At 43.5% G+C, this 125,005-nt stretch overlaps 2 protein-coding genes, 1 non-coding gene and 1 pseudogene across 6 annotated transcripts; 3 read left to right on the forward strand and 1 right to left on the reverse strand.

Annotated features, from left to right (window-relative positions):
- Positions 1-3,877: 3,877 nt before the first annotated feature.
- Positions 3,878-4,047, forward strand: LOC115835004. The gene has a single exon (XR_004029975.1). It is a non-coding gene; the product is annotated as a small nucleolar RNA SNORA81 (small nucleolar RNA).
- Positions 4,048-11,314: 7,267 nt separating this feature from the next.
- Positions 11,315-67,588, forward strand: ABHD3 (abhydrolase domain containing 3). 3 transcript variants are annotated; one of them, XM_030810656.1, is made up of 9 exons: positions 11,315-11,607; positions 12,358-12,521; positions 13,609-13,791; positions 31,756-31,801; positions 51,371-51,483; positions 57,679-57,852; positions 60,185-60,233; positions 60,311-60,476; positions 66,726-67,588. In XM_030810656.1, the coding sequence occupies exons 1-9, from the start codon at positions 11,446-11,448 to the stop codon at positions 66,896-66,898; spliced, it is 1,230 nt and encodes a 409-aa protein (XP_030666516.1). In that variant the 5' UTR covers positions 11,315-11,445; the 3' UTR covers positions 66,899-67,588. The 3 variants fall into 3 exon arrangements, with proteins under 3 accessions (XP_030666516.1, XP_030666517.1, XP_030666519.1); XM_030810657.1 differs by lacking the exons at positions 11,315-11,607; positions 12,358-12,521; positions 13,609-13,791; positions 31,756-31,801 and adding an exon at positions 33,882-33,901 and having other exon boundaries at positions 51,371-51,923; XM_030810659.1 differs by lacking the exons at positions 11,315-11,607; positions 12,358-12,521; positions 13,609-13,791; positions 31,756-31,801 and adding an exon at positions 33,905-33,956 and having other exon boundaries at positions 51,371-51,923.
- Positions 55,020-56,695, forward strand: LOC100607450 (annotated as a pseudogene). The gene has a single exon (XR_001115622.2). The product of XR_001115622.2 is annotated as an elongation factor 1-beta pseudogene (transcript).
- Positions 67,589-94,483: 26,895 nt separating the features above from the next.
- On the reverse strand, positions 94,484-114,271 carry SNRPD1 (small nuclear ribonucleoprotein D1 polypeptide). Its single transcript, XM_030810660.1, has 4 exons — positions 114,104-114,271; positions 102,346-102,422; positions 100,779-100,970; positions 94,484-95,667 (listed from the first exon to the last, which is right to left on the reverse strand). The coding sequence occupies exons 1-4, from the start codon at positions 114,115-114,117 to the stop codon at positions 95,591-95,593; spliced, it is 360 nt and encodes a 119-aa protein (XP_030666520.1). The 5' UTR covers positions 114,118-114,271; the 3' UTR covers positions 94,484-95,590.
- Positions 114,272-125,005: the final 10,734 nt, after the last annotated feature.

Genomic DNA, 125,005 nt, shown 5'->3' on the forward strand with positions numbered 1-125,005 from the left:
GGTAGGCAACGAATTGATACACTCCTCAAAGGTTTATAAGATTAAACCTAAAATTATTTTTGTGGTCTAGCTTTCCATCATGAAACAATGGTAACTAATAAAGTTCTTTTCACCTTTTTTTCTTGCTAGCTACTATGTTAATAGTAGCTTGATACAAAATTTTAAAAGTACAAAAACATGTTACAAAATGAAAAGGTACAAAAAGTATTTAGTGAAAAGTAAATTTCCCTACTTTTCATATCCAGGGACCCATTTTCACTCTCTCAAGGCAACCACTAGTTTCAGTTACTTTTGTATCTTTCCGGAGCTAATTATATTTTTTTATGGGTGGATTTTCTGTATTTTAATATACTTCCATTAAATATGGTATATTACACAAAATTTGTGGAGATGTATTCCTATTTAAAATTCCAGTGGGATTTTTTGATTCCAATGGAAAATTTTGATTCCAATGGAATTGAACCTAGGTGCCCATCAATGATGGATTAAATAAAGAAAATGTGGTGGCCAGGCAAGGCTGCTCACGCCTGTAATCCCAGCACTTTGGAAGGCCGAGCGGGTGGATCATCTGAGGTCAGGAGTTCGAGACCAGCCCGGCCAACATGGTGAAACCCTGTCTCTAATAAAGATACAAAGAATTAGCCAAGTGTGGTGGCATGCGCCTGTAATCCTAGCTACTTGGGAGGCAGAGGCAGGAGAATTGCTTAAACTCAGGAAGCAAAGGTTACAGTGAGCTGAGATCATGCCATTGCACTCCAGCCTGGGCGACAGGGCAAGACTTTGCCTCAAAAAAAAAAAAAAAGAAAGAAAGAAAGAAAAAGAAAAGAAAATGTGGTACATATCCATCTTATGGAATACTATCTAGCCATAAAAAAGAACAAAATTGGCCGGGCGCGGTGGCTCACGCTTGTAATCCCAGCACTTCGGGAGGTCGAGGCAGGCGGATCACGAGGTCAGGAGATGGAGACCATCCTGGCTAACACAGTGAAATCCCGTCTCTACTGAAAATACAAAAATTTAGCTGGGCGTGGTGGCAGGCCCTTGTAGTCCCAGCTACTCGGGAGGCTGAGGCAGGAGAATGGCATGAACCCAGGAGGCAGAGCATGCAGTGAGCCGAGATTGTGCCACTGCAGTCCAGCCTGGGCGACAAAGCAAAACTTCACCTCAAAAAAAAAAAAAAAAAAAAAGAACAAAATTATGTCCTTTGCAGCAACATAGATGCAGCTAGAGGCCATTATCCTAAGCAAATTAACACAGAAACAGAAACCAAATACTGCATATTCTTACTTATAAGTGGTAGCTAAGCACTGAGTACACACGGACATAAAGAAGGGAACAACAGGCACTGGGGAGTACGGGAGAGTGGAGGGAGGGAGGGAGGCGTGGGTTGAAAAACTACCTGTTGGGTACTATGCTCACTACCTAGGTGAGGGGATGCATATCCCAAACCTCAGTGACATGCAATTTGCTCATGTAACAAATCTACACATGTACCCCGTGAATCTAAAATGTTGAAATTACTAAAAACAACAAAACTTGTCTTCCATTACATCTTAGAATGTTTTGGCCTTACTGGCCGGGCACGGTGCCTCACACCTGTAATCCCAGCACTTTGGGAGGCCGAGGCAGGTGGATCATCTGGGGTCAGGAGTTCGAGACCAGCCTGGCCAAGATGGTGAAACTCCATCTCCACTAAAAATACAAAAATTAGCCAGGCATGGTGGCAGGTGCCTGTAATCCCAGCTACTCGGGAAGGTGAGGCAGAGAACTGCTTGAACCCGGGAGGTGGAGGTTGCAGTGAGCCAAGATCACACCACTGCACTCCAGCCTAGGTGACAGTGAGACTCCGTCTCATAGAAAAAAAAAGGTTTTGGCCTTTCTTACTTTTAGCTATATATCTTTTCGTGTGATTTATGCCTTTACAATTAGTTGTATTTTTTTAAAAAATCACTTTTTACTCTTAAAAAACTAATGTTCATTGTGGCAATTTAAAAAAAAAGAGGTATGAAGAAAAAAATCTCTTAATGGATTTCTTAATTTTGAATATTGATTGAAAGCGCTGAAATCTTTATTTATTTTTTTATTTTACTTATTTATTCTTTTTTTTTTTTGAGACAGAGTCTTGCTCTGTCACCCAGGCTGGAGTGCAACAGCATGGTCTCAGCTCACTGCAACCTCAGCCTCCCGGGTTCAAGCGATTCTCCTGCCTCAGTCTCCCAAGTAGCTGGGATTACAGGCACCCGCCACCACGCCTGGCTAACTTTTGTATTTTTAGTAGAGATGGGTTTTCACCATGTTGGCTGGGCTGGTCTCAAACTACTGACCTCGTGATCAGCCCTCTTCGGCCTCCCAAAGTGCTGGGATTACAGGCGTGAGCCACCGTGCCCAGCCAGAAATCTTTAATTTATTTATTAATTTTTTTTGAGACAGAGTCTCGCTCTGTCGCCCAGACTGGAGTGCGATCTTGGCTCACTGCAAGCTCCACCTCCCAGGTTGACGCCATTCTCCTGCCTCAGCCTCCCAAGTAGCTGGGACCACAGGCGCTTGTCACCACGCCCGGCTAATTTTTTGTATTTTTAGTAGAGACGGGGTTTCACCATGTTAGCCAGGATGGTCTCAATCTCCTGACCTCATGATCTTCCCACCTTGGCCTCCCAAAGTGCTGGGATTATAGGCGTGAGCCACCGCGCCCGGCCCAGAGATCTTTAATTTATTAAACATATTCCAGATGGGCTTGGTGGCTCAGGCTTGTAATCCCAGCACTTTGGGAGTCTGAGATGTGGGGATTGCTTGAGGCCAGGAGTACAAGACCAGTCAGGGCAACATAGCGAGACCCTGTCTCTATGAAAACAAAAACAAAAACAAAAAAAATAAGCTGGGTATGGTAATGCACACCTGTAGTCCCAGCTACTCAGGAGGCTGAGTGGGGAGGATTGCTTGACCCCAAGACTGATTCAAGGCTGCAATAAGAGGTGTTCACACCATTGCACCCCAGTCTGGGTGACAGAGCAAGACCCTATCTCAAAAAATAATAATAATAAATATAAAATATTCCTATAATAGATACATTGGCGGGCAAAAAAATGAGCAATTAATATTTACTAATCTTTAAATGATTTTGTAGGACCCTTTTATATTCTCTATTAGGTTTCTATTGCTGCATAACAAATTACCACAAACTTAGCAGCTTCAAACAACACATTTCTTATCTAGCAGTTCCCATGGGTCACAGGTCCAGGTACAACTTAACTGGGTCCTCTAATCAGGGGCTCACAAGGCTGAAGTTAAAATGTTGACCATGCTGTATTTTCATCTGGAGATTTGACTGGGAAAGAATCTCCTTCCACGCTCATTCAGGTTGTTGGCAGAATTCATTTCCTTGCAGTTGCAGGACTCAGGTCACCAGTGTTTTGCAGTTGTCTGATAGAGGCCACCCATAGATCCCAGAGGCTGCCTACAGTTCGCTGCTATGTGGCTTTCTCCAGGGCAGTTCACGTGGCTGCTTCTTCAAGGCTGAAAGGACAGTCTAGCTCCAGTCTGCTAAGGAGTCTTATATAACATAGTGTAATCACAGGAGTGTTAACATCCCATTACCTTTGCTATCTCTATTGTATTGGTTGGAAATGAATCACAGGTCCTATATACACTCCAGGAGAAGGGCACCAGGAGGCAGAGATCACTGGGGTCTCCTTAGGGTCTGCCTACCACACATTCTCTATGCAATTCTGATTTCTCCTTTGAAATACAAATAGAGTTAGAAAAAAAATGACAAAGAGATTCATGAACATTTTAAAAATACCAACCTATAAAGGTCAACTGTGCTGCTTTAAGTCTGTTGCTTCAGGTACAGACTTGATCAGGATTTTTAAAAATAAACAACTTCCTGTATAAGCACTGTGCTAAAATCGCAGAAACTAGGACCATATCTTGGTTTTTGTGATAATGCTAGCAGAGTACACAGAAGAATAAACATAACAGCATTGGATTGTAAAGACTAGGGTGAGGCCAGGTGCAGTGGCTCACATCTGTAATCCCAGCACTTTGGGAGGGCAAGGCAGGAGGACTGCTAGAGCCCAGGAGTTCGAGACCAGCCTGGACAACACAGAGAGACCCAGTCTCTACAAAAAAGAAAAAACTTAGCCGGACATGGTGGCATGGGCCTGTGGTCCCAGCTACTTGGGAGGCTGAGGCAGGAGGATCACTTGAGCCTGGGAGGTCGAGGCTACAGTAAGCCGTAATCACACCATGGCATGCGAGCCTGAGTGACAGAGCAAGACCTTGTCAAAAAAGAAAAAGAAAGAAAGATAGATTATGATACCAAAGTGACACACGTCGTGAGCTCTTGTGAGGAAAGTCATTGGCTTTATCCTCCTTAGAGTTAGATTGCTGGGGTGGATATAAAAGATAGGGTCTGGCTGGGCGCAGTGGCTCATGTAATCCCAACACTTTGGGAGGTCGAGGTGGGTGCATGATTTGAGATCAGGAGTTCACGACCAGCCTGGCCAACATGGTGAAACTCATCTCTACTAAAAATACAAAAAGATTAGCCAGGCACGGTGGCAGGCACCTAGGCACCTGTAATCCCAACTACTCAGGAGACTGAGACAGGAGAATTGCTTGAACCCAGGAGACAAAGGTTGCAGTGAGCCAAGATTGCACTACTGCACTCCATCCTTTGTGACAGAGTGAGACTCCATTTCAAAAAATAAAAATAAAAATAAATAAATAAATAAAAGGTGGGGTCTGGAAAATCTTTCTTTCTTAGAAATTTATTTCCTAGTTCTGTAGAAATCGTAGTATTAGGTATTCTCTATCATTTAATAATATACTTGTGGACTAAAAGATGTAAGTCCTGTAAAAAATCAGCCAATTAGGCCGAGTGCAGTGGCTCACGCCTGTAATCCCAGCACTTTGGGAGGCCGAGGCAGGTGCATCACCTGAGGTCAGGAGTTCAAGACCAGCCTGGCCAACATGGTGAAACCTTGTCTCTACTAAAAATACAAAAATTAGCTGGGTGTGGTGGCACATGCCTGTAATCCCAGCTACTTGGGAGGCTGAGGCAGGAGAATCACTTGAACCAGGTAGGCAGAGGTTGCAGTGAGCCAAGATCGCACCACTGCACTCCAGCCTGGCGACAGAGACTCCGTCTCAAAAAAAACAAAAAAACAAAAAAAAACAACAGCCAATTATGTTAAACTAGCATATCTATCTTTTTTGTGTTTGTCATTGGCCTGAATAGAAAGGCCTTATATATTTGAGACAGGGTCTCACTCTGTCACCCCAGCTGGAGTGCAGTGGTGTGAATACCCCTCACTGCAGTCTTGAACTCCTGGGCTCAAACGACCCTCCCACCTTAGCCTCCCAAGTAGCTGGGACTACAGGCATGCACTACCACACCTGGCTAATTTTTAAATTTTTTGTAGAAATAAGGTCTCACTATATTGCCCAGGCTGGTCTCAAACCCCTGGACTAAAGCAATCCTCCCAACTTGGCCTACCAAAGTGCTGACATCAGAGGTGTGAGCCACTGCACCTGGGCAAAAATTGATTTTTTGGGGAAAGTATTTGAATGAATTTTGTTTAGTATTGTATTTATCCAATAAAGTATTTCAAGGCCAGGTGCAGTGGCTCACGCCTGTAATCCCAGAACTCTGGAAGGCTCAGGCAGGTGGATCCCTTGAGGTCAGGATTTCTAGACCAGCCTGGCCAATATGGTGAAACCATCACTACTAAAAATACAAAAATTAGCTGGGCGTGATGGTGCATGCCTGTAATCCCAGTTAACTCGGGAGGCTAAGGCAGAGGTTGCAGTGTGCCAAGACCACACCACTGCACTGCAGCCTGGGCGACAGAGAGAGATTCCATCTCAAAAAAAAAAAAAGAAAGTATTTCATTAGTTTAAAAAAATTGAAAACATAAGCATATTCTAAGACAGCAAGTGTCTTAAAAAATTTTTGAAGCAATGATTTCATTTTGTTTCTTCATCACAAAGGTAATATTTTGTAATGTAGCATTGTAATTCCCAAAACAGGTTTGGAACCACCCAGTCTTTGGTTCAAACCCCATTCATTTGCTATGGAAACTTATTTCACTTGATATTTGCTTCTATCTTCAGACCCTAGCACATGCAGTTCAATCGTCCTATACAAACTCTTCACCTTCATCTCTTCTTATCTAGGTCTTTGCTCACATCTCTCTCAGGAAGTCTTTTCTGATCTTCCCGAGGCTGTTGGATGTGGCTAAGTTGCTCCATTACACGCTTGAGATAAAAATTTTTCTTTTTTCTTTTTTGAGACAGAGTCTCGCTCTGTCGCCCAGGCTGGAGTGCAGTGGCGCAATCTCGGCTCACTGCAAGCTCCGCCTCCCGGGTTCACGCCATTCTCCTGCCTCAGCCTCTCTGAGTAGCTGGGACTACAGGCGCCCGCCCCCACGCCCGGCTAATTTTTTTTTTTGTATTTTTTAGTAGAGATGGGGTTTCACCGTGGTCTCGATCTCCTGACCTCGTGATCTACCCACCTCGGCCTCCCAAAGTGCTGGGATTACAAGCGTGAGCCACCGCGCCCGGCCAGAGATAAACATTTGCATTCTTTTTGACTGCCCAGCATCTGAACCTTCATCTGTGTTTGGGGACTCTTCACCAAATGAAGCAGCATGCATGCCCCCCCCGCCCCCCACCCCACAGACACTGAGAATGCCAGATATTTGTTTTCCTACCTCCACAGCTGGGAGGAAGGTGAGATACAACCTAGACTGCACCAGTCAGTTCCATTCACAACAGACTTTGAATAAATAAGGATACAGTGAAATTAAGAAGCAGGGATAATCCATCGTAGTGAGGGGGCAGAGGTGGTAACATCCTGTTTCCAGAGGCAACAGTGTCAGGGATTTAGAACACAGCCTCGTGCCCAGTGTAGCTGGTCTGGATGCCAAAAACCATGGAGTGTAGCCCAGAGAGAGCAAGAGTATTGTCATCACAGGACCAGCACCATGACTTTTTTTTTTTTTTTTTTTTTGAGACAGAGTCTTGCTCTTTTGCCCAGGCCGGAGTGCAGTGGCGCTATCTGGGCTCATTGCAAGCTCCGCCTCCCGGGTTCAGGCCATTCTCCTGCCTCAGCCTCCCAAGTAGCTGAAACCACAGGTGCCCGCCACCGCGCCCGGCTAATTTTTTTTGTATTTTTAGCAGAGACGGGGTTCCACCGTGTTAGCCAGGATGGTCTCGATCTCCTGACCTCGTGATCCGCCCGCCTCAGCCTCCCAAAGTGCTGGGATTACAGGCGTGAGCCACCGCGCCCGGCCTCGCCATGACTTTTAAAGGCATTATTCCCAACTTCTAAGCCTTGTTCTCTGGCCCTTCTGGAGTTTCATCAGCTATCAAATACCATTGTAATAAATTTCCCTTCTGCATATGGTAAGTCCAAATTGATTTTTGCTGTTTGCTACTAAGAACCCTGTGTACCTGCTGCATCTGGAACCATCCCGAGACACCACACTTTTTGTAATGTAACTGCTTACTCCTCTGTTGCCACACTAGACTCTAAGTATTATTATGATTGAATCCTCAGTGCCCTGTAATCACTCAAGAATAAACTGATTGAATGAATGAATTAAACTTTCTGAGCTCTCATTTCCTCATGTATAAATTGGGAATAGTAGTTACTTGGTTTTTTGTTTTTTTTGAGACAGAGTTTCCCTCTGTCGCCCAGGCTGGAGTGCAGTGGCATGCTCTTGGCTCACTGGAACCTCCGCCTTCCCAGGTTCAAGCAATTCTCCTGTCTCAGCCTCCCGAGTAGCTGGGATTACAAGCACCCACCACCATGCTCAGCTAATTTTCTTGTATTTTTAGTAGAGATGCGGTTTCACCATGTTGGTCAGGCTGGTCTCGAACTCCTGACCTCAAGTGATTCAACTGCATCGGCCTCCCAAAGTGCTGGGATTACAGGCGTGAGCCACTGCGCCCAGCCAAAATAGTAGTTCTAAAGAAAGATGGCGAATGTTTTTCTAACAGGAAATAAACTTGGACAACTTCCATCTCAATCATGTCATTTTACAGACAAGGAACTGAGGCCCCCAAAGAGTAAATGATTTGCCTAAGTTTGGTGGATAAGTTCAGAGCTGTTTTTTATTCCTAGGTCAGTATATTTTCTACACACCATGATGGTTATAAAATATTATAGGCATCAATGTTTGTATCCCCCACCTCCACCTTCATATGTTGGAGCCCTAGTGCCTCAAGGTGATGGTATTAGGAGGCACGGCCTTTGGGAAGTAGTTAGGTTTAGGCGAGATCATGAGGACATGGTCCCTATGATGGAATTGGTGACTGTAAAAGAAGAGAAAGAGACATCAGAGCTTCCTTTCTCCACCATGGGAAGACACAGCAAAAGAGAAGCCATCCGCAAGGCAAAAGAGGGCCCTCACCAAAACCCAACCACATCGGCACCCTGATCTCAGACTTCCAGCCTCCAGAACAGTGAGAAATAAATTTATGTATAAGTCACCTAGGCTATGGTATTTTGGTATAGTGCCCAAGCTCAGACAAACATTTTATTTGATATTTTCACTTTAAACTTAAACTGGGCCAGGCATGGTGGCTCACGTCTGTAATCCCAGTGTGTCCGGAATTGGTGGGTTCTTGGTCTCACTGACTTCAAGAATGAAGCCGTGGACCCTCACGGTGAGTGTTACAATTCTTAAAAGCGGCATGTCTGGAGTTTCTTCCTTCTGGTGGGTTCATGGTCTCGCTGGCTCAGGAGTGAAGCTGCAGACCTTCACAGTGAGCATTACAGCTCAAAGAGGTGTGCGGACCCAAAGAGTGAGCAGCAGCAAAATTTATTGCAAAGAGTAAAAGAACATACCCTCCACAATGTGGAAAGAAACCCCAGCCGGTTGCCACTACTCGCCCGCGCAGCCTGCTTTTATTCCCTTATCTGGCCCCACCCACATCCTGCTGATTGGCCCATTTTACAGAGAGCTGATTGGTCCGTTTTGACAGGGTGGTGATTGGGTACATTTACAATCCCTTAGCTAGACATAAAGATTCTCCAAGTTCCCACCAGATTAGCTAGACACAGAGTGCTGATTGGTGTATTTACAATCCCTTAGCTAGACATAAAGGTTCTCCAAGTCCCCACTAGACTCAGGAGCCCAGCTGGCTTCACCTAGTGGATCCCATACCGGGGCCGCAGCGGCCAGCCAGTCCTGCCCCATCAGCCCCACACTCCTCAGCTGGGCGGTCGATGGAACCCAGCGCGGCAGAGCAGAGGCAGCGCTTGTGGGGGAGGCTGGGCCGGCAGGAGCCCACAGTGGGGCGGGGGGTGCGGCTCAGGCATGGCGGGCTGCAGATCCCGAGCCCTGCCCCGTGGGGAGGCAGCTGAAGTCCAGCAAGAATTCGAGTGCAGCGCTGGCAGGCTGGCACTGCTGGTGGACCCAGGGCACCCTCTGCAGCTGCTGGCCTGGGTGCTAAGCCCCTCACTGTCCAGGGCCGGCGGTGCTGGCTGGCGCTCCGAGTGCAGGGCCCGCCAGGCCCACACCCACCCGGAACTCGCTCTGGCCCGCGATCGCGGCGCACAGCAGCCCCGGTACCCGCCGGCGCCTCTCTCCACCCTTCCTGCAAGCAGAGGGAGCTGGCCCCGGCCTCAGCCAGCCCAGAGAGGGGGCCCCCACAGTGCAGCGGCGGGCTGAAGGGCTCCTCAAACGCGGCCAGAGTGGATGCCGTGGCCTGAGGAGGTGCCGAGAGCTAGCGAGGGCTGCTAGCACGTTGTCACCTCTCACCAGCACTTTGGGAGGCCGAGGCGGGTGGATCAGGAGTTGGAGACCAGCCTGGTCAACATGGTGAAACCCTGTCTCTACTAAAAATACAAGATTAGCTGGGTGTGGTGGTGCATGCCTGTAATCCCAGCTACTCGGGAGGCAGAGGCAGGAGAATCGCTTGAACCCGGGAGGCGGAGGTTGCAGTGAGCCGAGATCTCGCCATTGCACTCCATCCTGGGCAACAAGAGCAAAACTCTGTCTCAAAAAAAAAAAAAAAAAAAAAAAAAAAACAGAACAAACTTGAACTGAAATATGCATGCATTTATTGGTAGGTAGTGCAGAAGGCTGGTGCAGGGGTTATGAAGAATGCTATGAAGTTTCAAGTATGGCAACCAGCATATGCATTCACGTTTACTATGTGTGCTCAGGTGTGAGAGCCAGAGCGTGAAAATTACTTCCGCTCACGGGGAGTCCAGTACATACACTATTTTGTCCTCTCGGGAACTCTATAAAGTAGAAATTGTTACACTACAGGTTATTAAAACAAGAAAAAAACAGGCTCAGTAAAGGTAATGGAATTATTTTGGGTGTTGCAGCCAACCACCAAGTTGCAATGACCAAATCGAAGCCAAATAAATTGCTCACTTCTGGCCTGTCTCATGTCCCCATCTAAATTACATCATTAATTTATAATCCTGTGACATTTTTCACAATCTAGACAGGACTTTCCCTTGTTTCGTCTGTTTAAGTCTTGCCATTCTTCCTACCTTTCTGAGGGAGGAGTTTATAACAATAGGCATAGGCTATTAAATCTTCCAACCATTTCAGATACCCATAAGTATCCTGATTTATCATATTGCCGTAAATAAGCCTTGGAGACCCCACTTCATAAATGGTTTCTTGTCCGTACATTAGGTAATCGGTGTGAATTTCCATAAGTCTCTAAATTCAAAGCATTAATGAACCACAAATAGGCTTTTAACAATTGAATCCCGGTTGCTATTCTTGACCTTTTCATTTATTTTCAGAGACCACTTCTCATTTAAGTGACACTTAGCAACTAAAAAGATTCACAGAGTGATTCAGAGTCGAGTATGATGTCCTCACTGTTGAATGCTCATAGAATATTTTTTCTCTTTCCATAGTCTTGAGGACCAACGCAAACGTCTAGAGGATGTGGGATTCCTATCTGCTAACATATCTTTGGCATTAACTCCCCAAATCTTTGAATGCAAGGCACACTTACCTGATACCCTAAACCGCTAGTTTAGGGACACCCGCCGCAGAGCGGAATCGTTCAAGGTCACTGGGGCAGCAGGTGCGGGGCCTTAACCAGCGCGGCCGGCCCGTCAGCTCTCCGCCCACCCTTGGGGCTCCCCATCGCCCACTGCGACCTCGCCGGGAGAAACCGGTCCGCCCGCCCTCCGGGTGGCCGGTCTTGGAACCGCGCTTCTGGAAGGTTCCTGAGTGGCTGGCAGTGGGGGCGGCTCCAGGAAGCCGGGGCGGAGCGGGCGGCGGTCGGAGCTTCGGGCTACGCCTCCCTGGGCCGCTCCGCCCCGCCCGTTGTCGGAAGCCGCGCTCCGCCCGGCAGGAGACGCTGTAGTCGGGGGTAGGCAGCGGCGCTGCGTGCGCTCTCGCCCGCTCGCCGGCCGGCTCTCCTCCCGCCGCAGGACCCGCGCGCCGCGCTCAGGGGGCCATGCAGCGCCTGGCCATGGACCTGCGGATGTTGTCCCGGGAGCTCTCCCTCTACCTGGAACACCAAGTCCGCGTGGGGTTCTTCGGCTCGGGGGTGGGCTTATCCCTGATCCTGGGCTTCAGCGTCGCTTATGCCTGCTACTACCTGAGCAGCATTGCCAAGGTGAGCCGGGGGAGGCGCAGGGCCGCGGGCTGCTGGGCCGGGAGCGAGGGTAGCGGGCACGGCGCGAGGCTGCGCGGCCAGGGGCGGTTGGCAGCCCCGGGGACAAGCGGCGAGCTGCTCCCGAGCGGCCGCCCCCAGCGCGCGCGGGAAAGCCAACAGCCCCCGCCCGTTCGCCCGCCCCCTGGGGGTCCGGACCGGGTGGTCCTCGGAGCGCAGCCTGAACCCTGCTGACCTCCGCGCTGCGGCGCTGCCCGGTCACGGATCGCGAAGCCGGCGGCGCACTGGGGAACGCCGTGGCGCTTTTGAAAATGACTCCCGGCAGGGCACAGTGGCTCACGCCTGTAATCTCAGCACTTTGGGAGTCCGAGGCGGGTGGATCACCTGAGGTCGAGTTCGAGACCAGCCTGACCAAAATGGTGAAACCCCGTTAAAATTACAAAAAATTAGCCGGGCGTGGTGGCGGACGCCTGCAATCCCAGCTACTCGGGAGGCTGAGGCAGGAGAATCCCCTGAACCCGGGAGGCGGAGGTAAAAACAAACTCCCTTATCGCGATTCTCGCCTTCCCCTCGGGGCACTGGCGAAACCCCCGTTTCAGTCCTCTGTGACTGTGAATTTTTTGCGTCAGCCCTCCAGAAAGAGATGTAATCGGAGGGAGCGCGCGCGAGAGCGACAAGTCTTTGCCGGTTTCTGGTTTACGGTTGGCAGAAACTTTGCTCTGGGCCCTTCTCTAATAATGCTTTTCCCTTCAGAAACCCCAGTTAGTGACGGGGGGTGAGAGTTTCAGCCGCTTCCTTCAAGACCACTGTCCCGTGGTTACAGAAACGTACTACCCGACGGTCTGGTGCTGGGAGAGTCGAGGACAGACCCTGCTTAGACCTTTCATCACTTCGAAGCCCCTGGTGCAGTACAGGAAGTAAGTGAATTTCCGTTTTCAGTCATTTCTGCAAAATCACAGTTTTTTTGTTTGTTTGCTTATTCCCAGTTCTTGGTTAATAGAATATCTGCTTTAGGAAGTATATAGAACAGACAGAGGGAATGAAAATGGAAGGTGTGTCCCCGGCTCCACCCCCAGCTGCAGGAAAATACCCCAGCTGCAGGTATTTGCCTCCTGGCCCCCGCCTAACCGCCAACCTGATGTAAATAGTTTATTTTTAGGATGAGAGAAGTGTTTGGGGATTACTGTCTCGCAGTTTGTCATACATCTGTCAGAAAGACCCAGATCTTTTGATGATCTGCATTCATTCATTGATATGTAGCAGATACTGGGAGTGGGGGTGGGGTGAGAAGGATGCCACTTAATTTGGGTTTTGGGAGATTTATTGGTGTAAAATGACTTCCTATTGACAGGCAAATGGGATCTTGATGATAATAGCTCTTGATGTGTTAAAGATACGGTCCAGGATTTATCAGGAACCAGATTTAAATGGTGCCTGTTATTAATTTCCCTTAGTCATCTATCCTTCTGGAGTTTATTTTGTTGCCTGGAACTTGCACTGTTTGTTTGGGAAAACTCTGTAAGTTCATAAATACTATGTGAGAAATACTTTAAATTATTTCAGAAGAAAATCTTGAAGTATACTATACAAAGAGACTGCATTATTGAGTCCAAAGAGCTAGAGCAGTGGTCAGAGATTAGATCAGCATTTTACTTATTCAGATTTCCCTGTCACGTTAGTTGAGTGACCTCAATCAAACAAGGGTTAAATGCTGGGTGTTTTAGAGTAATGAGTAAGTATTCATGTATCTTAATAATTAGCAGTTCATTTTTATATACGACCTTGTACGGAGGTTGCTGGAAATACTTGATGGTACTAATCTTCATAAAATCCTTCTAATGAAAGAAAATGATATGTAGATCGAGATATGGGTGTGTGTTCGTGAATGCTGGAGAAATGTTATTTTTTGATGACCAAATAATGTCATGTGTTTAGAATTAAAACAAAATTAAGACATGACTTAAAACATGTAAATAGTAATGTCTTCTGAATTATTCCTTTCAGTGAACTTATTAAAACTGCAGATGGAGGACAGATTTCACTGGACTGGTTTGATAATGATAACAGTACGTGTTATATGGATGCCAGCACCAGACCTACTATCTTATTGTTGCCTGGCCTCACTGGAACAAGCAAGGAGTCATATATCCTTCATATGATCCATCTTAGTGAAGAATTAGGATACAGGTACCAGTAAAAGATTTTTTTTTTCACTTGATCCATTCCAAATGAAGTACAAATATATCTACATGTTTGTTTCAGAAATACTTAGTGCTTCTTGCATAGAAAAGCAGTCCCTTAAATTATTATTTTTCTCTGCATTCTTTTTTTCCTCTTTTTTTCAGGAAGATGCATAACTGAATCATCTTACAAGAAATGTCACTTAGCATGGTAGACACCCTGCAGATTTAGGCTGAATTAATGAATGAAATTAGAATCATCTGAGCATTGACTGAGCCCTTCCCCCCATCCCTACCCCAACGGAGAGAGTGTTATGGAGGGAGAACAGCAATTACAAACCCCTGAGAGAGTACACAGTGGCCCTCATGCCACATTCTGGGGCCCGGATTCACTACTCTTGTCACCCTGGCTAGCTCCCAAATGCAAAAAATATTCAGAATCAGCTTGTAGGTCGTCCTTATTTATCAAAGGTGATCTCTGCCTCTTCTGACCACTTGAGTTTGCAGGTGCACTTGGCTAGTCTCCAGTTGATGATGCCACAGCTTTTCTGAGTAACCATTATTAAGCTCAGTCACCAGGTACAATTTAATTTTTTGCAAGTGATTTAGCAACTTTAAGTTTCAAGTTCAGCTCTAGAATCTTAAAGTAGAGTCATAAAAGGTACTGATTTTTTGTGCCACAGCTTTTTTTTTTTTTAGCTGATAATTATTGTAATGGAACACTCTGTGAGTTGTATTTAGAGTTGTATCTTTTGTTAAACTTGAAACACTTGTGTGAAAAGCTGATGGTAAGTTTACCTTAAAAAAATAATTTTAGGCTGGTCACAGTGGCTCATGCCTGTAATCCCAGCACTTTGGAAGGCGTAAAGCCGGTGGATTGCTTGAGCCCAGGAGTTCGAGACCAGCCTGGGCAACATGGTGAGACCTAGTCTACAAAAATCAGCCGGGCATGGTGGCATGCACCTATAGTTCCAGCTACTGACAAGGCTGAGGTAGGACGATCAGTTGAGCCCAGGAGGTAGAGACTGTAGTGAACCATGATCGTGCCACTGGACTCCAGCCTGGATGACAGAGTGACACCTTGGGCAAAAAGAAAAAAAAAAGAAAGAAGAACATTTTGATGTTTGATGTAAAGGGGAAAATTCCATGATAGCTAACTCAATTTTAACAAGTTAATTCTTATCTTTTATAAATAATAGCCTATTTTGTCCATGAAGTAACATTCTCTCAAGAACTATGATATGATGTTCAAGAATTATATTCAAGAAATTTGCTTAGCAGTAGCAGGGATTCATTATTATTCCATGTTTAAGCACCATACAGTTAGATGTGAGGCTTGGTTCTTTTGTTTTTTGGGGTTTTGTTTTTGTTTTTGTTTTTTTTTGGAGACCGAATCTGGCTCTGTTGCTTAGCATGGAGCACAGTGGTATGATCATGGTTCACTGCAGTCTCTTACAGGCGTGAGTCAATGCTCCCGGCCTGGTTCCATTTTTTTTTTTTTTTTTTTTTTTTTTTTTGGCTAAAACTTAGTCATGCTCAGAAAGTACAGAAGATCATAAGCCTTTTGTACATATTTAAATTACTGCTTCTAGATTTGGCCTGAGCTGTCTCTCAAGACTTAGAACTGCTTTTAAAAACAATGTGGGCCAGGTGCAGTGGCTCACGCCTGTAATAACAGCACTTTGGGAGGCCGAGGCGGGTGGATCACTTGAGGTCAGGAGTTCAAGATCAACTTGGCCAACATGGTGAAACCCCGTCTCTACCAAAAATACAAAAATTAGCCAGGTGTGATGGCGGGCACCTGTAATCCCAGCTACTCAGGAGGCTGAGGCAGGAGAATTGCTTGAACCTGGGAGGCAGAGGTTGCAGTGAGCCAAGATTGCGCCACTGCACTCCAGCCTGGGCAACAGAGTGAGACTACGTCTCAAAAAAATAAAAAATTAAATAAAAACAATGTGGTTGAAACTCAAGGACTGAGTCTTACAAGCTCTGGAGTTGCCAGTGCACATACTTTTTGTCCATTGCTTATAAAGGTTGCCAGATTTTCGCCGGGCGCAGTGGCTCACGCCTGTAATCCCAGCACTCATCCACAGGCTGAGGCGTGCGGATCACAAGGTCAGGAGTTCGAGACTAGCCTGGCCAACATAGTGAAACCCCATCTGTACTAAAAATACAAAAATTAGCCAGGCATGGTGGCACGTGCCTGTAATCCCAACTACTCGGGAGGCTGAGGGAGAATCGCTTGAACCCGGGAGGCGGAGTTTGCAGTGAGCCAAGATTGCACAATTGCACTCCAGCCTGGGCAACAAGAGCGAAACTCTATCTCAAAAAAAAAAAAAAAAAAAAAAAATACAAAAGCAGAAGCTGCAGGGCCTCTAGAGGCCCAGGCTGAGAACTCCCACAGTGCTACTGGTCAAAGCAAGTCACATGATAGCCCAGAGTCAAAGTGTAGGGAAATAGACTCTGCCTCTTGACAGGAAGAGCTTCAAAATATTTTTGCAACCTACCACAGAAAGCCAGGTAGTTTTAAAGACCACTAAGAATAAAAATAGATCTGGCAGTTTGGCGCAAGGCCGAGTTGAGTCTTTAGGTACCAAAATGATCTAAGTCATTGGTACTGTAGCATGGGATCTAGCAGATAACAGGGTTTGTGAAAAGCTGTGTAATATGTGTAATTTTAACTTCCCTTATCACAGCATTCTCACCTACTTCACAGAGTTTAGTTAGAATGTGTAAAGTAGGCCGGGTGTGGTGGCCCATGCCTGTAATCCCAACACTTTGCGAGGCTGAGGTGGGTGAATCACTTGAAGTTAGGAGTTCGAAACCAGCCTGGTCAACATGGCGAAACCCCATTAACCAGGCATAGTGGCGTGCGCCTGTAATCTACAAGACACAAGAATCGCTTGAACTTGGGTAGTGGAGGTTGCAGTGAGCTGAGATGGTGCCACTGCACTCCAGCCTAGGAGACAAAGCAAGGCTCCATCTCAAAAAAAAATAAGTGTAAAGTACTTAGTTGGGTGCCCTGCACAAAATGGGTCTTTAGAAAATGTTTATGTCAGCCAGGCACAGTGGCTGACGCCTGTAATCCCAGCAGTCTGGGAGGCCAAGGCGGGTGGATCACCTGAGGTCAGGAGTTCAAGACCAGCCTGGCCCACATGGCGAAACCCCATCTCCACTAAAAATACAGAGAAAAATTAGCTGGGTGTGGTGGTGGAGACTTGTAATCCCAGCTACTTGGGAGGCTGAGGCAGAAGAACTGCTTAAAACTGGGAGGCAGAGATTGCAGTGGGCCGAGATGGTTGAACCCGGGAGACAGAGGTTGCAGTGAGCTACTGCACTCCAGCTTGGGTGACAGAGCAAGACTCTGTCTTAAAAAAGAAAAAAAAGAAAATGTTTATGTCTTCCTTCCCTCATCTTCTATTCCCTGGCCAGGGTAGAAAATGTTTTATAGGCCAGGCATGGTGGCTCAAGCCTGTAATCCCAGCACTTTGGGAGGCCGACGTGGGCAGATCCCCTCAGGTCAGAAGTTCAAGACCAGCCTGGCCAACATGGTGAAACCCCGTCTCTACTAAAACTACAAAAAATTAGCTGGACGTGGTGGCGGGTGCCTGTACTCCCAGCAACTTGGGAGGCTGAGGCAGGAGAATCGCTTGAACCCGGGAAGCGGAGGTTGCAGTGAGCTGAGATCGCACCATTGCACTCCAGGCTGGGCGACAGAGCAAAACTCCATCTCAAAAAAAAAAAAAAATGTTTTATAATTCAAAAGAACGAGTACAAGCAAATCTACCTCTTGGGATAGAGGAACATGTAGTTTGCTTGTGGGAGTACATAGATGTTACCATGTCTGCCATACATGAGAGTTTCAGTATCTTCAGTATGAACATCCCTGAAGCACAGGGTGCACTTGCCATCCTGTCCCAGTTACTATCTTGTGTAAAGGTTGAAGGTTTAGGGAGAGTCATGAATTATGTCAGGTCACCAGGGAACTGTCAATGATTTACTGGTGAGGTATGAGATATGATTTAGACATTAGAGAGAACCTAACTCCCAGCATATGGTCAAAGGAGACATAATGGTTTATTATTGATGTTAAACCACTGTTTTTTTCCGTCTACCTGAAAACTAACAAAAACAAAGTACTTTTAAGGTGCACTAATTCAAAATTCAGGATGGATGGGATGGAAACTAGGCTTAAGTTTGTTTAAGATAATTGTGAGCAAACGCTTTACTATGTAAGTCAAAGGTAAATAGAATGAGGCTAGGCATGGTGGCTCAGGCCTGTAATCCCAGCACCTTGGGAGGCCGAGGCGGGTGGATCACTTGAGGTCAGGAGTTTGAGATGAGCCTGGCCAACATGGTGAAATCTTGTTTCTACTAAAAATACAAAAAATTAGCTGGGCATCGTGGCATGTGCCTGTAATTCCAGCTACTTGGGAGGCTGAGGCAGAAGAATCGCTTGAACTCAGGAGGTGGAGGTTGCAGTGAGCCAAGATCATGCCACTGCACTCCAGCCTGGGCAACAGAGTGAGACTCTGTCTCAGTTTTTTAAAGAAAAGGATAAATAGGCTGGGCACAGTAGCTCATGCCTATAATCCCAGCACTTTGGGAGTCCGAGGTGGGCTGATCACAAGGTCAGGAGTTCGAGACCAGCCTGGCCAATATGGTGACACCTCGTCTCTACTAAAATACAAAAATTAGCCAGGTATGGTGGTGTGTGCCTGTAGTCCCAGCTACTCGGGAGGCTGAGGCAGAAGAATCACTTGAACCCAGATTGTGGAAGTTGCAGTAAGCCGAGATCGCACCATTGCACTCAAGCCAGGGTGACAGAGCAAGACACTGGCTCAAAAAAAAAAAAAAAAAAAAGGTAAATAGAATGAGATGGGGAATGTTTGGCCTGCCTGTATGAAGATAACCTGTCCATCTTCACTGGTGGATTGCAGTATGTACTCTTTTGGATAGTTCCTGCCCCCAAGAGGAGAAAGTTGCTAAGCCAGATAAATTCTTTCAAATTTTATTAATCAGTTATGTCTACCACCTCCTGGAAGGTAAGTAAAGTAAGAGAGGCCAGGAATGCCAGGTGCAGTGCCTTATTCCTATAATCCCAGCACTTTGGAAGGCTAAGGCAGGAGGATTGCTTGAGCCCAAGAGTTTGAGACCATCCTGAACCACAGAGTGAGACCACCCATTTCTACCAAAAAAAAAAACCAAAATAATAACAATGAATAATAATAAAAGACCAGAAGTATGTTTAGAGAGAAGCCCTCTTCATGGAAACCAGAAAGCTGGAGAAAAGGCAGTTCTCTCTAACAATTTACACCTATATGATTGATAAAGTAGTTAGAAACCTTACCATTCATTCCAAAAAATCTCCAGTAATATAGCCTAATAGGTATTATTTTATGTACATGAATAATATCTTGTTTTCTTAAATCCTTTTCCCATTTTCTGAATTGATTTCCAGTACTACAACAAAAACAAGGAGAAAGGCCAGGTGTGGTGGCTCACACCTGTAATCCCAGCACTTTGGGAGGGCAAGGCAGGCGGATCATGAGGTCAGGAGATCGAGACCATCCTAGCTAACACGGTGAAACCCTGTCTCTACTAAAAATATATTAAAAAAAAAAAATAGCTGGGCATGGTGGCGGGCGCCTGTAGTCTCAGCTACTTGGGAGGTTTAGGCAGGAGAATGTCGTGAACCCGGGAGGCAGAGCTTGCAGTGAGCCGAGATCACGCCACTGCACTCCAGCCTGGGCGACAGAGCAAGACTCCATCTCAAAAAAAAAAAAAAAAAACAGTAACTCCAACAAAATCTGAATCATCTTTTGACTTTTTAAAATTGAGAGCCATTATTACTTGGGGGAAAAAAAAGAAAAAATTTTAAAATTAAAAAAAATAAAACCGAGAGCCTTCATTTACCATTATATTCCACCCCCAACTAATATTAACAAGAATGACCCATCCAGAATTATACAGTTGTAAGTTCATTGAAATCTAGATCAGTCATAAGTATTTTGGTGCTGCAAAGTACAATATCAGAACCTATTCCCAAAGAGCATACAGTCTAGTCAAAGTGGCAAAGACTGTGCAGCAGCAGAGAAATGTACATCAGAAAGGAGCAGGATTGGCTGTAAGTGACAAAAAACTCAAAATAATAGTGACGATATAAACTTATTTCTCTCTCATGTAAAAATCTAAGAAGGTAGATCACAGCTTGTATGGCACATGTCAGTGTCAGGAACCTAAGCTGCTTTTATTCTTAGGTTGGTGCAAAAGTAATTGTGGTTTTTGCCATTAAAAGTAATAGCAAATTTAATGCCATTAAAAGTAATGGCAAAAATAAAAGTAATTTGCCATTATGTTTAATGGCAAAAACCCCAATTACTTTTGCACCAACCTAATATGTTGCTTCATAACATGGATGCTTCAGCAGTAGCCATCACATCTGCATTCTAACACCCAAGAAGGAGAAAAAAAGCAGGAATAGGAAAAGTACCATCTTCCTTTAAAGATGCATCCCAGCAATTGTGCACACCACTTTTGCTTGTATCACATTGGCCCGCTCTTGGCTGCAAGGGAAGCTTGAAAAATCTTGGCCGTGCATGATGGCTCACACCTATAATCCCAGCACTTTGGGAGGCCAAGGCAGGCAGATCACTTGAGGACAGGAGTTCGAAACCAGCCTGGCCAACATGGTGAAACCCCATCTCTACTAAAAATACAAAAACTTTAGCCGGGCATGGTGGCGGGTGCCTGTGATCCCAGCTACTTGGGAGGCTGAGGCAGGAGAATCGCTTGAACCCAGGAGGTGGAGGTTGCAGTGAGTTGAGATTGCGCCATTGCACTCCAGCCTGGGTGACAAGAGCGAGACTCCATCTCAAAAAAAAAAAGAAAATCATATCTTTATTTTGGACAGCCATGTACCAACTAAAATTGGGACTTCTGTTGCTGAGGAAGAAGGGAAGGATGGATATTGGGAGGTGACTAGCAGCTCATGCCGCTGAGTAGTCAAGAGTTGGCAGTACTGGGATTCAGAAATATCAGAAGAGCCAAAAGGGTCATTTTATGGAGGGAAGGAGTGGGTCAGCGGTGTCACATACAACTTGAGAAGGAGGATGAATAAAGCAAAACCTGAGAGGATCTCAGTAGAGCGATGAGGAAGGAAGCCAAGCTGCTGGGTAGATGACCTCAGTAGACAGAACAGGAATGGATCACACATTCGATGAGTTTGACAGAGAAAGGAGAGAAACAGGGCAAAAGGATCACTCGGATTTTTGCAAGATAGTAAACTTGTGTTTTAAGACATTTCTTACTGTCTTGTTACTTTATTTCCTACTTAGAGAAAAAAGTAATTTTTTGGTATGGTTTGACAGAATTAGGATCTCTTATTCTTCATTGCAGAGGCCACCTACTGGTAGCAAGGATGTCACTGTTCATCATTTATATTCTTGAGAGACTCAGTGTAGGAGATTATTTAAAAGTTGTTAAAACTTGCTCCTAAATGTGGCCCTGGCCGGGCACAGTGGGTCACGCCTGTAATCCCAGCCCTTTGGGAGGCCAAGGCAGGCGGATCACTTGAGGTCAGGAGTTCGAGACCAGCCTGACCAACATGGTGAAACCCCATCTCTACTAAAAAATACAAAAATTAGCCGGGTATGGTGGCCCCCACCTATAATCCCAGCTACTCAGGGGGCTGAGGCAGGAGAATCACTTGAACCCAGGAGGCAGAGGTTGCAGTGAGCCAAGATTGTGCCATGCACTCCAGCCTGGGTGACAGAGCGAGACTTCGTCTCAAAAAAAAAATAAAAATTAAAAAAAAAAGTGATCCTGAGAATATTTTATGTAGAGGAAGTAGCAAGTAAATGTCATTTGAAGTTATCGTAGCTCTAGATGCAATTTAGCTTTTCCTGCAGCATTAGAGGTGCCTTGGTGGGGGACAGGGGTGGGGAGTCTAGCTACAGACTTCCTGAGGGAGGAGGGATGAGAGAGGCTGAACTAAGGAAAACCAGACAGCAAAACAGAAGGGTTAGTTCTGACCACGCTTTCCCTCATCTAAAAGCAATGTTTTAGATAAGAAATCATTTTAAATTAACACCAGAATATTTTTTTCTCAGTAACTCATTTTGCTGTTGTTAAAATAATTTGGTTTTTAAACTTTTGGGAATAAGGCGATTAACTGATCATTTGTGAGACTAGCCAGATTAAGTAATGCATGTTAGAAAGCACTGAATGAAGAGGTTAGCTTCTTTCTTGTTATTCCAGAAAAAGTTATGGTGGAGACTGACAAGTGGTCCCATTCTCTAGGGCACTAATTGTTAGCTGTTCCACTATAACATGGCACCTCAATTAAACCTTCAGGGACAAAGCTCTTTTTATCAGAATTGGCATGCCCTCAAAGGGTACTCTGTGTTCAGCGCACCGGTCTTCTTTGGAAAAAGAGACCTGAGTGTTACAGCTTAGGTAGTGCTGGGCAGTGAAGTGAGGTGGTTAAGTGGATTCTTGAGTCGGATCTGCCTGGGTTCAGATCCTAGCTCTGTCGTACACTACCTGCCTACCCACAGACAAATTATGTCATTGCTCAGCAACTGTTTTCTCATCTGTAACAATACCTAGACCTCACAGGGTTGTGTGGATTGCATGTAATGTGTATAAAGAATGTTGACTAGTACCGGGCCTATGGCAAACATTTTGTAAGTGTCAGCAATGAAACCTTAAGAAGTGAATTAGGACCATTGATTATATGGCTTAGGGAAAAGCCCCACTGTTGTAATCTGGTCAGATTAAAATGAGATACTTACTGCCTACACCTTACCGTTATTAATACCAAGAAGATGCCATTCCACGAGAGCCCAGAGACAACAGTGTGCCTGGCAAGCCAAAGGGTAGTACAGAGAGAAGGAAGGAAATGTCTTGCTAAGGTAGAGTGGCCGCTGGAATCGACATTGTCCTGTAATCCATGCCTCTGAGTCTGTTTTAGGTAATATGGTTTCCAGCAGTGACTTGTGACACTGGAGTAACAACTGTTACTTACAAGCACTATAAATTTAGAGCACTTTGCTTATTAAATAGGGCCAGTTCAGCTGGGTGTTTATTGACAAAATCTACAAAAATACCAAAGAGACACAGCTAAAAATCAAATGAGTGAAATGAAATATGAGAACATCAGAAAGCAGCTGAGTAAATTTTAGGATCACAGCTAAAGCAGGGAAGGGAAACGATTGCAATAAAATAGTATAAGATCACTGAAAGAATTAGCGATGCTAGTTGTATCATTCGTTTTCAGCTTCTTCACATTAAAGATACCTTTGACTCTTTTTCCCTTGTGGCCACTGGTTTTGAAATATACCTAAAAAATAAACTGCATTAATTAAATATTAACTTGCTATTCTTTTTTTAAAAAAATTCATAGGGCCGCTTAGAACTTATGATCAGCAAGAAATAACCAGAATTGCCACTTTGGTTGGTTACAATTAAATTTAGCTTTGCTGAGTGCCTGCCACATGATAGGCCCCATGCCAGGCATTATATATAGGTTATCCTACTTAGTATATACCCAGTTCAAGACACATATTATAAACCCCATTTTACCAAACAAAAAGCAGAAATTACTAACAAAAGAGTAATTTGATCAAAATTAGCTGGTGTGTGACAGGGTTAAGATTGAAATGTAGGGCCAGGTGCGGTGGCTCACGCCTATAATCCCAGCACTTTGGGAGGCTGAGGCAGGTGGATCACCTGAGGTCAGGAGTTCGAGGCCAGCCTGGCCAACATGGTGAAACCCCGTCTCTACTAAAAATACAAAAATTAGCCGAGTGTGGTGGCAGACGCCTGTAATCCCAGCTAGTTGGGAGGCTAAGGCAGAAGAACTGTTTGAACCTAGGAGACAGAGGTTGCAGTGAGCTGAGATTGCACCATTGCATTCCAGCCTGGGCAGCAAGAGCAAAACTCCGTCTTAAAAAAGAAAAGATTGGAATGTACAGGCTTATTACAGATAAACATATGATTTCTGTGAGGCTTTTTGAAATGTTGATAGTTCCTGAAAACCCTTCTTTACTACTATTGTATATCCTTGGATGCCTTAGGCTCTTAGCTTGGGAAAACCTAGCTCTTGCAATCCCATGATTGTTGCTTAATATGATAATGTATACCTGTGATATCATTGGGACTCAGTTTTATCAGGGAGATTCAAGACATGACAGGCAAACAACTCATGTTTCCTACTCAGATAATAGATTTTATAGGGAAAGAGTTGAAACGGGAAATAATGAGGTTCCTGAATTATGAATTGACTTTCAGTGTTCTCCATTACCATGTGATAATCATGAGTTAGGCATGTAATAGTGAATAATATACTCACATTAATTACTGCATTTGATTTCTGAAGCATCTTAGAAAAAGGTACATGAATTATGTTCATTTGTTTTACCACCTTTATGACCTTAGTAAGCTTGGAAATGTTTAGATAGTATCATTTCTTGAAAAGAATGTGTATTCTCTTGTTGGAATATGGTGTTCTATACATTTAAATTTGGTTAATATTGATAATGTTATTCAGACTATTTACAGCTCACTTTTATTGATAGAAGCATTTTAAAATATAGTTGTAGATTTTCTATTTCTCCATTTAATTCTATTAATTTTGCTTCATATATACGGAAGCTCTGTTAGACACATACACATTTAAGATTATTAGTCTTCTTATGAATTAACTTTTTATCATCATGAAATGTTCTTCTTAACCTCTGGTCATGAAGTTTGCTTTACCTGATATTATCATAGCCACTTCGTTCTTTTTTTGCTGAGTGTTTGTGTGATATATCTTTATTTACACTTTAACTTTCAGAGTATCTATGTCATTGTATTTAAAGTGTATTGCTTGTAGATAGCATGTAGTTAGATCTTGCTCTTTTTTTGTTTGTTTGTTTTTTGTTTTTTGTTTTTTTTTTGAGGCAGAGTCTCACTGTTGTTGACCTGGGCTGGAGTGCAATGGCATGATCTTGGCTCACTGCAACCTCCGCCTCCCAGGTTCCAGCAGTTCTCCTGCCTCAGCCTCCCAAGTAGCTGAGATTATAGGCACCCACCACCACACCAGGCTAATTTTTGTACTTTTAGTAGAGATGGGGTTTCGCCATGTTGGCCAGGCTGGTCTCAAACTCCTGACCTCAGGTAATCCACCTGCCTCGGCCTCCCAAAGTGCTGGGATTACAGGCATGAGCCATTGTGCCCAGCCAGATCTTGCTTTTTTTAAATCCTGACAATCTCCATCTTTTAATTGAGGTTCTTATTCATTTACATTTAATGTAATTGTTAATGTGGTGGATTTTTTTTTTTTTTTTTTTGAGACAGTCTTGCTCTGTTGCCCAGGCTGGAGTGCAGTGGCATGATCTTGACTCACTACAACCTCTGCCTCCTGGGTTCAAGCGATTCTCCTGCCTCAACCTCCTGAGTACCTGGGATTACAGGCACCTGCCACCACGCCTGGCTAATTTTTGTATTTTTAGTAGAGATGGGGTTTCACCATGTTGGCCAGGCTGGTTTCAAACTCCTGACCTCAAGTGATTTGCCTGCCTCAGCCTCCCAAAGTGCTGTAATTACAGAGGTGAGTCACCATGCCCAGCCCACAATTACATGTATTTTTTTTTTTTTTATATTGTTTCACAAATCACTGAGGTTCTACTTTTTTTGGACCTGTTTCCTCTTGTCCTATGTTCGAGCTGCAATTTGCAAATCCAGTGAATTTTTTATTTCAGATTTTATATTTTTTTCTAGAATTTCCATTGTAATAAATTTTATTGTGCTGAGATTTTCTATTTTTTTTTTTTTTAATTCTTTACAAGCTCCCCCACCCCCCCACCCTCAATGTTCTTGAGTTATAGTAGCTGCTGTAAAACTTCATCTGCTAGTTCTAACATCTGGACCATCTCGGGGTCAGTTAGGTTGTCTCTTGAGTATGGGTCATGTTTTCCTGTTTCTTCACGGTCTAGCAATTTGGGGGTGTGTTCTGGACAGTTTGAATGATCCATTGTAGAGACTCTGGATTCTGTTATATTTTCCCAAAAGAGTGTTGCTTTTTGTTTATTAGATAGTTAACTTGGCTGCGCTCAAACTTCAAACTCTCTCTCCTCTGTTGTAAATCACAGTTGAAATCTTTGTCCAGTTTTTTTAGCCTTAATTGGGTTGCTTGTAGTGTGTTTCACATATGTATAGATGAAGGATCAGCTAGAGATTTGGGCCCAGCTTTTAGTCAGAATTTAGTGCTCTTTCTCTGTGTATCCATTCTAAGATTTTTTTTCTGCTTGTTTTTCAACTTCTATTGTTGCCCCAAACTGTTTTAATAGTTCTTCAAGCCTGTGAGACTGAGCATTTCCCCTATTTTTTTTTTTTTTTTTTTTTTTTTTGAGACCAAATTTCACCGTTGTTGCCCAGTCTGGAGTGCAATGGTGTGATCTTGGCTCACTGCAACCTCCGCCTCCTGGATTCAAGCGATTCTCCTGCTTCAGCCTCCCAAGTAGCTGGGATTACAGGTGCCTGCCACCACGCCCAGCTAATTTTTATATTTTTAGTAGAGATGGTGTTTCACTGTGTTGGCCAGGCTGGTCTTGAACTCCTGACCTCAGGTAATCCACCCAACTTGGCCTCCCAAAGGGCTGAGATTACAGGTGTGAGCACCGCGCCCATCCAAGAGACTGAGCATTTCTGTCCAACTTTTATTTATCATTGAGTGATAACCAACTACTGCCTTCCCTCAGGTAAAAAAAGGAGAAGCTGTAAAAATTGAAAACTCACCCAGTATGGTTTTCATTTTCCTAGTGTCAACTCCCATTCAGTTTCTGCAGCTTTTTGTTGTCGTCGTTGTTGTTCTCTACTGCCTTTATATTTTTTCAAGAAGTATAGTTATTCTATGGAAAGCTTGGCCCTAAAGGATCTACCTGGACATTACTAGAGGCAGAACTTCCTTATCTTTTCTTTACCTGGAATTCAGAGCCTTATGTTTATTTTTGTCCTAACCTGTTTTTCCGTTCTTATTTTCTATTGTTACTGTCCATGTAACCACTTTTCAACTGGTAATTGATTTTTCATCCCTTAGAACATTTAATACATTCTCACCTTATATCTTTGCTTGGATTACTCCCTTTACAATGTATCTCACACTTGCCTTTTGCTGGAATCTTTACTATTTTTCAAGTCCTAACATAAGATCTATCTACCTTTTATGAAGCTTTTCTTCATTTTGCCCATCCTGACCTCATAGGGTTTTATTGTCTATACCACTCCTTGGACATTGAATCCTATACTGTCTTGTTTTATTACTTTTGTTGTAGTCACTCAACTGAAAATATGGTGCATATCTTTTCAATCTAACTAGATTGTACCCTCCTTGAGGCCAGGAACCTTATGTTGATATTTTGTTTCTCTACTACAGGCTCTAACTCAATCTTTAGTTCAGTAAATATTATTGAATGAATAAATGAGTTATTCCAATATTAATATTCATGTAAAGTGCTTAGAACATGATCTGGCACATAGTAAACACTAGTAAACAGTATCTGTTGTTATTATTATTACCTGAAATCAATCATATGACTAGCTGATCCCTGAATGTTCCTCTCATTCTACCCTTTGCTGATTTTCATTTCTATTGTTAGACTTAAAGATTTGGGGAATCTTAGAACTGAAATATTTCAGATTGCCTGATAAAATCACAGATTTGGAAACTAGGCCTAGACAGGTACTCAAAACCTATGGAAGTTTCGCTGCTTTTCTTAGGTGCCCAAGCTCAGAGTCTGCTACTTTTTTTGTTTTTGTTTTTTGACACAAGCTCTCCATCACCCAGGCCGGAGTGCAATGGTGTGATCACAGCACTGCAACCTTGACTTCCAGGGTTCAAGCCTGAGCAGATTCGAGGCTCTCTGGTCCATCTCACTGTGACAGTGGTTCTCATCCTAGGGGCAGTTTTTCCCCCAGGGAACATTTGGCAATGTCTGGAGACATTTTTGGTTGTTATGCCTGTGGCATGTGCTACTGGCATCTAGTTGGTAGAGGCCAGAGATGCTGCTGAGTATCCTATAATGCACAGGACAGCACTGCTACAAAGAATTATTTGGGCTGAAATGTCCATAGTACTAAAGATTGAGAAACTCTGTGCTATAGGTAGTCTCTTCCTTTTATTTAACCTTCATTAAAGGACACCCACCTGCTTCCCTGGTTAATGGGTTATCTTGTCACAGAAAGTTCTTCTTACCAGATTTGTTCTTTATTTGATATTTCTTCTCTTTATATTTGCCTTGTTTTCAGGAAAAAAATTATATAGTTCAAATATGTACGAAAAATATGCTTTGCAGAACAATTTCCCTCATATACACGCCCTTTAGAATTGTTTGAGGTAACTGTAAAAATTAATTGGAGAGAGCTGTTACAGAAGCTTAACAGAGGCGGCTGGGCGTGGTGGCTCATGTCTGTAATCCCAGCACTTTAGGAGGCCAAGGCAGGTAGATCACGAGGTCAGGAGATCAAGACCGTCCTGGCTAACACGGTGAAACCCTGTCTCTACTAAAAAAAATACAAAAAATTAGCCAGGCGTGGTGGCAGGCACCTGTAGTCCCAGCTACTCGGGAGGCTGAAGCAGGAGAATGGCTTGAACCTGGGAGGTGGAGCTTGCAGTGAGCCGAGAGTGCACCACTGCACTCCAGCAGGGGCAACACAGCAAGACTCTGTCTCAAAAAAAAAAAAAAAAAAAAAAAAAGCAGGCTGGGCACAGTGGCTCATACCTGTAATCCCAAAACTTTAGGAGGCCAAGACGAAAGGATTGTTTTGAGCTCACAAGTTCAAGACCAGCCTGGGCAACATAGGGAGACCCCATCTCAACAAAAAATTTAAAAATTAGCCAGACGTGGTGGCATGCCCCTGTAGTCCCAGCTACTCGGGAGGCTGAGAATCACATGAGCCCAGGAGGTTGAGGCTGCAGTGAGCCGTGATTGTGTCACTGCACTCCAGCCTGGACAACAGTAAGACCTTATCTCTAAAGAAAAAAAGAAGAAGAGGTTAAGAGATTTTTCAGTGCCTTAGGAATAGTAGTTTCACAGCCAGCCCTTTTAGCTCAGTGTATCCTGATGACTGTCAGGGTAGCAAAGGGGTTAAATGAAAAGAGCTGGTTGCTCATCCCCAGCTGGAGTGGGAGAAAGGGCAGGATGGCAACCTTCTTTCTGCCGTCCTCTGTAGCTGCTTTGCTTCCTCATTCTTCCTTATCTCTCTGCCCCACGTCCAGGGCTTGAAGTATGCAATGATGACTGCTACTGATTGAACGTGGTTAGGATCAAAGTCTTATGGAGTGGTCAGTACAATTCGTCCTCTAGCAAGAGCTACCAGAACTATGATCCACTTTCCAAAGTTGCCTGAAGGAAAGTGCAAATATCCCACTCTGCAGTTTAGAAGAAAATCCCAGATGTACAGGCTGCTTTTTCATGAGTTTGCAGATGATCTTTTTCTTTCCCCTCACTAATGTTCTTGCCTTCTCTCACTGGCAGTCACATGATGACATCTTGCTCCAGAAGCCATTTTAATCCTTATTTAATGTTTGTACTCTAAAGTGGTTCTTTTCTGAGTGACTGGGAGCTTCAAGTTTCAAGGTCATAATTAACTTTAGCACTGGTTCCTGTGTGACTTAAGTGCTTATGCAAGTAAATACAAATGGCCAACTGAAATTTTATTTATATCAAGACATCTTGCCATTGTTTTTAACAAGAAAAGATAAAGGAGTCACTGAGCCTACTCTGACTTTTCTGAATGTATTTATAGTTTATTTAAGATTTCTCTGGCCAGGCACGGTGGCTCATGCCTGTAATCCCAGCATTTGGGAGGCCAAGGCAGGAGGATCACTTGAGCCCAAGAGTTAGAGACCAACCTGGGCAACATGGTGAGATCCTGTTTTTACAAATAACTTATAAAAATTAGCGAGGCTGGCCAGGCACGGTGGCTCACGCCTGTAATCCCAACACTTTGAGAGGCTGAGGCAGACAGACCACTTACGATTAGGAGTTTTAGAACAATCTGGCTAACATGGGGAAACCCCATCTCTACTAAAAGTACAAAAATTAGCTGGATGTGGTGGCACGTGCCTGTAATCCCAGCTACTCAGGAGGCTGAGGCAGGAGAATCACTTGAATCTGGGAGATGGAGGTTGCAATGAGCCGAGATCATGTCACTGCACTCCAGCCTGGGTGATAGAGCGAGACTCTGTCTCAAAAAAAAAAGAAAAAAAAATTAGCTGGGCCGTGTTGGTGTGCACCTGTGGTCCCAGCTACTCAGCAGGCTGAGGCAGGAGAATTGCCTGAGCACGAGAGGCTGAGGCTGCAGTGAGCTGTGACTGCGCCACCGCACTCCAGCCTGAGTGACAGTGAGACCACGGTCTCAAAAAACAAAAAGATTTATCTTAGGTGAGTTAATAAAATGTAATATTTCTAGTTTTTTCTCAAATAGGATTTCTCTTCTTTCAACTGGGCCTAATAAAATTTTCTATACGACTTTTCAGTTGCAAGAAAATTCCTTTGCAAGAACATAGCCTGCATACCACATTAAATGAAGGTGGTGTGCCTTGAGATCTAACCTCCCTGAGAAGAGAGTCAGAGTTGTGTATGTTCTATACAGCAGTAGGTTCTTTGTTGCTTAGAACCTGTACAGTGCTCAGCAGCACCCTGCAAGAAGAGATTTGGAATCTTAAATGGCCTTGGTTGGTTGAATAGGTAATCAGACAAAAACAAAATGAATTTTAATTGTTATGAATATAGACTCACTAAATCAGTGAGAACCTGTGTAGACACAAATCAAGATTTTGTCTAAGGATGGTAAAAATACATATCTGGGCCTGTGGCTGCCTGAAAGTTAAATGAGAGATACATATTTTAAGTACTGAATAACTTTTGAAACCAGCACGACACTACAACTACCATTATTACTAATAGCTAACTTTCACCGAGTACTTACTTGAGCCAACATTGATCTAAACCCTTTACATTGATCTGAGCCCATTTACCCAGCAGATGCAAACAGGATCAGAGAAAGCACAAGGTCATCTTTCCTCCCTAGGTCAACTGAACGCTAAGCAGTAGCATAATGGGGCCCATCCCACCAGCTCAGGCACCAGGCTCTTTGTGGCTCTACCTGTGATGTTTACACCTCATGTAAAATTCTGGTGTCCATGTTTGCTGAGCCTTAAGGGAACAAGAGCTATTTCTTAGAATATAAATAGATACGTATGAATGTTACAAATGCAATGGGTAGAGGGTATATATTTTTTCTTTGTTTAAAGCAAAAACAAGGCCAGATGCAGTGGCTCACGCCTGTAATCCCAACACTTTGGGAGGCCGAGGTGGGCGGATCACCTGAGGTCAGGAGTTCAAGACCAGCCTGGTCAACATGGTGAAACTCTGTGTCTACTAAAAATATACACACACAAAAAAATTAGCCAGGCATGGTTGTGGGTGCTTGTAATCCCAGCTACTAAGGAGGCTGAGGCAGGAGAATTGCTTGAACCCCGGGAGGTGGAGGTTGCAGTGAGCTGAGATCGCACCATTGCACTCCAGCCTGGGTGACAAGAGCGAGACTCCATCTCAAAAAAAAAAAAAAAAAAAAAAGCAAAAACATTTAAATTTGACTTGTATTTAGAATTGTTTTAAAAACACTTGTTGGAGGCCCACGTATGTGCGTAGGAAGAAGTTGGAAATATTCTACTCTTGGTAGGAAAAATTAACATCACTTCAGTATACAATTTTCTAATTTGAACCCACATGTGGAATTAAGAGAACTGGAATTTTATTTTAGTGCATTGCATTTAGATGAAATTGTCAAACACTACACCTATAAGATAGATTTTTAAAATCTTTTAGTGCTCTAAATCAGTGTCAGTAAGATGACTTTAATATTACCTCATGAGCAAGAATTGTGTAAAAATAACAAAAATTGCTTTCCTGGTTTTTAGATGTGTGGTTTTTAACAACAGAGGAGTGGCGGGGGAGAATCTCTTGGTAAGTAAATTTAAATGACAACAGTCTTAACTTTTTAAAGAATCATTTCTAGTTTTATAACAAAAAGCATATTCTTTTTATTTAAAATAACTCTGTTTATGTAAGCAATACAAATTTATTATACAAAAATACAGATATGGAAAAAAGGAAATTTACAAGACCGATAATTATATAACCAAAGAAATTCCCTTAGTCTGTGTTCATTCAGATTTCATATATAAATAAAATATATATATTTCTATTTTTATAAAAATTAAGATTCTATTTTGTAACTAAACTTTTGTACTTACTACATTTTAGCATCAATAGTAATTCACCTTCATCTTTTTTTTCTACCCTCTCAACCCAGCTTTTCCTGACTCTGGGAAGAACTGAGAAGAGAAGGCCTCATTTTTAATGCAAAACACATTTTCTTTAAAAATTAACCAATGCAAAACAAATTAACTAATACAGTGATTTTTTTTTTCCACTTATGAAATTTACATTTGTCATGAAACAATTTTGTATGTTATATGCCTGTTTGCCAGCTGAAGTTTACATGGCGGAAATGTTATTGAAACCTTTTAAAATTTATATCAGGTCTTTTTTTTCCCCCTCTAATTCTGAGTTTTTGCTAAGACAGATCTTTCACCTCTTAGAAAATCACTCTATCTGATGTTTAAATCTGTGAGTTGGAATGAGAAATATTCCACTCGCTAAAATTTTCTTCAGCTTTTTAACTTTTTACAATCTCAACAGGTCAAAGGCAATTCTACTAGAATTGAAAGAAACTTTTTTTGGGTCATTGATAGAGAATGACATTAAGACTATAAATAAGTCATGCTGGAAATAAAAATTTACAATCAGGTCACAAGTGTCAACACTTTATAAGAACTTGGGAAGAAAAAACCTCTTGTACTTTGCTTTACAGTGACTTAGGCACTGCAGGAAATGAAAATCATACGATTTCGAAAGCAAAAGTTACAGAGTGTTATGATCCTACTTAAGTGCCTTGTAATAAATAGCTTGACGTGAAGGTTCATATTTCCTCAGTCAGTCCAGCCCTTTAGGAATCTCGTAGACAGATAGTACTCTAAAGGGAAAGATTTGAATGTGTCACTGTGGCCCTGGCCCAGGTAAATCATTTTGAGCAGCTCCTGTCTGCTGTGCATTCTTCCAGGACACAAAGCACGGGGGGAAGACATGGTCTGAGGCTCTCAAGGAAATAATGTGCTGCAAAGCCAAGCTCGTTAGTTCTTTATGAAGTGAGGGACAAAGATCTGTTCATTCAGCAAAGCCGTGGTGTGTGCCTGTTAAATCGGGCACTGTGCAAGGCAATAGGGTGAAGATATACATATTAATGAGACACAGCCCTAATCTTTAGGAGCTCAAACTTTAGTTGTGGGAGAGAGAGTCAAGTCCATAAAAATATACACAGTGCTAAGTGTTTAACAGTAGCCTTTGTTAAGGCTACAGAGCACAAAGGGAAAGAGTAACAAAGCACCTGAGGGAGGTGGGAGAACTTAGAGAGGAGGTAGTGTTCTGAGTTGGATCTTGAGGGCTGTGGTATTGAACCTCCAAAGGGGAGAGAGAGGCTCTCTCAGCGCAAAGACCAAGGTATTATAAAGTGCGTGCAGTAGCAGCTACTTAACTATGGCTGGATGATGATGATAATTTTATCTAATATTTATGTAATCCGTAGAATGTATCAGTTATGTCTTTTCCTATTTAATCTTCAGAAATAGAAACAGCCCAACGATTTAGGTAAGTGTAGCCCCCATTATCCCCCATTTCCTTTTGGAGACAGGGTCTTGCCCTGTTGCCCAGGCTGGAGTGCAGTGGCACAATCACGGCTCACTGTAGCCTTGACCGCCTGGGCTCAAGTGATCCTTCCACCTCAGCTTTCCAAGTAGGTGGAACCAGAAGTGTGTGCCACCATGCCTGGCTGATTTTTTATTTATTTGTTTGTTTGTTTTGTAGAGATGGAGTCTCACTCTGTTGCCCAGGCTGCTCTTAAACTCCTGGGCTCAAGCGATGCTCCCAAAGTGCTGAGATTCCAGGCGTGAGCCACTGCACCTGGCCCCTGTCCTGCATTTTACAGATGAAGAAAACAAGACACTGGTAGGTTAGGAACTTACCCCTCCCAATAAATGACAGAGCCAGGATTCAGACCCAGGTGATCTATGTGCTTATGTTTTTGACCATTATGCTTTATGCTTTCTTACTCTTCTGGAAGTGACAGGAATTTTCTAGAAGGGTAGGGCCAGAATCACATGTAGAATCCTAAGAACCTGGTATTGAGTCATTGATATTTTGAAGCAAGGGCATAATTTGATCATGGTCATGTTTTAGAAAGAGAACCATGGCAGTGGTGTGTAGGAAAGAAAGAGATGAGGGGAAGGAGGCTGGAGGCTGGAGGCTAGGAGGCCAGTTAGAAAGCAGTTACTACAGACCTACATGTAGTTTGGAGTTTGAAAGCAGATGGAGGGGGAATAAAGAAGAGAGAACAAAAATGAGTAGTATTCATGGGGAAGAAAATAGTCGTATTGTGGGGAAGTAAAGACAAGGGAGTCAAGGGTAATATTTCTAGCTTGGCTGGCTGATGGAAGATGCTGGTATTTGCTGAAATAGGAAATTTAGAAGAATTTGTGAGATTATGATGTAACAAAGATAACAGATTCCATTTTAGATGTTTAGGGTGCTTTTAGATCATCCTGGTGGAAATTTTTAGTAAGTTTTTGGATGTACTGGACTGGCCTTCAGGAGAAATAGGCAAGCAAGAGAGAGACAGACTGAGATTATCAGTGTGCAGATAGAAGTTGAAGCTCAGGAGTAGTTGAGATTAGTTAGGGCACGTGTAGAGTAAAAGGGGAGACTGATGGTTAGAAGCTTAAGAAACAGCAGGCTGGGAGTGGTGGCTCACACTTTGGGAGGCCCAGGTAGGAGGATCACTTGAGCCCAGAAGTTGAAGACCAGCCTGGGCAACATATTGAAACCCTGTCTCAAATATATATGTGTGTGTGTGTATATGTATATACACACACACATTTAAAAAAGAAACTACAAATAGGAGGAGAGAAAAAGAGAAGAAGGATGCTTTAAAAACATTCTCTCCTTAGCATTTAAAGTTAATTAGAAATTTGCTTTGAAATAGTACAGCAACCCAGTGATTTTCAGCCCATAAGCTTTAATTGTATTTTTGAAAAACCTCCAAGAAAAATTCACCGAGTTCTAAGTAAGATAAGAGTAGCTGGGTCTCTGGAGTCTTACGCAGTGTGTCAGTTAAATTTTGATTAACTAGTACCCCCCAGCAAATATGTGTCTCAAAATAGCGAATAACACACTGAGCTGTTAGAGTTACAGTCTGGCAGGCAGCTTGGGTTTATGTAGCAGAAAGTACCTCAGACTCAGTATAAGCCCCAAGTTCAAGTTCTGTTGTCACCACTAACCAGCTATAAGTGATAAAATACAAGTCAGATAACCTTTCTGTTTCTCTTTTTCTTAACTGAAATATGATAATAATGTGTACTTGCCACCTCACAAGGATGTTTCAAGTTCACTTGAAATAATAAACATGAGACTGGGCACGGTGGCTCACACCTGTAATCCCAACACTTTGGGAGGCTGAAGCGGGCGGATCACTTGAGGCCAGGAGTTCGAGATCAGCCTGGCCAATATGGTGAAACCCTGTCTCTACTAAAAATACAAAAAAATTAGCCGGGTGTAGTGACACATACCTGTAGTCCCAGCTACTTAGGAGGCTGAGACAGGAGAATCATTTGAACCCAGGAGGTGGAGGTTGCAGTGAGCCAAGATGGCATCACTACACTCCAGCCTGGGTGACAGAGCAAGACTCCATCTCAAAAACAAACAAACAAAAAGAAATAATAAACTTGAAATACCTTGTAAGATAAAGCTTTTTAGGGCCAGGCACAGTGGCTCATGCCTGTAATCCCAGCACTTTGGGAGGCTGAGGCAGGCAGATCACTTGAGCCCAGGAGTTCAAGACCAGCCTGGCCAACATGGCAAAACCCCATTTCTATTAAATTAAAAAATAATAAAATATAAAAATAGGCCAGGCGCGGTGGCTCACGCCTGTAATTCCAGCACTTTGGGAGGCTGAGGTGCGCAGATCATGAGGTCAGGAGTTTGAGACCAGTCTGGCCAACATGCCGAAATTCCGTCTCTACCAAAAATACAAAGTAACCAGGCATGGTGGCACATGCCTGTAATCCCAGCTACTCGGGATGCTGAGGCAGGAAAATCATTTGAATCCAGGAGGCAAAGGTTGCAGTGAGCCCAGATCGTGCCAATGCACTCCAGCCTGGGCGACAGAGCAATACTCCGTCTCAAAAAAATTTAATTAATTAAAATTAAAATTAAAAAAAGTTTTTTATAACCCAAGGCATAACTGCTACTGTATTAACTCGTTAGATCATTAGGGTATAAGAAGTATACATTTAATTAATTAGTTTACTTCCTTGAATTTCTTTTTTAAAGTACTTGTTCTAAATGGATATAATTACCTTTGGTCATTCTACATCCTTATTACTCTTTTTTGAGTTGGATCAAAAAATGAGATGCTAATATTGATTATTAGAGCTAACGTTGATATTTAGATCCCTTGATAATCCTGCTTCTTTCTGTCTTCAAGCTAAGAACAATTACTGTTTCATACTAGAGGAACTCTGATATTTATTTATACCTCACCTTGTTCCAGAAAGAATTTAATGTAGCTCAGACCCAGAGTAAGCGAGACTTTAGGGCAGGCATAAAAAAGAACAAAAGATGAATCAGCAGAGATCAAACAGGAAGGAACTGTCTCTAACAGAAATTAGCTCACAAGAACTAGCAAAGGTGAAATGAAATTTAGGGTAAGCAGTTCTCCTAGGAGTGGAAATGTTAGAGATATACTTAGAATTTATAGAGATTACTATGGCTCCTACAAAGGAGAATAAGGAAGTAGAAATTTTCCACTGCCATTCTGTCCTCATTTCCAATTAGTTATTGTAGGATTGAGGGAAAGCCAAAGGCCTTTCTTATTAGGAAATGAGCATCCTATACACCTTTTCTCCTTGGGTCTGTTTCCTGCAGGAGACAGACAGTCCTAGTCTCAGTAGAGCAAACCTCAGATATTCCTGTAGGGTTCTAGGAGCCTTGGAATAGACAGGACTTTTTCTTCTGTCCTGCAGATTGGTTTTCAAGGATAGGAATCCAAGTTACCCACAAAGTCTCTAACATTGTTGATTACTTTGTAAACTTAGTTTAGGAATGGTAATTTACAAATAACTTAGCCAAAATTTGTTGAAAGCTATCTTTAGTTATAGGATCTATAACTAAAAGCTACAAATTTAGTTATAGATCCTATAACTAATATTCAAAATAGGCAAATCTGTAGACACAGACAGCTATTTTTAGTTATAGGATCTATAACTAAAATTATAGATCCTATATAAAGTTATAGGATCTTGGGTTCCCTATTTTTAGTTATAGGATCATGCAGACTTCTGTGTTCCTAACCCAGTAAGAAAAGCATCCTAGCTTCTTTGGAAAATAGTCTGGCAGTTCCTCCAAAAGTTAAAATAGAGTTACCATGTGACCCAGAAATTCCTGAAATGAAAATATATGTTCTCACAAAAACTTACACATGGGCCAGGCACAGTGGCTCATACCTGTAATCCCAGCACTTTGGGAGGCCGAGGCAGGAGGATCACTTGAGTCCAGGAGTTCAAGACCAGTCTAGGCAACATAGTAAGACCTTGTCTCTACAAAAACAAAAAATAGCCAAGTGTGGTGGCATGTGCCTGTTATACCAGCTACTTGGGAGGCTAGGTGCAGGAGGATTGCTTGAGCCCCAGGAGTTTGAGGCTGCAGTGAGCTGTGTTTGTGCCATTGCACTCCAGCTTAGGCAACAGAGACCCTGTCTCTAAAAAAATAAAAATAGGTTGGGCACGGTGGCTCACACCTGTAATCCCAGCACTTTGGGAGGCTGAGGCGGGTGAATCACAAGGTCAGGAGATCGAGACCATGCTGGCTAATATGGTGAAACCCTGTCTCTACTAAAATACAAAAAAATTAGCCGGGTGTGGTGGTGCGTGCCTGTAGTCCCAGCTACTCAGGAGGCTGAGGCAGGGGAATCACTTGAACCTGGGAGGTGGAGGTTGCAGTGAGCCGAGATCACGCCACTGCACTCCAGCCTGGCGACAGAGCAAGACTTCGTCTCAAAAAGTAAATAAATAAATATAAGAACTTAAAACAAAAAAGTAAAAAAACCTGTACATAAATATTTACAGCAGCATTATTCGTAATAGCCAAAAGGTAGAAACAACCCAGATATTCATCAACAGATGAATGGATAAACAAAATGTGATAGCTCCATATCCTGGAATACTATTCCACATTAAAAAGGAATGAAGTCGGCTGGGCGCGGTGGCTCACGCCTGTAATTCCAGCACTTTGGGAAGCCCAGGCGGGTGGGTCACGAGGTCAGGAGATCCAGACCATCCTGGCTAACATGGTGAAACTCCATCTCTACTAAAAATACAACAAAAAAATTTGCCAGGCGTGGTGGCGGGCGCCTGTAGTCCCAGCTACTCCGGAGGCTGAGGCAGGAGAATGACGTGAACCCAGGAGGCGGAGCTTGCAGTGAGCCAAGATCATGCCACTGCACTCCAGCCTGGGCAACAGAGCGAGACTCTGTCTCAAAAAAAAAAAAAAAGAATGAAGTCTTGAATGCATGGGCACTTTGAAAGCATTATGCTAAGTGAAGAAGCTCATCTCAACAGGCCACATATTGTATAAGTCCATTTATATGAAATATTCAAAATAGGCAAATCTATAGACACAGAAAGTAGATTAATGGTCACCTAAGGCTTGAGGTGGAGGATGATTGCTAATAGTAGGAGGTTTCTTTTTGGTGTGATAAAAATATTCTTAAATTATGATGGCACAACTCTGAATATATTAAGAACCATTGACTTGTACGTGAATTATGGCATGGAAATTACATCTCATAAAGCTTTTAAAAAGAAAATCCTCCTTTAGGTGCTTTCTAGTTCAAGTTAGGGCTGGCTCAGCAGGTAAGGGAGGGCCAAGAAGGTCAAGCAGAAGCTGGAAAATAATTTAAAGCAGCACTGCCCAAAATGTGGCCTGTGGACCAACTCTATTCCTCAGGGTACCTGACTCTAGTCCCAGACAAGATGAGGAGCTGAGATAGAATGTCAGCCAACTTAGGGCCGGATGCGGTGGCTTATGCCTGTAATCCCAGCACTTTGGTAGGCCAAGGTGGGTGGATCACTTGAGGCCAGGAGTTCGAGACCAGCCTGGCCAACATGGTGAAACCCCGTCTCTACTAAAAATATAAAAATTAGCTGGGTGTGGTGGCGCATGCCTATAATCCCAATTACTTGGGAAGCTGAAACAGGAGAATCACTTGAACCCAGGAGGCAGAGGTTGCAGTGAGCCAAGATCGCACCACTGCACTCCATCCTGGGCTACAGAACAAGACTCTGCCTTAAAAAAAAAGTTAATTAGTTTTAAAAATGGACAAAAATTTATGTATTTATGGTATACAACATGATGTTTTGAAATATGTATACATTGTGAAATGGCTAAATCAAGCTAATCATTACCTGAGAACATTTAAATGAGTAAATGATTTATCTAAGTTTGGTGGATGAGTTCAGAGCTGGTTTTGACTCCCAGGTCAGCACTTTCTACACATCATGATGGCTATAAAATATTGTTGTAGACCCAGTGTCCATGTTCCCCGCCCCAACATTCATATGTTGAAGCCTTAACCCGTCAAGGTGATGGTACTTGGAGGCACGGCCTTTGGAGGTAGTTAGATTTAGGCGAGATCATGAAGACAGGGTCCCTATGATGGAATTAGTGCCTGTAGAAGAAGAGGAAGAGACATCAGAGCTTTCTCCCTCCACCATGGGAAGACTTTCAAGTATATAATACATTGTCATGAATGATAGTCACCATGTTGTACAATAGATCCCTTGAACTTATGCCTCCTGTCTAACTGAAATTTGGCTGAAGTGATCTGCCCACCTTGGCCTCCCAAAGTTCTGGGATTACAGGCATGAGCTACCAGGTCCACAGCCCATAAATTATTTTTTTTAAATAATGGTTAATATACTTTAAAAGCACATAAACCAATTTCAGTTCTGTACATTGTTTAGATAAGCTGACTTTTTTTCCCTCATTGCAGTATTTCCTTAATGAGAGAAGCAGCTTGCTGATTTACATTCTGATGCCAGCACCTTATCTCATCCTGAACTGGCATTTTGAATGGCTCTACTTCAGAGGTCCACAAATCCTCAAAAACAAAACAAAACAAAACCACCTTAGGCCAGGTGCGGTGACTCACATCTGTAACCCCAGCACTTTGGGAGGCCAAGGTGGGTGGATCACAAGGTCAGGAGATCGAGACCATTCTGGCTAACACAGTGAAACCTTGTCTTTACTAAAAACACAAAAATTAGCTGGGCGTGTCAACAGGCGCCTGTAGTCCCAGCTACTTGGGAGGCTGAGGCAGGAGAATCCCTTGAACCCATGAGGCAGAGGTTGCAGTAAGCCGAGATCATGCCACTGCACTCTAGCCTGGGCAACAGAGCGAGACTCAGTCTCAAAAAAAAAAAAAAAAAAAAAAAAACCCACCTCATTCCACAGATGAGGACACCTCTAGAGAAGTGGGGTAACAATCAGAAGTCATAAAGCTGATTAGTGGTCTCATGGCAGGAACTCAGGCTGTGCAGCCTGGTGTCTTGACCTTTCAGTACTGGCTTCCAGTCAAGTCAGCCTGAAAATCTGGGGATAGATGGAAGGAGAGTTTTCAGAGAGAGGATTGTCCCTCCAACCTCAGATTCTTTGAGGTTAAGGACTCAGACTTAGAGAAATCTGTTCTTGTTTCCTACTAGCTTTTCCACCTTAGCTTTTCCATGCCGTCCCCCCAGCTCCTCCAGCCCACCCCACTGTGGGCCATTTTCTGAAGAAGGCATTTAGAAAGGATTAAGGGACCTCCCTGATAGCCAGAAGGAGGAGGGGTGTAGAGGTCAGGGCCAGCCAAGGCACAATTCAGTTTCAAACTTCTGCCTTCAGGCAGTGTCTTTCTCACATGCAGTACCTCCCTACTGGACATATTGTTCCACCCAAGTCGGCCCTTTCCTGAGTGCTTCAAAAATAACCTGTCCCTGCTCCCCTTACCTTCATCTATATAACAACCCAGGAAGGCTGGTTCAGCCAGGTATAGGTGTGAACATATTTAATCCTTGAGAATTTTCTCCCAACATTGACAGGTGAAGTCCAATAACAAAAATTTTAAACATAGAAGATTGTGACCAGGCATGGTGGCTCACACCTGTAATCCCAGCACTTTGGGAGGCCAAGCCAGGAAGATCACTTGAGCCCAGGAGTTGGAGACCGGCGTGGGCAACATAATGAGACCTTGTCTCTACAAAAAATTTAAAAAGTAGCTGGATATGGGCATGGTGGCACATGCCTGTACTGTAGTCCCAGCTACTCAGGAGGTTGAGGCAGGAGGATGGCTTGAGCCCAGGAGGTCAAGGCTGCAGCAAGCCATGATCATGCCACTGCACTGCAGCCTGGGCAACAGAGCAAGAACCTAGCTCAAAAAAAAAAAAAGTTTGGTGTGGTGGTGTGTGCCTTAGCCTTAACCTCTTGCCTTGGGCTCCGAGTAGCTGGGATTACAGGCGTGTGGTGGCGCATGCCTGTAATCCCAGCTACTTAGAGGCTAAGGCAGGAGAATCGCTTGAACCTGGGAGGCGGAGGTTGCGGTGAGCTGAGATCTGCCACTGCACTCCAGCCTGGGCAACAAGAGCGAAACTCCATCTCAAAAAATATTGATCCCTGAACCCCATCCTCCAGAGATTCTGATTCATTTGGTCTAGGGTGGAGTCCAGGTATCTGTAATTTATTTTAAATAAACACTCCTTGGTAAGTCTAATGTACAAACAGGGCTGAAAATCCCTGGGAGGTGATGAGTAGTCCTGCATGTGATAGCCTCCATGACCCAGGTGAGGCATGAGATTTGCCTCTTAGGAGCCTGGACTGAAAACTCCTGGCTGACCTGCTCTAAGCCACTAACAAAACTGCTCATTTATTGGTGTAGCTTGTATAACCTGACATCATGAGCACGTACGGCAGCCATCTGGAGCATTGGCAGGAATGTGACACAGAGGCCAGCCTCAAAGCTGGCCAGGATATTTCCTGGGGCCCTTTGTTTTATGGTTAGTTGTTTTTTAAAATTAGCAAACTCCCAGGCAAACTTAGACAGTTGGTCATTTAATATGTCTATCAATGACTGGGTGAAATGATTGTTCATTAAACTGCTGGTTTTATTTATGTGCAAATAATTTTTCTTCTCTGTGACTCCTTATTTAATTAACTCATTTTCCAAAAATAAAATCAATTTTCCTAGGGACAACTTAGGCAGTTTACTAGGTACTGGACAGGGGATGGGTGGAATGAAAACCACATCACACTGTAGAGATCAATTAAAGAGCATAATTAGTCCTATTTTGAAAGCATTGTTCCTTTTGGGGAGGCCCACATCCACACAGGAATCACAGAGTTCATTTAAATGCATCTTATCAAATATTTGAGTGCAAATCATTAAGTACTTGAGAGAGGAATACTCAGTGAAATATTCTAAGATCCTGATGATCATCAAACATTACAGTTAAGTAAATATGAAACATAAATGATTTTTTATGAGGCATTCATGTGTCTTTTTCAGTTTTCACTTTGCTGGACAGAAAACTAAAATTCTAGATAGCTTAGTTCAGCATTGGAAGTGCGGTAACCCCAGCCCTGAGAGAGAAGGATTCTGAGTTATGGCTTCCACTGCAGATTAGCAAATTAATCTCCTCCAAAAATAGCTAGGGAGAGTCTGGCTACCTGATTAACAGAGGGAATTTTAAAATTTGAGTCTAGGTCAAAAATTGTTTTTTTAATGAAGAGAATTTTAAATTCTAAAACAGATTTTCTAAATCTAGTACCAGAAAACTGTCAGGTTAGGAGAAATCAGTTTGTCAGCTTTTAAGAAGCCCTTAGTTGATTAAGAAGGATAAATTAGATGTAGTCCATAGGTAAATATAAAATATATGCTTTATTGTTTTTCTATTATATATGAATAATAGTAATTAATGATATTTCATTCTCTTCAATGGATTTTTTAAAACTAACCTCTTTCAGCCATTAAATTACTGTTGTTAGCCAGGCATGGTGGCTCACACCTGTAATCTCAATACTTTGGGAGGCTGAGGCAGGAGGATTGCTTGAGCCCAGGAGTTTGAGACCAGCCTGAGCAACATAGTGAGACCTCATTTCTATAAAAAATAATAATGATAATAAATAAGTACTGTCATTGCTCTCTGATCATAGTCACAGTTGGATAATTTAAACAACCTTGGTTTGTAATTATTATCAAATTATTCTAATTTATTGAATGTTTATGTCTAAATATCTGCTGGAAGTGATATATCTTTTGGATTTTTTTTACATTTTTCCCATCCTCATCCCACCCAGAAGGAGTTTCACCAGCCAGTGGAATCCTCCCAGGTCTTCCTTCATCTCTCTTCTGATTAGATGTGATTTCATCTACCAGAAGGATAGCTGCCAGTTGCATTACTAGCCTGAGTAACAGACTTTAACCAGAGTTTTTTGTCTGAAAGGCTTCTAGTAGTATCTTCAGGCCTGGAGACAGTTTCTGCAAAGACTACCAATTCAGTGTACTGACCCATAAATGTCTTTGCTGTGTATTCTGGGTGAATCTTTAATGGGTCCCAAGTTCTGTAGGCTGTGCTTATTTCTAACTTCAGCTCCTGTGAAGAAAGAAGGCAGATGATGTTTCCTGTTGGAACCCATCAAGTAGCAAGAGGCTGTGTGATAGAACTGCATAGTTGTGCATATCAGAACTTATTAATTAATCAGGTCTCCTCCCTTTTAGTCTTGTGTGTCAGTTCAGTTTGACAAGGGTTTATTAACAGAGCTAGAGGTGAAAAGACAGTGATAGAGACTCACATGGGATAGGGCATGGAGCAGGCTGGACAGGGCAATTAGCAGGATTGAGAACAGCTGTGAGGTCCTAAGGGACAGGGGCCAAGTCTCACCTGTTGTGACGTTTATTTATTTTTTTGAGACAGGGTCTCACTGTGTCACCCAGGCTGGAGTACAGTGGCACGATCTTGGCTCACTGCAACCTCCGCTTCCCGAGTTCAGGCAATCCTCCCACCTCAACCTCCCAAGTAGTTGGGATGACAGGTATGTGCCACCACACCTGGCTAACTTGTATTTTTTGGTAGATAGGGGGTTTCACCATGTTGGCCAGATTGGTCTCGAACTCCTGACCTCAAGTGATCCGCCCTCCTCAGCCTCCCAAAGTGCTGGGATTACAGGTATGAGCTACCATGCCCAGCCTTCTTGTGACATTTATTCCATGCACAATTTCAACAGGCAAGGTTGACAGAGAAGGACACCAGGCAGGTGAAGGTCACAGGTGGCAAGGATATTAAGGGGCCTAGCAGGCAAGAGAACAGTATCCCATTGGTCTGCATCTGTACATTTGGAGAAATAATAAAATACAGAGCTGGAAGGATTGCTCGGCGTCATATTGTGGAAAGTCTTGAATGCTTGGCAGAGGCTTAATTCAGTAGCCAGTGGAAAGCTAATGAGAAATTTTAAGCAGAAAGACTGTCATGATTACAGCTGGAAGTGTTCATTAGGAAGATTAATCTGATAGTGCATTAAATGTAGGATTATGAATGATTATCAAGAAAAACTGGGAGTTAACCAGTTAAGTTTTGTGGCAGTCCAGGTGAGAGGCAAAAAGGCCTTGTAGCAAAGACAGCTGGTGCTACATCCTTACCCCCTTGGCACTTGCCATTCCCATGTATGCCTTTTTGAGGGCTTCCTGCATCTCTGTGACTGGGGGCCTTCTCTAGCCATTGGAGCCTGCTGGAACTGCACTTAGGGCAGACCAGAAGTACTGGGGCGTTAACATCCTCCAGGATAGCCTTCAACCAGTGGCTGAAAGGGAATTGGTGGATAAATAGCTCATTTGCCACTCAGTGGGGATCACTGTATGCCTTGTTTAACAGTCTCCCAGACTATCCCAAGGAGCTTGAGTCCCAGTTGCCCACAGCCATAAACTGCCTGATACCATTTTCTTATTGACTTCCTGCCTTTCCTGACTGACTCTGCCACTCTCCCTCGGGTGCTTCCTGGTGTCGCCTTCCACATCAACTGCTGGCACTCACATCCTTGCTTCAGGGGCCCTTTTGAGAGAATCCAACTTACCAGCCCTGTACTCAAGAGGAGAGGAGTTTCCTTTCACTGAGGAGGAAGAAGCTACAGGATTGGGCAGTTTATCAGCTATGCAGTTAAGGGAGAGGGAGAACGCCATGTCGCCCACAATTTTAACTAGGAAAATATAAGTGCCATTTATAGGGAAATGGGAAGTTAGGAGAAGCGTTAGGAGTTTTCATGAAGAGGAAAATGGGTTAATCTTTGTGCATTTTGAGTCTGAAGTACTGGTAGAACATTACAGGGCAGCTGCCTGCTGGAACTTGGAAATTTGGATCTGGAGCTGAGGATGAAAGTGACAGTGGAGGTTTAGGTTCAGTCACTGGGGAGAGGTGGTTGATGAAGATACGGGAGTAGATAAGAGCTTCAGGAACTGGGTATTGACCAGAAAATAAGCAGATATAAGCCTAAGACAAAACTTTTGGGAATGATTACCTACCTGCATTGGGGGTTGGGGGAAAAGTGAGAGACTGGGTAGGAAATGGAAAGCTAGCAGAGCCGCCAGGGGAGGAGCTAGCAGGAGGCCGACTATGATGGAAAGGTTTTAGATTTGCTGAGTTTCAGAGTTCTGGAAACTGTCGATCTATATATTGGATCATTATGTATTGAGGCATAAGGAGCTTTATGTAGTTTATCCATTTTGAGATAGAGTCTCAGTCTGTCACCAAGGCTGGAGTGCAGTGTCATGATCACAGCTCACTGCAGCCTCTACCTCCCAGTCTCAGGTGATGCTCCACCACACCTGGCTAATTTTGGGTGTGGTTTTTTGTTGTTGTTGTTGTTGTTGTTTTTAGAGACGGGGGTCTTGCTGTGTTGCCCAGGGTGCTCTCAAACTGCTGGGCTCAAGCGATTGGCCCACCTCAGCCTCCCGAGTAGCTGGGACTACAGGCATATGCCACTACACCTGCCTAGCTTTACATATTTTAACATTTTAAGTGTCTATTGCAGTGTAGCACAGCTAGGGCTATACGGCTATACTATTATAAAAGAAAATATATCAGATTGTATAGTGCTTTATCTAGAATGAAGGCAGTGCCAGAAATCCACACTCCTTCATTGGCAATATTATCAGTGTTGATCTTAATGCAATCTATTTGGAGAAAAACATTTAGGGAAAAACCAGCCCCTTTATCTGAGGGTACCAGATAATGATTTATTCACTGTATACCTCATGGAACCCTGGTGCTTTACAAGAATTAGGTTCTTACTACAAACATATAATGCAGGCTCTGCTACTTTGTGACCTTTGGCAAATCACTCAACCTTGCCGGGCCTTAATTTCCTTATGTGTAAATAAGGAACCAAGTGACATCTATGGTCCTTTTGACACAAATATTCTGTGATCCTAGCAATTTTCCTTAGGGCATTTTTGTTATGCCCTAACTCCGTATGTGTCTATATGTATGCATTCTTACATATACACTTATAGTTAAAGCCTATATAATAAGAATATATGTTGGGGACTATTCATAAATAATTCAGAAATTTTACAGCTGTGCAGTGTGAATAGACTCACTTGCAATAAAAATGCTGAGTAAGGACGATTTCATCACCCAGGTTCTCATGACAAATTCTGAAGTCACTATGAATGAGCATAGTAGAAGATATTTTCTTTTTTTCTTTTTTTTTTCTTTTTTTTTTGAGATAGATTCTTGCTTTGTTGCCCAGGGTGGAGTGCAGTGGTGTGATCTCAGCTCACTGCAAGCTCTGCCTCCCGGGTTCACGCCATTCTCCTGCCTCAGCCTCCTGAGTAGCTGGGACTACAGGTGCCTGCCACCATGCCTGGCTAATTTTTGTATTTTTAGTAGAGATGGGGTTTCACCATGTTGGTCAGGCTGGTCTCGAACTCCTGACCTCAGGTGATCCACCCATCTCAGCCTCCCAAAATGCTGGAATTCCAGGCGTGAGCCACCACCCCTGGCCACTAGAAGATATTTTCTATTTAGATTTTACATTGAATTTGTGCCCCCCCCTTGTGATTGAAGTGCATTCAATCACAAAGTATTTTTTTTTTAAGTATCTGAGCATAGTCACTTATTAGCTGTTAAGATGTTACAGGAGTTATTTAACCTCTCTACATTCAGTTTCCTCATTTATAAAATAGATACACTGGGATCTTCCTCAGGGTTTTGTGGGCACAAATTTAATGATCCAATAAATGTTAGCCACGGAAAATATTGTCAGGTTAACGTTTTTCTTTCGGAGAGTCATATTTGCAGATTCCAAAAGATGCCAGTAGGGAATAGGCTGTGTTTTAGGGATGAGTTTAATTGAGGCAGTTGTTAAAAATTATAATTTTCGGCTGGGCACGGTGACTCACGCCTGTAATCCCAGCACTTTGGGAGGCTGAGGCGGGCGGATCACGAGGTCAGGAGATTGAGACCATCCTGGCTAACATGGTGAAACCCTGTCTCTACTAAAAATACAAAAAAAAAAAAAAAAAAAAAAATTAGGGCTGGGCGCGGTGGCTCACGCCTGAAATCCCAGCACTTTGGGGGGCTGGGCGTGGTGGCTCACGCCTGAAATCCCAGCACTTTGGGAGGCTGAGGCGGGCGGATCACGAGGTCAGGAGATTGAGACCATCCTGGCTAACATGGTGAAACCCTGTCTCTACTAAAAATACAAAAAAAAAAAAAAAAAAAAAAATTAGGGCTGGGCGCGGTGTCTCACGCCTGAAATCCCAGCACTTTGGGAGGCTGAGGTGGGCGGATCACCTGAGGTCAGGAGTTCGAGACCAGCCTCAACATGGAGAAACCCCATCTCTACTAAAAATACAAAATTAGCCGAGTGTAGTGGCGCATGCCTGTAATCTCAGCTACTCGGGAGGCTGAGGCAGGAGAATTGTTTGAACCTCGGAGGTGGAGGTTGCGGTGAGCTGAGATCTCGTCATTGCACTCCAGCCTGGGCAACAAGAGCGAAACTCTGTCTTAAAAAAAAAAAAAAAAAAAGGCTGGGCGTGGTGGTGGGCGCCTGTAGTCCCAGCTACTCGGGAGGCTGAGGCAGGAGAATGGCATGAACCCAAGAGGCAGAGCTTACAGTGAGCCGAGATCGCGCTACTGCACTCCAGCCTGGGTGACAGAGCGAGACTCCATCTCAAAAAAAAAAAAAAAAAATTGTAATTTTCTCAGGCTACTCATTAGTGATTGAACAGTGGGTGATACAAAACCTTCCTAGTATGATCATGGTTTATTGACATAATGAAATTGGGTGGTGTAGATAACTAGTTTCCATGTTTTCTTAGAGTAATGTTACCAGATTCCTCTCCTTGTTATTAAATTTCTGGTTATTTTTTCTCACATATACTTAATTCTGACACACACACTCACATATATTCTACAGAGAGGATTGCCCCCTCCTCCCAGATCTCAAGTGCAGCATCCATGATGCTTTTCTGCTATAAACAGAGCCCTTATTGATGACGTTCACATGAAAACCATTTGTTTAAATGCATTATATATTGAAGCATGGTCAACTTTACATATTTTAACTTTTTTTTTTTTTTTTTTTTTTTTTTGAGACAGAGTCTCGCTGTCTCCCAGGCTGGAGTGCAGTGGCGCGGTCTCGGCTCACTGCAGGCTCCGCCCCCCGGGGGTTCCCGCCATTCTCCTGCCTCAGCCTCCGGAGTAGCTGGGACTACAGGCGCTCGCCACGTCGCCCGGCTAATTTTTTTGTATTTTTAGTAGAGACGGGGTTTCACTGTGTTAGCCAGGATGGTCTCGATCTCCTGACCTCGTGATCCGCCCGCCTCGGCCTCCCAGAGTGCTGGGATTACAGGCGTGAGCCACCGCGCCCGGCCTTATTTTAACATTTTAAGTGTCTACTGCAGTGTAGTACAGCTGAGGCTATCTGTATATACATACTATTAGAAAAGAAAATATTTGACCGGGCACAGTGGCTCCCGCCTGTAATCCCAGCCCTCTGGGAAGCCAGGGCGGGTGGATCATTTGAGGTCGGGAGTCCCAGACCAGCCTGGCCAACATGGTGAAACCCTGTCTCTACTAAAAATACAAAAAAAATAGGCCGGGCGCGGTGGCTCATACCTGTAATCCCAGCACTTTGGGAGGCCGAGGCGGGCAGATCACGAGGTCAGGAGTTAGAGACCAGCATGGCCAACATGGTGAAACCCCATCTCTACTAAAAATACAAAAATTAGTCAGGCGTTGTGGTACGTACCTGTAGTCCCAGCTACTCGGGAGGCTGAGGGAGGAGAATCGCTTGAGCCCGCGAGGCAGAGGTTGCAATGAGCCAAGATCACGCCACTGCACTCCATCCTGGCAACAGAGCGAGACTGTGTCTCAAAAAAAAAAAAAAAAAGATTAGCTGGTGCACACCTGTAGTCCCAGCTACTCAGGAGGCTAAGGCAGGAGAATTGCTTGAACCTGGGAGGCAGAGGGGTACTAGTGAGCTGAGATTGTGCCACTGCACTCCAGCCTGGGTGACAGAGCAAGACTCCAGCTCAAAAAAATAAAATAAAAATAAACTTAAAAATAAAAGAAAATATTCAGTTAATAAATTAGACCATAGATTGCTTTATCTAGAGTGAAGACAGGACTAGGAAACCATACTCTTTCATTGGCAGACAGCACTCAAGGTGGAGAAAAGAGTTCCCCAGTTAGAAATGAGGTACAATTTAAAATTTTGGGAATTTGGGGTGCACTATTGAAAAGCCCTTTTTGCTTTTTTTTTTTTTGAGGTGGAGTCTCACTCTGTCACCCAGACTGTAGTGCAGTGGCGTGATCTCAGCTCACTGCAAGCTCCACCTCCTGGGTTCACGCCATTCTCCTGCCTCAGCCTCCCGAGTAGCTGGGACTATAGGCGCCCACCACCACACCTGGCTAATTTTTTGTATTTTTAGTAGAGACAGGGTTTCACTGTTTTAGCCAGGATGGTCTCCATCTCCTGAGCTCATGATCCACCTGCCTTGGCCTCCCAAAGTGCTGAGATTACAGGCGTGAGCCACTGCGCCTGGTTGCTTGTTTGTTTTTTAATAAATAATGATTTTATTTGGGAGGCCAAGGTAGGAGGATTACTTGAGCTCAGGAATTTGAGACCAGCCTGGGCAACATAGCAAGATCGTTTCTCTACAAAAAAATAAAAAATTTCCCACGCATGGTGGTGCATGCCTGTAGTCCCAGCTACTCAAGAGGCTAAAGCAGGAGGAGCACTTGAACAAGGAAGTCGAGGCTACAGTGAGCTGTGATCATACCATTGCACTCCAGCCTAGAAACAGAGCAGGACCATGTCTCAAAAAAATTTTTTTTGGCCAGACGTGGTGGCTCATACCTGTAATCCCAGCACTTTGTGAGGCTGAGGCAGGCGGATCACTTGAGGTCAGGGGTTCAAGATCAGCCTGGTCCACATGGTGAAACCCCATCTCTACTAAAAATGCAAAAATTAGCTGGGCATGGTGGTGGGTGTCTGTAATCCCAGCTACTCAGGAGTGAGGCAGGAAAATCACTTGAACCCAGGAGGCAGAGGTTGCAGTGAGCCGAGATCACATCACTGCACTCCAGCCTGGGCAACAGAGCAAAACTCCATCTCAAAAAAGTTACTTTGGGCCAGGCACAGGCTCACGCCTATAATCCCAACACTTTGGGGGGCCAAAGCAGGTGAATCACTGTAACCCAGGAGTTCAAGACCAATCTGGACAACATAGCAAGACCCCCCTGTCTCTACAAAACATTTTTTTAAAAATCTCTTGTTTGTGGTGGCCTGTACCTGTGGTTCCAGCTACTTGGGAGTTTAAGGTCAGAGGATTGCTTGAGCCTGGGAGGTCGAGGCCGCAATGAGCTGTGATCATGCCACTGCAATCTAGCCTGAGTGACAGTGCAAGACCCTGTCTTTCCAAAAAAAAAAAAAAAAGTTATTTTGGCTTTGAGGGTACAGGTTGTTTTTTGTTTAATAGAAAGCACAGTTCTCTGCTTTTTTTCCTAAACTGCTCTGGTTAAGTTGGAGACACATTTGAGTATGGTACTTTGTTTAATTTAAGGTATTTGTATTGGTCTTGCGCCATCTGCATCAAGCATTCCTTGCATGTTCATGGTCTTTTTGTTAATGCCAACTCTAACCGCGCTGACTTTAAATGGCATATAGGTGCACTGCAAGACAGGAAAATGATAAATTATTAATACTACAGTACATGCAAACAAAGGTTATTTTCTCATATGTATGACTTCTTGCTCCTGTTTACATTTCTGCATTTTACAAATCATTAACCTCACATTGTAATTTTTGTGCTTTACTTGTCACTACTTCCAGACGCCAAGGACTTACTGTTGTGCTAACACTGAAGACTTGGAGACAGTTATTCACCATGTACACAGCCTGTACCCTTCTGCTCCTTTCCTGGCAGCAGGGGTTTCAATGGGAGGGTAAGGTTTTCCCTTTCTAAAATAATCTCTGAGAGGGAAGCTATTTTATTGGCTGTCTCTTTGAGAGGACTATAAGCTAGCTATATGGACACTTTTTAAATAAATGTCTGATTATGTTTATCATATTTTATTAAATGCGGTTGATTGAATGAAGGAAGGAAGGAAAGAATTAATTCAGGTGAATTTTAATATTTTTCTTAACTACGGGTCTCTGTGACTGTGGATTTTGTGAGCCTGAAGGCTTGTCCGAAGCCCATGAAGTCGATTGCGTCACTCACCGGCTGCCATATTGACCTTCTGATTCCTGACGCACTCCCAACCATCCCTGGAGCTGCGTTCTGAAGCTGAACTTGTAGCATGACTTTCATCACTCCAGTTACAGAAATAATCACTTATGGCTCTCTCCAGCTGCAGTGGCCTTCAAAATTATTTTTCCCTAGGTGGTATTTTGTTTTGTTTTGTTTTGTTGCTGGGCAAATGGACCTACTGTGGAGTGCTCTCCTAGAAACTGAAATTTTGTTAACCCCCTACTCCAGCTGTTATTTTAAGCATATGGATATTGTCATTTGTGCTGCTTGCAATTACTTTGGGGCTTATTTGGAACTTTTCTATTTAGGCTTACTTCTACTAATTGTTTTTGGGGTTTTTTGTGGTTCTTCTAGTGATGGTGAGCTTAAGAAAATCCAAAATTTTTATTATCTGGAATTTTACTAAGCTTTTAGATTCCTGAAGCCATTGTCCAAAACTAGTTTTTTAAATCAGCAAATACTTAAGATAGAAAATGATATTTTTTCATAATTTTATAATTGTTTATCTGTCATTTCAGTTTTTAGAACATCTTGAACATGAATCACTTGAAAATGAACAGCATTTTTCTATAGCCAGTGGCTGTGAAAAAAAATTTTTTAATTTTTTTAAAAAGAAAATGAACAGCATTTACAAATGATAGACTCTAAAAACAGGCCTTTAACCACAGCTTTTTAGATTCTGATAAACATAAAACTAAGAAGAAAAGAATACATTTCTTCCATTAGCATGGAAGGTCTGACTTGACCTACTAAAGAAAGAAGTCTCAATCAATGGAGAAAACCCACGCAGACTCTCTGAATTGTGCTTAATGGACAGAGCTTAGCGTCACTTTCCTTTCCCCCATAATGTGAACCTTAAAGGACAGGGTGAGAGCTGAACTTTTCCCTTAATCATATAAACGCATGGCTTTTCTAAAGGCCAGGGCTTACATAAACAGGTTCAGATTCTCTATTCAGATGCTTCTGGGAAATGTCTATTCATGCCGCATTGAAGCCTCAGTGCCTGAAGGCAGAACTTGACCATTAGCCTTTACGGCTGGTTGAACATTAATGTCTTGTGAACTGTTAGACGGAAGCACCCCTTTTAGTTGCCTAGCACTGTGACGCGATCCCAAGTGGGCTTACCACTTGGGGATGTGTTTTATATCTTGACATATTTTTTCTTATGGAGATGCAACACACAAAAACAGTTCATGGATGATCCTTATGCCCAGTGCCCCATGGACTGGGGTAATCCCTGTGATAGAGCCTGTGATGCCCCTGGGGCCAAGTGCCAGCAACTCATGGATCATCTCATTTCATCAGTGTCACCCCCTCCCCTTTCCCTCCCAACTCTGATTATTGTGAACCAAATCTCAGACATCACTTATAAATAGTTGTTATCTCTAAAAGGTAGGCCAGGTGTGGTGACTTACACCTGTAATCCCAGCACTTTGAGAGGCTGAGGCAGGCAGACCACCCAAGGTCAGGAGTTCGAGACCAGCCTGGCTAACATGGTGAAACCCCCCCCATCTCTATTAAAAATGCAAAAATTAGCCAGGCATGATGGTGCATGCTTGTAACCCCAACACGCTGGGAGGCCAAGCCGGGCAGATCATCTGAAGTCAGGAGTTCAAGACCAGCCTAGCCAACATGGTGAAACCCCCATCTCTACTAAAAATACAAAAATTAGCTGGACATGGTGGCGCATGCCTGTAATCTCAGCTACTCAAGAGGCTGAGGCAGGAGAATCGCGTGAACCCAGGAGGTGGAGGTTGCCATGAGCTGAGATCGCACCACTGCACTCCAGCCTGGGCAACAGAGCGAGACGCCATCTTAAAAAAAAAAAAAAAGGCCGGGCGCGGTGGCTCACGCTTGTAATCCCAGCACTTTGGGAGGCCGAGGCGGGCGGATCACGAGGTCAGGAGATCGAGACCATGGTGAAACCCCGTCTCTACTAAAAATACAAAAAAATTAGCCGGGCGTGGTGGTGGGCGCCTGTAGTCCCAGCTACTCGGAGAGGCTGAGGCAGGAGAATGGCGTGAACCCGGGAGGCGGAGCTTGCAGTGAGCCGAGATCGCGCCACTGCACTCCAGCCTGGGTGACAGAGCAAGACTCCGTCTCAAAAAAAAAAAAAAAAAAAAGCCTGGGCACAGTGGCTCACACCTGTAATCCCAGCACTTTAAAAGGCTGAGGTGGGTGGATCATGAGGTCAGGAGTTCAAGACCAGCCTGACCAACATGGTGAAATCCTGTCTCTACTAAAAATGCAAAAATTAGCTGGGCATGGTGGCACAGGCCTGTAATCCCAGCTACTCAGGAGGCTGAGGCAGGAGAATGGCTTGAACCCAGGAGGCGGAGGTCGTGATGGGCTGAGATCACACCACTGCACTCCAGCCTGGGCAACAGAGCGAGACTCTGTCTCACATACACAAAGGCCAGGCACGGTGGCTCACACCTATAATCCCAGCACTTTGGGAGGCCAAGGCAGGTGGATCACCTGAGTTTGGGAGTTCGAGACCAGCCTGACCAATGTGGAGAAACCCCGTCTCTACTAAAAATGCAAAATTAGCTGGGCATGGTGGTGCATGCCTGTATTCCCAGCTACTTGGGAGGCTGAGGCAGGAGCACTTCTTGAACCCAGGAGGCAGAGGTTGCAGTGAGTCTACGTTGTTCTATTGCACTCCAGCCTGGGCAACAAGAGCAAAACTCCATCTCAAAAAAAAAAAAAAAAAAGTGGAGTTTATGTTTTGTGTTTTTTGTTTGTTTGTTTTCTTTTGAGATGAAGTCTCCCATTGTCACCTGGACTAGAGTACAGTGGGGCGATCTCAGCTCACTGCAACCTCTGCCCCCTGGGTTCAAGTGATTCTCCTGCTTCAGCCTCATGAGTAGCTAAGATTACAGGCGCCCACCACCATGTCCAGCTAATATTTGTATTTTTATTAGAGAGGGGGTTTCGCTATGTTGGCCTGGTCTCAAACTCCTGACCTCGTGATCCGCCTGCCTCAGCCTCCCAAAGTGCTGGAATTATAGGCGTGAGCCACTGCACCCGGCTGGAGTTTATCTTAAAAAACAAGCAACAAAAAAACAAAACCATATTACTGTTATTACACCTGAACAAAATTAACACTAATTTCAAACTATCATCCAGTATTCAGTAAGTGTTCACATTTCTCAAATAGTCTGTTTGCTTGTTTGGTTTTAGTTTAGTTAGGAGCCAGGAAAAGTCTATACATTGAGATTGGTATGCTTTTTAAGTCTCTTAATCCAGGGGTTATTTCTCTCTCTCTCTCTCTTTTTTTTTTTTTTTTTTAGCTTGTAGTTTTTTTCTTTTGGTGAGAAAATAGGGTCCTTTTCCTATAGAAGTAAAACAGTCTTTTTGGGGATAACATCTTAGCATCATTTTGTTCCTGAGTAATAACCAAGACGTATCCCACCTGCTTGGTCATATCTACTTCTGAATCTTCCTAGTCCTGAGTTTCCCTTCAAGCGCTTCCAATTTGTGCATTTTACCAGCCTCCCAACAATATCTGACCTCCCATCAAAGAGTAGGGCCACCAAAACTAGGACTCTAGAATGAACCCTTTGCAGAAGAGTAAGCATTGTCCTATATATGGTTTGGTGAATCACAATACTGTATACAGATAGTTCAGTTGTTAGGAAGCATCATTTTCAAAAGCTAAATGTCCACTTTCCATCTAAAACTTCATCATATTTACCCCTGCAAGTCATTTGGACTGGAAAAAAGAATGAGGGAGAATTTTCACCCATTTCACCTATTTCAAAACCTGGACAATTGAAGAAATCAAGTACAAAAAATACAATGAGAAACAATTAGGATATCATCCTGTTACTTGGCAGCGTTAAACTTTAGATTTTCAACATTGTGTATTTAGATTAGACAAGATTATGGTCTCTCTTACCAAAATAGAATTAGCATAGAGTCAAGCAAATTAGTAGAACAAAAAGAAAAGAAGAAAATATGTGTTAGGAAATAAGGACAAATAAGAGGAATAGAAAGAGAAAACAAGTTACTTTAGGGGTCAACTGTTCTATCACAACTCAGAAAGTCTAGACTAGAGAGCGATTTAGAAACTTGCGCTTTTTCCTCTCTTCAGCGCGGGGCGCCCACAACTTGCGCGCTCTCTTTTTGCTGCTTCCCAGCTCTCGGATACAGCCGACACCATGGGTTTCGGAGACCTGAAAAGCCCCGCCGGCCTCCAGGTGCTCAACGATTACCTCACGGACAAGAGCTACATCGAGGGGTATGTGCCATCACAAGCAGATGTGGCAGTATTTGAAGCCGTGTCCGGCCCACCGCCTGCCAACTTGTGTCATGCCCTACGTTGGTATAATCACATCAAGTCTTACGAAAAGGAAAAGGCTAGCCTGCCAGGAGTGAAGAAAGCTTTGGGCAAGTATGGTCCTGCCGATGTGGAAGACACTACAGGAAGTGGAGCTACAGATAGTAAAGATGATGATGACATTGATCTCTTTGGATCTGATGATGAGGAGGAAAGTGAAGAAGCAAAGAGGCTAAGGGAAGAACGTCTTGCACAATATGAATCAAAGAAAGCCAAAAAACCTGCACTTGTTGCCAAGTCTTCCATCTTACTAGATGTGAAACCTTGGGATGATGAGACAGATATGGTGAAATTAGAGGAGTGCGTCAGAAGCATTCAAGCAGATGGCTTAGTCTGGGGCTCATCTAAACTAGTTCCAGTGGGATACAGAATTAAGAAACTTCAAATACAGTGTGTAGTTGAAGATGATAAAGTTGGAACAGATATGCTGGAGGAGCAGATCACTGCTTTTGAGGACTATGTGCGGTCCATGGATGTGGCTGCTTTCAACAAGATCTAAAATCCATCCTGGATCATGGCATTTAAATAAAAGCTTGAAAGATTAAAAAAAAAAAAAAAAAAACTTGCTACAGGGTGCAAGGATCCTTGGCAGCTAGGGTAGTGATCCAGACCAGTTAACTCACAATCTCTGAGGATAAGACCCAGTAGTCATTTACAAACTCCTCAGGATCTAGAGACCAGCCTGAGCAACATAGTGAGAACTCATCTCTACCAAAAAAAAAAAAAAATCTTTTTTTTTTTTTTTTTAATTAGCTGGGCATGATGGCGGACACATGTAGTCCCAGATACTGGGGAGGGTAAGGTGGGAGGATCATTTCAGCCCAGGAGATCAAGGCTGCCCTAAGGTGTGATTGTGTCACTGCACTCCAGCCTGGGCTACAGAGCCTATCTCAGAAAAAAAAAAAAAAAAAAAAAAAAAAACAACGCCCGGTGCAACGGCTGTAATCTTAGCACTTTGGGAGGCCAGGGTGGGCGGGTCACTTGAGGTCAGGAGTTCAAAACCAGCCTGGTCAACACGATGAAACCCTGTCTCCACTAAAAATACAAAAAATTACCGGGGCGTAGTGATGCATGCCTGTAATCCCAGCTACTCGGGAGGCTGAGGCAGGATAATCGCTTGAACCCGGGAGGTGGAGGTTGCAGTGAGCCGAGATCGCACCACTGCACTCCAGGCTGGGTGACAGAGCAAGACTCTGTCTCAAAAAAACACATACATACACACACAAAAAAACTCTGGGTGATTCCAGCATGCAGTCATGTCTAAAAACCACTCTTAGGGTGGATTTCTCTTATGTTTGACTACATAGGATATATATATATAAGGAATAACTATGATTTGTCCCATTTACCACATAGTCGACTGCAAGACAAATATATGAATATAAGAAAGAATGAAGATGCTTGCATGTTTTTCCAGGATAGAGGACTTAAACACTAGTTTATATTCTTCTTCTCCATAGTTAACATGAAGTCTGTAGTTAGAAATGGATGTCTTCTGTGATACAACAAATTAATCACTGAGCTTCCTGTTTCTCCCCATTTTAGAATGCTGCTTCTAAATTACCTGGGCAAAATTGGGTCCAAAACTCCTTTGATGGCAGCTGCAACTTTTTCCGTTGGTTGGAACACCTTTGCTTGCTCAGAGTCATTGGAAAAACCACTGAACTGGCTGCTTTTTAATTACTATTTGACAACCTGCCTTCAGTCTTCAGTTAATAAGTGAGTCACCTTTAAAATCTGTTGTCTCCAGGGCGGGGCCCAGTGGCTCACGCCTGTAATCCCAGCACTTTGGGAGGCTGAGGCAGGGGGATCACGAGGTCAGGAGATCGAGACCATCCTGGCCAATATGGTGAAACCCCATCTCTACTAAAAATAAAAAAAATGTAGCTGGGCGTAGTGATGCACGCCTGTAGTCCCAGCTACTTAGGAGGCTGAGGCAGGAGAATTGCTTGAGCCCAGGAGGCGGAAGTTGCAGTGAGCCAAGATCATGCCACTGCACTCCAGCCTGGGTGACAGAGCAAGACTCCGTCTCAAAAAAAAAAAAAAAAAAAAATCCTGTTTTCTCCAAATGTTTTGATTACATGCCCCAACAGTAAAAAAACTTAAAGCATAATACTGCCAGTATATGTATATGTATTTATACACTGAATAAATTTACGACTGTACCAAAATATTATCTTTGTTGTAAGTGCATATAAATAAAAAATGTAAGTATAAGTTAAAATTTAAGCATGAGTTAAAAATATAGCTAAAAGTTGTAATGTTTTCCTTCTGAACCCCAGTGGATTGTCTTGTACAACCCCTAAAGTATGTACCCCATTTTTAGTGAAGGTACACTATTGAAGGTTACTATTCTAATCACCATTCTAAATTATTCTAAAAGACTAAAAATGTTAGTACGGAATGTGTTAAGTGGTGCGATGGGCTGTTTCCCTGGATTTTCTACTTGTTGCTAATCTTAATAATACCTAAGTCTTTCCTGGATAGTAAGTAATATAATAACTATTTTCATTGCTGAATAATACGGCTCCTTGAGGGTGTGCTTATGAGCATAGTATGTTTTAGAGACAGGAGAATGCAGTTCACTTAGATAATCTCAGCCCTCACAGCTCTTATACTACCAAAATACTATCTTTGCATTAGTTTTCTCTGGAATTGTTTGTGTATTTTCTTTTTTTCTTTTTCTTTTTTTTTTTTTTTTTTCTTTTTTTTAAGACAGGGTCTCTCTCTATCGCCCAGGCTGGAGTGCAGTGGTGTGATCATGGCTCACTGCAGCCTCAGCCTCCTAGGCTCAAGTGATCCTCCCATCTCAGCCTCTCAAGTAGCTGGGACTACAGGCACATATCACCACACCTGGCTAATTATTTTATGTTTTGCAGAGACGAGGTTTTGCCATGTTGCCCAGGCTGTTCTGTGACTCCTGAACTCAAGCAATCCATCCACCTCAGCCTCCCAAAGTGCTAGGACTACAGATGTGAGCCCCCCACCCAGCAGAGATGTTTCTGTTTCCTTATTTCTTTTTTTTTTTTTGAGACGGAGTCTTGCTCTGTCACCCAGGCTGGAGTGCAGTGGCCCGATCTCGGCTCACTGCAAGCTCCGCCTCCCGGGTTCACGCCATTCTCCTGCCTCAGCCTCTCCGAGTAGCTGGGACTACAGGCGCCCGCCACCACGCCCGGCTAATTTTTTTGTATTTTTAGTAGAGACGGGGTTTCACTATGGTCTCGATCTCCTGACCTCGTGATCCGCCCGCCTCGGCCTCCCAAAGTGCTGGGATTACAAGCGTGAGCCACCGCGCCTGGCGTCCTTATTTCTTTATTTAATTTTTTTATTTTTAATTTCTGTGGGTACATAGTAGGTATATATATTTATGGGGTACATGAGATATTTTGATACAGGCATGCAATGCACATAATCTTTATTTTTTTATGACAGTTACCACATACTTTTAAGTGAATTGATGAATATAAACTTTAAAAGTACTGTTGATTTGCACATAACTTACTGAAAACCATAGTTATCCTGGAAGTTGACATTAAACACTGGATTAGATTTTACCAGGCCAGGCAAGGTGGCTCATGCCTATAATCCCAGCACTTTGGGAGGCCAAGGAGGGTGGATCACTTGAGCCCAGGAGTTCGAGACCAGCCTGGGTGACATGGCAAAACCCCATCTCTACAAAAAAAAAAAAACCCACAAAATTGGTGGGGTTTGGTGGCGCACACCTGTAGTCCCAGCTACTCTGGGGCTGAAGTGGGAGAATCACTAAAGCCCAGCAGGTTGAAGGTGCAGTAAGCCGTGATCACGCCACTACACTCCAGCCTGGGCGACAAAGCAAGACTCTGTCTCAAAAAAAAAAAAAAAAGTACTTGAAGAAAATATCTTCAGCACAAATATTATTATACTAATCCTGCCGTACCTGATTAAGCAAATATTTATTGAGTGCCAACTTTGTGCCCTGTGGTATGCTGTTTACTAATTTGTTTTTAAGTCTTTTTAGTATGATGGAATAGGAATGACCTTGATTTTTACTTCCGAAATTCTTTTGTTCCAGGCACCGACATATGTTTGTAAAACAAGTTGATATGGATCATGTCATGAAGGTAGGAGAGAAACTTTATATAATACTTTTATTTCTTCTTTTGGGCAAGACTAGATATAATTTGTTTTTGTGTTTCAGGCTAAATCCATCAGAGAGTTTGATAAGCGATTCACTTCAGTCATGTTTGGATACCAAACAATTGATGATTATTATACTGATGCCAGTCCGAGTCCTAGACTGAAGTCAGTAGGAATTCCAGTATTGTGTCTAAATTCTGTGGATGATGTTTTCTCACCCAGTCATGGTAAAATTAACATATTTGTATATATTTTGACATGAATTAACTTTTAATATATTGTTCTTTTTAAGGAAATATAGTAATAAGAAAATGTGTCATTTCCATTATGATAAAAAAAACTAGATACTCATAACACAGTATCTAAATGTCTCAGATCACTTAAATATTTTCACAGACCCTTATCTAGTCCATTGTGAGAGGCTCAGAACAAATTATGACTCACTGTTTTCCTCATTCTCATTTTTATAACCTTTCCTTCTTACAAATACACTGTTCTTTGGACAGATTATGTTACAGTCCTTTTGCCCCAAGAGAATATTGTCATCACTTGCCTCTTCTTCCTGAGATTCCTATAAAGAAGGATTTGAAGTTTTTCTTCCCTTTTAAGCTGGAAGAGAACTTGAGACTTTATAAACACAGTGGCTTTGAATATCTCAATTAGTGAAGCATATTTGGACTAGAAGGTCATATTTGAAGAGAAACATTCTTTCCTTTTCCCTGGAATACTGTATAAAAGAAAATGAATTAGCTGGGCATGGTGGTGTGTGCCTGTAGTCCCAGCTACTTGGGAGGCTGAGGTGGGAGAATCACTTGAGCCCAGAAGTTTGAGGCTGCAATGAGCTATGATCATGCCACTGCACTCCAGCCTGAACAACAGAGTGAGACCCTGTCTCTTGAAAATTATTCAAAAATAAACTTTCCTGCTTTCTTTTCCGCTCTGTCGCCCAGGCTGGAGTGCAAAGGCACGATCTCGGCTCACTGCAACCTCTGCCTCCCGGGTTCAAGCGATTCTCCCTCCTCAGCCTCCCAAGTAGCTGGGATTACGGGTGCCCGCCATCATGCCCGGCTAATTTTTGTATTTTTGTAGAGACGGGGTTTCACCATGTTGGCCCGGCTGGTCTCAAACTCCTGACCTCAGGTAATTTGCCTGCCTGGTTCCCCCAAAGTGTTGGGATTACAGGCGTGAGCCACCGCACCCAGCCTAAACTTTACTACTTTCCTTTTTTTTTGTTTTTTTTTTTGTTTTTTGAGATGGAGTCTCACTCTGTCATCCAGGCTGGAGTGCAAAGGCACGATCTCGGCTCACTGCAGCCTCCGCCTCCGAGTTCAAGCAATTCTCCTGCCTCAGCTTCCCAAGTAGCTGGGATTACAGGTGCCCGCCACCATGCCTGGCTAATTTTGGTATTTTTAGTAGTGATAGGGTTTCACCATGTTGGCCAGGCTGCTCTCGAACTCCTGACCTCAGGCAATCCGCCTGCCTCAGCCTCCCAGACTGCTGGGATTATAGGCATGAGCCACCATACCCTGCCAACTTTCCTGCTTTCTTAAGTCAAGAAATATGAAATTTGATAACAAAGATAGGGAGCAGCCTGGCCCACACAGTGAAATTCCACCTCTACTAAAAATACAAAAATTAGCTGGGCATGGTGGCACATGCCTGTAATCCCAGCTACTTGGGAGGCTGAGGCAGGAGAATCGCTTGAACCAGGAGGCGGAGGTTGCAGTGAGCCGAGATCGTGCCACTGCACTCCAGCCTGGGTGACAGAGTGAGACTCCATCTTGAAAAAAAAAAAAAAAAAAACTTTTTCTCTCTTTCCCCTCAATACATTAAAACCATTTCCCCCAAATACTTCATTTAAAAAATGATTCTGACTATAAACATAACGCATATGTTGTGAAATTTTCAGAAAATCCCCAATGTGTGTGTATATTTATATATTTTTAATTACCTATCATTTCTCTAGGAGATCCTATTTTATTGTGTGATTTATGATTAATCACAGGTAATCTTAGAAACTGAAACTTACAGCCTTGACCACAATTTAGAAAATGAAACTCTGAACTTTAATATCAGTTGACTTACATGGTGATTGTTTTAGCATATTTTCATTGGATTAAGGAAGTCCAGTATTTCTCTACCCGTTTTTATATTTCACTGACCTTTTTACCAATAAAAAATTCCCAACATTTTAACCTTACCCACGTGGGTGAAGTTTGAACTCGTTATTTTCTATTCTTTCCCAAGCCTTTAAAATAGTCTTGCCACATTGAAATAGTAGACAATTGTCTGCAGTCTGAGAGAACAGGCAGCCAGCATCTTTCGCATGACTCAAATGTGGCCCAGCCTTTTGTTCTTCTGATATGACTGTAACTCTCAGTGTTAGAAATTTCTGAATGTATCCAGAGTGTGAAGTTTAGGCTCTTGATAATTCCTTTAGAGGCAAATGAAACACTCTAAATGTTTGGTGAAAAAGGAAAAGCAAAAATAGTATCAGCCATTCCCCCTTAAGTTCCCACACCTGATCCCAAGATAGATGTTCACTTTTAGGTGTTCTTCCTTGGGACGGACATGGCTAGCTAAGGACATGAACTCAGGACCACTTTTTGGTAAGAACTTAGCTTGTTGAGCCTTGCTTTAGGGCTATCGGTTTATTCTTTAGAGTGTTATGAAGGGTCAAATTTAGAGCACTGTCTAAACAGTCGATTTATGGAAGGGCCCCAGTTCTCTTACAGTGAATTTTAGCTTCCTTTTTCTTCTTACAAGGGGGTGGGGTAGAGAAAGTGTTACCTTTCATTAGCTCATTTGCCCCTAAAACTCAGCCCAAGTTGTGAAGTTGTAATTATTGCATCAATCACATTATATATATATTTGGAGACAGGATCTCGCTCTGTTGCCCAGACTGGAGTCCAGTGACACTACCATAGTCTACTGCAGCCAGGCTGAGCGAAGTGGCTCACACCTGTAATTCCAGCAGTTTGGGAGGCCAAGGTGGGTGGATCACCTGAGGTCAGGAGTTCAAGACCAGCCTGACCAACATGGTGAAACCCCATCTCTACTAAAAAAAAAAAAAATACAAAATTAGCCGGGCGTGGTGGCACACACCTGTAATCCCAGCTACTCAGGAGGCTGAGGCAGGAGAATTGCTTGAACCCTAGAGACAGAGGTTGCAGTAAGCCGGCCAAGATTGCACCATTGCACTCCAGCCTGGGCAACAACAGTGAAATTCCATCTCAAAAAAAAAAAAAAAAAAGTTTACTGCAGCCTTAAACTCCTGGGCTCAAGCTGTCCTCCCACCTCAGCCTCAGCTAGGACTACAGGTGCATGCCACCACACCAGGCTTTTTTTTTTTTTTTTTTTTTATCATTTTTTGTAAAGACATGGTCAGTCTTGCTATGCTGCCCAGGCTAGTCTCAAACTCCTAGCCTCAAGAGATCCCCCCAAAGTGCTGAGATTACAAGCATGAGCCACCACACTGGCCTCAACCATGTTATCTTATTTAGGGAGATAAAACTTGGCAGTTTATCTGAAATCAAAACACTTCTCATGCCAGGTTTTGATCCATTTAGAGACCTTATATCAAAACATTTTCACTGTCCTCTAAGCATGGGAGAAAAAAAAAAAACTTTAATTCATATCTTTTTTTTGTTTGTTTGTTTGTTTGTTTGTTTGTTTTTTTGAGACAGAGTCTCGTTCTGTCGCCCAGGCTGGAATGCAGTGGTGCAATCTTGGCTCACTGAAAGCTCCGCCTCCCAGGTTCACGCCATTCTCCTGCCTCAGCCTCTCCGAGTAGCTGGGACTACAGGCGCCCGCCACCACGCCCGGCTAATTTTTTTTGTATTTTTAGTAGAGACGGGGTTTCACTGCAGTCTAGATCTCCTGACCTCGTGATCCGCCCGCCTCGGCCTCCCAAAGTGCTGGGATTACAAGCGTGAGCCACCGTGCCCGGCCTAATTCATATCTTTTAAAGTTTATACTCAGGCCAGATGGGTGGCTCACCAACATGGTGAAACCCCGTCTCTACTAAAAATACAAAAAATAGCTGGGCATGCTAGTGGGCACCTGTAATCCCAGCTACTCGGGAGACTGAGGCAGGAGAATTCCTTGAACCCAGGTGGCAGAGGTTTCAGTGAGCTGACATTGCACCACTATACTCCAGTCTGGGCCACAGAGCAAGACTCTGTCTCAAAAACAAATTAAAAAAAAGATAAAAATAAAGTTTATATTCAAGGTAGATTTATAGAGCATATGAAAAGACTGTCGAGGCCAGGCACGATGGCTCACACCTGTAATCCCAGCACTTTGGGAGGCCGACGCAGGCGGATCACGAGGTCAGGAGTTCAAGACCAGCCTGTCCAATATGGTGAAACCCTGTCTGTACTAAAAAATACAAAAATTAGCTGGGCGTGGTGGCACATGCCTGTAGTCCCAGCTACTCGGGAGGCTGAGGCAGGAGAATCGCTTGAACCAGGGAGGTGGAGGTTGCAGTGAGCCGAGATTGCGCCACTGCACTCCAGCCTGGGTGACAGAGACTCCGTCTCAAAAAAAAAAAAAAAAAGAAAAGACCGTCATTACTGGTGAATTATATTAAATACAGCAACTATGTTTTTGTTTTTTGTTTTTTGGTTTTTTTTTTTGAAACAGTCTCTGTCTCCTAGGCTGGAGTGCAGTGGCACAATCTCAGCTCACTGCAACCTCCACCTCCCTGGTTCAAGCGATTCTCCTGTCTCGGCCTCCCAAGTAGCTGAAATTACAGGTGCCCGCCATCATGCCCAGCTAATTGTTTTATATTTTTAGTAGAGACAGGGTTTCACCATGTTAGCCAGGCTGGTCTCAAACTTCTGACCTCAAGTGATCCACCCCACCCATCTCAGCCTCCCAGAGTGCTTTGAGTATAGGCATGAGCCACTGCGCCCGGCCAGCAACTATGTTTTTTTTTTCTTTTGTTGTTGATTTGTTTTGTTTTGTTTAAGACGGAGTCCTGCTCTGTCGCCCAGGCTGGAGTGCAGTGGCGCAATCTCGGCTCACTGCAACTTCCACCTCCCTGGTTCAAGTGATTCTCCTGCCTCAGCCTCCAGAGTAGCTGGGACTACAGGCACCCGCCACCATGCCTGGCTACTTTTGTTTTTGTATTTTTAGTGGAGACGGGGTTTCACCGTGTTAGCCAGGATGGTCTCGATCTCCCAACCTCGTGATCCGCCTGCCTCCGCCTCCCAAAGTGCTGGGGTTACAGGTGTGAGCCACTGCACCCAGCCGCAACTATGTTTTTTAAATACTTTTCCTTTGTCTTTACCATAAATAGAAATTCAGAGAAGAAATTCACCCATGTTTCATTGCCCAAAGATAAACACTGTTACTATTTGAGAGAATTTCATTCCTTTTGGTTGTTATCTATATGTTTTTATTATATAAATTATATTTATACTTTTGAATCCTTAATACATCCACAGATGGCCTGAGGAATCTAACATCGTATAAGGTTCATTCGTTTGTTCTTTCTTTCTCTCTCTTTCTCTTTTTGTTTGTTTTGAGACAGAGTCTTGCTCTGTCACCAGGCTGGAGTGCAGTGGCGTGATAGCTCACTGCAGCCTTGGCCTCCCAAGTAGCTAGGATTACAGGCTTGCACCACCATGCCTGGCTATTTTTTGTATTTTTAGTAGAGACGGGGTTTCACCATGTTGGCCAGGATGGTCTCGATCTCTTGACCTCGTAATCTACCAGCCTCAGCTTCCCAAAGTGCTGGGATTACAGGCATGAGCCACCACACCTGGCCTCTCTCTCTCTCCTTTGTTTTCTTTTTCTTTCTCTCTCTTTTTCTTCTGTCTTTTTCTTTCTTTCCTTCTTTCTCTTTGTTTTCTTCCTGTCTTGCTTGCTTTCTTCTTCCTGTCCTTTCTTTTCTTTCTTTCAAGATGGGGTCTCACTATGTTGCCCAGGCTGGTCTCAAACTCCTGAGCTCAAGTGATCCTCTCACTTCGGCCTCCTAAAGTGCTAGGATTACAAGCATGAGCCACCATGCCCAGCCACATCATGTAAAGTTAATCAAAATAATACCTAATGAATTTCTAACTCTCACAAAGATGCTAAGCTTAGTTTTTTTCCCTGCTGTAACACCTCAGTGGGAATTTTATAGCATATTATGAGGATCCACCATTCCTTGAATTGTCTTACTTTAATTTCTCAAAATAAGACGATGTATACTTTTATGTTATGAAGATCAATCTTGGATTGATTCTTCCCAAAATGATTGTGCAGTACATGACCATATATATGAACTGTTGTAAGAATATAGATAGTTGATTTAAGTTAGTCAGACTCATTCCATTTAACTATGCTCATTACATATATTTATATAATGGTGTTTTGATTTCTGTTTATTAGACATGATAAAGGTATATGCTTTTCCTAACAAAAACGTAATGATTATATTTTTCTCTCTCCTTCTTCTCTCTTATTGCCACGTTTTTTTTGGTCTGAAGCTATTCCAATAGAAACTGCTAAGCAAAATCCTAATGTTGCTTTGGTCCTTACTTCTTATGGAGGCCATATTGGTTTTCTGGAGGGAATCTGGCCAAGACAGTCCACTTACATGGATCGTGTCTTCAAGCAATTTGTGCAAGCCATGGTTGAGCATGGACATGAACTCTCTTAACATGTAGTTCTTCGGGTGCATTTTGTCTGAACCACGATTGTGAAGGCAGCTCAGCTTAGTGCACAAATCTTAACTATTGTATATAAAGCAAATAAGCCAGCAGATGGGTGAAGAGGTCCAGAATGATATGCAAAAACTACTTTTTAGAGAAACAAAACAACTTTGTAGCAACAAATTAAATATAGTATTAGATTGTTACTTATGTAGATTTTATTTTTACTATGCCTTACCAAGTACATCCTTAAACAAAGTAGTATGTACATGAAATTGCACTTAACCAAAACTATTGTTTTAAAAAATTTTAATTCCTCAGGGTTTTAATTTAAACTAGTATTTTTTTAGATTATTTGTTTTAGGTGATTTAATGGTACTTTAATAACTACTAAGAAATATTGGCTATTTGAATGTAAGTTATGAGGTGGTACATTCCTAAGGGTATTTATAGTTGATGATAACATGAAAACTGAAATAAGATAAAATACAATGCGCTAAATCTTTTATGTATTCTAACTGTAAAAGACAAGTGCAACAATGTTAGACTGACTTCTATATGTGCTCTTTTACTCTGATAATATTAAATTAGGACTAACTTATGTTTTATAATGATTATAATTTACATGTTTTTTAAAATAGTATATGTGGACATATATATATCATTATATTAAAATAAATTCTACCATTTTAAATTGGTCCTTTGTGAGTTTTTATCTGCTAAAAGGGCCCAGAAAGTAATCCCTAGAAAGTAATTTATGATAATTTTATTGGCCGGGCGCAGTGGCTCACGCCTGTAATCCCAGCACTTTGGGAGGCCGAGGTGGGTGGATCACCTGAGGTTGGGAGTTCGAGACCAGCCTGACTAACATGGAGAAACCTCATCTCTACTAAAAATACAAAATTAGCCGGGCGTGGTGGTGTGTGCCTGTAATCCCAGCTTCTCGGGGGGATGAGGCAGGAGAATCACTTGAACCCGGGAGGCGGAGGTTGTGGTGAGCCGAGATCGGGCCACTGCACTCCAGCCTGGGCAACAAGAGCAAAACTCCGTCTCAAAAAAAAATAAAAATAAAATAAAAATAATTTTATTAATGCATTAGTAAGAAACATTAATACTGTTTTGCTTGTTTCCAGAATATTGAGCTCACACCACTTGTACCAATTAAGAATACTTTCAGCTGCAGGAAACCTAACACTGCCTTAAGGAAAAATTATATCTCATTAACTTGTATTATAATAATTCTCCTGGTGGGCAGGCCAGAGCTGGTGCAGAGGCTTACCAATGTCATCAAAGACTCAGGCTGTTTCTCTTCCATCCTTATCACAGTGGCTAGTTATCTCCTAAACACAGGGTGGCTGCTGCAGTTCCAGATGACACATTTGTGTTCAAAGAAGGAAAAGGGAAGAGTGGAGCCAGACACATCTCCCCTTTTAGGAAAGTGAAAGCTTTCCCAGAAGACTTGCACTTACATCCATTAGCCAGACCCCTGCCACATGGCCACCCAGGTGGAGTGAGAGACTGGGAAAGCAAGTAATTTATCAGTTACGTACTTAATCATAGTGAGGGCAGGCAAGGGAAAGGGGACTGGCAATGGTTATTGGGCCAGCCAGCCAATAATAATAATTTTCACATTATTCAACATCTTTTCCCTCCTTGTTACTTCAGCCTGTTTATAAAATACATATCTTTTTTCCTCAGGTAACACGTTGAGAGAACCATGTACAAAAAATATATATTAACAAAATTATTTAGTAAAAATGCCACCATTTGGAGAACTCCTGATGATGTACTTGTAGACTCCCTCAATACTGTATCTAAGATGATAGCAATAATAATGCCAGTGCTTTTTTGTCTGTACAAAATATATTCTGATTCAATCATAATAATTACATTCAGTCTGTATGGATGAGGGGGCTGATCCTGCCATTGATGCTGGCTTGCCTGAATCATATTTTTTTTTCTTTTTTTTTTGAGACGGAGTCTCGCTGTCGCCTAGGTTGGAGTGCAGTGGCGCGATCTCGGCTCACTGCAGGCTCCGCTTCCCGGGGTTCACGCCATTCTCCTGCCTCAGCCTCCCGAGTAGCTGGGACTACAGGCGCCCGCCTCCTCGCCCGGCTAATTTTTTGTATTTTTAGTAGAGATGGGGTTTCACCGTGTTAGCCAGGATGGTCTCGATCTCCTGACCTCGTGATCCACCCGCCTTGGCCTCCCAAAGTGCTGGGATTACAGGCGTGAGCCACCGTGCCCGGCCCTGAATCGTATTTTTTAACTTCTTTTCTGAGATGGAGTTTCACTCTTGTCACCCAGGCTGGAGTGCAATGGCGCGATCTCGGCTCGCTGCAACTTTCGCCTCCTGGGTTCCAGCAGTTCTCCCGCCTCAGCCTCTGGAGTAGCTGGGATTACAGGTGCCCACCACCACACCTGGCTAATTTTTGTATTTTTAGTAGAGACATGGTTTCACCATGTTGGCCAGGCTGGTCTTGAACTCCTGACTTCGTGATCCGCCCGCCTCGGGCTCCCAAAGTGCTGGGATTACAGGTGTGAGCCACTACACCCGACCTTAACTTCTTTATTGATATGTAATTCACATATAATAAAATTCACCCATTTAAAGTACACAATTTGGAGCTAGTGCAGTCAGCATGCACCTGTGGTCCCTGCTACTGGCTACTCAGGAGACTGAGAAAGGAAGATCACTTGAGTCCAGGAGTTCGAGGCTGCAGTGAGCTATGATCACACCTTTAAATATCTGCTGCACTCCAGCCTGAGCAACACAGCAAGACTCCATCTCTAAAAAAAATTAAAGGGCATAATTCAGTGGTGTTTGTTCACAGAGTTGTGCAGCCATCACCATAATCTAACTTTAGAACATTTCATCACCCTAAAAAAAAGACCCTCTACCCCTTTAGAAGTCACTAATCCCTCAGCCCTAGACAACTGCTAATCTCTGTGTCTATAGATGTGCCTGTTCTGGGCTGTTTTATGTATATGGAGTAAAACAATGTATGCTATTTTGTGACTGGCTTCTTTCACTTAGCATAATGTTTTAAAGGTTCATCCATATGTGGCATGTACCAGTTCTTGACGTTCCCTTTTTTTTTTTTTTTTTGAAACGGAGTCTCACTCTATCGCCAGGCTGGAGTGCAGTGGCACAATCTCGGCTCACTGCAACCTCCGCCTCCTTGGTTCAAGCCATTCTCCTGCCTCAGCCTCCCGAGTAGCTGGGATTACAGGCACACGCCCCCACGCCCGGCAAATTTTTGTATTTTTAGTAGAGACGGGGTTTCACCATGTTGGCCAGCGTGGTCTCGATCTCTTGACTTCATGATCTGCCCGCCTCAACCTCCCAAAGTGCTGGGATTACAGGTGTGAGCCACGGCGCCCAGCCTGACGTTCCTTTTATGGATGCATAGTATTCCATTGTGCAGATAGAGATCAAATTTTGTTCATCAGTTGATGGACATTTAGGTTATTTCTTTTTGCTGTTATGAATAATGCTGCAATGAACATTTGTGTAGTTTTTGTGTGGGCATATTTTTCATTTCTCTTGGGTATATACCTGGTCATATGGTAATTCTACACTTTTTGAGGAACTACCAGGCTTTCCCAAAGCAGCTGTACCATTTTACATTCCAAGCAGCAATGTACGTGGGTTCTAATTTCTCCACATCCTCACCAACACTTATTGTATGTTTTATTTATTATAAACATCCTAGTGAATCTGAATTATAAGTTTTAACTGTGATATTCTATCAAAACCAAAATATGAACTAGCACAGTAATGTTTAAAGATTTAAAGATAACCACTAGTGTAAAACAAAAATAAAATACAACTATACATGCATGTAATTATGTACTTGTTATTTATAATGAGATGAATATTTTCAAGTACGGATTCTTGTACATTGAGGATAGATTATTCTCCCCAGCTGTTTCTTCACACACTAGCAAGCTCTGAGAAAGAAAGGCTGTGTTTTAATTATTTCTTACATCCCAAGCAACTAGCATATTGCCTAAAACACAGTAGGTCCTTAGTCAAAATTAGCTGAGTAATAGTGGTATAAACATGAAAATACAACTTTGTGAGCTGGCGCTTATTTTGAAAAGTTCATTTTAAGCATATCATGGAATTTTTTTCTAGTTTCCCTCTCATGTTTCTGTTTATTGTCATTATCGAACATTTATCCAAAGTCTTCTCTATATAGAGCATTGTATTCAGCACTAGGGATGGAAATAGATAGTTTTCTCTTTTGTTTTTTTTTTCGCCAGGGGTGGGGTGGGGTGGAGGGTGGCTGGGGGAGAAGCCTCAAACATTTTTTACACCTTGAACCCAATAAATAAACACACTCCCCCGGCCCCCGACCAAGACAGGGTCTTGCTCTGTTGCCCAGGCTGGAGTGCAATGGCGAGATCTCGGCTCACTGCAACCTCCGTCTCCTGAGTTCAAGCGATTTTCCTGCCTCAGCCTCCTGAGTAGCTGGGATTACAGTCATGCGCCTCCACACCCAGCTAATTTTTTGTATTTTTAGTAGAGATGGGGGTTTCACCATGTTGGCCAGGCTGGTCTCGAACTCCTGACCTTATGATCCGCCGACCTTGGCCTCTCAAAGTGCTGGGATTACAGGCGTGAGCCACCACTCCCGGCCAATAAACACACATTTTATAGAACAAAACTCGTATTCTGTGCAATACATTCTTATATTTTCTAACCCATCCTATTCTAGTCTGGTCTATTTTTTTACTTGAACAACCCTGTTTTGTTTTGTTTTTCTTTTTAAGACACTTTCTCACTCTGTTGCACAGGCTGGAGTGCAGTGGTGCAACCTCAGCTCACTGCAACCTCCACCTCCCGGGTTCCAGCGATTCTCCTGCCTCAGCCTCCCGAGTAGCTGGGATTACAGGCACCTGCCAACAGGCCTGGCTAATTTTTGTATTTTTAGTAGAGACAGGGTTTCACCATGTTGCACAGCTGGTCCCAAACTCCTGACCTCAGGTGATCTGCCCACCTCAGCCTCCCAGAGTGCTGGAATTACAGGTGTGGGCCATCGCAACCGGCCCCGGTTTTTACTTTTAAAATGAAAGTGAGGCCGGGCACGATGGCTCACGCCTGTAATCCCAGCACTCTGGGAGGCCAAGGCCGGAGGATCACCTAAGGTCAGGAGTTCAAGACCAGACTAGCCAACATGGGGGAAACCTGTTTCTACTAAAAATACAAAAACTAGCAGGGCATGGTGGCACACACCTCTAATTCCAGCTACTTGGGAGGCTGAGGCACGAGAATCGCTTGAACCCTGGAGGGAGGTGGAGGTTGCAGTGAGCAGAGATCGCACCACTGCACTCCAGCCTGGGTGAGGGAGTGAGACTCTGTAAATAAATAAATACATAAAAATTACTGTAAAAATGTATTTTTGAGACATACCAATGGGTTGCAACCTGCAGATTGAAAAACACTGGGATTCTAGAAGTTACTAGAAGGTAAGGAAATCACTATTTTCTCTAGCAGTTATCACACTTATTGATAGCATCTTTATTTACCTGCTTTCTCCAGCAGACTATAAGCACAGTGAGGATAGGAAACATGTCTTTTTTGCTCTCCTTTTTTTCCCCTGGGGCCAGTATAGTGTCTGGCTCATTCAAAATTCTTAAAAATTATTTGTTAATAATAATAATACTTGAATGTTAGGCCCTGACACTGATGGAAAAGTAGGACTTGCAAATCAGGAGTGGGGAGAGGAGGGATTTTTGCAACCTCTTTCTGAAGCAGAGCATCTGTTAAAGCATTCTGTTTCCCCTGCAGACTTCAGTATCAACATGGTAATTTTTAAAATCTCACAGTTACTCTGAACCTAATATAGCACTGGTCGGTCACAAGGTAAGCACTCAACATTTTAGAACTTAATTTGGAGTTGATGAGGACAATTTGCAAGGTCAGGTGATAAGGAATACCTAAGAAATGTGCTATTTTAACTCGAAGTCTCACTTAAAAGAGTATTTTGACCGTCACCTTTTTTTTCTTTTTCTTTTTTCTTTTTTTTTTGAGACAGAGTCCCGCTGTGTTGCCCAGGCCAGAGTGCAGTGGCGCAGTCTTGGCTCACTGCACCCTCTGCCTCCCAGGTTCAAGCTATTCTCATGCCTCAGTCTCCCAAGTAGCTAGAACTACAGACACACACCTCCATACCTGGCCAATTTTTGTATTTTTAGTAGAGACGGGGTTTCACAATGCTGGCCAGGCTGGTCTCAAACCTGGCCTCCAGTGACCCTCCTACCTTGGCCTCCCAAAGTGTTGGGATTACTGGCGAGAGCCACCGCGCCTGACCCTGAACATCTTTTAAATAAAAATAATTACTTGGATCAAGTAAGAAAAGACTTCTTGTCACTGTTAAGACTGTGACTCAGTATTAATTTATAACTCGACAATTTGTCTATTTATGCCTTCTATAAATAGTTATCTTCCCCCTAGAGTTAGATACTGGTACCCAAATCTTGCAAACAGTAAAATAATCATATCTATTCTATCTATACTTCAGGTTTGTTGATCATATTACCAAGAACTAAATACCAGCTGGATATTGGTAGACAAGCTAGCAATACATTAACAGATCTGAATGATCCCAAAAGAGCATTATTCAGCAGGGCACGGTGACTCACGCCTGTAATCCCAGCACTTTGGAAGGCTGAGGCGGGTGGATCGCCTGAGGTCAGGAGTTCGAGACCAGCCTGGCCAACATAGTGAAACCCCGTCTCTACTAAAAATATAAAAATTAGCCGGGCATGGTGGCGCATGCCTGTAATTCTAGCTACTCAGGAGGCTAAGGCAGGAGAATCACTTGATCCTGGGGAGCAGAGGTTGCAGTGAGCTGAGATCATGCCACTGCACTCCAGCCTGGGCATAAGAGTGATACTCCATCTCGGGGGGCGGTGGGGGCGGGGGGAAGAGCATTATTCTCTGCTTGAAATTGTTAACCCACTAATTAGTATCTGTAAATTTTAAATATACTGTTTATCTATTTTACTTTACCTATGGGCAGATGCAAGGATTTCAGTCCTCTCTTTTTCCAAGCTCAAAATGAAGCATGCCTGGTACTTAACTCCTGGTCCCTGAATATAGTTTATTTTTTCTAATGCTATACAGAAGTGTTCCAATATGACATTTGAAACTTCTAGGTTTTCTTACAGAGTTCAAGTAATGCTTGGAGAAACATAATGTAGAATAAACTAGTATATATATTGTCATGATACATATTTAGAAATAGATTTTTACACACAAAAAATGCCTAATATTCTATATATATACCTAGAGCTCTTTATAATCATTAATCATTGATACTAGTATTTGTAAGTTCTTTTCTTGGGTAAGAAATTTGGACTTGAATTCAGAGCACTTGAATTTGGTTCTTGGCTCTGCTGCTGATCTGCCATTTGACCTGAGGCAAATCATTTACCCTTGCTAGACCTGTTTCTTCATCTATAAAATGCAGATAGTAATATCAATTTTAGAGTTTGTATGAGGATTAGAAAGATAACATAAAAATGCTTGAACTATTGAGTACTATTAAAATATAAGAAGTTGATGGCCAGGCGCAGTGCCTCACACCTGTAATCTCAGCACTTTGGGAGGACGAGGCAGGTGGATCACAAGGTCAGGAGTTCGAGACCAGCCTAGCCAACATGGTGAAACCCCATCTCTACTAAAACTACAAAAAGTAGCCAGACGTGGTGGCGTGTGCCTGTGATCCTAGCAACTCGAGAGGCTGAGGCAGGAGAATCGCTTGAACCCTGCAGGCAGAGGTTGCAGTGATCTTGGCTCACTGCATGAGCTCACGCAACTGCACTCCAGCCCGGGCGACAAGAGAGAAACTCAGTCTCAAAAAAAAAAAAAAAATTTATATATATATATATATATATATATATATATATATAAAGTTGCTATGAAAAGATGTTCCTTACTATAAACCAAATCAAAAACAAGTGACATTTTATTACTATTGTAGCTTTCTCTATCAGAAATATACTAGGTTTGGCCAGGCGCGGTGGCTCCCGCCTATAATCCCACCACTTTGGGAGGTCGAAGCAGGCAGATCACCCTGAGGTCAGGAGTTCGAGACCAGCCTGGCCAACATGGTGAAACCCTGTCTCTACTAAAAATACAAAAATGAGCCGGGCATGGTGGCGGGCACCTGTAGTCCAAGCTACTTGGGAGGCTGAGGCAGGAGAATCATTTGAACCTGGGAGGTGGAGGTTGCAGTGAGCAGGGATCGTGCCACTGCACTCCAGCCTGGGCAACAGAGTGAGAGTCTGTCTCAAAAAAAATAAATAAAAAATACACTGGGTTCAGGGTAGGGGAGAAAGTACACGCTGGTATGTATGGTGATGTTAACCTTGATCCCTTGACTAAGATGGTGCCTGCCAGGAATCCTCCACTGCAAATGTATTAATTTTCCCTTTGTAATTACTTAATATTTTGGAAGAAGGGGATGCTTTGAGATTATAAAAATATTTTGTTTCTGTTTAAACTTTCACCTACTCATTAGTAGATCTTGCCTACAGCAATTACAGTGGTGTTCTAATGGTAATTTTCTATTTCCCAGTTTCCTTCTGCTTAGAATTCTTCTGAAAAGATGAGTTGTCACTTCCCAATCCATGTTAATTTCTTTATTCACTTATGTATATCTATATGGATTCATGGATTTTTGTTTTTTCTTTGGGTTATAACGCAATACTGTCGCCCAGGTGCGGCGGCTCATGCCTGTAATCCCAGCACTTTGGGAGGCCAAGGAGGGAGGACCTCTCGAGCCCAGGAGTTTGAGACCAGCCTGGGCAATATAGTGAGACCTTGTCTCTATAAAAACCTTTAAAAAAAAATCAGCCAAGAACTTTGAACTTTACACACCTGGTGGTGTATGCCTGTAATCTCAGCTATTCAGGAGGCTGAGGTGGAAGGATGGCTTGAGCCTGGGAGGTAGAGGTTGCAGTGAGCCAAGATCACACCACTACACTCCAGCCTGGGTGACAAAGCAAACTCCATCTCTAAATAAATAAAAACAAGATCTAGATGCTCATTGCTACTAGGGTCCCACTGCCCTTCTCAGTGGAGTTAGGGGAAAAGTTGCATTTCTAATGTATACACATACATGTATATTTATTTATCTATCATTTGAAAATAAACACAGGAATTCATATTGATATCTCCAACTCCAATTCAGCAACTTAGAATTAATTCCAGCCTTCCTCCTTTCCTTATTTGTAACTTCTTTTTCCTGGCTCTGATTATTTATAATATATTTACTTCCTTGTTGAACAGTAAGTAAATACAAATAAAAGCAGTTTATAAATAATTTTCAAAATTCCCTCTGATAAAAAAAGAAGAAAAAAATGAAAACAATCCTGCTGTGTGACTCTTGATACAGAAAAGAGAGAAAGAAAAAACAAAATAAAATTCCTAATCTACATTCCTATGAAAAACAAATTTGCCAACTAAAACACATTTCTTTTTGTACTGTTCTTTTTGTCTTTAGCTTTACAGTATCCTTTCAAAACATTTTTTCAAAGTTACTTAAGATGGCTCCTTTCAGTGTGGTTATGTGACTTTTTTTTTTTGAGACGGAGTCTCGCTCTGTCGCCCAGGCTGGAGTGCAGTGGCGTTATCTCGGCTCACTGCAAGCTCCGCCTCCCGGGTTCACACCATTCTCCTGCCTCAGCCTCCAGAGTAACTGGGACTACAGGCGCCTGCCACCACGCCTGGCTATTTTTTTGTATTTTTTAGTAGAGACAGGGTTTCACACTGTGTTAGCCAGGATGGTCTCAATCTCCTGACCTCGTGATCCGTCCGCCTCGGCCTCCCAAAGTGCTGGGATTACAGGCGTGAGCCACCGCGCCTGGCCGTTTATATGACATTTTTAACAGATTTGTTTGCCACCATCGCGCCATTGCACTCCAACCTGGACAATAAGATCGAAAGTCTGTCTTGGAGGCGGGGGTTGGGGGTGAGGTGGGGGGGTAGTTACTCTTTGGGAGGTTGACGCAGGAAGATTGCTTGAACCCAGGAGACTGAGGTTGCAGTGAGCCGAGATTGCACCACTGCACTCCAGCCTTGGTGATGGAGCCAGACTCTGTCTCCAAAAAAAAAAAAAAAAAAAAAAAAAGTTACTCTTTGTGGTGAAGAGTTCTATGGATTTTAACAAATGCAGAGTTGTGTGTCCATTACTACAGTTCCATAGCAACTGCTCTGTCACCCCCCCACCCACTTCCCTATGTTATGTATTTACAGAAAATCCTTCCCTTCACACCCTCCCACCCCACCCCTACACCCTGGCAATCACTGATGTTTTCCTCCCTGTAGTTCATTCCTTTTTTTTTTTTGAGACACGGTCTCGGTTTGTCACCCAGGCTGGTGTGCAGTGGCACGATCTTGGCTCACTGCAACTTCTGCCTACTGGGTACAAGAGATCCTCCCACCTCAGCCTCCCGAGTAGCTGGGATTACAGATACCCGCCACCACACCAGCTAATTTTTTGTATTTTGGGGGTTTCACCATGTTGGCCAGGCTGCTCCTGACCTCAAGTGATCGTCCACCTCTTCCTCCCAAAGTGCTAGGATTACAGGTGTGAGCCACCACACCCAGACTTTTTTTATTTTATTTTTTTTTTTGAGACAGAGTCTTGCTCTGTTGCCCCAGGCTGGAGTGCAGTGGAGAGATCTTGGCTCACTGTAAGCTCCGCCTCCTGGGTTCACGCCATTCTCCTGCCTCAGCCTCCCGAGTAGCTGGGACTACAGGTGCCCGCCACCATGCCCAGCTAATTTTTTGTATTTTTAGCAGAGACGGGGTTTCACTGTGTTAGCCAGGATGGTCTCTATCTCCTGACCTTGTGATCCGCCCACCTTGGCCTCCTGAAGTGCTGGGATTACAGGCGTGAGTGACCATGCCTGGCCTATTCCTTTTTATTTATTTATTTATTATTATTATTATTATTATTATTATTATTGAGATGGAGTTTCTTTCTTCTTCTTCTTCTTCTTCTTCTTATTATTATTGAGATGGAGTTTCTTTCTTGTTGCCCAGGCTGGAGTGCAATGGCGTGATCCCGGCTCACCACAACCTCCGCCTCCTGGGTTCAAGAGATTCTCCTGCCTCAGCCTCCCAAGTAGCTGAGATTACAGGCATGCACCACTACGCCTGGCTAATTTTGTATTTTTAGTAGAGACGGGGTTTCTCCATGTTGGTCAGGCTGGTCTCGAACTCCCGACATCAGGTGATCCTTGGCCTCCCAAAGTTCTGGGATTACAGGCATGAGCCACCGTACCCGGCCTCCTTTTTATTTCTGAATGGTATTCCACTGTATGGATATACCACACTTTGTTTATCCATTCACTGGTTGAAGAGTATCTGGGTTGTTTTTAATTCTTGATATTTATAAGTAAAGCTGCCATAAACATTTGTGTATAGGTTTTTGTGTAAACATAAGTTTCTATTTCTTTTGAGTAGATATCTAGGAGTAGGATTGTTGCATTATATTACGGTAAGTATATGTTTAACTTATAAGAAACTGACAAACAGCTGGTTACTGTGGCTCATGCCTGTAATCCCAATACTTTGGGATGCTGAGGTGGGAGGATTGCTTAAGGCTGGGAGTTGGAGGCTGCAGTGAGCTAAGAAGGTGCCACTGAACTCCAGGCTGGTGACAGAGCAAGACCTCTTCTCTAAAAACAAAAAATGAAACAACCAAAAAAAAAAAAAAAAAAGAAAGAAAGAATAAGAAAAGAAACTGATAAAGTATTTCCAAAGTAGTGTACTATGTGTATTTCCATCAGGAATTTATGAGTGTTCTGGTTGCTTTGCATCCTCACAGTGTTTGGTACTGTCACTGTTTTTTTTTTGTTTGTTTTTTCTTTGGGGGGCAGATGGAGTCTCGCTCTGTCGCCCAGGCTAGAATGCAGTGGTGTGATCTCAGCTCACCACAACCTCCACCTCCCAGGTTCAAGCAATTCTCTGCCTCAGCCCCCCGAGTAGCTAGGATTACAGGTGTGCACCACCACATCTGGCTAATTTTTGTATTTTTAGTAGAGAAAAGGTTTCACCATGTTGGTCAAGCTGGTCTTGAACTCCCGGCCCCAAGTGATCCACCCATCTCGGCCTCTCAAAGTGCTGGGATTACAGGCGTGAGCCACAGCATCTGACTTTTTTTTTTTTTTTTTTTTTTGAGACAGGGTCTTGCTCTGTCACCCAGGCTGGAGTGTAGTGGCTCTATCTCAGCTCACTGCAACCTCCATCTCCTGGGTTCAAGTGATTCTCCTGCCTCAGCCTCCTGAATAGCTGGGATTACAGATGCCCGCCACCATACCCGGCTAATTTTTGTGTTTTTATTTTTATTTTTTATTTATTTTTTTTTTGAGATGGAGTCTTGCTCTGTCGCCCAGGCTGGAGTGCAGTGGCGCGATCTCGGCTCACTGCAAGCTCCGCCTCCCGGGTTCACGCCATTCTCCTGCCTCAGCCTCTCCGAGTAGCTGGGACTATAGGCGCCTGCCACCACGCCCGGCTAATTTTTTTTGTATTTTTAGTAGAGACGGGGTTTCACCGTGGTCTCAATCTCCTGACCTCGTGATCCGCCCGCCTCGGCCTCCCAAAGTGCTGGGATTACAAGCGTGAGCCACCGTGCCCGGCCATTTTTGTATTTTTAGTAGAGACAGGGTTTCACCATGTTGGCCAGGCTGGTCTCAAACTGCTGACCTCAAGTGATCCTCCTGCTTTGGTCTCTCAAGTGCTGGGATTATAGGCATGAGCCACTGTACCCGGCCTGTCACTATTTTTTAAAATTATGCATTCTAATAGGTGTTAAACAGTAGATATTAAAACCAAATAAGTCAACTCAAGATTTTCAAACTATATGCATTATAGTACATGTTTCCATTTCCTCAAAATATGTCAAAGAAAGAAGTGAAAACATTAAGAAATACCAGAAAATGGCTGGGCACGGTGGCTCACGCTTGTAATCCCAGCACTTTGGGAGGCCGAGGCGGGCGGATCACGGGGTCAGGAGATCGAGAGCACGGTGAAACCCCGTCTCTACTAAAAATACGAAAAATTAGCCGGGCGTGGTGGCGGGCGCCTGTAGTCCCAGCTACTCAGAGAGGCTGAGGCAGGAGAATGGCATGAACCCGGGAGGCGGAGCTTGCAGTGAGCCGAGATTGCGCCCCTGCACTCCAGCCTGGGCGACAGAGCGAGACTCCGCCTCAAAAAAAAAAAAAAAAAAAGTTATATTTATACTCTCATTTTCTTTTTTAGTTCTTTTGTTGTTGTTGTTGTTTAAGCTGCTGGAAAGATAAATGGTATCTGTTATGGTTTGAATGTGCCCTTCAAAGCACAGGTTAAAATTTAATCCTCCACGTGGCAATTTTGAGAGGTAGGGCCTTTAAGAGGTGATTGGCTCATGAGGGCTTAGCGCTTATGTATGGATTAATCTATTCATGGATTAATGGATTAGTGGGTTATCATGGGAGGGTACTGGGTAGCTTTATCAGAAAAGAAAGAGAGACCAGAGCTAGCATGCTCAGCCTCCTGGCCATCTGATACCCCACACTGCCTCGGCACTCTTCAGAGTTCCCACCATAAGACAGCTCTCACCAAATGTGGCTCTTGACTTTTGACTTCTCAGCCTCCATAACTGTAAGAAATAAATTTCTTTTCTCATAAATGACCCAATCTCAGATATTTGCTATAAGGAGCAGAAAACAGACTAAGGCAGTATTAATCTAATTAAGTAATAAACAGAAGTTACTCTGCATAAAAACATAAGAAAATTGAGTGAATGGTTCAAATAACTGATACATTCAACAAAAGCAGGAGTGCTAAATTTGACCCCATTTTCTCTTTTCCCTAACTTCTCACATCAGGATTTTTCTCCTACAGAAGGTAAGTAACAGGTGACACCTTCTCTATGCCCACACCTTGTCTCCAGCTTTAGCAAAAAAACAACAAAAACCTCATACTTTGAGAGGGAGAGGCCCACTGTCTTAGTCCCTTCAGGCTACTATAACAGAATACCATAAACAGAGTGGCTTTACACAGCAGACATAAAGGTCTCACAGTTCTAAGAACTCCCTCCATCCAGCCTCTTTTATAAGGACATTAATGTCACTCTGGTTCTGCCCTCATGATCTAATCACCTCCCAAAGGCTCTCTTTCTTTTCTTTGAATTGCATTTTCCAATTAAAAAAAATTGTTTTGTTTTTTTGTTTTTTTTTGAGACAGAGTCTTGCTCTGTCGCCCAGGCTGGAGTGCCATGGCGTGATCTCGGCTCACTGCAACCTCCGCCTCCTGGGTTCAAGCAATTCTGTCTCAGCCTCCTGAGTAGCTGGGATTACAGGCTCGCGAACCACACCCGGCTAAAAATTGTTTATTTTTTAGAGATGGGGTCTTGCTATGTTGCCTGTGCTGGAGTTCAGTAGCTATTCACAGATACAATCATCAAGCACTAAAGTTTTGAACTCCTGGACTCAAGTAATTTTCCTGCCTTGGCCTCCTAAGTAGCTAGGACGCCAATTTTTTTACTGATATACAATATGTGTATCATACAATTCACTCATTTAAAATGTAGAATCCAATGGTTTTTAGTTTCATCACAGAGTTACGCAATCATCTCCACAATTTTAGAACATTTTTATCATCCTCCGAAAAGCTCAATAACCATTAGTAGTCATTCCCCATTTTTCTCCCCTCGCCTCTTAATACCATCACTTTATTGTTGTTTTTTACTTTTATTACTTCTTTATTCCTTTTTTTCTTTTTTGTATTTTCTGTAGAGACAGGTGTCTCACTATGTTGCCCAAGCTGATCTCAAATTCCTGGGATCAAGCCATCCTCCCACCTCGGCCTCCCAAAGTGCTGGGATTACAGACATGAACCACCATGCCTAGCCAATACCATCACTTTGGGGGTTATAATTTCAACATATAAATTTGGGGGAAACACATTCTGATCATAGCACCCACCCATGAATTCAGTCTGTATGTTATTAAATGAAAGTAAAAATACTCAAAGTGTTAAAAACAAAAGTAGTATACTACTCTTCAAAAACAGGCAAATATGGGCCAAGTGCAGTGATTCATGCCTGTCATCCTAGCTATTTGTGAAGCTGGGGCAGGGGGATTCTTGAGCTCAGGAGTTCTATTTTTGTTTGTTTGTTTGTTTTTGAGACAGGGTGATTCTTGAGCTCAGGAGTTCTATTTTTGTTTGTTTGTTTGAGACAGGGTCTTGTCCTGTTACCCACGCTGGAGTGCAGTAGCGCCATCTCGGCTCACTGCTGCAGCCTCGACCTCCCAGGCTCAATTGATCCTCCCACCTCAGCCTCCTGAATACCTGGGACTACCAGCACAGGCCACCATGCCTGGCTAATTTTAGGGTTTTTTTTTTAAGAGATGGGGGTCTCACCATGTTGCCCAGGATGGTCTCAAACTCCTGAGCTCAAGCCATCTTCCCATCTTAGCCTCCCAAAGTTCTGGGATTAGACTGGTGAGCCACCATACCCAGCTCCTGCAGTGAGCTCTGATCATGCCACTGCACTCCAATTTGGGTGACAGGGAGACACTGTCTCTAAAAACAAAACCGCAACTGATAATAATAATTCATAATAATAACATCTACTGATCTTTCACTTTATGCCAAATACTATTCAAAGTACTTTACATGTATTTATTATTTTAATCCACCCAATGCACCTTTCACGTTTGATGGATGAGGAAAATGAGGAACAGAAAATTTAGATAGCCTGTCCAAGGTCACTTAAAGAATTGAAGGGCAGAGCCAGTACTCAAATTCAGAGACTGGCTCCAGGAATCCCCTCTTTCATCAATATGTTACACTGTGTAAGAAAATTTAGCTGGGTGCGGTGGCTCATGCCTGTAATCCCAGCACTTTGGGAGGCCGAGGCGGGTGGATCACTTGAGGTCGGGAGTTCGAGACCAGCCTGACCAACATGGAGAAACCCCGTCTCTACTAAAAATATAAAATCAGCCAGGCGTGGTGGCGCATGCCTGTAATCCCCGGCTACTCGGGAGGCTGAGGCAGGAGAATCTCTTGAACCCGGGAGGAGGAGGTTGTGGTGAGCCAAGACTGCGCGATTGCACTCCAGCCTGGGCAGCAAGAGTGAAACTCCGACTCAAAAAAAAAAGGAAAGAAAATGTAAATAACACAAGAATGAAAAACAGTATGGTAATGGAGGGCCTCAAATAGTCAACAAAAGACCAAAAAAAATTAAAAATGATAAACAGTATGAATGCCAGGTATGAAGTATTCTTGACAAAAAAATTTTTTTCTTTTTTTTCTCCCAGAGCCTTCAGATGAAGACAAAAAAACTAAACTTGAAGAGTATCAGTCCAACTAGATCAAACCCCCAGTTTAGGAGACATTCAGGGGACAGAGGAGCATGTTAAAAGATAAGCTGGGGGCCGGGTGCGGTGGCTCAGGCCTGTAATCCCAGCACTTTGGGAGACCCAGGAGGGTGGATCACAAGGTCAGGAGATCGAGACCATCCTGGCTGACATGGTGAAACCCCGACTCTACTAAAAATATAAAAAGTTAGCCAGGCGTGGTGGTGGGCACCTGTAGTCCCAGCTATTTGGGAGGCTGAGTCAGGAGAATGGCGTGAACCTGGGAGGCGGAGCTTGTAGTGAGCCGAGATGGCGCCACTGCACTCCAGCCTGGGCAACAGAGTGAGACTCTGTCTCAAAAAAAAAAAAGCAAATAAATAAAAAATAAAAATAAGCTGGGGATGCAATCTGCAAAATGCAGAATTTGGAAAACTTTATTAATTGTAAGGGAAGACCTAAAATGGAGTAAGAAAACAAACAGGGCCAGGCTTGGTGAGTCACACCTGTAATCCCAGCACTTTGGGAAGCTGAGGTGAGAGGACTGAGCCCAGGAGTTTGAGACCAGCTTGGGCAACATAGAGACATCATCTTTACAAGAAAAAAAAAAAAAAAATCAGGTGGGTGTGGTGGCATGCACCTGTGATTCTAGCTACTCAGGAGGCTGAGATGGAGGATTGCTTAAGCCCAGGAGTTTGAGGCTACGATGAGCTATGATCATGCCACTGCATTCCAGCCTATGTGACAGAATAAGACTCCATCTCTAAAAAAAAAATTAAATTTAAAAAAAATAAGCAGGGAAGGATAGACAGATAAAATGTATGCATGTATGTCACAAATATGTATCAGCAATAAGCAATAAAATTCATTTTGGATCCTATCTGTATATATATTGTAAAGTTTTGGGGTTCCAAAAGTACCAATTAACTACACGCTCCATCTCCAAATTTTGAATTAAATTGAGAAAACAGATGGGGGCAGATTATCTGCTTTATTAGTGGTAAAGCTAGATTTAAAACATAGATTGGATTGGAAGATAAAATGAAATTCCCTCCTTCCCCCAAGGCACAACTCAGGATGAGTTTACAGGGAGAGCTGAATGCACAGAGCACATTTAACCCGAGTGTGGGTCACGCACAGAAAAGAAAGCCATATAGTGTGGAGCTCCTCCAGGCCTGCCTTTTGGCGGATGCCCCCAGGGAATGCCAGCAGAACACAGACTCCCTTGCTGAGGCAGGGAAACAAAATGGTCAACCCTCTTCTACCTTCAATATTTTATGAGCTGTATTTTATTTTATAGGCTCAGGCAGGAATATGGAAAGAGGAAGAAATGTGTTGCCCTTATACGAAAGATAATTTAGCCAGACACGATGGCTCACGCCTGTAATCTCAGCACTTTGGGAGGCCGAGGAGGGTGGATCACCTGAGGCTAGGAGTTCGAGACCAGCCTGGCCAAAGTGGTGAAACCCTGTCTCTACTAAAAATGCAAAAAGTTAGCCGGGCATCGTGGCGGGCGCCTGTAATCCCAGCTACTCGGAAGGCTGAGGCAGGAGAAACACTTGAACCTAGGAGGTGGACGGTGCAGTGGGCTGAGATCGCACCACTGCACTCCAGCCTGGGCAACAAAAGCGAAACTCCATCTCAAAAAAAAAATAAATAAGTAAAGGTAATTTATAGGTTAAAATTTTCATAAATATTCCCTGAGAGGTGTCATTTTATGAGAACATTTAATAAAGGCTAGAATCTGTTAAGTATGATTAGGAAACTCAAGCACATTATTTCTTACTGAAATATAACCCATAAAAAATAAATCCATAATAAATTCAAAATTATAACTCCAAAGAGACATTGGCCTAATAAACATGCTTCTCACTGAACTACAGTATGTTCTTAATAGAACATTTGCTTCTTCTAAGTTGGATGCCAACAAAACATCCACATAAACAGACATTGTCAATGTTACAAAGTGCAAATAAATATAGAAGATACATGCAGAAAGGCAAGGTTGCAGTTTAGTGGGTGGGAAAAACTAGGTTAAAGGTGAAAGTGGCCAGGCACAGTAGCTCATGCCTGTAATCCCAGCACTTTGGGAGGCTGAGGTAGGCGAATCATGAGGTCAGGAGTTTGAGACCAGCCTGGCCAACAGAGTGAAACCCCGTCTCTACTAAAAATACAAAAAATTAGTTGGGCATGATGGTGGGTTTCTGTAATCTCAGCTACTCAGGAGGCTGAGGCAGGATAATTGCTTGAACCTGGGAGGCAGAGGTTGCAGTGAGCTGAGATTGCACCACTGCACTCTAGCCCAGGTAACAGTGTGAGACTGTCTCAAAAAATAAATAAATAAATAAACCCAAAAAAAGTGAAAGTGACTAATGGTGACTAGATATGCAAATGAGGTGATGATCAGGCGAGAAGATGTGAAGAATTGGGCTCTGTGATGGTTAGTTTTACTGTGTAAACTTGACTAGGCCACAGGCTGTCCAGATATTTGGTTAAACATTATTTCTGGGTGTGTCTGTGAGAGTGTTTCTGGATGAGATGAGCATTTGAATCAACAGATTGAGTAAAGAAGATTGCCCTTCCAAATGTAGGTGAGCTTCATCCAACCCATTGAGAGCTTGAACAAAACAAAAAGGAATTTGCTCTCTCCACCTGTCTGAGCTGAGACATTGGTTTTCTGCCCTCACACTGGAATTCACACCATTGGTGCTCATGGTTATCAGGCACTGGGACTCACCCTGAACTATGCTACTGACTTGTCTTCGTCTCAGCCTCCATAATCATAGCTAATTCCTTACAATAAGTTTCTTTCTGTATCTCTCCAATGGGTTCTGTTTCTCTGGGGAATCCTAATACAGTCCCCAAAAATAGTTGATTGGTTTTCTTTAATTTATTAATGTCCTGGCCTGGTGCATTGGCTCACACCTGTAATCCCAGCACTTTGAGTGGTAGAGACAGGCACATCACCTGAGGTCAGAAGTTCAAGACGAGCCTGGGCAAGATGGCAAAACCCTGTCTCTACTAAAAATACAGAAATTAGCCGGGCATGGTGGTGCACACCTGCAATTTCAGCTACTCGGGAGGCTGAGGCATGAGAATCACTTCAACCCAGGAGGCGGAGGTTGCAGTGAGCAAGGATCACACCACTGCACTCCAGCCTGGGCAACAGAATGAGACTCTGTCTCAAAAAAAAAAAAAAGAAAAAAGAAAAAAAAATTTCAACATGAGATTTGGAGGGGACAAACACCCAAACTATAGCAACCCGTATATTTAGATGCATGCTAGCCAAATCCCTCAGATGATGTAATCTTTCTAGCAAGAACAAAAAATAATTATCAAATGCTCTAATGGTGCACAGTTAAGGGGAAGTACTCAATAAAAACAAATGCTAGGCTTCTGACTCAAATCTTTTTTTTTTTTTTTTTTTTTTTTTGAGACAGAGTCTCGCTCTGTCACCCAGGCTGGAGTACAGTGGCGCGATTTCGGCTCACTGCAAGCTCTGCCTCCCGGGTTCACTCCATTCTCCCGCCTCAGCCTCCCAAGTAGCTGGGACTACAGGCGCCTGCCACCACACCCGGCTAATTTTTTTTGTATTTTTAGTAGAGACGGGGCTTCACCGTGTTAGCCAGGATGGTCTCGATCTCCTGACCTCGTGATCCGCCCGCCTTGGCCTCCCAAAGTGCTGGGATTACAGGTGTGAGCCACTGTGCCTGTTTTTTTTTTTTTTTTTTTTTTTTTAATTGAGACGGAGTTTCACTGTTGTTGCCCAGGCTGTAGTGCAGTGGCATGATCTCAGCTCACTGCAACCTCCACCTCCCGAGTTCAAGCAATTCTCTTCCCTCAGCCTCCTGAGTACCTGGAATTATAGGCGTGTTCCACCACGCTCAGCTAATTTTTTTATTTTCAGTCCAGACGGGGTTTCACCATGTTGGCCAGACTGATCTCGAATTTCTGACCTCAGGTGATCCGCCCGTCTTGGCCTCTCAAAGTGCTGGGATTACAGTTGTGAGCCACCACGCCCAGCCCTCTGACTCAAATCTTAAAATTTCAGAATAGAAGTCGGATTCAGATTGTGCAGAAATATACATCAGCCTGTGACAAGAAGCAGACATGGAAGTGACTCTTAATTGGAAACATCCTGCTGGAACCTGAATCTTTTTTTTTTTTTTGAGACGGAGTCTTGCTCTGTCACCCAGGCTGCAGTGCAGTAGCACGATCTCGGCTCACTGCAAGCTCTGCCTCCCAGGTTCATGCCATTCTCCTGCCTCAGCCTCCTGAGTAGCTGGGACTACAGGCGCCCGCCACCACGCCCATCTAATTTTTTGTATTTTTAGTAGAGACAGGGTTTCACTGTGTTAGCCAGGATGGTCTTGAGCTCCTGACCTCGTGATCCACCTGCCTTGGCCTCCCAAAGTGCTGGGATTACAGGCGTGAGCCACCGCGCCTGGCCTTGAATCTTTCTGAAATTGCAAAATCTCATCCCTGATTTAGAAGGCTCTTACTGGAGAAAAAAAAGTAGCCATTGAATGGCTATTCAACCAACCATGGATTAAGACAAAGGAAACCGAAGCTCTAGTCTTGGAAGTTTTCATCAGTTGCCTTTCCATATTTTATTTTACCTTCTAGAATTCCATGGCTGATTTTCGTCCCCAGATGCATCAAACTTACCCGAGAGGTTCCCCAGAGTGGAAGGCTCAGGGTCAGGTCTGTCCTCAAATGGCCAGCTCTGTCACTGTGAAGCCTGTTTAATAGTAAAGACAGGACAATCGTGGCCTTAGCTGCCTTGCAGTTCCCCTCCTCCAGGACCTAGTGCTCCCCTGCAGCCAGCAGAGAAAAGCCAATTATTATGAGATATGCAGTGATTTGGAACAAGAGTTGATAGAGGTTTTGTTTCCAGAGCATGTAGCTTATTGGAACCCTATTTCAGTCAAGAGATATTGGATGGTTTCTTACTTCCTCACCCAAAGACAGGCTGACCCAGTGTGGTGTGTTCCTCACTGGTAATTCTAGGGTACACTCAGGTAAAAATATAATTGTTGCTTAATTTTCCTGAGCGTCTCTGTAGAAAGATGGAAATAGTCTTGATTATAGTGGTTTTAATATGATTGTCATGTTTTATTTTCGAGTCCATCAACTTTTATCTTTAATTACCCAAAGGTCAGTCTGTACTCACCTTTGTATCAAGCCATAATGGAGCCAGGCATGCTGGCTCACACCTATAATCCCAGTACTTTGGGAGGCCAAGGTGGGTGAGGTCAGGTGTTCCAGACCAGCCTGGCCAAGATGGTGAAACCTTGTCTCTACTGCCCGTAGTCCCAGCTACTCGGAGAGGCTGAGGCAGGAGAATGGCGTGAACCTGGGAGGCGGAGCTTGCAGTGAGCCGAGATCGCGCCACCGCACTCCAGCCTGGGTGACAGAGTGAGACTCTGTCTCAAAAAAAAAAAAATTGGCCAGGTGTGGTGGCTCACACCTGTAATCCCAGCACTTTGGGAGGCCAAGGCGGGTGGATCACGAGGTCAGGAGATTGAGACCATCCTGGCTAACGTGGTGAAACCCCGTCTTTACTAAAAATGCAAAAAACTAGCCGGGTATGGTGACAGGTGCCTGTAGTCCCAGCTACTCGGGAGGCTGAGGCAGGAGAATGGCATCAACCCAGGAGGCGGAGCTTGCAGTGAGCCAAGATCACACCACTGCACTCCAGCCTGGGCAACAGAGTGAGACTCCGTCTCGGAAAAAAAAAAAAAAAAAAGTACAAAATTAGCGGGGCATGTGACAGACACTTGTAGTCCCAGCTACTAGGGAGGCTGAAATGGGAGAACTGCTTGAACCCGGGAGGCAGAGATTGCAGTGAGCTGAGATCATGCCATTGCACTGTAGCCTAGGCAACAGAGTGAGACTCCGTCTAAAAAAAAAGAAAGAAAAAAAAAAAGAGAGGAAGAGGAAGGAAGTGAGGGAGGGAGGCAGACACATAATGGAGAATACAAAAGGAAGAAAAGAAGATTTCTACCCTAAAAATATTAAAATCGGCTGGAGACAAACTGAACAAGACAGCAAGACTTAAGGATATATGCTGAATAGCATTTGAGTAGTGCAGGACAGCTTAGCACAGAGAAAACCCACACAAGGGGAAGCCATCAGTGACTGTGACAGGGAGTGAAGGAGAGCAACTGGGGAATACATCCTAGGAGGTAGGAAAAGCACAGAGCCCACGTATCCTCCAGACACCAGTGGCTTATTGTGGCCCTTGGGCAAATAAGTTCCACCTCTGTCAGTTTCAGTTTGCTCAACTTGAAAATAGAAGGCAAGGACTAGATGGTTTGTAATGTCTTTCAGCTATAATGATACAGGATTCTTAAGGACAAACAGAGAACTTGGGAAGATGAGGATGTTACAGGAAGAGGAAGGACAAGCACAAAGCCACAGAAGTAGGAAAACACTAGTTGTGCATAGGCAGCGTGTGTTGTGGGACGGCAAAGACCTTGAACAAGCCTGTTTAACTATTCCTTTTTTTTTTTTTTTCGAGACGTTTAAAATAGCCCCCAAGTTTAGTGCTGTAGTGTTCCTAAATTCAAGAAGGCTGTGATGTGCCTTTTTGAGAAAATAAGTGTTATGTAAGCTTTGTTCATGGATGAGTTAGTGCTGCTAGCCATGAATTAACAAATCAGTAGCATAATGTATTACATATACTACTATATATATGTCTCTAAACAGAAACACTCATAAAACAAGGTTATATATTGGTTGGTTGATGAAAATGTGACTAGAGGCTTGCAGGAACTTAACCCTATATTTTCCCTAGAAGTAGTGGTTTAGCATTAACAGCAACTTCACACAACTACTGAAAATTCCAAGAATTGACTGCACTGGCTATCTACAGCCTTGCTATTATTACTATTTTCTTCATAAACTGAATCTCACTGTATACGAACATTTCTCAAAATATATGGAATACGTAAACAAAACCCTAAAACTTCACTAAGAAAAGCTGGTTCAGATAGAGAACACTACTATGTTCCCACACAGAAAGAACTTAGTACTACAAAGTTTATCAGCTGGGTGTGGTGGCTCATGCCTGTAATCCCAGCACTTTGGGAGGCTGAGGCAGACGGATCACGAGGTCAGGAGATTGAGACCATCCTGGCTAACACGGTGAAACCCCGTCTCTAATAAAAATACAAAAAATTAGCCGGGCATGGTGGTGGGCACCTGTAGTCCCAGCTACTCGGGAGGCTGAGGCAGGAGAATGGCATGAACCTGGGAGGTGGAGCTTGCAGTGAGCCGAGATTGCACCACTGCACTCCAGCCTGGGTGACAGAGCAAGACTCCGTCTCAAAAAAAAAAAAAATTATCTTCCTTTTCAAAAGTACTCCTATTGGCTGGGCGCAGTGGCTCACACCTATAATCCCAGCACTTTGGAAGCCCGAGGCAGGCGGATCACTTGAGGTCTGGTGTTAGAGAACAGCCTGGCCAAAATGGTGAAACTCTGTCTCTACTAAAAATACAAAGATTAGCTAGGTGTGGTGGCACATGCCTGTAATCCCAGCTACTCGGGAGGCTGAGGCACGAGAATTGCTTGAACCCGGGTCGCAGAGGTTGCAGTGAGCCAAGATCGCACCACTGTACTCCAGCCTTGGTGAAGGAGTGAGACTGTCTCAAAAAAAAAAAAAAAAAAACCAAACAAAAACAAAAACAAAAAAAAACTCCTCTATTTCACAGATCCACAAGAATTTCACATTAATAAAGGCCAGTATCAGATATACTTTTAATGCCTTTAGAAAATGTCTGCGGTTGGTTTATTATGAAGAGATTCTTCTTGTTATGGAGGTATTTTCTAGGTTAGGTCTTCAGGAACATGAACTGTATGTTATTAAATGTTACATGATATCTATTATAGGTACTACATGAATTGTTTGCTGACTACATTAATCTATTTCAAAATACTAAGCTATGCTCACATAATTATGATAGATTAAAAGAAACTGAAATTTCATTTTCTATTCCTTCACTTTGGGTTTTCTATCTATATTCATAATACATTTCTTTAAAAAACTAAAGTTCAGCTGGGCGTGGTGGCTCACGCCTGTAATCCCAGCACTTTGGGAGGCCGAGGCGGGCGGATCACGAGATCAGGAGATTCAGACCATCCTGGCTAACACGGTGAAACCCCGTCTCTACTAAAAATACAAAACATTAGCCGGGCGTAGTGGCGGGCGCCTGTACTCCCAGCTACTCAGGAGGCTGAAGCAGGAGAATGGCGTGAACCCGGGAGGCGGAGCTTGCAGTAAGCCGAGATTGCACCACTGCACTCCAGCCTGGGCTACAGAGTGAGACTCCGTCTCAAAAAAAAAAAAAAGAAAGAAACAAAAAAAACTAAAGTTCATATGTAACATCTCATTAAATATCAGATGTGTACAAAATGCTGCAGTCCTAAGATCCCATCTGCCTTTTAGGGGGTGGTGAAGAGGGGTCAAGAGAAGCATGTTAAACTCTAGTCTGTTTTCTATTCATACTACAATGCTTCCTTTATAGCAAATGATGGTCATCAGTTCAAATAGCTTTTTCTTCACACAATTTTAGCCCTTTCACAAGAAAATGAAATAATGACCTCTAGTGGAATAAACTCAATCTAGTACCCACTGTGATTTACTATTACATTTAAACTGTTACTAGACTGGCTTCACACTGCAAACATCCTAAACACAAAAACTCTCAAAACAATTTTTTTTTTTGGAAACAGTCTCGCACTGTCACTCAGGCTGGAGTGCAGTGGCGTGATCTCAGCTCACTACAACCTCTGCCTCCAGGGTTCAAGTGATTCTCCTGTCTAAGCCTCCTGAGTAACTGAGATTATAGGCACCCGCCAACACACCAAGCTAATTTTTGTATTTTCAGTAGATAGGGTTTCACCATGTTACCCCGACTGGTCTCGAACTCCTGACCTCGACTGATTCGCCCATCTTGGCCTCCCAAAGTGCTGAGATTACAGGTGTGAGCCACCATACCAGGCCAAAACGTAATTTTAAATCTCTTATGTTATGTGGCCATTTTCATTTAAATTTTAAAATTTAAGAGCCAGGTCTCACTAGGTTACCCAGGCTGCTTGCAATCATAGCACGCTTCAAATTCCCAGGCTCTAGTGATCCTCTTGCCTTAGCCTCCCCAGTAGCAGGGACTACAGGTGTGCACCACAGCACCCAGCTTCAATTTTTACTTGATATCTGCTTCTCTTTTAGTCTATAAGCTCCACGAGGACAGGAGCCAATTGTTTATTTCCTACTCCTGCAGGGTTTTGTTTGACCCCTTCAACAAATCTCTATACCTGCTGCATTACAGGGGTCTCTTGCCTTTTGCCTTCTACTTGGATGCAACCAATAGGAGCACCAACAGGTCAGAAGATGGAAAAGAATGAAATCCAGTTATTTACTCCCCCAGCTTATTAATTAATGAAAAGTATAGGCCAGGGACGCACGGTGGCTCACGCCTGTAATCCCAGCACGTTGGGAGGCCTTGTGCAGATCACAAGGTCAGGAGAATGAGACCATCCTAACACGGTGAAACCCCCGTCTCTACTAAAAAGACAAAAAATTAGCAGGGTGTGGTGGCGGGCACCTGTAGTCCCAGCTACTCGGGAGGCTGAGGCAGGAGAATCGCCTGAACCCGGGAGGCAGAGCTTGCAGTGAACCAAGATCGCACCACTGCACTCCAGCCTGGGCAACAGAGCGAGACTGTCTCCAGAAAAAAAAAAAAAAAAAAAAAGGGTATGGAGAAAAATTGCATATTGGTTGTATCTTGTCAAGCCAACTCACCTTTAATATATTAACTATTAAAGAATTGTCTTCAGTCTGGCCAACATGGTGAAACCCCGTCTCTACTAAAAGTACAAAAAAATTAGCTGGGTGTGGTGGCGCACGCTTATAATCCCAGCTACTCCGGAGGCTGAGGCACAATAATCGTTTGAACCCGGGATGCAGAGGTTGCAGTGAGCCAAGATCGCACCACTGCACTCCAGCCTGGGTGACACAGCAAGACTCCGTCTCAAAAGAAAGAAAGAAAGAAAAAAAAATTGTCTTAATCATCATTTCATACATCCCTTTTTGGATCATAGAACCTGTAATAAAACTGGGTGACTACTGCCAATAATTTGTGGGGGGGAAAAAGCTAATTACTACATAACTTCAATGACTTACAAAAAAACAGAATATCAACTGTGGAAAAATCAAAAAGTATTTGAATTTACTTGATAAGATACTTATACTTAAAAAAATATATATCTAGTATTTATTTATTTATACCAATATATAAATTTATATATCTAATATATATGACAGGTATATTCTACATGTATACTAATATATCTATTAGTATATATTAGTATAAATACATATATATAAATACATATATATATCTCTCAATTTTTTTTTTGAGACGTAGTCTCACTCCATCGCCCAGGCTGGAGTGCAGTGGCACAATCTCAGCTCACTGCAACCTCTGCCCCCTGGGTTCAAGCAATTCTCCTGCCTCAGCCTCATGAGTAGCTGGGATTACAGGCGCCTGTCACTGCACCTGGCTAAGTTTTGTATTTTTAGTAGAAACGGGTTTCACCCTCTTGTCCAAGCTGGTCTTGAACTCCTGACCTCGTGATCCACTTGCCTCGGCCTCCCAAAGTGCTGGGATTACAGGCGTGAGCTACGACGCCTGGGCTAAACTTTTTTAAGGTAACAATCTTTGCAGAAAATTTCTTTACTTAAAAAACAAAACAAAAACTCACACACATGATGAAAATACAGATTTAAGCCACCCATATCCTCAGTTGTTTTCCTTAGCATATAAATACTTGGTAGTAAGCTTTACAAAGAACTGATGCACTGAGAGACATTTTTTCTGAGCTTAACAGATTAAAAACAATTTTTAAAAATCCTTATTAACAATTATAACAGGCCGGGCGCAGTGGCTCACGCTTGTAATCCCAGCACTTTGGGAGGCTGAGGCGGGCGGATCACGAGGTCAGGAGATCGAGACCACGGTGAAACCCCGTCTCTACTAAAAATACAAAAAATTAGCCGGGCGTGGTGGCGGGCGCCTGTAGTCCCAGCTACTCAGAAAGGCTGAGGCAGGAGAATGGCGTGAACCCAGGAGGCGGAACTTGCAGTGAGCCGAGATTGCGCCACTGCACTCCAGCCTGGGCAACAGAGCAAGACTCTGTCTCAAAAAAAAAAAAAAAACAATTATAACAGTTTTGCTGTCAAAGTAGGTCTTTTCTCTTTTATTCTCAAAGAACCCCTTAATAAAGGAGGCACTGACAGGTACATTACACACTAACAGGAGATTTTAACACTGCTCATAACTGATAATCTAGTGACCATTAACTCCAAGTTGTCACTTGGAAAACATAAACTATATCCTATTGAGAACTGATTAAAAAGCAAAAGAAACAAAAGTAAGACATTAGCAGCTAGATAAAGCAATGACCATTAATTTAGAAGACAACTTTTTACCAGGTACCTAAGACTCTGTGGAGTAAAACTCAGGAAAGGAGAATCAATTCTAGACCCCGTCCCATAAGGACTTTAGTTTCCGAAATAAGAAAACGAACTTCTTACTTCCCCTGTGGGTAGGTGCCACAGAATGAAGAGTAAAGCAATAAAATGCATATTCAGTGCATGTGAAGTAAAAGGGTATATATTCTATATATATTGTTAAGTTTAGCCTAAAGTCTCTTTACATATCTCAAGTTCAGCTTAAAGGTTTCTCAGTACATAGAACTGTAGCCTAACTGGATGTGTAAACAGACGGTACCCTACTCTTGTGCCAATCACTAAGTTTCAGCCAACCAAAGACAGTGAACTGTTCAAACCATATTCAAATAAGGCAAACACTGAACTGTAACTAATCCGGCTGTTGCTGTACCTCACTTCCATTTTCCATACATCACTTTTCTTCTGTCCATAAATCTTCAACTATGCAGCTGGGCTGAAGCCTCTGAGCCTATTATGGTTCAGGGTCTACCTGATTTGTGAATTGTCCTTTGCTCAATTAAACTCTGCCAAATTTAATTTGTCTAAGGCTTTTCTTTTAACCTTATTCATCATAAAAAGAAAAAGAAAAATTTTAGTTCAAAAACTTAAAACCTGATCATCTAAAACTGAAACTGCCCAGTAGAAATGCTTAGCTCTCACTGTGGTAATTTCGTGAATGTGGAGGAAACTACTAAAACTTTGATATACTAAATAGACAGCTCTGTCCCACATTTACGTTTATTAAAAACTGACATAAACAAACACAACCTGTACAAAAAATAGCCCAAATCCCGTATGACTTTGAAACTGTAATCTTGAGAGACATTATCGCCTAGGACCCCCTCTTCCTCTGCCACGGCCACGTCCTCTTCCTCTTCCTCTGCCTCTGCCTCTTCCTGCAACTGAAGGAAAAGAAAAACAAACCAAGTTCAATTCTCTCCTGCACGAATGTTACCTAGACGCCACAAACAACATTTACACACACACCTTTCCCCGTTTATAGCTCTTTATTAGCAGCTACAGTAAATAGAAGTTTAACTAGCTTCTGTTGAATGTGTTAGACTTCAGATTCCCCCCACCCCCCAACACATTATCATGCAGAACCAAGAACTAAAGGCCTAGGGAGATTATTATTTGTTTCATTTCAATTTATTTACTAAGAAATGTGTCAAATTTAAAAATACTTTTTCTTTATATCATGTCTCAAATTCACCATAAAATGATTTGAACCTCACAAAAAAAAGGGAAGATATATATCATAGAATAGAACATGATTACCTTGATGCCAGAGTTTGGTAACTGAATAAAATCCAAGCAAGTTAATTCAAAACCAGGAAAGTTTAAATCTATTACATCAAATCACAATCTTATTAACTCTTCAGAAAATTAAAACTCATTTGACCTACACATAATCTCGTGCTTTAATCCAAATAGTAATATCCCTACTGGGTCATCCTAACTCTAGCTGAGTATCATGGTGATAGGGAATTCATCACCCAAATAAACTTATTTCATCTTCAGACAGCTAAGAATATTAGAAAATCTTGACACAGAAGTCAGTCACATTTAAAATGTTTTTGTTGTTGTTGTTTTGTTTTGTGTTGTTTTTTTTTTAAATACAGGGTCTCACTCTGTAGTCCCACCTGGAGTGTAATCACACCTCACTGCAGCCTTGAACTCCCAAGCTCAAGTGATCCTCCCACCTAAGCCTCCTGAGTAGCTGGGACTACAGGTACAAACCATCATGTCTGGCCAATTTTTAAAATTTTTGTAGAGATGAGGTCTCCCTTTGTTGCCCAAGCTGCTCTCGAACTTGTGGGCCAAAGCAATCCTCCAGCCTCAGCCGCCCAAAGTGGTGGGATTACAGGTGTGAGCCACTGCACCTGGCCACATTAGAAATTTGTACACACTGATTCTAGTCTTACCATTCTAAGCAATAAATAGTTAAGTTTAAGATGCTAATTAAGGGACATTACACAAAATAACTGGCCCATACTCTTACAAGGTGTCAAGGTCACAAAAGGAAACTGAGGAAAACCAGCTGATACGCATTAAAGGAAACTAAGGAAACGTAACAACTAAATGCAACCTGTTGTACTGGACTGGATCTTGGACCGGGAAAAAGACATTAGAGGGACAATCAGAGAAATGTGAGAAAGGTCTCTAGATAATACAATAGTGCCACATCAATGTAAAATTTCTAATTTTTTGTAGTTATATGAGATTTTAACATTTAGACAATCTTGGTGATAAGTGTATGGGAATTCCTTGTACTATTTTTGCAACTTTTTGTGTCTAAAATTATTTCAAAATGAAGTGTTAAAAAAAATAAAGAAAATGGGGGGAAAAACAGAGTTGGTGGGATGTTATAAAAAACAACAACAACAACAACAACAACAACAACAAAGGGCTGGACACCTGTAATCCCAGCTACTTGGGAGGCTGAGGCAGGAGAACTGCTTGAACCCGGGAGGCAGAGGTTGTAGTGAGTGGAGATCGCACCACGGCACTCCAGCCTGGGCGACACAGCATGACTCTGTCTCAAAAAAAAACAACAACCAAGAAAAGAAAATGGACCAGGTATGATGGTGGCTCACACCTGTAATCCCAGCACTTTGGGAGGCCACAGCAGGAGGATTGTTTGAGACCAAGAGTTCAAGACTATCCTGTACAACATAGGGAGATCCTATCACTACAAAAAAAATAACAAATTAGCCAGGTTTGGTGGTGCATACCTGTAAAAAATAAAGATAAATTAAGAAAACAACTGCTCACTGCAATCTCGGCCTCCCGGGTTCAAGCAATTCTCCTGCCTCAGCCTCCTGAGTAGCTGGGACTGCAGGCGCCTGCCACCACGCCCAGCTAATTTTTTGTATTTTTAGTAGAGACAGGGTTTTACTACGTTGGCCAGGCTGGTGATCCACCTGCCTCGGCCTCCCCAAAGTGCTGGGGTTACAGGTGTGAGCCACCGTGCCCAGCTTCTTCTTTTTTTAAAGAAAGAAAATAAATGTTTATTCAAAAAAAAAAAAATCCAAACATTTGGGAGGCCAATGCAGAAGACAGCCTGAGGCCAGGGGTTTGAGGCTGCAGTGAGCTATGATCGTGCCACTTCACTGCAGCCTGAGCAACACAGTGAGATCTTGTCTCTTACCAAACAAACAACAAACCAATAATTTTTTTTTTTTTTTTTGAGACCAAGTCTCTCTCTGTTGTCCAGGCTGGAATGCAGTAGTGCGATCTCGGGTCACTACAACCTCCGCCTCCCAGGTTCAAGCAATTCCCTGCCTTAGCCTCCCGAGTAGCTGTGATTATAGGTGACCGCCACCACATCTGGCTAATTTTTGTATTTTCAGTAGAAATGGGGTTTCACCATCTTGGCCAGCCTGGTGTTGAACTACTGACCTTGTGATCCAGCTGCCTCGGCCTCTGAAAGTGCTGGGATTACAGGCGTGAGCCACCACATCTGGCCTAAACCAATAATTTTAAATAACTCCCTGACACTAGACTATGACAAACTTGAAACGAAGACTCATTATTCATTGTTTAATTTATTGTAGTTTTTTTTTTGGCGATAGGGTTTTACTCTGTCACCCACGCTGGAGTGCAGTGGAGTAATCTTGGCTCACTGGAGCCTCCATTTTCTGGGTTCAAGAAATTCTCCTGCCTCAGCCACCCGAGTAGCTGGGATTACAGGCATCTGCCACTGGTTAATTTTTGTATTTTTAGTAGAGACAAAGTTCATGCCATGTTGCCTGGGCTGGTCTCGAACTTCTGAGCTCAGGTGATCTGCCCGCCTCTGCCTCCCAAAGTACTGGGATTACAGGCATGAGCCACCGCGCCTGGCCAATTTCAGTTCTTTTAAACCATACTATTTTAAATGTGTACGCACAAAAACAGTAAGTCTAGGACACATGTTAAAATGAGCCAAATTGACCACCCTTATCACCAATTTCTTCTGAAATATTATTTACGAAAGAAAACGAACAAAGATGATAAAGTACCCAAAGGAACAAAGAAACGCAGAGAAAACACAGTAGATAAAAGATTTTGGGCCAGGCGCGGTGGCTCACGCCTGTAATCCCAGCACTTTGGGAGGCCCAGGTGGGCAGATCACAAGGTCCAGAGATCGAGACCGTCTTGGCTAACACGGTGAAACCTCGTCTCTACTAAAAATACAAAAATTAGCCGGGCGTGGTTGCAGGTGCCTGTAGTCCCAGCTACTCGGGAGGCTGAGACAGGAAAATGGCGTGAACCTGGGAAGCGGAGCTTGCAGTGAGCTGAGATTGCGCCACTGCACTCCAGCCTGGGCGACAGAGCGAGACTCCATCTCAAAAAAAGATTTTGGCTGGGCGCGGTGGCTCCTGCCTGTATCCCAGCACTTTGTAAGGCTGAGGCGGGTGGATCACTTGAGGTCAGGGGTATGAGACCAGCCTCACCAATAGGATGAAACCCCATCTCTACTAAAAGTACAAAATTAGCTGGGTGCGGTGGTGCACACCTATAATCCCAGCTACTTGGGAGGCTGAAACAGAAGAATCACTTGAACCCAGGAGGCAGAGGTGGCAGTGAGCTGAGATCGTGCTACTGTACTCCAGCTTGGGTAACAAGAGCGAAACTCCATCTCAAAAAAAAAAAAATTTTTTTTCAACAAAATTTTAAATCAGAAAATAGACTGGGAACTGTTAACATCCAGTAAAGGAAGAATAACTTCTGAAAAATCTAAGATTCAGAAGCGTGGAGTAAGATGATATGAGGCAGGGGGGCTTTCAATCATCAATTCCCCGACAGGTAGGTAGGTAGTAAAAAAAAAATGTAGAATAACCCTAAAGACATTAAAGCAAAACATCCTCAGATTTGAAAACACATCCAGCCTTCAATATCCATGGGTTTCACATCCATGGATTTAACCAACTGAGGATCAAAAACGTAGTTTAGGCCTATGATGGTTGTACCTGTACTAAACACGTACAGACCTTTTCTTGTCATTAACGCCTAAACGATACAGTATAACTACAGAGCATTTACATTATACTGGGTATTACAAGTAATCTAGAGATGATTTAAAGTGTACAAAAGGATGTGCACAGGTTAGACTGAAACACTACTACCATTTTACGAAAAGGGACTTGAGCATCTGTAGATTTTGGTACCCACAGGGGGTTCTTGCAAAGTGGAAAGCAGCATGAGACACAGGACCAAGAGAGAGATTAAATCATTGTTTTTCAAGCTATGGATTACAACCATATATATTTTTTTTTTTTCTTGAGACAAAGTCTCACTCTGTAGCCCATGCTGGAGTGCAGTGGCGCAATCTTGGCTCACAGCAACCTCCACCTCCCAGGTTCAAGTGATTCGTCTGCCTCAGCCTCCCCAGTAACTGGGACTAAAGGCACGCACCACCACGCCCATTTTTTTTTGCATTTTTAGTAGAGACAGGGTTTCACCATGTTGACCAGGCTGGTCTGGAACTCCTGGCCTCAGGTGATCCGCCCACCTCGGCCTCCCAAAGTGCTGGGATTACAGGTGTGAGCCACCCTGCCTGACTGCATCAATATTTGGTTGTTTTTTTTTTTTTTTTTTTGAGACAGTGCCTCTGTCACCCAGGCTGGAGTGCAGTGGTGAGATCTCGGCTCACTGCAACCTCCGCCTCCTGGGTTCAAGCGATTCTCCTGCCTCAGCCTCCCGAGTAGCTGGGATTATAGGCACCCGCCACCACGCCCAGCTAAGTTTTATATTTTTAGTAGAGACGAGGTTTCACCATGTTGGCCAGGCTGGTCTCGAACTCCTGACCTCGTGGTCCACCTGCCTTGGCCTCTCAAAGTGCTAGGACTACAGGCGTGAGCCACTGCGTCTGGCTGCTCAATGTTTTTAATAGCAACACCAAGAATTACAATACATACTCTAGGAAATATTAAACAACAAAAACACTTGTGTTGTTTGCAAATATCTATATTATGAATAGTGTGGATTAGGATTAGCATTCACAAAAATGTTTATAATAATTCAAACTTACCAGCTTCCCTTTTCTTAGATTTCACCTTAGGTTCAACATCCACAAGTAGTGTATCCAGAGGTAAACTGTCTGGTAGAATAAAATACCGAATGTTATTTCCTCGAATACTCAGCGTTTCCAGCTGTACAGGTTCTCTGTTCTTCAGGGTCATTTTCACAGCTTTAAGATGTGTATTCATGCTGACATCCACACCTAAAGAGAAAAATAATTGGGCAGTTATTAGTATGATACAAGTTAAGGCAACTAATAAATCTACTGAGCCACAGTAAATACTGGACTATGAAAGAATACTGTTCTTCTACAAAGTGCAAGTTTTCTATGACACAATTTAGCACATGTGCAACTGGTAAATGGGGGAATGTCAGTATAAATCAGCAGTGTTTCCTTTCTAGAGATTTTTCCTAGCACACTAATGTTTTGCCTACAGAAGTGAATGCAGCAAGCCATGGAAGAACCCTGACTGGGCTTTAGGCTCACTACTGATTTGACAGGTATTTCTTTCACGTTTCTCCCACTGTCTTTGTAACTTCCTCATAATCCCCATTCCACCAAACTACCCTCACCTTTGTTTCTGCTTCTCTCTGTATATAAGAATTGTTACTGCTTTTGTTAAGAATACTTTGGTTACAAAGTTACACAGGCTTTTATGTAGTCTGCAACACCTATTTTTCTCATTAAGCTATTATTTTTAGTAAGAGATTTTACAAAATACAAAGCAAGATTTTTCAGGGTGATTACAGGACATTATAGCTGAAACACCTGAATACTGAAGCCTTTCCTTTACCAAATTATACCTGAACTAATGGGATAACTAAAGACCTACTTAGGCCAGGCACAGTGGCTCACACCTGTAATCCCAGCACTTTGGGAGGCCAAGGTGGACGGATCAACTGAGGTCTTCTGACCAGCCTGGTCCAGTTCAAGACCAGCCTGGCTGACATGGTGAAACCTCGTCTCTACTAAAAATACAAAAATTAGGCCAGGTGCGATGGCTCACGCCTGTAATCTCAGCACTTTTGGAGGCTGAGGAGGATGGATCATGAGGTCAGTTCGAGACCAATCTGGCCAACATGATGAAACCCCATCTCTACCAAAAATATAAAAAATTAGGTGGGTGTGGTGGCACGCACCCATAACCCCAGCTACTTGGGAGGCTGAGGCAGGAGAACTGCTTGAACCTGGACCCAGGAGGCAGAGGTTGTAGTGACCTGAGATTGTGCCACTGCACTCCAGCCTGGGTAACAGAGTGAGAATCCGCCTAACAAAAAAAAAAATTTTTTTTACCCGGGCGTGGTGGCGGGCACCTGTAGTCCCAGCTACTCGGGAGGCTGAGACAGGAGAATTGCTTGACCCCAGGCGGCGGAGGTTGCAGTGAGCTGAGATCGTGCCACTGCACTCCAGCCCAGGTGACAGAGCAAAACTGTTAAAAAAAAAAAAAAATTACATAATTCAGACAAAAGGATAAGGATCTGTACTACAATAACATTCATTAAGCAATCAAAAAATAAACTCTGGCTAGGTAAAAGAGAAGGAAAAAAATGTGATAAAAGCAGTCCAACCTCCGTACCTGTGATTGTTCCATGGACCTGTGTTCCGTTCTTCAATTCAATGGTTACAGTTTCATGACTCAATTTCATCAAAAATCTATAAATAGGAATAAAACCATTAATTTTTACCTGTAACACTTTAAAATCACATTTATTAAGGTGAAAGGGTGAAACATCTCAATGTTGAAAATTCGCTAGATGCTATCTGCATCAATTCCTATCAATAATCTGCATAACAATTTCAGCTTTCCTGAATTATATCCTCAACCTTTATGAAGGAACACAACAATACTAACATAAACTGTCATTTGGACGTTTCTAATTCTCAAACCTGAAATCCAGACATACAAGATCTTAGACTCATTATAAACCATAAAAAAGAAATAGGCCAGGCGTGGTGGCTCACGCCTATAATCCCAGCACTTTGGGAGGCCAAGGCGGGCGGATCACGAGGTCAGGAGATGGAGACCATCCTGGCTAACATGGTGAAACCCCGTCTCTGCTAAAAATCACAAAAAATTAGCTGGGTGTGGTGGCGGGCACCTGTAGTCCCAGCTACTCAGGAGGCTGAGGCAGGAGAATGGCGTGAACCCGGGAAGCGGAGCTTTCAGTGAGCCGAGATCACACCACTGCACTCCAGCCTGGGCAACAGAGCAAGACTCCGTCTCAAAAAAAAAAAAAAAAAAAACAAGAAAAAAGAAATAAAGAATTACAGTTGGTAAAAAGATTACAAGCTTATTATAATGCCTATAAAGTAAAAATCTCCTTTCCTAACCCCCTGCACTGTGGGTATGTAGGAATATTATCCCAGAACATTTTATATGCATTCAGAAGCATATATACAGATTTCTTTTTACATAAATTGGGTCATATTTTATTCACGTCTGTAACTTGTAGTCCTCGTTTAGCAGTTTATATTGGACATATTTCCATTTCAACATACAAAACATTCTAAGAACTGAGGCTGGGCGTGATGGCTCATGCCTATTTATAATCCCAGCACTTTGGGAGGCCGAGGCGGGCGGATCATCTGAGGTCAGGAATTCAAGACCAGCCTGGCCAACATGGTGAAACTCCATCTCTACAAAAACACAAAAATTAGCTGGGCAGGATGGAGTGCGCCTGTAATCCTAGCTACTCAGGAGGCTGAGGCAGGAGAATCGCTTAAACCTGGGAGGCAGAGGTTGCAGTGAGCCGAGATCGCACCACTGCACTCCAGCCTGGGGACAGAGCAACTCCATCTCAAAAAAAATAAAATAAAAATTAAAAAAATTAGCCAGGCATGGTGGCACACGCCTGTAATCCCAGCTACTTGGAAGGCTGGGGCATGAGAATCGCTTGAACCCGGGAGGCGGAGTTTGCAGTGAGGTGAGATTGTTCCACTGTACTCCAGCCTGAGCGACAGAGCAAGACTCCATTTCAAAAAAAGCCAAAATAACAAAATAACTTTCTAAGAACTGGAAAGCATTCCACTACATGGAAATGTCAAAATTTATTACCTCCGTGTTGATGGACATTACTTTGGTTCAATTTTTTCCCATTACAAACCCAATTATGCAAACCCTTACCAATACAAGTTGCTATAAGTCTTTCAAATTTTTGTCAATTTGATGGGGGAAAAATTTGTTTTTCCTTAGTTACCTGTGAGATTGAATATCTTTTCTTTTTTTTTTTTTTTTGACACAGTGTCTCACTCTGTCGCCCAGGCTGGAGTGCAGTGGCACAATCTTGGCTCACTGCAACCTCCACCTCCTGGGTTCACGCCATTCTCCTGCCTCAGCCTCCTGAGTAGCTGGGATTACAGGCGCCCGCCACCACACCCAGCTAATTTTTTGTATTTTTTTTTAGTAGAGACGGGGTTTCACCATGTTAACCAGGATGGCCTTGATCTTCTGACCTCGTGATCCGCCCGCCTCGGCCTCCCAAAGTGCTGGGATTACAGGCATTAGCCACCACGCCCGGCCTGAATATCTTTTTATTAATATGGGAAAACTATTTCTTCCGTGAATTACCTGTTCACGTTATTGACATATTCTCAATGAGGCTGAGTTTTTCCTTTATTTTCTACTGGTTTGCCAGTCATTCAAATTTGTTGTTTATGGTTTCTTTAGTCACACAAACTTTTTTCACTTTTATGTTTTGAATTTGTTCATCCTCCTGGGATACATAATTTGCGTAGGAAAGGGTTTTTTCTATGCCAAAATTGTAAAAAAAAAAAGTGTCTTATTTTCTTCTACTTTTAGAGTTTTAATCTACTTGGAATTGATCTTTTTTATGCAGTGTAAGGCAAAAATCTGTCTTTATTACTTTCCCCAACTGAATAGCCAGTTGCCTTGATAATATATAATGAACAATCTATCCACTTCTCACTTCATCTAGATTTCTGTTCTCCCCTTTTTATAAAATTTTGCAGAGGAAGAAAAGTTAAAGGTTTTACAAATATTGTCAATTGCCAGTGCAGTGGCTCATGCCTGTAATTTCACCACTTTGAGAGGCCAAGGTGGGATGATCGCTTGAGGCCAGGAGTTCGAGACCTGCCTGGTCAACAGAGCAAGATCCTGTCTATAAAAATAAAAAAAAATAAAAAAAATTAGTTGGCCGGGCACGGTAGCTCATGCCTGTAACCCCAGCACTCTGGGAGGCCGAGGTGGGCGGATCACAAGGTCAGGAGTTGGAGACCAGCTTGGCCAGTATGGTGAAATCCCATCTCTACTAAAAATACAAAAAATTAGCCAGGTGTGGTGGTGCAGGTCTGTAATCCTAGCTACTCAGGAGGCTGAGGCAGGAGAATCGCTTGAACCTGGGAGGCAGAGGTTGCAGTGAGCCAAGATTGTGCCATTGCGCTGCAGCCCGGGTGACAGAGCAAGACTCCATCTCAAAAAAAAAAAAAAAAAAATACAAATAAGGCCGGGCGTGATGGCTCACGCCTGTAATCCCAGCACTTTGGGAGGCCGAGGCAGATGGATCACGAGGTCAGGAGATCGAGACCACGGTGAAACCCCGTCTCTACTAAAAATACAAAAAAATTAGCTGGGCGCGGTGGCAGGCGCCTGTAGTCCCAGCTGCTCGGGAGGCTGAGGCAGGAGAATGGTGTGAACCCGGGAGGCGGAGCTTGCAGTGAGCCGAGATCACACCACTGCACTCCAGCCCGGGCGACAGCGAGACTCCGTCTCAAAAAAAAAAAAAAAATACAAATAAAAAAATTAGCTGGGCCTGTTGGCTCATGCCTGTAGACCCAACTCCTCTGAGTCTGAGGTGGGAGGATTGCTAGAGCTCAGGACTTTGAGGTTGCAATGAGCCATGACTGTGTCACTGCCCTGGAGCCTGTGTGGCAGAGCAAGACTCTGTCTTTTTTAAAAATTCTATTTTTTTTTTTTTTTGAGACAGTCTCGCTCTGTCGCCCAGGCTGGAGTGCAGTAGCATGATCTTGGCTCACTGCAACCTCCGCCTCTTGGGTTCAAGCAATTCTCCTGCCTCAGCCTCCCAAGTAGCTAGGACTACATACAGGTGCCTGCCACCACACCTGGCTGATTTTTGTATTTTTAGTAGAGACAGGGTTTCACCAGTTGGGCTGGTCTTGAACTTCTGACTTCAGGTGATCCGCCCACTTTGGCCTCCAAAAGTGCTGGGATTACAGGCGTAAGCCACCAGGCCTGGCCCTTTTTTTAAAGACAGAGTCTTCACTAGGTACTGAGGCTCATGCCTGTAATCCCAGCACTTTGGGAGGCTGAGGCAGGCGGATCACCTGAGGTCAGGAGTTCGAGACCAGCCTGGCCAACATGGCGAAACCCTGTCTCTGCTAAAAATAACAAAAAAATTAGCCAGACTTGGTGGCACATGACTGTAATCCCAGCTACTGGGGAGGCTGAGGCGGGAGAATTGCTTGAGCCCGGGAGGCAGAGGTTGTAGTGGGCCAAGATTGTGCCACTAAACTCCAGCGAGACTCCGTCAAAAATACAAACAAACAAAAACTGATCACACCATCTCAAAGTAAGTCGTAGGCATTACGACACTTCAGCGTGCATTTTCTAATGACATTCTCCTATATAACCATAATCTGACAATCACATCTAAGAAAATGAACCCTACACTATTATACAATACACAATTCATATAAAAACTTTTAGTCTGTAATACATACTTTGAATTAATAGATTCTATCATCTATCACACTAAATGGTACATGTAAGATAACCTATTATCCTCCCGCACTAGACTATTGTTGAGGGTAGGGATCGTAACCTCTATATCTAATCCTAGACTGTAATAGGCACTGAATAATGTTGGCTGAAATGTTTCAACGAATAAAGGGAAACCAACCTTAAAATGCCTTTTTTTAATTCCTTTTTTTTTTTTTAGTGGTATAGACAGCCATCACAAAAAAGAAATTACTTGGTCTGGCATATAACAAGCCTCAAACTTTAAAAAGACTCATGAGTTGAATCTCTTTTTATATATGACATCAAGAAAATGTTTCTCTCAACGAATTGGTAACACTATATTTCACCAGAGAATTATTCAGCTCCAAATTTAACAATCAATTATACCTAGAAAAGCCAGAATTCTGAACTAATGGCTTCCTCCCATTATGAAGTTTTTGTTTTTATCTTTTACACGAACTTACTATCCCAGTTTTACTATAAAAGTTCTTCAAATCATTTTTGGAAGCAAAGAAGATAAATAAAAGGAAAAAAAAACCTTATGTGGCCAGGCGCGGTGGCTCAGATACATAAAAGACACGTAAAAATAACTGTAAGTTGTAGAATGCAATAGAGATATAGAGATTTTTTTTTTTTTTTTTTTTTTAACAGAGGTTTTTAGTTTAGGTTTTTTCTGAGACTATGCCACCATGCCTGGCTAATATTTTTTAAACTGTTAAATTTTTTGTAGAGATGTGGTTTTGCCATGTTGCCTAGGCTGGTCTTAAACTCCTGAGCTCAAGCAATCAGCCTGCCTTGGCCTCCCAAAGTGCTGGGATTACAAGCGTGAGCCACTGCACCCAGCTACACACAGGTTTTTACTAAGAATATATTGTAGCATGTGGAGAAGGGAGTCAGGTATTAGGGGACTTCTAGTAAGAAGCCTGAAAAGTTGGAAATATGCAGCAAGAGGAAACAAAAGAAAAAATACAGCATAAGACACAGAGTAATTATAGATACGAAGACAGAGTCTTGTTCTGTTGCCCAGGCTGGAGTGCAATGGCGCAATCTCGACCTGAGCTCACTGTAACCTCTGCCTCCCAGGTTCAAGAGATTTTTTTTTTTTTAATTTCATTATTATTATACTTTTAAGTTTTAGGGTACATGTGCACAGTGTGCAGGCTTGTTACATATGTACACATGTGCCATGTTGGTGTACTGCACCCATTAACTTGTCATTTAGCATTAGGTATATCTCCTAATGCTATCCCTCACCCCTCCCCCCTTCAAGAGATTCTTGTGCCTCAGCCTCCCAAGTAGCTGAGACTACAGGCGCATGCCACCACACCCAGCTAATTTTTGTATTTTTAGTAGAGACGGGGTTTCACCATGTTGGCCCAGCTGGTCTCCAACTCCTGACCTCACGTGATCTGCCTGCCTTGGCCTCACAAAGTGCTATGATAACAAGCATGAACCACCACGCCTGGCCGATGAAATGTTAAGTTCAATATTTAAGGTCCTATGAGTAGAGAGGAGTTAGGCAGGTTTCTTTCATGGAAAGCCTAAGCTCTGTTGAAGAATTCCTCTAGGAGAGCTACTGAAGGATTTTCATCAATGAAGTGCAGTACCACGCTCATATTCACATTTAAAAGAGAACCTAGGGCAAATGTTCAGAAACAGATTTTAGAAAGACAAGAGACCAAAGTATAATCTCTAGGAAGACAAATTATGTGACTAGAGCAGTACATATACAAGTTAAAACTACAGTAATCGAGACATAAGGAACAACAAATAGATCAATGAAACAATACAAGCAAACAGATCTATTTCTGGTCCCACGTTTACATGGTTGATTTAGCTGGGATTACAGGCGCTCGCCACCACAACCAGCTAATTTTTGTTTGTTTGTTTGTTTGTTTAGTAGAGCCGGGGTTTCGCCATGTTGGCCAGGCTGGCCTCGAACTCCTGACCTCAGGTGATCTGCCTGCCTTGGATTCCGAAAGTGCTGGGATTACAGGCATGAGCCACCAAGCCTGGCCTTATATGGTTGATTTTTTACAAAGGTGCCAAAGACGTGTAACAGGCAAAGGAAAGTGTTTTCAACAAATGATGCTGGAATAACTGGAAATCCATACAGAAAAAAAATGAACCTGGACCACTAACACCATTTTTCAAAAGTAATCCAAGATGGATGATAGTCACTTGAGCCCAAGAGTTCCAGAAATGATGGCCCTTTTTTTAAAGACAGAGTCTTCACTAGGTACCGTGGCTCATGCCTGTAATCCCAGCACTTTGGGAGGCCGAGGCAGGCAGACCACAAGGTCAGGAGATGGAGACCAGCCTGGCCAATGCGGTGAAATCCCATCTCTACTAAAATACAAAAAAATTAGCCAGGCATAGTGGCACATGCCTGTAGTCCCAGCCACTCGGGAGGCTGAGGCAGGGGAATCACTTGAACCTGGGAGATGGAGGTCGCAGTGAGCCGAGAGTGCGCCACTGCACTCCAGTCTGGCAACAGAGCCAGACTCCATCTCAAAAAAAAAAAAGGCTTAAAGAGTTCCAGACACATAATAAAAATAGATCAGTCTGGTGCAGTGGCTCACGCCTGTAACCCCAGTACTTTGGGAGGCCAAGGTGGGTGGATCATGAGGTCAGGAGTTGGAGACCAGCCTGACCAACATGGTGAAACCCCATGTCTACTAAAAATACAAAAATTAGCCAGACTTGGTGGTGGGCACTTGTAATCCCAGCTACTTGGGAGGCTGAGGGAGGAGAATCGCTTGAACCTGGAAGGCAGAGGTTGCAGTGAGCTAAGATCGCACAATTGCACTCCAGCCTGGGCGACAAGAGAGACACTATTAAGGAAATGAACATGTAAATCACACACTGAGAGAAAACACATCTGACAAAGAACTGGTATCCAGGACACAGAAAAAATTCCTACAACTCTGGGCCGGGCACAGTGGCTCACGCCTGTAATCTCAGCACTTTGGGAGGCCAAGGCAGGCGGATCACGAGGTCAGGAGATTGAGACCATCCTGGCTAACACAGTGAAACCCCGTCTCTACTAAAAATACAAAAAATTGGCCGGGCGTGGTGGCGGGTGCCTGTAGTCCCAGCTACTCGGGAGGCTGAGGCAGGAGAATGGCGTGAACCCAGGAGGCAGAGCTTGCAGTGAGCCGAGATCGTGCCACTGCACTCCAGCCTGGGTGACAGAGCGAGACTCCGTCTCCAAAAAAATAAAAAATTAAAAAATAAATAAAAAGTAACAACACAAAATAATAATTGGAAAAAGACACTTTACAAAAGATACAGGAATGGCCAATAAGCAGGTGAAAATGTGCTCAGCATCATTAGTCATTAGGAAAATTTAAATTAAAACCTTAATGAGAAGCTGGACATGCTAGTAGTCCCAGCTACTCAGGAGGCTGCGGCAGGAGGATTACTTAAGCCCAGGAGTTCGAGACCAGCCTGGGCAACACAGGAAGACTCTCATCTTTTAAAAAGCAAAACAGGCAGGGCACAGTGGCTCATGCCTGTAATCCCAGCACTTTGGGAGGCCGAGGCAGGTGGATCATGAGGTCAAGAGATCGAGACCATCCTGGCCAACAAAGTGAAACCCCGTCTCTATTAAAAATACAAAAATTAGCTTGGCGTGGTGGCATGTGCCTGTAGTCCCAGTTACTTGGGAGGCTGAGTCAGGAGAATCGCTTGCACCAGGGAGGCAGAGGTTGCAGTGAGCCGAGATCGCGCCACTGCACTCCAGCCTGGTGACAGCAAGACTTCATCTCAAAAACAAACAAACAAACAAACGAACAAACAAAAAACAAAAAAAGCAGGCTGGGCACGGTGGCTCACGCTTGTAATCCCAGCACTTTGGGAGGCCAAGGCAAGTGGATCATGAGGTCAGGAGTTCAAGATCAGCTTGGCCAACATAGTGAAACCCTGTCTCTACTAAAAATACAAAAATTAGCCAGGTGTGGTGGCACATGCCTGTAGTTCCAGCTACTCAGGAGGCTGAGGTGGGAGAATCGCTTGAATCTGGGAGGTAGAGGTTGCAGTGAACCAAGATCGTGCCATTGCACTCCATCCTGGGTAACAGAGTGAGACTCCACCTCAAAAACAAACAAGCAAAAAACCAACTAAACTCTAAGGAAATACCACTACATACCCACTAAAATGGCTAAAATTAAAGACTGAGCAAACACCACCACATACTGGTGAGGATGTGGACCAATTGTTATTCTAATATATTGTTAATGGAAGTGTAAAATGGTACAACCACTTTGGAGAACGGTTTGGAAATTTCTTATAAAGTTAAACACATAACTATGTTACAGTCCATCAACTCCACTCTTAAGTATTTACCCATGAAAGTTTATTTCCCTCCAAAAACCTGAAGAATATTCAACATAGTTGTAAAAAAAAATACATAACTTTTTCTTTTCTTTCCTTGTAATTTTTTAAAATACGGAGCTTTTTTTTTTTTTTTTTTGAGACGGAGTCTCGCTCTGTTGCCCAAGCTGGAGTGCAATGGCGTGATCTCAGCTCACTGCAATCTCCACCTCCTGGGTTCAAGGGATTCTCCTGCCTCAGCCTCCCTTGTAGCTGGGATTACAGGTACCTGCCACCATGCCCAGCTACTTTTTTGGTATTTTTAGTAGAGACGGGGTTTCACCATGTTGGTCAGGCTGGTTTCAAACTCCTGACCTCAGGTGATCCACCCGCCTCAGCCTCCCAAAGTGCTGGGATTACAAACATGAGCCACTGTGCCCAGCCTAAAATACAGAACTTCCAAACACACAATGCATTAATATCCAGTAATAAAAATGAACACATTACTGATACACTTCACAATGTGGACGAATCTCAAAAACGTGTGAGTAAAAGAAGTTTTACACAAAAATACTTTGTGATTCCAAACATATGAAATTCTAGTGCAGGCAAAATTCATCTATGGTGGAAGAAACTGGTTGCATCTAGGGGTATGGAGCCAGAGGTTGCCTGAGAAAGGCTTGAGGAAACTGTCTGAGGTTTTGATGTTACTTCTCTTGATACGGGTTTAGATTACAAAAGTGTTTACATTTTTCAATAGCAGGAAATATACACTGCATTTCATTGTATAAGATATTTACCTTAAAGAAGGAAAACAAAAATCCATGAGTGGGATAAAAAGGGTCTGAACCTCAATGGTGGTGACTGGAATGAAAGGAGGCTACTATGGGCAGGACAAATACACAATTATCCTCCCTAACTGAGCCCAGGAACCAAATAGATTCAAATTATTTTCAGATGCATCTTTCACTGTCTGAATTCTTTCTACTTAGTGAAACTTGGATATCGAATAGTCAGTAACAGTGTCCCTCAGTATCAAAACACACTATTTGAACCCAAAAACCAAACAGGATAATGTGGGTCACTTTTATGAAGTAGGTAAAACTGGCAAAATTGCCAATGTATCAAATGTCAAGGACATCAGGAGAGAAAAAGTCAAGCTCACCTCCCAGTTTTCGGTTAGGGTGACAGTGAGAATGAGGATGACAACGCTGCCAACTGAAATACAGAAATAAGTCTACTGAAAATGCTAACCAGTTAGTCAAACAATCATTTTCTGGAGGAAAAATACATTCTCTAGTAAGAAAAAAAATTTGTTTCTATATTTTACCTAAGACACAAAACAGGATTCAGTACAGGTATTAAAAATTACTGGAAAATTGTCATAACATGCAGTATCGTTACAGGGAACAAATGGAATCCAAGGTGTATTACACAAAATTGAACTATGAGTAGATTAAGATTCAGATTGGCAGGTATGGAGAAATTTCAAAAAATGTAATTTTCTTTCTTTGAGACCGAGTCTCGCTCTGTTGTCCAGGCTGGAGTGCAGTGGTGCGATCTCAGCTCACTGCAACCTCCCGGGATCAAGTGATTCTCTTACTTCAGCCTCCTGAGTAGCTGAGATTACAGGCGCCCGCCACCACACCCGGCTAATTTTTGTATTTTTTCGAAAGAACAAGTTTCACCATGTTGGCCAGGCAGGTCCTGAACTCCTGACCTCAGGCGATCTGCCTGCCTCAGCCTCCCAAAGTGTTGGGATTACAGGCGTGAGCCACCACGTCCAGCCTAAAAAATGCACTTTAAATTCTATGACTTCCTAGGTTACAGTTCAAATAAAAATACACCAAAAATTAACCTTAAATGTCTTTTGTACCAACTCCTCCCTGAATATAATTTTTTTTTTTTTTTTTTTTGAGACGGAGTCTCGCTCTGTCGCCCAGGCTGGAGTGTAGTGCCATGATATCGGCTCACTGCAACCTCTGCCTCCTGGGTTCAAGCGATTCTCCTGCCTCAGCCCCCTGAGTAGCTGGGATTACAGGCGTGCGTCACCACGCCCAGCTAACTTTTGTAATTTTAGTAGAGACGGGGTTTCACTGTGGTCAGGCTGGTCTCGAACTCCTGACCTAGTGATCCACCCGCCTTGGCCTCCCAAAGTGCTGGGATTACAGGCGTGAGCCACTGTGCCTGGCCTCCTCCCTGAATGTTTAAGGCTTTTATGTGTTATTTAAAACGTTTCAAACAAACGTTATTTCAGACGTTATCTACAAGTGTCTGTCATCCCCACTAACCAGAAAACTCCAACAAGGCAGGTACTCTGCCTTTTAAAAAAATTCTATTACCAGAGCCTGGTATGTAACAGGATTGAGACAATCCTTCACTCAACAGGAAAAAAACAAGCTAAATATTTATAATTTCTGGCTTAATTATTAGAAACGTCTGCCTCTGTTCCTGGCTTAGTCTCAAGGAAAAACACCAAAACCAAATCTACTTGCAGGTAGTTTGGAATTACTCACATCAGTAAACAAGTCTTCAGAAGACTCACCTAACTGACAGGGTCTATTTCTTTCTTAAGAAATAAAACAGGAGAACTATATATTATCTGGGTAATCAGCCGCAATTACGTTGTGATAATTTCTGCCCTATATTGGGAGACTTTCCTAAATAAAAATCCTACCTTAATGGGAAACAGAGGTAGAATAATCAATCATAAGTCTAAGGAGGATCAAAAGATAAACTTAAAAATCGGCCGGGCGCGGTGGCTCACACCTGTAATCTCAGCCCTTTGGGAGGGCGAGGCGGGCAGAAAGCTTGGGCCCAGGAGTTCGAGACCAGCCTGGTCAACAAAGTGAGACACTGTCTTTATTTAAAAAAACAAAAACTTGTGAAGCCAGAAGTCTTACTCTGATTTAAAATATTCTGCAAACAGGTTTGTTTCCAGATAAGCTCATAAAGCTTTCTAAGTACTCAAGTAGGACTGGGGAGTTCCACTCAAAAAGAAAATGAGTAACTGTAAAAGAGAGATGTGTCCCAGGAGGCGCTGCACCTTTAAAGCCTCTAAGTCACTAGGCGGGAAGAAAAGGCTCGGCCTTTATACCAGTCTCTTGGAAGACACGCGGGATCCGCGAGCGACCCAGGCGGAAGCCCAGGCCCGAGCACGAGCTGCGGGCGCAGTAAGGCCGGCCGTTAGCAGGCCGCGCACACGCGGCTTTCCCGCCTCCTGCAAATGGGAGAGCCCAGCCTTCCGGACTCCGGGCCGAGACTTCCATTCACAGCCCCCAGAGCTGCTTGGTCACTCCCTCACCTCACGAGCTTCATCCTAGCGGCGCCGTCACCCTCTGGGTCCGATAGCGCAAAGAATCCTTCAACCGAACACTGACCGACTGCAGTATGAATGGCCGGAAGCGCCTACACCAGGGACTCCGTACGTCAAGAGCGCGCGGAGCACTGCAGACGCACGGCGGAAACGCCGAGGCTGCGCTGGGCCGCACTCTCTTCCGGACGCGAGGAGCGCGATTGCGGCCCCTGGCGGCGGGAGGTTGCCTTGCGACGGCTGAGGGTATCGAGGGCTGGTCTAGGAGAAAAATGTCCTGCAAGAGAGGGAGATTCGAAGAGATTAAATCCAATTAATAGGACTGTCCCATTTTGGGAGGCCGAAGCCGGGGGGGGGGGGGGGAGTATATCACCTGAGGTCAGGAGTTCAAGACCAGCCTAGCCAACAGGGTGAAACCCCTGTCTCTACCAAAAAGACAGAAAATTAGCTGGGCGTGGTGGCAGGCGCATGTAATCCCAGCTACTCAGAAGTCTGAGGTAGGGGAATCGCTTGAACCCGGGAGGCGGAGGTTGCAGTGAGCCGAGATCGCACCACTACACTCCTGCCTGGGCAACAAGAGCAAAACTCCGTCTCACACACACACAAAAAGTACTGTCAGCATCACGTTTCTGAACAGCAGGGCACTGTGAGTGCAGCACCTAATACAAATTCCTCAGTGAACGGAAAGAAGGTCTTAGAGAAGCCCAAAGTATTGTGCTGATTCTGTTCCAACACCAGGAACCTTAGCATTGCTTAATGTACCTGAAGCAAATCACACAATGGGCCGGGCGCTGTGGCTCAAGTCTGTAATTCCAGCACTTTGGGAGTCCAAGGCGGGCAGATAGTGAGGTCAAGAGATCAAGACCATTCTGGCCAACATGGTGAAACCCCGTCTCTACTAAAAATACAAAAATTAGCGGGGCGTGGTGACGCGTGCCTGTAGTCCCAGCTATTTGGGAGGCTGAGGCAGGAGAATGGCGTGAACCCGGGAGGCGGAGCTTGCAGTGAGCCGACATCGCGCCACTGCAGTCCAGCCTGGGCGACAGAGCAAGACTCCGTCTCAAAAAAAAATAATAATAATAATAATAAAATTAAATCACACAATGTAGCGGATTATTTTGACTTTAAGTTCTGATCTATAAGACAAACTTTTCAATCTTCATCTTTCTCAACATCTCATCAAAATATATATATTTTTTATTTTTTTGAGATGGAGTCTCACTCTGTCGCCCAGGCTGGAGTGCAGTAGCGCGATCTCGGCTCACTGCAACCCTTGCCTCCCGGTTTCAAGCGATTCTCGTGCCTCAGCCTCTCCAGTAACTGAGATTACAGGCGCGCATCACCACGGCCTGCTAATTATTGTCTTTTTATGTATGTATGTATGTATGTATGTATGTATGTATTTTGAGACGGAGTCTCGCTCTGTCGCCCAGGCTGGAGTGCAGTGGGGCGATCTCGGCTCACTGCAAGCTCCGCCTTCCGGGTTCATGCCATTCTCCTGCCTCAGCCTCCCAAGTAGCTGGGACTACAGGCGCCCGCCACTACGCCCGGCTAATTTTTTTGTATTTTTAGTAGAGACGGGGTTAGCCAGGATGGTCTCGATTTCCTGACCTTGTGATCCGCCTGACTCGGCCTCCGAAAGTGCTGGGATTACAGGTGTGAGCCACCGCACCCGGCATTATTGTCTCTTTAGTAGAAACAGGGTTTCCCCAGGTTGGCCAGGATGACCTGAACTCCTGACCTCAAGTGATCTGCCCGCCTAGGCCTCCCAAAGTGCTAGGATTACAGGTGTGAGCTTCATCAAAATTTAACACAAACACTCCTCTTTCCTCTTTTGGGTTTCAGGATGCCAAGCTCACCTGGCCTTTTTCTTATCCCACTAACTACTCCTGTTTTGTTTTGTTTATAGACAGGGTTTCTCACTCTGTTGCCCAGGCAGGAGTGCAATGGCACAATCAGGGCTCACTGCAGCCTTGACCATCTGGGCTCAGGCTATCCTCCTGCCTCAGCCTTCTCAGTAGCTGGGACGACAAGTGTGTGCCACCATGCCCAGCTAATATTTTATTTTTTATTTCGTAGAGAAGAGGTCTTACTATGTCACCCAGGCTAGTATCCAACTCCTGGGCTCAAGAGATTCCACTGCCATGGCCTCCCAAAGTGCTGGGTTTACAGGCCCAGAGCCTCCCTGCCCAGCCTCTAACTACTCTTTCTAAATCTCCTTAGCTGGTTCCTCCTTCTCTATGGAGCCAATACATGTCAGAGTGTTTCCTGGCTTGTGGCTGTAGTCTCTTTATGTATACTTTTTCTTTTAAGCTGGTAATCTCTTCCAAAACCATGACTTTGATTTGTATCTCTAGCCTAGACTTCATCCCTGATCAACACAACTCTTAGATATTGTAAGACAATACAATATCTGGGCATGGTGGCTCATGCCTGTAATCTCAGCACTTTGGGAGGCCAAGATGGGCGGATCACGAGGTCAAGAGATCGGGCCCATCCTGGCCAACATGGTGAAACCCCGTCTCTACTAAAAATACAAAAATTAGCTGGGCGTGGTGGCGCACGCCTGTAGTCCCAGCTACTCGGGAGGCTGAGGCAGAAGAATTGCTTGAACCCGGGAGGCGGAGGTTGCAGTGAGTGGAGATTGTGCCACTGCACTCCAGCCTGGCAAAAGAGCAAGTCAGTCTCAAACAAAAAACAACAACAACAAAAAAGGATCATATTTATCAAAGTTTAATGTGTGTAGGACTCACCTGGGGAAACCTTATTTTTTTATTTTTATTATTTTTATTTTTTTGAGACTGAGTCTTGCTCTGCCGCCCAGGCTGGAGTGCAGTGGCGCAATCTCGGCTCACTGCAAGCTCCGCCTCCCAGGTTCACGCCATTCTCCTGCCTCAGCCTCCTGAGTAGCTGGGACTACAGGTGCCCACCACTATGCCCGGCTAATTTTTTGTATTTTTAGTAGAGACGGGGTTTCACCATGTTAGCCAGGATGGTCTCGATCTCCTGACCTCATGATCTGCCTGCCTCGGCCTCCCAAAGTGCTGGGATTACAGGCGTGAGCCACTGTGCCCGGCCAAAACTTTATTTTTATTTATTTATTTATTTATTTATTTATTTATTTATTTATTTTTAAGATGGAGTTTCACTCTTGTTGCCGAAGCTGGAGTGCAATGGCACAATCTCAGCTCACTGCAACCTCTGCCTCCTGGGTTCAAATGATTCTCCTGCCTAAGTCTCCTGAGTAGATGGGATTACAGGCACTCACTACTGCACCCAGCTAATTTTTTGTATTTTTAGTAGAAATGGGGTTTCACCATGTTAGTTCGGCTGGTCTCGAACTCCTGACCTCAGATGATCCATCCACCTTGGCCTCCCAAAGTGCTGGGATTTCAGGCTTGAGCCACCACGCCCAGCCTGGAAACTTTAAAATGAAAATCTGATTCAATTGTTGTGGGGCCTGAAATTCTAACAAGCCTTCAGTTGATGAAGCTGCCCCTACTCTATGCACATCAATTTGAGTAGCAAGGCTAAAACGGATATTTGTGTGTTGCCTTCTCAACATCTATTCCCTTGTCTTTCCAAATGTTCCTAATATTCTTCTGGTGATCCTTGTGGTCCTAAGAAAGCTGACTCTACCCTTTTAATACTCCTTGTTCACAGTAGGTTTGGGATCTAAGTTGATCCAATCGGACCTTTGGAGGGAATGTTCTTTCTTTTGTTATGAATGGAAAGGGAGTAAACCCTGGAGCTGTTGGGAGCTTCCTTACAACCAAGAGAAGAACCAATTTCAGGACATAGTGTTGTTTGTTTCTTTGTTTGTTTGTTCGTTTAGACAGGATCTTGCTCTGTTGCCCAGGCTGGGGTGCAGTGGTGTGATCCTAGCTCACTGCAGCCTTAGGCTCCCGGGAATAAATTGATCCTCCCACCTCAGCCTCCCAAAGTGCTGGGATTACAGGGAGCCACGGTGCCCAGCCAAGGACAGAGTTTCTAAAAAACTAAAACCTGTGATGACATCAATGAGTCCCTAGATAATGAATAATGCCTGAATGTTGCTATTTAGAATTAAATAGCCAGCCCTGCAGTGCATGCCTATAGTCTCAGTTACTTGGGAGGCTGAGGCAGGAGAATCACTGGAGCCCAGGAGTTCGAGGCCAGCCCGGGCAGCACAGGAAGACCCCATCTCAAAAATGAAAAAAATTAAATAAAATTTAAAAATTCAGCTCCTCAGGCCGGGCGCAGTGGCTCACGCCTGTAATCCCAGCACTTTGGGAGGCCAAGGCAGGTGGATCATGAGGTCAAGAGATCGAGATAATCCTAGCCACCATGGTGAAACCCCGTCTCTACTAAAAATACAAAAAAATTAGCCGGGCGTGGTGGTGCTTGCCTGTAGTCCCAGCTATTCGGGAGGCTGAAGCAGAAGAATTGCTGAAACTTGGGAGGTGGAGTTTGCAGTGAGCCGAGATCATGCCTCTGCACTCCAGCCTGGGCAATGAGCAAGACTCCATCTCAAAAAAAAAAAAAAAAAAATTCAGCTCCTCAATTTTGGTAACTACATTTCTTTTTTTTGTTGTTTTGAGATGCAGTCTTGCTCCATCACACAGGCTGGAATGCAGTGGTGCCATCTCAGCTCACCGCAACCTCCACCTCCTGGGTTCCAGCAATTCTCTGCCTCAGCCTCCCAAGTAGCTGGGATTACAGGGGCCTGCCACCTCACCAGGCTAATTTTTGTATTTTTAGTAGAGACGGGGTTTCACTACCTTGGCCAGGCTGATCTTGAACTCCTGACCTTGTGATCCAACCTCCTCGGCCTCCTCAAGTGCTGGGATTACAGGCGCGAGCTACCATGCCTGGCCTAGTAACTACATTTCAAATACTCATATATGTCTATGGCTACCCTTTTGAATAATGCAGATATATGAATATTTCCATCATCACAGAAAGTGTGATTGTACAGTGTTTTTTGAGGACCATATTTGTTTCCTTCTTAGCATTTAATTATTTATTTACTTATTTATTGTCAGATACAAGAATGTAAACCGAAAGCAGGGAATTGTGTCTTTTCTGTTGACTGCAGCACCTCCAGCATCTAAAATAATGCTTTGTTAATATGCCCTCAATAAATATTTGTGAAATAACTAAATGCCTCAGCTGGGCGTAGTGGCTCACACCTGTAATCCCAGCATTTAGGGAGGCCAAGGTGGGCGGATCACCTGAGGTCAGGAGTTCGAGACCAGCCTGGCCAACATGGTGAAACCCTGTCTCTACTAAAAATACAAAAATTAGCTGGGTGTGGTGGCAGGCGTCTGTAATTCCAGCTATTCAGGAGGCTGAGGCAGGAGAATGGCTTGAACCTGGGAGGCAGAGGTTGCAGCGAGCCAAGATCGTGCTACTGCACTCCAGCCTGGGCAACAAGGTAAGACTCCGTCTCAAAGAAAAATAATAATAGGCCGGGCGTGGTGGCTCATGCCTGTAATCCCAGCACTTTGGGAGGCCGAGGCAGGCGGATCACGAGGTCAGGAGATCGAGACCATACTGGCTAACACGGTGAAACCCCATCTCTACTAAAAATACCAAAAAATTAGCCGGGCGTGCGCCTGTAGTCCCAGCTACTCGGGAGGCTGAGGCAGGAGAATGGCATGAACCCAGGAAGTAGAGCTTGGAGTGAGCCGAGATCACGCCACTGCACTCCAGCCTGGGCAACAGAGTGAGACTCTGTCTCAAAAAAAAAAAAAAAAAAGAAATAATAATAATAATAACTGAATGCCTCTTCTATTAGGATGCATGTTCCATGAGGAAGGAGACTTGAATGTATTGTTCTCTGCAGTATCCCCAGTACTGAACATGGGGTACTCCTCTCTATTATCTTGAAGGCCCTTCCTACTTTGGGCTGATAAAAGAAATAACTTGTATTTGATGAATCAGAGCTTTTCAACTTTATCAAGCCCAGAGAAACATTAAAATGAGACACATGTCTCATTCATCTACTGAAACTGTTTGTCGCCGGGCCTGGTGGCTCACACCTATAATCCCAGCACTTTGGAAGGCCAAGATGGGAGGCTCCCTTGAGCTCAGAAGTCCAAGACCAGCCTGGGCAATATGTTGAGACCCCATGTTTCTACTAAAAATACAAAAAAAAAAAAATAGCTGGGCATGGTGGTGCACACCTGTGGTCCCAGCTACTTGGGAGGCTGAGGCAGGTGGAGGCTGCAGTGAGCTGAGATGGTGCCACTGCACTCCAGCCTGGGCGACAGAGCCAGACCCTGGCACACACACACAAAACTGTTCACTATTATTACAAGTAGCTATAAATTAGCTACTAATGCCACACCAGACACTAAACCCCATACTCCATAGCTTAACAATGCATAGTCAATCACTATTCAATGTTATTTCTGTGAGGCAATGATAATTCTTGAAAAACAACTTTCTATCAGCTCACTCCCTGTCCAGGTTTTTTGCCTTTAAAAACCTGCTTGTAACAAAGGCCAAAAGGAGCTCATATTCAAGTTTACTTGAGTCTGAGTCTTCCGGGCAGCTATCCTCACTTTGGCTCAAGTAAACTCTTTAAATCACATTTTGTGTTTCAGCCTCTTCCTTTTAGGTTGACAGGGGCCTGCCTACTTCTTAAGCCATCCCTTTTCCCCTCAATAGTGTAAGAATATTTGGGGCTGGGCGTGGTGGCTCACTCCTGTAATCCCAGCACTTTGGGAGGCTGAGGCTGACAGATCATGGGAGGTCAGGAGTTTGAGACCAGCCTAGACAACATGGTGAAACCCTGTCTCTACTAAAAATACAAAAAATTAGCTGCGTGTGGTGGTGGGCGCCTGTAGTCCCAGCTACTCGGGAGACTGAGGCAGGAGAATCACTTGCATGCAGGAGGCGGAGGTTCCAGTGAGCCGAGATCGCACCACTGCACTCCAGCCTGGGTGACAGAGTGCGACTCCATCTCAGAAAAAAAGAAAAACAAAAACGGAGTTCTTGCAATTCATCAAGCTTACTTCCTCTCCAGCCTTTCATACATACAGTTCTTTAATCTGGCTAACACCTACTCTTCCCCTCTCAAGTATGTGGGGCCAGCATTATTTGTATGGTAGTGATGTGTCTCCCAGATGGCAAATTGAAATGTCATTGTCAGATGATTTATCCTAAATTGCTGTACTTTTTATTTTCTACCTCAAAAATTTTTTAGGATTTTTACTTTCTCATAGTATAAAACAACCATCAAAGAGTCCTGAAATAAAGTCAACAAGAGTGGGGCAACAGATAATGCCTTAATTTCCTGCTAGCAGGAGGATTAATCTGAAAGTGAGATTGTCCTGTCCTCTGTGATTTGGCAGAGGCTTTATCTGTTGCAGGCATTTAGATTGGTCACAAGAAAGAAAAGGAACAAGGAAATGGGAAAATAATACATGGAGCAATGCAACTATTCCATTATCAGTTTTCAGAAGTAGACGTCCTACTGATAAGCAAAGGCAGAAAAGTATATACTGCAATTTAGAGTCAGCAAGGAAACAAGCAATTTAAACAAGTCCAAGAAATTACATTCATGGTTTTGAGTTCAGCAGGAGAACATGGTCTTGTAATTCTTGCTGTGGGGGGTGTGGAAAAGACCTTCACCACTTATGTAACTATAATGTTGAGCACCACGATGTGTCATCTAGATTATAGCGTTTATTTCTAGCACTGGTACACAGCAAAGCTGAAACAATCAAAGATCTCCCCAGGACTTTCTTGGGAGATCTCAGGAATGGGGGCCACTCTTTTCACTGAAACCAGTTTGCTGTGAACTTACGTAATCTCTGCCGAGTTGTCAGGAAAGCATACTTGAGAATGAAACTAATACAGATGAAAAATAGCTGGGCATTGTAGAGTGTCCTGCTGACATCATCCAACATCCTCAGGTTTTAGGATGACCTGAGGTCAGCAGTTCCCCTATAGCTCCTGGTTATGGTAGCAATACTTTTTTTTTTTTTTTTTTTTTTTTTTAATGTTGCTCACATGAGTTTGAGCTGGATTTCAGTCATTTTCTAACTAAAGAGACTTGACTAACATTTTGTTTGGATTATCAAACACTACTTTCTTTTTGTAAGTTGAATGTCTTCCTACAGTTATCTGAAAAAATATTTCCTTGCTAGTCTCAGACCCCCTTTGAACTAAAACTTGTGATTCTTTCAATTGTGATCTATAATTCTCTACCTGTTCAATGCTAGGCTTCTCACTGACTAATTGTAAAACTTTTAACATTTAAAAGTATTTATTCATTCATTAATAAAAATGCTTTAGATGTAGACATAAGTAACAGTTATATTTCCAAATTATAACAGTTATATTTTTATTTTTATTTTTTACAAAATTTTTAACTTTTATTTTAGGTTTGAGGGTACATGTGAAGGTTTGTTACATAGGTAAACACATGTCATGGGGGTTTGTGGTACATATTATTTCATCACCCAGGTATTAAACCCAGTACCCAACAGTTATCTTTTCTGCTCCTCTCCCTCCTCCACTCTTCCTCAAAAAACTTTAATTCTTTGTTTTTTTTTTTTTTTTTTTTTTTTTAGATGAAGTCTTTGCCCAAGTGGCACGGTCTCGGCTCACTGCAACCTCTGCCTCCAGGGTTCAAGTGATTCTCCTGCCTCAGCCTCCTGAATAGCTGGGATTACAGGCAGGTGCCACCATGCCCGGCTAATTTTTGTATTTTTAGTAGAGACGAGGTTTCATCATGTTGGTCAGGCTTGTCTTGAACTTCTGACCTCAGATGATCTGCCCACCTCGGCCTCCCAAAGTGCTGGGATTACAGGCATGAGCCACCGTGCCTGGCCAACTTTAATTCTTTACTCTTTCCTGAAAGAGACTGTAATCTCAAAGATATTTAAATAATAATGGATTATTATTTAATCAGATTATTTTGTTTCTTAGTAGACAACCAAATTAAATGAACCAAATTCCAAAGCTCATAAATAGAATGCTCTAAAAGAAAACTACTGATAGAAGGAAAAACAAATATGATATAATAGTTCAGAGTAAGATTTAATCAATTACACTACAAATTGAGACTACTGGTATTCATGAATCGGAAGTGAAAAATATCCTTCAAAATGATAAAGAATAATGCTCAAGAAAGTTTATTTTTTCCCATGAACGCAAACTATTTATTCTTTTCACAGAAACTGATTATATATAGTTTTAGAAAAGAAAATAAGGCCAGGCATGGTGGCTCATGCCTGTAATCCCAGCACTGTGGGAGGTCAAGAAGGGTGGATCACCTGAGGTCAGGCGTTCCAGATCAGCCTGACCGATATGGTGAAACCCTGTCTCTACTAAAAATACAAAAAAATTAGCTGAGCGTCGTGGCAGGCACCTGTAATCCCAGCTACTCTGGAGGCTGAGGCAGGAGAACTGCTTGAACCAGGGAGATGGAGGTTGCAGTGAGCCGAGATCATGCCACTGCACTCCATCCTGGGCAACAGAGCAAGACTCTGTCTCAAAAAAGAAAAAGAAAAAGAAAAAAAAATATAGCATAAATTGCAGGCATGAATTATGTATCGAAAATACATATGATTTATTTCTTTTCTTGTTTTTTTAAGGCTACCAGTGGGATCAGACACCAGGGTCAGCAGAGCACCAAGCTGCTATGGCCTACGCCCCTGACCGGAGGGCTATGATTTCATATCGTCTGATATTTGCACGAATTCCCATGCTCCTGATTGAGGCCAATATAGCACATAGAGTGGAATAGACTACTCAGAAGCAGAGGCCTATTTTGTGAGAATTGACGCTCATAAATATGGTTTCTTTGTATGCCAGAATTTGAATTACTAAAGACGAAGTAGTTTATCCAACCAAAAGAAGTCCCACCAGTTGTCTGCCAATCAGAAGATGAAGGGAAACATAGGTCAGGTCTCCTAATAACCAGCTTTTAACCAGACCAGTAGTTTACTCCTGTTCTCCCCCACACCCCCCAATTTGAGCTGTTTGGCATATGCCATTAAAGTGTGTATCAGGGACTGGAGGTGAAGGTGGAAGCAGGGGGCAGGTCTTTGCCAAGTAACACAACTATGGTAATGTGAAGAATGGCCTCACCCATCAATACCTCCCAAAGTGCTGGGATTACAAGCGTGAGCCACTGCCCCCAGCCTTGTTTTTGTTTTTAAGCCATAGCATCTCCCTGAGCAAACTGACAGGCAGCTCCCTATTCGTGGAAGATGAATTGTCAGAAAAACATCAGGTTTGACAAACTTAGAGCACATTTTGGTTGTACTTGGCTTCAAAGAAGGAGGGCAGGAAGGGGAAAACCCATTTATGATCACCTCTTCCCATTCTGAAATGCACAAGTACCGAACTAGCCTCACAGTTCCGCAAATAAGTAAAGGGTAGCACAGAACATATGTTCAAAAGCAGTCTGGTAGCCGGAGCAGTGGCTTAGGCCTGTAGTCCCAGCACTTTGGGAAGCCAAGGAGAGAAGAGAGGATCACTTGAGGCCAGGAGTTCGAGACCAGCCTGGGCTGGTCTCAGTGAGACCTTATCTCTACAAAACATAAAAAAATTAGCCTGGCATGGTGTCGTGGGCTTCATACATGCAGTTCTCAGGGAGGCTGAGGCAGGCGGGATCGCTTGAGCCCAAGTCGAGGCTGCAGTGAGCCGTTACTGTGCCACTGCACACCAGCCAGGATCCTTCCTGTCACAGAAAAAAAAAAGTGTGGGAACCATGAATCCTAGTGATAAAATCTTGGATTCTATCTCTAGAGGCCTCCAACAGCGAGCCAAAGTTTTGTCTGAACACTCAGTCTAAGTCTAGCGGAATATTCTACAATTTCTGATGGCTCTTGCACTCTGATAGGAGGAAAGTGTGCAAGGAGAGGGTGAAGCCCTACAATTTTGGAGGCGCTG

The sequence above is a fragment of the Nomascus leucogenys genome, chromosome 4 (genome assembly GCF_006542625.1).
Source record: "Nomascus leucogenys isolate Asia chromosome 4, Asia_NLE_v1, whole genome shotgun sequence".
NCBI classification, from domain to species: domain Eukaryota; kingdom Metazoa; phylum Chordata; class Mammalia; order Primates; family Hylobatidae; genus Nomascus; species Nomascus leucogenys.

What these genes read in the sequence shown, in the direction of transcription:
- ABHD3 (XM_030810656.1), top strand. Translation starts at nt 11,446, where the DNA reads ATGCAGCGCCTGGCCATGGACCTGCGGATGTTGTCCCGGGAGCTCTCC. An exon ending in ACCTGAGCAGCATTGCCAAG is followed by an intron (nt 11,608 to 12,357) that starts GTGAGCCGGGGG and finishes TTTTCCCTTCAG; the next exon opens with AAACCCCAGTTAGTGACGGG. An exon ending in ATATGGATCATGTCATGAAG is followed by an intron (nt 60,234 to 60,310) that starts GTAGGAGAGAAA and finishes TTTGTGTTTCAG; the next exon opens with GCTAAATCCATCAGAGAGTT.
- SNRPD1 (XM_030810660.1), bottom strand. An exon ending in GGTCCATGGAACAATCACAG is followed by an intron (nt 100,971 to 102,345) that starts GTACGGAGGTTG and finishes TTTTCTCTTTAG; the next exon opens with GTGTGGATGTCAGCATGAAT. An exon ending in ATCTAAGAAAAGGGAAGCTG is followed by an intron (nt 95,668 to 100,778) that starts GTAAGTTTGAAT and finishes CTTTTCCTTCAG; the next exon opens with TTGCAGGAAGAGGCAGAGGC.